The 144,179-nt window shown below is 40.2% G+C and overlaps 2 protein-coding genes across 2 annotated transcripts in view; one reads left to right on the forward strand and one right to left on the reverse strand.

Annotated features, from left to right (window-relative positions):
• Positions 1 to 31,531: 31,531 nt before the first annotated feature.
• Positions 31,532 to 83,127, forward strand: LOC139749474 (thioredoxin-related transmembrane protein 1-like). Its single transcript, XM_071663380.1, has 6 exons — positions 31,532 to 31,834; positions 34,094 to 34,255; positions 38,981 to 39,137; positions 70,367 to 70,486; positions 74,958 to 75,050; positions 81,129 to 83,127. Exons 1-6 carry the CDS (start codon positions 31,548 to 31,550, stop codon positions 81,411 to 81,413), a joined length of 1,104 nt encoding a protein of 367 aa, XP_071519481.1. The 5' UTR covers positions 31,532 to 31,547; the 3' UTR covers positions 81,414 to 83,127.
• Positions 83,128 to 117,938: 34,811 nt separating this feature from the next.
• LOC139749475 (ribonuclease Z, mitochondrial-like) overlaps positions 117,939 to 144,179 on the reverse strand; it is a 43,212-nt gene continuing 16,971 nt past the window's right edge. Inside the window, exons 6-12 of the mRNA XM_071663381.1 lie at positions 143,900 to 144,179; positions 139,084 to 139,308; positions 138,703 to 138,904; positions 127,844 to 128,147; positions 122,097 to 122,197; positions 121,031 to 121,150; positions 117,939 to 118,196 (exon numbers count right to left, since the gene is read on the reverse strand). The exon at positions 143,900 to 144,179 is cut by the window's right edge and continues 234 nt beyond it. Coding sequence (XP_071519482.1) covers positions 117,996 to 118,196; positions 121,031 to 121,150; positions 122,097 to 122,197; positions 127,844 to 128,147; positions 138,703 to 138,904; positions 139,084 to 139,308; positions 143,900 to 144,179 — 1,433 coding nt within the window. The 3' untranslated portion in view covers positions 117,939 to 117,995. The remainder of the gene's footprint in view (positions 118,197 to 121,030; positions 121,151 to 122,096; positions 122,198 to 127,843; positions 128,148 to 138,702; positions 138,905 to 139,083; positions 139,309 to 143,899) is intronic.

Raw genomic sequence — 144,179 nt, forward strand, 5'->3', positions numbered from 1 at the left:
CCTTTTGACTCTTCCATTACATGATGGAGATACCATCACCCCAAGGGCCTGGTCAAGAATGTAAGAGACTGGCTTTTATTAGAACTGACGAGAGTTTTGGTATTATCTGAGTCGTAAAAAATATCTTGTAGCGTCTGTGATCATGGTCGCATAAAAGATGAGGAAGGAATGCTTAATGGCCTGTCGACGAACGAACGGTACATTTCATCATATGTATATATATATATATATATATATATATATATATATATATATATATATATATATATATATAGATAGATAGATAGATAGATAGATAGATAGATAGATAGATAGATATGGTGTAAACTTTTGATTCCTGAATCCCTGCGCTACAGAACTATAGAGAACCACTGAATCCGTGACATGCAAGGCCACCTCCTCTGAGAGAGAGAGAGAGAGAGAGAGAGAGAGAGAGAGAGAGAGAGAGAGAGAGAGAGGGTACAACGGTCTCCCAATGGCTGCCATTTTAGTGTTTTCTTACTGTTTCTTTCTTACAAATCTCCCAGTTCAAAGGAAATACCTGTGTCGGGCGTGAGTGACTCACGGTGTGAGTCAGATGATCGTGGGTGATTCTCGTATTACGGTGGGCTCGTGACGTTACAACGAATGACGAGCCGAAGATATATATTTACACATCAGAGGTTACGTCGGCCGGGGCAAACATTCTCTTATGCCTTCACGATGAGAGCCAGAATTTAAGTATTCGTTATGACTAAACGATGGCTCAATACTGGGTCACTTGATCTTCGTTATGGGCAGTTTATTACACGAAAGTGCACTTGGGAACTTTTCATGTTTCATTTTCCCCGTGGACTCATAGGAATATATATATATATATATATATATATATATATATATATATATATATATATATATATATATATATATATATATATCCTCATCATACTGTTATTTCTTCTTGAATTAGTTTCTGTTTGTGGTTAACTAAACGAAAACAATTCACGAAAGAGGATTTAGAAAACGGTTAAGGAGCAACTTACTGTGCCATTTGTGACAGCGCTCAACTTACACCTTGATGATGGGATCAGCGAAGAATAAGAGTTATAATTGTCTGAGTTAAGTGCTACATGGTCTTGATTGTATAGGCACGAACCTTCGGTAAGTCGTGTCTGGTTATTGGCAATGTATCGAGAAGCGTATGGCAGAAGTTGGTAACTCAAGTATATTTGGGTAGTTGGCAACTGCCATCAAGTGTTGTGTGGTAACAATTTGTCACCAAAAGTTGTGTGGTAAAAGCTCGTCACCAAGTGTTATGTGGTGCGTCACAACTCGTCACTAAGTGTTGCGTGGATACTATATAACGTTACCAAGTGTCGTGTGATATGTCAAAACTCGTTACCAGATTTTGTGTGATATGTAAGAACTCGTTACTATTTGTTATGAGGTATGTAGCAACTCGTTACCAAGTGTTGTGTAGCATGTAATAACTCATCACCAAATGTTGTGTAGTAACAATTCGTCACCAAGTATTGTGTGGTGAGTAACAACTCGTTAACTAGTGTTGTGAGGTAAAGAAAAAGAATCGTCAGCAAGAGTTGTGTGGTAAATAACAACTCATCAAGTGTTTCGTATTAAGTAACAACTCATCAAGTGTTGTGATGCGACAACTCGTCACCAAGTGTTGTGTGGTCAGTAACAACTCGTCACCAAGTGTTGTGAGGTCAGTAAGAACTCGTCACCAAGTGTTGTGAGGTCAGCAACAACTCGTCACCAAGTGTTGTGAGGTCAGTAACAACTCGTCACCGTGTTGTGAGGTTAGTAACAATTCGTCACCAAGTGTTGTGAGGTCAGTAACAATTCGTCACCAAGTGTTGTGTGGTCAGTGGCAACTCGTCAGTAACAGGAAGTGCCACGTCGCTCTTGGCAACATACCGCAAACTGATTTGCAATTGCCTCTCGACCCGTTAAGAGAGGAGTCGAGATGAATGTCATAATCGCAGCGGCCACAGCTTTTTCCTGGGGCATACGAGGAACCACGTATGCACATCATATATATATATATATATATATATATATATATATATATATATATATATATATATATATATTCTTTTTTGCTTTGTCGCTGTCTCCCGCGTTTGCGAGGTAGCGCAAGGAAACAGACGAAAGAAATGGCCCAACCCACCCCAATACACATGTATATACATACGTCCACACATGCAAATATACATACCTACACAGCTTTCCATGGTTTACCCCAGACGCTTCACATGCCCTGATTCAATCCACTGACAGCACGTCAACCCCGGTATACCACATCGATCCAATTCACTCTATTCCTTGCCTTCCTTTCACCCTCCTGCATGTTCAGGCTCCGATCACACAAAATCTTTTTCACTCCATCTTTCCACCTCCAATTTGGTCTCCCACTTCTCGTTCCCTCCACCTCCGACACATATATCCTCTTGGTCAATCTTTCCTCACTCATTCTCTCCATGTGCCCAAACCATTTCAAAACACCCTCTTCTGCTCTCTCAACCACGCTCTTTTTATTTCCACACATCTCTCTTACCCTTACGTTACTTACTCCATCAAATCACCTCACACCACACATTGTCCTCAAACATCTCATTTCCAGCACATCCATCCTCCTGCGCACAACTCTATCCATAGCCCACGCCTCGCAACCATACAACATTGTTGGAACCACTATTCCTTCAAACATACCCATTTTTGCTTTCCGAGATAATGTTCTCGACTTCCACACATTCTTCAAGGCTCCCAGGATTTTCGCCCCCTCCCCCACCCTGTGATCCACTTCCACTTCCATGGTTCCATCCGCTGCCAGATCCACTCCCAGATATCTAAAACACTTTACTTCCTCCAGTTTTTCTCCATTCAAACTTACCTCCCAATTGACTTGACCCTCAACCCTACTGTACCTAATTACCTTGCTCTTATTCACATTTACTCTTAACTTTCTTCTTTCACACACTTTACCAAACTCAGTCACCAGCTTCTGCAGTTTCTCACATGAATCAGCCACCAGCGCTGTATCATCAGCGAACAACAACTGACTCACTTCCCAAGCTCTCTCATCCCCAACAGACTTCATACTTGCCCCTCTTTCCAAAACTCTTGCATTCACCTCCCTAACAACTCCATCCATAAACAAATTAAACAACCATGGAGACATCACACCTCCACCTCCGACACATATATCCTCTTGGTCAATCTTTCCTCACGCATTCTCTCCATGTGCCCAAACCATTTCAAAACACCCTCTTCTGCTCTCTCAACTACGCTCTTTTTATTTCCACACATCTCTCTTACCCTTACATTACTTACTCGATCAAACCACCTCACACCACACATTGTCCTCAAACATCTCATTTCCAGCACATCCACCCTCCTGCGCACAACTCTATCCATAGCCCACGCCTCGCAACCATACAACATTGTTGGAACCACTATTCCTTCAAACATACCCATTTTTGCTTTCCGAGATAATGTTCTCGACTTCCACACATTCTTCAAGGCTCCCAGGATTTTCGCCCCCTCCCCCAACCTATGATCCACTTCCGCTTCCATGGTTCCATCCGCTGCCAGATCCACTCTCAGATATCTAAAACACTTTATTTCCTCCAGTTTTTCTCCATTCAAACTTATATATATATATATATATATATATATATATATCATTAGTTTGATGAGCGTCAGCCATCTGCACTGAGTAGTGAGACTCTCATGTGTGTGTGTGTGTGTGTGTGTGTGTGCAAATGACCGGTTTATGCAAGTTTTCCTCCTTCGGGGCTGTTGGCTACATGCTTGCACGTTGTCTGTTAGTTTGCCAGCAACTGTGTGTGTGTGTGTGTGTGTGTGTGTGTGTGTGTGTGTGTATGTGTGTGTTTTATGCACATAATAATAATAATAATAATAATAATAATAATAATAATAATAATAATAATGATAATAATAATGATATAATATTTTTTTTACATTCATTGCAAGTGAAGGCTGAAAATATGCAGAGTCAATTTCCAGCAATAATGAGTGCGGTTGTAGTACAAAGTCATCCGACATATTAGAAGTTTATGATAAATCGTTAGGTTATCATTGACGATTGGACACTGGCTGTGTTAGGGCGTTCGTCTTCTCTCAGGTCTATAGAAGCGTATATATATGACTCTAGTCTGTCGTTGTGCCATTTCACAAGGTAACACCCGCACTGCATCACAGACTACAGGCAGGGAGGTAAGATCGAACCCGCCACCAAGCACCCCAGGGCAGAGCCGCCACATCCCTGCACGCAGCTGGCTGGCTTAATAACGACATTTTGGCGCCGGCCGAAACAAGCAGCCAAAATCAGAACCGCTCAGGTCTGGTCGGAACGCGTCCAGAGTTGACTGAGAATATTTTAGAATCATGAATATCCTCCACCTTCACGGAACCAAACCTTGCGTACAGAAGTCGGTCTATAATTTCATAGTCCAAACACATATTGGTGAAGATTCACAATTAAGGACTAGAAGATACTAATTTGAATAACAGGCGAAAATTAGAATCATTCCGTTAGGAGAGCTAGGTCATGGATGAAATAGAAAAAAATAAGGAGGAAGAGCCATGACAACAGCTACAGCAGCAGAAGGATGTGAGGAAGATCAGTTGATTTAGAAGAGAGAGATGAAGAAACAGGAGGAAGATTTGGAAAAGAATCAACTAAAGGAAATAAGTAAGATTATGGATAACAATAATTGTCAAGAACAGCAATAGAATGTAAAATATGGAGAGAAAGAAAGAAGGAAAACGAGGTAATAAAAGTTATGTCGACGGAGGCTTGTTGATGGCCCAGCCTTCACAGAAAACACTAACTGGTGGTCCAGCCTTCACAGGGGAGGCTTTTTTGAGGGTCCAGCCTTCACTAGGGAGGCCTGATAATGGTCCAGCCTTTCCAATGGAGTCATACTGATGGTCTAGGCTACACAAGGGGTGGAGGGTGCCATCCGCATTACCAACACTCAACAAAAATCTTCGTGACGTCATTAACCGTGTCCACCGTGGAAAGTCTGAGAGAAGCACAGACACAGACAGACTGAACGAGAGACGAGAAGGGGTACAGACACTGGGAGAGGAACAGATAATAAGCAAACAATCTAGTTCAGGCATAGAAAGCAAGAAAATGGTTTCAGAAAAACTGCAACCCAAGGAAATAGAGCGAAGGTCTGTCAGTAAAACTCCTTAACTGCGCTAGCCGCGGTCATCTCAGCAGTAAAATGACTGCACCGTTAAGTATCCTTTTAAACCAACGAATACCACTTGTCATATTCAAAATAACTGGAGCACTGGGACAAATGTTACGTATGGTATACATTGCTTTATCAGAGGATTTCCTGAGGTATTACGTGATGTACAAAATCTGAGCCTGAGAAAGATGTTACGATCCTTGAACACGACGACAGCACAACCCTTGAGCTCGACTGTACGAGCCTTGAGGTCTGATGGCCTGGTCTCTGACCTATCTCTGAGGGGGTTAGCTCAAAGGCCAATCCATCCTGCTCATGGGTCGAAACAGCACTGTACTTAAGAGACAGATGTACAGACTGGTTATACGAGTGATTCACCACAGTGTCCCCAATGGGGGGCTAGAGGACCTCTTTACCTTGTAGTGGAAGTAGCGCAAACATAAGGCCGAAGCCACGACCATCAAAGTCCTCTTTGGATGACGTGAAGAACTAAGAAATAGAGAGTCGATATACATGTGAAATATCAACATTCCAGACTTATAATCGGCAATTAAAGTTAGTTGAATTTGATGCAGAAGTCTATAGAGATACGACTTTATATCTATTCTACTGAATTTGTACCAAGGCCTCCACGACCATGTTCAGAGACCGTCCTATAGCCACTGTGTCCACCTTCGTAACCGTTAGCCTCATTACCAACGGTATTGTCCTTAATGCCTGCCGACGAGACCGTTATGACCGTTACTGGGATTGTTGTCGGCGTAACGGCCGTTAACGGCACCAAATGGTTTTTCACTGCAAGGCATCGATCACGGACATATGTGCCAGCATATATATATATATATATATATATATATATATATATATATATATATATATAGAGAGAGAGAGAGAGAGAGAGAGAGAGAGAGAGAGAGAGAGAGAGAGAGAGAATACAACAAAAGCAACATGTGTCGTTCGGAGCCTTGGACAAAACGTGATGTGAATAAACGATATTTTCCCTCTATAGGATCAGCTGCTCTCTCTCTCTCTCTCTCTCTCTCTCTCTCTCTCTCTCTCTCTCTCTCTCTCTCTCTCTCTCTCACACACACACACACACACACACACACACACACACCAAAGATAACTTACAGAAAACTTAGAGCGGGAGCAAACCGAGTCAAGTTCTGACGAAGATGTTCTACGTCTGGACCGACCGCTACAGGCGACGGTGTCAGCCTCATTTCTCTCGTAAAAAAAAAAAAAAAAAAATGATTATCAGACGTCGACAGGAAGGAAAAAGAAAATGTAGTCAGGTGCTTTGCTGATGAACGCCAGCAGAAAGCAAAATGATAGAATCTAACAAGAGATGCAGAAAGACTGATTTGCATTCTACATTTGGGCAGAAGTTAAGCTGATGAAATATACTTAAGGCAAATTTGAGCCTATGATTCATGGAACAGTTTACAACGAAGTGATGGCACCATTACAGAGGCCCCAATAGAGAAAGTGGCAGAAAGGGAAACTAGCACCAAAGATCTAGGAGTTATCGCGAATGAGAAACTAGAATTCAGAGAAGATGGCACTATCGAGCTGTATGATAATGAGAATTTCCACCACGACAGACAGAATATTGTTGTGGCGTGTGACCCACCGACCAAACAGATCGATAGGAACTGGAAAGGGAGAATTCACGAGTCTGGTCACAGGCAAAGCCGTGGGTGGGATGGAAGAAACTCGAATGATTTTACAGCTTAGAATGAAGAAGATACCGAGAGATGATGATCTTTGTATGGCAATCAACTGAAGTGGTATGGGACAATGATGAGAACCTCTCAGTAAGGAAGAAGCAGAATCAATAGGTCTACAAGAATAACCATAGAACATACCAAAAAGTTATCAGGGAAGAATATACGAAAGCAAAGCGAGAGGGTCAGAAAAGATTGTTCAGTGAAATATGACTCATGCATGGAACGAATAGTGAGACATATGGGTGAAATCAGTCCCAGGTGGTCCCAGATGAGATAATCATTTGATGAGTGTGGTGGAAGATGGGACACAGTAGTATTCAGTAAGCACGCGAAAGCCACGCTTATTGGCAAAACCTCGTCACTAAATGCTCGGATGTAGGTACTCTCTCTCTCTCTCTCTCTCTCTCTCTCTCTCTCTCTCTCTCTCTCTCTCTCTCTCTCTCTCTCTCTCTCTCTCTCTCTCTCTCTCAACAATACAGTCAGGAAGATACGATAAGGTAAAAACGAAACGAAGAGAAAACTGACCTGATGTTATGATACACGCAGTCCTTCCCACAATATAGATTTAACTTTGTTACCTTTCCGGTATGTGAGGCTTCGACGCTAAGCGCACACTGTGATCTGTCCCTCATGAACTGACCTTATTGTCATATGACGACAGTCACAGTCGTAAATTGAATGCAGAAAATGATTATATTTGTCACCGTAGGATTAACGTGTCCAAGATACAATGGGAATACAAAGGAGTACCAATAGAAACACACCGTTTGATGTTTTCAAGGCTGTTTGTGACGGCAGGAGAGGTCAGGAACACAGAGATTAGTCAGGAGAGAGTAGAAGAGCAAACATATGACTTTACGAGAAATAACTCGCGAGGATTGTTTTTTTTTTCACTGCTGAGGTGCAAATATTGTCACTGGCGCATTCGAAGCGAGGTGTACGTGTGGACGTATCTGTGGCGTTGCTGTCAGCTCCTCTTACTCTCAGATTTATTCTGTATGTTGACAGTCCTGTTGGGCTAATAGCTCTTTGCAGCCGCTGGAGGATAAAGTTATTGTTTAATGCTGACGTAACATTCCTGAGTGAAGGTGTAGGTGGCGTGTGTGTGTGTGTGTGTGTGTGTGTGTGTGTGTGTGTTTGTATCTCCACTATGCCCACCTACCTCCTCTCCCTCAACACCTCAACTCCAGGCCCGTGAGCCGGGCAAGGACCCCTCCCTCTCTCCCTCCCACCCAGACAGAGCCCGTGTGCTGGTGATGGGTAGGGGGACGAGGAGTGGAGGGGGGCAGTCCGTGCCTGGGTCAGCCTGGTGAACTGACCTCTGCTGGCCCGTTATCTGCCCCTCCTTCCCTCCCCCAACCCCCAAACCTTCATCTCTCCCCACCCCACCTCACCATCACCACTCCCTCCTCCTCTTCCTCCTCCCCCCTCCCCATGCCTCACTTGAACCCTTTCTTAACCTCACCCCCGCCCCCACCTCGCACGATCCCTCCCTCTCATACCCCTTCACCCCCACCCTCATTTTCTCTCTTGCACGCCACGCCAACGTCTTCAGTTTATCCTCAACCTTCCCAAACTTCTTCATTCATCCTGAACCCCTCCATCAACCTCCCAAGATGACCGCCCGACCTTAAAACCCCTTCGTCCCAACCTTAAAATCCTCTTCAACCTTGTCGATGTACCTGAGTCGACCATATCGACCTCCTTAACCCCACCCAACCAACTAGTGGGTCGCAGGAACCTCTCCTCAACCTCCTCGTCTCCCACTCTGAACCCTTCCTGGTCCATCGCCACCTACTCAACCTCTCTCCTCGCCTCAGACGCCCATTCATCACAACCACGCCCCTTTCGTTGGGTCTCCCCAAAGAATGCACTAGCAGGGCAAGCATAGACCTCTCTGTTCTTGCTCTACATGTCCATGTTCTTGCCCCACCAGGTCCCTGTTCTTGCTCCACCATGTTCTTGTTCTTGCACCATGATATCCCTGTTCTTGCACCACCATTATCCCTGTTCTCGCTCCACCGTATCCCTGTTCTTGTGCCACCATGTCCCTGTTTTTGCTCCACCCATGTCCCTGTTCTTGCTCCACCATGTCCCTGTTCTTGCATCATACCCCTGTTCTTGCTCTACCATGTCCCTGTTCGTGCATCATGTCCCTATATTTGCATCACGATGTCCCTGCTTTTGCAACACCATGTCCCTTGTCCATGTTCTTATGCCACCATATTCTTGTTGTTATATCACCATGTTCTTGTTCTTGAACAACCATATCCCTGTTCTGGCGCCATCATGTCCATGTTCTTATGCCACCATATTCTTGTTCTTATATCACCATGTCCTTGTTCTTGAACAACCATATCCCTGTTCTGGCGCCATCATGGCCATGTTCTTATGCCACCATATTCTTGTTCTCATATCACCATGTCCTTGTTCTTGAACAGCCATATCCCTGTTCTGACACCATGGTGTCCATGTTCTTACTTCACCAAGTCTCTGTTCTTGCATCACCATGTCCGTCTCCTTGCATCATTGTTTCCCTGTTCTTGAACAACCATGTCCCTGTTCATACATCACCTTGTCCCTGTTCTTGCACCATCATTTCCCTGTTCTTGCATCATAGTGTCCCCGTTCTTCCACCACCACCTCTCTGTTCTTGCGCCACCGTGTCCCTATTATTGTACAACCATGATCCTGTTTCCCTGCACCATTATGTCCTTGTTCTTGCACCGTCATATCCCTGTTCTTGCACCGCCGAGTTAAACTACAGAGATCGGGTTTTCTATCTGAACAATTTGCCAGCTCTCGGTAGATGAGTGTTCCTCAGGGAGACAGGCCACAGAAAACGAGGTCTAACGATGTCTGCAAACTGTTCAGTGCTTCTGCTTTCGGAGTGGAGGTGGTGGGTGTGGGGGTCCTCCCTCCGGGCCTATCATTAATCCTCCGCCCCACCTCGCCCCGCCTGCCCGCGTGCACCATGTGAGAAACTCCTGGGGAGGCCCCTGCCTTTCATGAAAACTGCGACCCTCCCAAGCAACCACGACCCACCTTAGCACCTGGGAAGGCCCCCCTGCCTTACATGTCGACCATTTTCCTCCTCAGCAACGAAGACCCTCCCTAGCAACCTACGTCCCCACTTAGTACCCACGTCCCTTCCCAGTAACCATGTTCCCTTCCAGCAACCATGTCCCTCTCCTACCTAGCAATGACCTCCCCTTTCTAGCAACTATCCCCCCAGTCAACTACGTTTCATCAAAATCACAACGTCCCTTAGCAACTACTTTCCCTTCCTAGCAGTCCCATTCCCTTTCCCGGTAACCATGTGCCACCATTAATTATTTCCCCTCCCAGGCAACCAACTCCCCTCCCTGGCACCCACGACCCCCTTGCGAGCATGCCCACTTTGGCAAACACGTCTCCCCAGCAACTAAAACCTCCTTGGCGGTAATGCCGTTTCGGGCAACCCTTCCCCAGCAACTACATCTCCCTAAAAGCACGACCACTTCTTGTTGTTAACCGTGCCTACTCCATAGCGACCACACCCGTTATCCATCAGCCATGTCCTCTCCCAGCAACCACGTCCCCCTGCCCAGTAATAACGTCCCCTGCCCAGCCATAAAGTCCCTTGCCCAATAATAATCTTCCCTGTCTAGTAACCACGTCCTCTTCCTATCAACTACTTTCCTAATCCAGCAAACACGTTCCTCTCCCAGCACCTGTTTCCTCTCCCCAGTAACCGTGTCCCTTCTCAGCATCCACGTCCCTTGCTCATCAACCGCGTCTCTCTCCCTGCAACCAGCAAGCACGTCCTATGCCAAGCAACCATATCGCCTGCCCAGCAACCACGTCCCCTGCACAGCTGCCACGTCCCCTGCCCAGCAACCATGTCCCCTGTTTATTGACCACGTCCCCATATCCGTCCTAGTCCTAGTCACCAAGTCGTTTCTTAGCTTTCTCTTATCTTTTCTTCCTATCCATCCTCTATCACAGGGTTTGGGAGAGAGAGAGAGAGAGAGAGAGAGAGAGAGAGAGAGAGAGAGAGAGAGAGAGAGAGAGAGAGAGATGTATAGACCCACCCCTGCTGTGTTGTTTTTTTACCAGTAAAAAACCAGCACCTAACACCTGTTGCCTAGCTTGAACTCTGAACTTAAGGGAGACTCTTCTAAAAATATAACTGGTTTGTGCTCATTAGTGTATTCCTCGCCATTAAGCTTCTCTCTGCAATATTCTAGTGTCTGACATTGTCCTCGTTAGTGGGAAAATTATTTTCGAAGCTTTTTTTATATACCCTTGTTAAAGTTACTACAGTTATAAGGCGTCTCAAGAGGTTTGCGCTGTTGATTTACGATCCACAAGGTCCGTGTTCGATCCCCGGTGCAGGCAGGCACCGCACAGCTCACCCAGTCGTTCATCTGTCCTCAGGTTGGGAGATTAATTGGGTACCAACTTCGGCTAGGGTTAAAGCACTACAACTGCTTGCCAACAGACCTGAGCCAACCAACGGCTTTGTCACTAGACTGGTGTTCGAACCCCCAGGGAGTGTCCACGTCTGGGGACATGGTCTTCACTGGCAGTCCGAGACCAGCCAACAGCTTTTTAGCTCGGCGAAAATTTTGGAAAAATATGTAAATTTTCAGCTTATGGGAATGTATTGCTCTTCTCACCTTTCCTGAGTTGTGGACATCCATCATAAGGGGAATTTTTTGTTTCTAATTAATCTTTTTTTCTTTTTTAAGAAAACTCAAGACGCACTTCGGAATTTTCAGTGATGCTCGAGTTATTGGGGAATTCAGTTCGTTTGATTTTGACATGAAACCAAATTCCAATTACCAATATATATATATATATATATATATATATATATATATATATATATATATATATATATATATATATATATATATATATTAGAATTGTCGCCAGCTATAGAATATTTCCGGCAATCCGTAAGGGGCTTCATGTGAATGACCCCAGGGTCATGTTGAAATATCCGTAATAGATAGAAAACGGATCATTCCTTGACCTATTTATGTAATGATTTTTATAAACTTGAATAAGACCAGGAATCCCTTGGGTAATGAAATAAAATCGGAGAAGGATAAACTAGTCTGAACGTGTGTGAAATACGACACACACACAAGGTGAAACGTTAACTAAGCAATCGCGTATTTTTTCTTCATTATGGAAATATAGCCACGCACATCTGTGTGTCGTCGTAAGCGTACGAGATGGCGCTAAAGACGAGTGTATGATGATTTTGCTGTCTCAAGTTGAGTGTTTAGATGTCAGACGAATAGCTCTGAACACAGTATGGACGATACTCTCCGTTGGAACAGAGATTTATTGCCCTTTTTGAATATCGGTCTTACACTCTAAAACATTCATTCCTTAGGAACATTCCACGGAGCAAGTGACTTATCGAAGAGAGCAGTCAAGGGCTCGACTATGTCATGTTTCGTCCCTGATGAGGCACCTGGGAACGAACCAGTCTATGGGGTTCGCACTTCACTTTCTGTTGTGCTTTAGATTACCTCACAGTAATCCTAGCATCACAACAGTACCATCCATGGATACGACAGCCTGGCTTTTAACCAGGTACCAGATCATCATACTGAAGGGTCGTACTTCGTTTTGAAGGGTCGTAATACCGAGCCTAAAGGTCGTACCGTTGTACTTAAGGATCAAACCGCCAGGCACAAGAGTTTCAGAGCTTCTGTACTCCAAACTGATCTCCATGCGAAGTCAGTTCATATTTTCCTAGCTTGCTTATATTCATATTCCCATATATTTTGTACGAAATATATTCTAGTCCCATACATCACAATCCAACACCGCACTTTGTAATCTACCACCATAATGTCCAACCTACCAGTGCAGTTTACCACACAGTGCCACACTTAACAACCTCCTACTAGCCTACAGCACACACTAAAAGATTTGAAGATTTACCACACCACACTTTACAGCCAAGTAGTCACACTTAAAAGCTCAGCCCAGCGTCATACTTTATAGCTCACCACCACCACCACCACACTTATAACTCAGCAATGCACATGGCGACCCACATATCACAGCAGAGTTAAGCATCACAATCTACTCCATCACATCCCATTCCAGCACATCAGCATCACACTATATATAACTTAGAAACACAGCTTTACAACTGTCACCAGGTGTCACAAAGTAACGTCAGACTTTACGATCCTAGGAACACACTTAACCCAATACTGTGTTTTGCAACCCAACGTCACACTTTACGAATCAGTTTCACACTCCATAGATACGTTTCATAGCCCAGCATCTCACGTCATGACAGTAAACCACGATGTACAACATATCGTTATGTATTACAGTCTAGCTTCACAATTTCCAGTCCATAAACCAGCCTATGTTTTGCTACCCACAAACACGCTACGCAACTCACAGCCACAAACATGGTGTGGGACCTAGAATGAGCCAAGTGAGTAGACGTATGGAGGGATTTTTGGGATACAGTAACTGGATATGGCCCTTTTGTATCATTTTTGGACATCAGTTTCACATTAGTACATTCAAACTAACTTAAACACCTAACCTTTCCAGATGTAGCCACTTGACCAAACCTAAGCACCAACTTAGTCAAATCTGACAACTCAGATGTATGCATCTAACCATGCAATGTTCTGAAAAGAGGTTACGTGTTCATACTATAGTTACCTAAGTTTGATTAAGTTAAGTAGTAAGATCTGGTGAGGTTAGATTAGGTTAGGTAGTTAGACAGGAAGATCTGGTGAGGTTAGGTGGTCTGATTTGAGTAAGGTGTCTTTGGTAGACAGCGAGGACGCGACTGAGGCGACACATCAAGCGTTCTCACATAACAAGAACCAGAGAATTCAGAATGAAGCTATAACCATAACTGCGGCAGTTAGTTGTATTGGCGTGTGGAGGCAAGGTGGTAATGATGATCATAGAAACTTCAAGGAAAAATTGATTCATTGAATAGAGGAGCTTTGATTTACTAAAGAGGTAGGAGCCTCTGAAAACTGCGCAAGAGTCACCCTCTGCCGGTGGCCTGTTAAGGGTGAGGCATAAAGGCTAAGAGGCGGCACTGGAGTTCACTAGTTAAGGAGACGCTTTTGCCGTGGCCACACGCTTGAGGGAGTTCCCAAAGAGAACAGGCGTTAGAGATATAGATAGATAGATAGATTAACAGATTGGCGTTAGACCTGACCCTTAAGCATTAGGTCAAAGGCTAGGCCATCATAACCCAAGTATCGTACCGTCGCAAGACTCGTACCGTCGTGCTCAAGGGTTGGACTCTCGCCCTTAAAGGGGTGATTGTCTTCAAATATATTCATACTAGCATCATCAAGTAACGAAATGAGCGGTTGGTCAGCCACTATTCATGAATGACGACACCAGATATGTTTACAAGTATAATAGTTAAGCAAAATATATTGACGATGATGGCTGTATCAGCTGCCACGTATTACTAGTTTGAAGGCTGCCATGATTATCATATTGGACAAAAAGCCTCGCTGAGGATGATAGTGTTGTCTCGTGATCGTCCAAGCTGAGAAACACTGTTTTGTTTTGTGGTCGTTTGTGGTAAAACGCTATTTTGTTTTGTAGTCGCCCAAGCTGAGGAACGCTATTTTCTCTCGTAGTTGTCCATACCAAGGAACGCTGTTTTCTTTCGTAGTTGTCCATACCAAGGAACGCTGTTTTCTTTCGTAGTTGTCCATGCTACGGAACGCTGTTTTCTCTCATAGTTGTCTTTGTTAGGGAACGCTGTTTTCTTTCATAGGTGTCCATGCTAAGGAGTGCTGCTTTCTCTCGTAGTCTTATATCCTAAGGATCGTCGTATTTCCAGACAGTCGTGTGCATCTAGGTCACAGCTGAGCATATCATATATTGAGAGCGTGTAACGACGGAGTGTATCTGAAAGCAGAGGCAGTTAAGACAGTGAATGTCACGCTCTGAGGGTGGAGGGTGGTGGGTAATATGTCTCTCATTTTGATAATAATGATAATGATAATGACAATTATGATAATAATGTCTGCGAGGATTTCACAGAGAGGGGCAGGTGTATGGTATACTTGGGACGGTGTGCATGACATCTGCTGCTTGCAGATGGTACGTTTCAACATCTATCCTTACTCACAATGATGATTCCCCTCTATGCAGTACTCCAGCTCACTTCTCCTCTCCTCTTCACTCCAATCCTCGTTGCTTTTTTCGTGCTGAACACATCTCTTGATTTTCACCAGTGCAACATCTCGGAATGGGGACGAAGAAATTTGGATAAACTTGATAGTGCTGAATCAAAATTGCTACTTATATCTCTTTCTAAGTGTAAGTCTCCCCCCCCCCCCCCTGTTCAGTTTCAAAACATCACAATTCATCCCTACAGTGATTTAAGAGACGGTGGATATTACTATAGCCTAGAAACTATAGAAAGTCATTACAAAATATGTTGTCCAAGAGCTGGGGTGTTCCATATGTGAAAAAATTCTAATGGGCAGCTGTTTCGTATACAGGGGCCTTATAAGTTCCAGTACTCCGGAGTATTGTTCACATACCTAGTATGGCTTTTCCTCGACCTCTTTATCAGTCAAAGTGGAATCAAAAGCCTTCCATCTCTTTAATTATTCAGGTATCACCTCCCTCAAACCATCCTCTCTGTTTGTCGTATGTTCCTTCCCTCTCCCTTTCCTACAGGTATTATCTGGGTCACTGCTATGTCTGGGTGTGTTCTGTGTCACCAAGTCATAGGACACACGCGTCTAGCTGCTGCTTACCGCTGTTTCTGTGTGGATACCGGCCACTCGAGGACTGACTGTTATGATCCCTTCTTCCCTCAAACAGCAGAGCTGTGGAACTCCCTTTACTCTCTCATCTCATCCCCTTCCTGTACCCTTTCTACCTTTAGAAGTCAAGTCTTCGAGCACCTGAGGAGACGTATTTATCTTCATCCTTTCTATTACCCTATTTTTCTCTCACCGAAGATGTCTATGACAGGCACGTTTCGGCTGCGCCAAGTCGGTCACTAAAAAGAATGAAATATTCCAGACAAACTCCAAAAGCTGGTGACAGAGCTCGGGAGATTAGGTGACCGGAGGAAGCTGGGTGTAAATGAGAATAATAGCAAAGTAATGAGGTGCATAATACCCGTATTAGATCGCCTCTGAACCTCTTAAGATCTCGGGTTTCGTAGTGTGAAGATGGAGGGGGCAAGAAGTGTGCATGGGATAAAATGAATTGGCTCGTTGTGGTATAAGGTGGGTAGCGACGTGCTGTCAGTTGGCAGAACCAGGGCGTATGAGTCAGTCAGTGTAAACCGTGGAATATGTCTGTGTGGTTTTGGCCGTAGATGATGATCTCTGGTTTCAGTACATTTTACATGACTGCTTGAGAGTAAATGTGCGCTAGTGAGGGCGATGTTCCTTTGTTCCTGACGCTGAGGCGGGAGAAGCAATGCATATAAAAGAAACGGTTATGGATCTGCATGAGGAACGGTCGGACAGCACCGGTCGTGGTCATGGACCGTCACATGAGGTTATGGACCGGCATGAGGAACGGTGGGACGGCATCACTGGTGATCATGGACCGGCACACGGGAATGGTCATAGAAGGTCGCCATGAAATATTGATTCCCGTCCTAAATCCATGATTCCCACTGCCGTACGGGAAGGTCTGCACAGAGAGAGAGAGAGAGAGAGAGAGAGAGAGAGAGAGAGAGAGAGAGAGAGAGAGAGAGAGAGAGAGAGAGAGAGAGTAGAGTAAAGTAGAGTAAAACAATAATAAAAGACGTACATATATTTTTCTGTACACTTGCAGTCAACGTATCCTCACCCATCTTTGCTCTGCAAATCAAGATAATCCAAAGCACATTTACATAGCAACTCTTAAATCAATCTTAAGCGGTCTGTGCGGTGTCTGGCAACATTGCCGAGTGCTATGCAGCGTCATGCACCAACATTGAGGTAAGAGTCGGATACGATTAAGAACGAGAGATCAAAATATGTCCCTTTGACGGTTTCTGTGAGTGTCAGAAGTGCGATGCAGGAACAAATGGGAATCAGAATGACTGACAGGAAATCCTGAAAAATTAGAAGAAAGAGTTAAGGAAATAAAAGAAGAAAAATGAGTGAAAGTTATATGAGAGACAATAGAGGTAATGTAGAGGAAAGCGCACATACACCATCAGTGATTGTAGAGAATGTAGCCTTTGCTTCTGCCGTGACTTGTGAACATTGGTGGGGAGCCGTTATTGATCTCCTACCGGCACATGTAAACGATTGATTGAGGACATTCCAACGGGCGCCTTCGTACGGAACGGAACATTCCAGTGCAGTCTGTCCAGGATATTTACAAAGAGGATGGTGGGGGGGGGGGGGGGGGTAAGGGAAGGTATTCATTAAAGGTAATCAATAAATGGTTACTAATTAAGACGTGAAGTCATTAGAGAAGATACCGGATGAGAAAGTACAATGAAATAGATGGATTTCAAGAACAACAATGCTGGTAACCGTGGCTGAGTGGTAGCATTTTTTTTTTTTTTTAACATTTCCCATCAACTGAAAGTAACACCCTACGAGACGGAATATGCACCATCCTTAGACTTGGCCCAAAACTTACCCGAAGGTGGGAAAAAAGTATCCCCATTCCAAGAATGGCTCCATCGAAAGTACAATATCATATTTACCGTAAAAAAAAAAAATTACTTGATTTAATCAGTTCCAAAGATAACGCAAAACTGTTCATTTGACTGCATTTAGCAATACCTTAACAGCACAATGCAGGTGTATGATGAAGTTTGAATCTACCAGACAGCAAGCAAGTACCTGAAAAACCTAAACACAAGAAGAGACTCTGATAAATGCCCTGAATTTCGGGCAGATACAGCCATCAGGGAGGCAGTAATGAGGGATATGGATGAGAGACCTATGCTGGCCATTGTCAGCAAAAAGCTGGTCGCGGCTGAAGCCCATTACCACAGGTAATCGTTCATATACTTGTGAAAAAGAGGAACAAGCAGCCAGCCATGATCCTAAAGCTCAGTATGCACCATCGGTAAAGCAATCATAGAGTGAAGTGTATTCTTATATAGTAAGAATTCAAATTGTTCCTAATCCTGAAGCCTTACTTGCTTCCCACCTCTAACTTAGAAACATGCATTAGATCTCTTGGTATCAGTGAAGTCAGAGGTTCATCCAAGAAACACTTCCATCGCAAACTAGAAAACTAACATCTCTGGGAAGCTGCACATACATCCTCATGACAGGCGGAAACTACTCGTCTCTCCAGACAATTTGTCGATGAGAGAAGTTGCTAAAGTTACGTATTTCACGAAGGCCCATTTGGCCGGACTCAAAACTCCCACGATGACGATGTCACCACCAAAGCTGCTCTCCGGGTGAGAAAAAGCATCAAAATTACCAATTCTCAGATCAGTATGGCCACTTGTTTCTAACAGAATTCCCGATTCTGTCAGTAGTTACCTACACAAACTCAGTCGTCAGGGAATCGCGATTGTGTAAACCATCATCAAGAATCAGGCGATTTGCATCATCTTTTGAGATATGGCCTTATTTGTGCAGTTACCTGGGGAAAGAACGAAACAACATCCAACCATCCATCAAAGATGGTGAAAGAGCGAAAGATGGGCTGATACAGTTATCCACAACGGGAATATAAACCCAGGGTACAGCATCCAGCAATGGAAAATTTTCTCTGGCTCGCGTAGCAAAGCTAATCTCATCAATTCCGGATAGAGGAGTGGGAAAAGCTTCAAACATGGGACAATGTTGAAGGACACGTTGCTCAATGTAACATGTGATGATAACTGTTTCAAAATAAACAAAGGAACAATGGGAGGAAGTTGGAAGGTTGCATTCAGCATAGGAAGAGGCGGACACTCGCATGATTCTACATGCACAACATGTAGCTATCTATGGCTATCAGGCTGTTCTCATCTCTGTAGATGATCCGGGTGTCCTTGCAACGTTGTATCTGAGAACCTTACAAGACCATCCAATGTTCATTATATCAGAGACGTGGGGCTATAAACCGAAGACGATGATGCGGACACTAGCGAACTCAGTAGGGCATATGGCAACAGTGTCTGTGATGCCTGGTGGAGCTGCATGATTTAGCAGGATGTGGCACAGCTATGTCTTTGCATGCGGGGGTAAATCCGTGCTCTGAAGCAGAGGAAAACCAAAATTACGTACCAGGAGGCGTTCAGCCGGTTAACACAGGGACAGGATGTACCCACACAGCTTTTTCAGAAGGAACGAGTGAGACGCTTATCATTTTTATGTACCTTCAACTTTTGACTTCAGTGATCTAAGGCATGATATGTCCTCCGCGCCAAATGAGACAAAGCGAAGTCCAGTCATCTTCCTCGATGTGAAGACTGCCTATTCACGCATTTTCTTCGAGCCAACCACCAGGCTGGTGCGAGGAGATCCCTGGAGGGTGAAACTATGTGCCAAGCCCCTGAGGCTGCGGACGGATCGAAGGTTCCGATGGCACGTTAAAAATTGAGTAGACGCGAGGACCACCTTCCCCCGCAGCAAACTTGGAACTCTTATCTTGCAAGTGCGTACGATCTTGCAAGCTTATGTACTGCAGCACCCCGGCAAATGGCTTCAGATGTACACAGATATGGACATTGCAACAAGCAACAATCACCCTGCCAGTCAAAAGAAAAAAGCGATTGCGAAAGCCGATTTGGATGAATTGAATGACGCTACTCAGTCTCGCGCGATTGTTGAAACAGGATCGTATACTATTCAAATTCGATCACGTTACTATGGCTTGTGAAAATTGTTTATACTGGGTCATACAGTATCTAAATTCAATCACATGTATTAATTTATAGCGAACAAATCATCGTTACTACTGTCCTGTGGGAAGGGAATTAGTATGTTGTGTTTATAAACCAACCAGAATGTCAAATCAAGCGATTCTGTCACCTCTCATGCCGCAAATAGAGCATCATAAATAAAACAGTATTTTGTCAATTTCGTAATTAAAGCTTTATTCTCGGAGAAAATGTGGATACTGCAGTCAGTCAATATATCGAGAGATGTATTTTCAGCAAAATGAAAATACCAAATAGCTGGGTTGATGTTTTTTGTGTTTCATTAACAGACTTCTTCAAACGAACCGCAATGACATACGATTACATTAATGCATTGAATAGTATCAATCTTTCTTATAATTTGAACTTAAAAACTGAAAATAGAAGAATATGATATTTGACAACATTTGGCTTATTCCGGGTATGGCGTTAACAATACGCCAACAAAAGCTTACTCGAACTCGCGTGTGTTGCAGTTTACCTTCAGTTGAATCCTTATCCCATATTTCAGTCTTAGTATGCTGATAAGATAATAATCTCATATGTTTACCAGTAGTAAGAATCATATCTTAGTCTTACAACGATGGTATGATCATCTCATAAGTTTGCCTGTTTGTGAGAGTCCAGAGAAGCCAGGTGGAGCGATCAATATTTCCACATCAATGATTTCTGAGACTGCCCGATCGCATCTTGCTCTACAGAGGGTGAATATTATTAATCGTCCATGGTTATCACATCATAACTACTCAAGATTCATAACCAAAATTTGCCTAGCCCCTCAGATGGTACCGGTATGATGCGATCTGGCCCTTGGACAAATAAACCCGTATGGAGCGAGTGCTGATCACGTATCTTGGGTGGCTCATCCTTCACCTCCCTGTTAACCAGATTGGAAGCTTTCTTTTCAGTAGCTTTAAGGCTACACCACCTCGCTTGGACATTGGATCTGTGTGGTCCACGTATCTGTGTAACTCTCTCTCTCTCTCTCTCTCTCTCTCTCTCTCTCTCTCTCTCTCTCTCTCTCTCTCTCTCTCTCTCTCTCTCTGAAGCACCTTCATGTTATCTGTATCGGCATACTAATTTACAGAGTCTGAGAGAAGAAACGCTGATTACGAGGACCTACGTGTCTGACATGTAGGAAGCAAGGTGGATTGAGAAACCAAAGAGGCTCTTGGGTATCGAGGCCTGAACATTCAGGAGGGCTAGAGGTGTGCATGAGATAGAATGAGTTGGATTGATGTGGCATATAGGGGCCGACGTTCCGTCAGTGGGCTGTATCAGGGCACATGAAGCGGTTAAGGTTGTTGTCTGTGGAACCTGGATGTGGATGGTAGGCACTGGTGTCGGTGTAAGTACCTATTTGGATCTAGCCAGCATTTCTAGGTATCCCAGATTCTGCTTTCTTTTTTCTTTAAGGAGGACATAATCAGTTCATCCAAAAAAAATGTATTACACGGAGAAAATATGGAAATTATTAGAATTAGATTAATCTTTTCTCTGATATTTTCCAAATTTGTATAGTTACCTTCCGTCTCAAACATTTCCCATGTTTTGTTTATATCCTGCGCATGTTTCCCAAACTCCGGATTTCAAAGGAGTTTATGCTGACCGATGATAGCTTTAGCTACTGACAGTTGTTCCTTACACCATGAGGCTCCTGAGCCGTAGAGCAACATCCACAAGTGGAGTTACTGCACGATGGGGACACACGTGTTAATCTCAACGTGACGGAAACTGTGCTTGATACAAGGGGATCGCCTCACTGAACGGAGCCTCGTCGTCAAAAGGATGTTTCTGTACCTTCAACTCTCCCCACACCACCTCACCCCCAATGAAATCCGCTGCATAGTGTTCGATTTTCAATTTATTCAATAGGTAGCAGCAACTGCTATATACTAATTATTTCGCTGCCTTTCGCTAAGGTGGCTGCTGGAAGCGAGGAGTAGAGAGGGATGGTCTCCCATGACCCAGTGCCTGTATGTTTCTCACTAGTATCTGCATGTTGCTCACTAGTACCTGCATGTTTCTCACTAGTATCTGCATGTTGCTCACCAGTACCTGCATGTTTATCACCAGTATCTGCATGTTGTTCACCAGTACCTGCATGTTTCTCACCAGTACCTGTATGTTTCTAACCAGTACCTTCATGTTGCTGTAGGCCTCAGTGGTACGCGTGATCTCGTATTTCCTGACAACCACATGGAAAAAATGAAACACGATAAGACCCAGGTGCACTTTTGTTTCATTAATGCATCGTTAGGGAAGATACAGGAATGAGATAGAAGATTTAGGAGTCAGTATATATATATATATATATATATATATATATATATATATATATATATATATATATATATATATATATATATATATATATTTATTTATTTATTTATTTATATCTATTTTGCTTTGTCGCTGTCTCCCGCGTTTGCGAGGTAGCGCAAGGAAACAGACGAAAGAAATGGCCCAACCCACCCCCATACACATGTATATACATGCACGTCCCCACACGCAAATACACATACCCATACATCTCAATGTACACATGTATATACACACACAGACATATACATATATACACATGCACACAATTCACTCTGCCTCTATTCATTCCCATCGCCACCTCGCCACACATGGAATAACATCCCCCTCCCCCCTCATGTGTGCGAGGTAGCGCTAGGAAAAGAAAACAAAGGCCCCATTTGTTCACACTCAGTCTCTAGCTGTCATGCAATAATGCCCGAAACAACAGCTCCCTTTCCACATCCAGGCCCCACAGAACTTTCCATGGTTTACCCCAGGCGCTTCACATGCCCTGATTCAATCCATTGACAGCACGTCGACCCCGGTATACCACATCGATCCAATTCACTCTATTCCTTGCCCGCCTTTCACCCTCCTGCATGTTCAGGCCCCGATCACTCAAAATCTTTTTCACTCCATCTTTCCACCTCCAATCTGGTCTCCCACTTCTCCTCGTTCCCTCCCCCTCTGACACATATATCCTCTTTGTCAATCTTTCCTCACTCATTCTCTCCATGTGACCAAACCATTTCAATACACCCTCTTCTGCTCTCTCAATCACACTCTTTTTATTACCACACATCTCTCTTACCCTTTCATTCCTTACTCGATCAAACCACCTCACACCACATATTGTCCTTAAACATCTAATTTCCAACACATTCACCCTCCTCCGCACAACCCTATCTATAGCCCACGCCTCGCAACCATGTAACACTGTTAGAACCAGTAATCCTTCAAACATACCCATTTTTGCTTTCCGAGATAATGTTCTCGCCTTCCACACATTTTTCAACGTTACCAGGACTTTCGCCCCCTCCCCCACCCTGTGACTCACTTCCCCTTCCATGGTTCCATCCACTGCCAAATCCACTCAGATATATCTAAAACACTGCACTTCCTCCAGTTTTTTTTTCCATTTAAGCTTACCTCCCAATTGACTTGTCCCTCAACCCTACTGTACCTAATAACCTTGCTCTTATTCACATTTACTCTCAGTTTTCCTCTTTCACACACTTTACCAAACTCAGTCACCAACTTCTGCAGTTTCTCACCGAATCAGCTACAAGTGCTGTATCAACAGCGAACAACAACTGACTCACTTCCCAAGCTCTCTCATCCACAACAGACTGCATACTTGCCCCTCTCTCCAAAACTCTTGCATTCACCTCCCTGACAACCCCATCCATAAACAAATTAAACAACCATGGAAACATCACACACCCCTGCCGCAAACCGACATTCACTGGGAACCAATCACTTTCCTCTCTTCCTACTCGTAAACATGCCTTACATCCTCAATAAAATCTTTTCACTGCTTCTAGCAACTTGCCTCCCACACCATATATTCTTAATACCTTCCACAGAGCCTTAATACCTTCCACAGAGCATCTCTATCAACTCTATCATATGCCTTCTCCAGATCCATAAATGCTACATACAAATCCATTTGTTTTTCTATTTCTCACATACATTCTTCAAGGCAAAAACCTGATCCACACATCCCCTACCACTTCTGAAACCACACTGCTCTTCCCCAATCTGATGCTCTGTACATGCCTTCACCCTCTCAATCAATAACTTTCCATATAATTTCCCAGGAATACTCAACAAACTTATACCTCTGTAATTTGAACACTCACCATTATCCCCTTTGCCTTTGTACAATGGCACTATACATGCATTCCGCCAATTCTCAGGCACTCCACCATGAGCTATACATACATTTAATATCCTCACCAACCAGTCAATAACACAGTCACCCCCTTTTTTAATAAATTCCACTGCAACACCATCCAAACCCGCCGCCTTGCCGGCTTTCATCTTCCGCACAGCTTTCACTACCTCTTCTCTGTTTATCAAATCATTCTCCCTGACCATCTCACTTCGCACACCACCTCGACCAAAACCCCCTATATCTGCCACTCTATCATCTAACACATCCAACAAACCTTCAAAATACTCACTCCATCTCCCTCTCACATCACTACTACTTGTTACTACTTTGCTTCCTTCCAAAACATCTTTTCATTCTCCCTAAAATTTGATGATACTCTCTCACCCAAGTTCTCATTTGCGCTCTTTTTCACGTCTTGCACCTTTCTCTTGACCTTCTGCCTCTTTCTTTGATACATCTCCCTGTCATTTGCACTGTTTCCCGCAAAACTCGCCTAAACGCCTCTCTCTTCTCTTTCACTAATAATCTTAGTTCTTCATCCCACCACTCACTACCTTTTCTAATCTGCCGACCTCCCACGCTTCTAATGCCACAAGCATCTTTTGCGCATATATATATATATATATATATATATATATATATATATATATATATATATATATATATATATATAAAAGAAAAGAAGAGCTAGTGCCTGCATGTCAATCACCAGTACCTGCATCTTTCTTACTAACCCTTGCATGTTTCTCACCAGTAACTATATGTTCCTCACTAATAATACCTGCATGTTTCTCACATTGTCAGTGCACACAGTATATCTTAAAATTCCACGGGCATCACCTGATTGTCCATATATTTCTCACTCGTGGGAACTTCTGTTTATGTCTTTTTCCTCCACTGTCCATCTCATTTACCTTTTCTCCGGTGAGCAAATGAACTCAAGAGGAACGCAGACAGCAACAGATCAATGCTTCTTTTCTGCGGCTCTGTGTGTATTGCAGGAGGTCAGTACCGCACAGAAGCGAAATATTTATCGTCTGTTCTTATGCATAATCTATGGTATTGCTATAAGAAATAGTTCCCCCTGGTAACAATCCTGTTGAAGAAAATGATGTAACATTACCCTGCCTCACACTAAGTGAAACGGTAGAAATATTTTTCTTATAGGTTTCCCGTACTCTTACTTAGTTTCTATGTATGTCGAGTGTGTTCCTCCTAGTTTTTTAAAACCTGCCCTTCAACATGACCAGACACTTTCAGACCCCTCCAAGTTGCAGTCGTCTGCCTTCGAGTCCTTGACCCTCAATCCTCAAGTGTGGGTCATTTAAAGAGACCATTATTTTCTTTTAGTCCAGATGAAAATTTGGTAGCCTGCTGCTGGACTCTGCCACTTCCATCCTTCCAGACGACGTGCAAACCAAGTGGGCGACACGTACTCAAATGTGGGTCTAGCATGTATGGTAAATATAAATATAAGAGGATCTTAACACTGGCCGAACCATAGCTTGCTTGTCTCCCTTGTAATCCCTTTCGTACATGTTTTTGTGGGGTTACATGCTGGTATTTATTTATTTATGTGTGTGCGTCTGTATATTGTTTTCATGGGGAGGGTCGTTTACTACATTCATAGGATCTTTTATCCTCGCTTCCTGTTGTTTTTTTCTGATGTTAACCGCAATAACTACTTGGCTCACCTTGTTCCATGAATCCACAACCCCGGTACCCATAAAATGCTTTCTCAAGTCCCTCCGTACACTTCCCCTGCCTATCAGTTTCGTCCCATTGTTCTAGACTTTCTTCTAGCATTAAAGAACTGTTCTATGTTAATCTTGTTCATGGCCTTTTAGTAATCTATCTCTAGTCATCATGTCTCCCATTATCTTTTCCTTCCAGTATGGGTAGCTCAGCCCAATCAGTTCTATTAACATTCCTGTTGTATTCCTCTAAACCCTTTCCAACAATTCTATGTGGATTTTCAAGTAAGGAGACCAGACTGCTGCGGCATAGTCCAGCTTGGAAAGAAAACACGTCGCTCGTCCCTTTCACAAACCTCTCATTATCCCTAACGCAGTTTGCCTCGCTCACTTTTTTTTCCCAGTTACAAGTTCGCGATGTCACCCCCTTCCCCCGGCTACATCACCTAACAATACGACTCTTGTAATTTATTTCCTCAGATTTGGTGCACATATGTTTAAACCCTTTACCCATCTTTATGACTTTACATTTTCCACGATGAGAATTGATAAACCATTTAGTTTGATCACTGCTACATCTTTATTTTGATGTCTTAGCGATGTTCATGAAATCCACATTGCTTCGCACTTCTTCCACATGTCAGCATCATCAGTAAACACATCTGGGTAAGAGTCTACCTCATTTGGCAAATCATTTATGTTGATCGGTGTTCTCTCTTCCGCCACAGTTGGGTAGCTGCCAAGCCTTCTCACCAGCCCTCCTTGACCCCAACTTAAAGCTTCATCATCACTTGTGTTGGGGACAGTAACAGACAGCAACCCCACCCCCCTCCACTCTTTCCACCCCTGGCAGTACGGGAATATACAGTCCACCCACACATTCCGTTTTCTTTTCGTCCAGGGATGTTGCATACTTGGTCATAAAAATCCAGTGGGTTCGTGACGCAAGGTCTTCTCTTGAATCCATAATGACTCTTACTTAGGTTGTCTGTGTCAGCCAGGCGCTCTTCCATGTGCTCTCTGATTATTTCATATAGTTTTTTGTGTGTGTATGATGATGGTGAGGATGATATAGACTTTGTTTTTAGATCTGGGAAGCCATTCGGCTGAACATAGACTATTGAGATATAACAGATGCCACAGAACTGGGAGGTGATAATAGTTACTAGTTAACTTATCAATATAAGAGCTTAAGATTAAGGTAGGGATGTGTGTGTGTGTGTGTGTGTGTGTGTGTGTGTGTGTGTGATATTTCAAGCAAATTCGAGGAGAAATGGGGATGGTCAGTATTTTCTTTTCTTATGTTAGCTGAGACGGCACGGGCCGCTGGGCCCTAATCAAGGCCATCCCAGTAACGCTATAAGATATATATACACACACATTTATATATATATATATATATATATATATATATATATATATATATATATATATATATATATATATATATATATATATATATATATATATTTTCCGGGGGAAGGAACAGAGTGGGGCCGGGTGAGGATATTCCAAAAGAGGCCCGGTCCTCTGTTCTTGACGCTGCCTCGCTAACGCGGGAAATGGCGGGTAGTTTAAAAGAATAAGAAAGATATATATGTATATGTGTGTGTGTATGTATATATATATATATATATATATATATATATATATATATATATATATATATATATATATATATATATATATATATACAACAATGTTGTATGGTTGCGAGGCGTGGGCTATGGATAGAGTTGTGCGCAGGAGGGTGGATATGCTGGAAAATATATATATATATATATATATATATATATATATATATATATATATATATATATATATATATCTGTGTGTGTGTGTGTGTGTGTGTGTATCCCGGTGTGAGGCAGGTACCCATTTTATCGACTAACCCTTAGGAGTAGATAAACAATTGGGTTGACTGTGGATCGACTGCCGCAACCACGATTCGACCCTATGAGCTCGACCCTGGGCGGCCTGTGAATGCGTTACGATCAGGAACATTGACCGTTACACCACGGGAGTTCATATGGTGATAATTTCATTCATAATTCAACCTCACTGTCTCCTTGGCCTTGATGGAGATATATAGCTCTGTAGCTTTGATAAGCGCGACATTCCAAGGTACTTTGTCGAAGGGTGTCATTCAACACTCGCACGGACCCAGAGAAATACTATACTTTCTCGTTTACTGACGGTGTGTCTCCACACCAACCTCTTATAGAGGAGAGTTTATGCCAGTAATGGTATGGGACACACCCAGTTCTAGTTTCTCTTGGCGTCCGTTCAACTTGGCGCTGCATATACTCTACATACATTTCCAATTAGCTCAGCTCTTTTCTTTATATATATATATATATATATATATATATATATATATATATATATATATATATATATATATATATATATATATATATATATATAAACTGACACCATCAAATAAGATGTAGTTCAGAAAATGTATTCATGAATGAAAAGAAAATCGGCGTCACTAACGTAGGCAAAATACTTACTGCATATGAAGTCAAAGAAATAAGACAGATGTCCTTACTTTGAAAACATTTAAATGCGCGAATATACCCATAACAAACATAAGTTAAGACTAGCGCTTTAAAGAGCTACTTGGAAATGTATGTAAAGTATTTGCAGCGCCGAGTTGAACGGACGTCAAGAGAAACTAGAACTGGGCGTGTCCCATAACCATTAATGGCTGAAGCTCTCTTATATATGAGCTGGTGTTGATACACATACACGCACACGCACATACACAAACATATATATATATATATATATATATATATATATATATATATATATATATATATATATATATATATATATATATATATATATATATATGTACGTATGAGAAGACAGGTTCTAAGGGCGCTGAAGAATGTGTGGAAGGGGGAGGAGATCTTTATCCGGGAGGGCAAAAATGAGTGTGTTTGATGGTATAGTAGTCCCAACAAAATCATATGGATACGAGTCACAAGCTATAGATAAGACCAGCCGGAGGAGGGAGAGTATATTGGAAATGAAATGCTTGAGGATAATATGTAGTGTGAGGTAGTTTGATCGAGTAAGTAATAAGAGCGAAATGTGGTAATAAAAAAAAGTGGTTGAGAGAGTTGATCATGGTGTGGTGAAATGGTTAGGAGATATGTAGAGAATAGAAGGTTGCCAAGAGGATAGTGTAAAAAATGGAGGGAAAGAAGGGGGAGACCAAATTGGAGGTGAAAGGATGGTGTGAAAAAGAGTTTTGAGCAGTCGGGGCCTGAAAATGCAAAAGGGTAAAAATCGTGCACGGGAATTTTCAGTGAGTTGGAACGATGTGGTATGCAGGAGTCGACGTGTTATCATTGGACTGAACCAGGGCATATGAAGCGTCCGGGGTCAACCATAGATAGGTCTGAGGGATTTGGTTGTGAATGGGGAGCTGTGGTTGCGGTGCATTGAACATGACAGCTAGAGAATGGATGTGGGCGGATGCGGCTTTTCTTCGTCTGTTGCTAGCGCTATCTCACTAGCTCGGGAAACGGCGAGCAAGTGTGGAAAAAAATACATATTCATGTCTAACGTTTTGAATACATGTTCTCCATTTTCCGCGTCAGCGAAGTAGCGTCAAGAGTAGATGACTGAGCTTCAGAGGGAAAAAACCCTCACTTGGCCCCCTTCTCTGTTCCTTCTTTTGGAAATGTAAAACCAGAGGGGAGGATTTCCAGCCCCCCAAACTCCCACCCCCTTTTAGTCGCCTTCTACGACACGCGGGATATACGTGGGCAGTAATCTTTCTCTTCGACACACACACACACACACACACACACACACACACACACACACACACACACACACTTAGACTAAAAAAACAACTTTTGCAGTTTCTCACACGAGTCAGCTACTAACGCAGTGTCATCAACAAACAGCAACTACTCCCAGGCCCCTCGCCTCCCAGTCCCTGCAGACTGTAGACCGACCCTTCTCTCCAAAACCTTCGCACATTCCTCGCTACCCTATTCCTAAACAGGTTTAACGACCATGGTGACATCACACACCCATGCCGCAGACCTACCTTCACTTGCAACAAGCTATCCTTCTCTCCTCCTCGTACACACGACTTACTCTCTAGATAAATACGCCTCTGCTTCTCGTAGCTTTCCTCCCACACCATATATTCGTAACACCTTCCACACAGCAACTGCATCAACCCTATCATACGCTTTCTCCAGATCCATAAATGCCATATATAAACCCTTTGCTACTCTATATCTTGCACACATTCCTCAAAACACACACCTGATCCACACATCCCGTATAGTTCCTAAAGCAACATTGATCCTTCCCAGTCCAACGCTGTGTGTGTGTGTGTGTGTGTGTGTGTGTGCATGCTACATCCTCTCTAACACCACTCTCTCATACAACTTATATATATATATATATATATATATATATATATATATATATATATATATATATATATATATATATATATATATATATATTTCATTCTTTCATACTATTCGCTATTTCCCGCGATAGCGAGGTAGCGTTAAGAACAGAGGACTGGGCCTTTGAGGGAATATCTTCACCTGACCCCCTTCTCACACACACACAAATTAATGCCTATGTTTATATATTTGTTTAGTGTCTCTATTTTCTCAGTTTAAGGTATGTATAGCTCTATAACGTCAATGTCATTTTTATCCAGGCACCTTTTCTGTACTACCATCCACTGAATCCCAGTACTTAACATGTTTCTCTCTAAAACTTTTAACAGTTGTGGTCCGGTCCGCATTATGGTGTAACCTGATCATGCGACTTTCTCCTTGTGAAATTCAAGAAACCACAAAACCAGTTCAGAGTAAGTAGTGTCGGCTCTGCCACTCCGTCTCTGCCCAGGACTCACTATTGTATCATCCTCGTGACTTGCCCAGAGCCAGAGCCCACTCCTCTGCACTCCTGGTGATTTGCCCAGAGCCAGGAACCACCCCTTGAATACTCATCGTAACCAGCCGAGGACAAGGAAACACTCCTTTGTTACCCTCGTGACCCACCCACTCCTGTATCCCACTCGTAATCTCACTGGAGCCTACCCTTCTGTTCCCCTCGGTATCTACCTCGGACCCACTCTGTGTTCCCCTAGTGACCTGCCCAGGATCCTCACCTGCACCCCCCCCCTCACGTGACCTGCCCAGGACGCGCTCCCGTGTCCCGCTCCCATGACTCATTCTTGTGTAGCTCTCGTGGCCTACCCAGGACCTACTATAGTGCGTCTTTTATGACTTACTTAAGATCCAATGAAGTGTCCTTTTCGTGACCTCCTCAGGACTCACTCTTGCTCTCCCCACGCAACTTGCCTAGGACCCACTGTAGTATCCCCTTCGTGACTTGCCCAGGGCTCACTGTGGTGTCTCCTGTTGTAAAATGCTCAGGGCCCACTCCTATGTCCACCTTGTGACCTGCATAAAGCCCACGATAGTACTTCCCGTCGTAACATGTCCATGACCCACCCTTTTGTCCACTTCGTGACTTGCGTAGGACCCATTTTTGTCTCCCTCGCAATATGCTTAGGACCCATTCCTGTGTTCCCTTCGTAACCTGCTCAGGACCCATTCTTGGGTTCCCCATGATCTACGTAAGACCCACTCCTATATCCCTTCGTGACTTGCCCAGGACCCATTCCTGTGTCCCACACACAACCCGGTCAGTACCCACTCTTGTGTCTCTCTCGTCGGATAAGCTGCCGCCTGTGCTCACAGGGGTGAATGTGTTCGTGCACGTGTTGACGGTGTGTTTATAATTAAATCTCTTGTGAGTCGCCTCAGTCTTGCTCGGCGGTGGGAGTGCATGACGTTTGGCACTGCGAGTCAGCTAAAAGTGCTGCGCATTTCTTGTCATCGCGAATTTGAATCCGGCGGCGAGTGTGGCGCTCTAGGCCGCCCAACCATCGCCGCGAACGTACTGTTTGGACTCGACGTCACAGCAAACATGGCGGCTGACAGGCGAAGATACATGCTCTCTCTTTTCATAGTCGTTTTCCTGGTTATTAGTCGAATTGCAGCCAAGACCAGTGTCATAGACCTCAATGAAGACAACTGGCATCAGATGCTCGAAGGAGAATGGATGGTAGAATTGTGAGTATGACGCCCAGGGCTTGCTTCCGGTGTGTGTGTCACCAACCTATCGTCTCTCCCAGGCTGAGCTCATCGGGCCTTGCCTCGCGTCATGCTCTCCTGCATTTAATGTGGATGTTTCTTTTATTGATTTGTAGTACAGTTTTGAAGGAAACCATCACAAGCATCTGTAGTTTTCAGGTTGATAGATATATTTAGGTGTCAGTCTATGTAACGGGATGGTGAGGCTGCATTATTCAACTAGGAAGAGGTAATCTCTTGCGAGAATAACCTGACTGGTGTATCTCAATACGATAAGATAAGAAGGAAATAAGTAAAAGTGAAGCTCTGGCAAATGTGATGAAACGTAAGAGGCATGTTATCTGAATGAAATTGTGTTTATGCATTGTGATATGCTGGAATAACATGATGAATCTCTGTCATCTTGTTACCTGGATACATCTACGTTACAAAAAGATGAATCTTAGTCTAGTCTTGATGTGTTTTACAGTTATTTGATAATGTAGAACTGGTGGGCGTATTTGATTCTGAAGATGTATCCTCTGCTCATTTAATGTGGTCATAGATGAAATGCAGCTTTGTACATTGGACATTATTACATAATTTAGTAATTCATCAAAGCACAGTAGAAATCTAGGTAAAATCACCGTTTGGTGCATGCATAGATATATCTTTGGAATTATTTGTTTTGCATTGGTTATACAGTATTTAAAGGATAGAATAAAGGTTAAAAATCTAGATTAGCTCCGCATTGCAGGTAGTTTGGGATGGTGAGTATTTTGCAGTGATATTGTGATATTTAGAGAACACAGTAACAGTTGCAGAGCACAATTTGGAGCCTTATATAATACTGAAAGATGTTGAATATGGCGATATCAGTGAGGGTATATTTGCTATTAGGTTTCAGTATTGACTGACTATGTTCTGCTCTGGTACTCTAGTGTTTAGAGATTGAGTAGTTGTAGAGCCTGACTTGGAACATATGATATGTTATTAGATAAGATGATATAGATTGGGGAAATTTTGTTTTTGATTAATGAGAAGTAATATACATGGAAAATCTGGTATATTTTGACTAGAGTATTGAAGTTTTAACTATTTATGATTTTCCACATCAATTTTATTAATGCATTAGTTAAGTGCCATGAGGCTAAAGACTTCATGTGGCCCAGGCAGACTTCCATTTCTAGGGAGAGTCAGGAGTGTCACAAGTAAGCAGTGTCAAGGTAGCTTTTGTGTGGCCTAGCTGGCTGGCTGCTTTTTCGGAGAATGGAGGCTTGGCATCACTGGTGACATACCGTCATCTTATCATTGCTTTACAGTTTTGATCTTATATTATTTGTAATTTTATAGAATACCATTTTTTTTAAAATAAAATGGTCTTTTATTTTTCATCCATGAAGTGGTGTTTTCATTATAGCGATTAAGTTATGTATATCATGGGTCATTTCCCATTACCACCCATTTTCATAGGATCTGTATCTTGTCAATTGGAAATAAATTGCATACCCTAGCTTTACTTGCTCCAGCATATACTTACAGTTCCTCTTTCCCCATTAAGCTCATCACTGACAAAACATACACACACTAATGACTTGACAAACACTAAATCCATCCACAGTCTTGAAGTCCTCTCTACCAGACATACATTCATTGAAACTAGCTTGTACATGTTTTGCTTTCTTCTGTGCATTCTGGATACAACCCATTTTTCCAACATTACAAGCATACATCCCACCATATCATAAGACCCTTCAAGCCCAAGGTGCACTCTCATGACAGAGACGTACACACAGCATTACCACGTTTTATAAACTATGTTCCTGTTCATTGGACACAGCAGGCTCCTTGAGTGTTGCATTATCCTCAGAGAAGCGGATCCTTGGGCAGGATGGTAAGGTAAAGTAGTCAAGTATTGATACTGTGTAAAGCACCTCATTGGCAAGATTATTGCTGCTTATTGCTTAGGGAATATCACTCTATGGTTTCCCATGCACATCTTACCATTATAGATTTATATTGGTTTCCAAGCCCCCTTATAAGAACTACAAGTAGATTTTGGGTGGTTCCATCATTATTGAGTGGAAAGGTTAGGTTCGCTCCGGCATCTTGGACAAATCGAGGATGTATCATTGAGCTGAAAGATTTATGCACTTGGTAAAATGAATGGGAATGGAGTTAAGGATATTTAGATGGAAGCATATTAGTATAGAAAGAAATTTCTAAGGTTTTTATTTTTTTGTCTTATTTTATCATCAGTTTTGCTCCATGGTGCCCAGCATGTAAAGCCTTGAAACCCATCTGGGAGGACTTTGCAAGTTGGAGTGATGACCTTGAAATATCAGTAGGTCAGGTGGATGTAACCTCTTCTCCTGGACTCTCAGGACGTTTCATGGTAACTGCACTTCCTACAATATACCAGTAAGTGTTGCCTGAGGACTGTTGATTAATATGTATGTTAGTGTTCTATTTTTGTGTCTTGGCATCATCTCTGTTTTTGTCCACATTCTTCTCTCTGTACTGGCAACTGGATTTAATTGATTGAATCTCACAAGTATGGGATGGCTGTGATTAGGGCCTCAGCTGCCTGTGCCATCTCAACTAACATTAAAAAAAATTATGTGAGGCAGACATGAAATGAATGAAGTTAGGAAAGTAACAAATCTTGTAAAGAATGGAAAAGCTAATGGTACAGGGGGAGTGGGTCACAAGGTGTTGGAGATTGGTGAGAAGACTGCTTTTTAGTGGATCTGAAAAGTGTGTAATGAAGCATGGAAAAGTGGCCAGCTGCTTGATGACTGGATGAAAACAGTTATTGTTTCCCAGGATAAGGGATCGGGGAGTAAAATTAAGTGTAGAATTGTAGAGGAATAAATTTCTTTTGCATAGTTGATAAAAGTGCATGGTAAGATGATGATTGATCATGTGAAAAGGATTAGGGAGGTGAAGAATAACTGTGCTTAAGGAAGGGAAGAGGGTTTGTAAATTGGATTTTTATTCCTAGACAAGTCATGGAGAAAGTTCAGGAAAAATGTGTATGCAGAATATTTGGCTTTAGAAAAGGCATAGGATAAAATGGATAGGAAAGTAGTGGAAAGTTTTCCCCAATGTGGTTTGCATGCAAAACTTTTAAATGTTGTTAAGAGCTCTAGTATTGGAAGTGCATTCATGAGAGTTTGTGTTGGTATGATGGAGTGGTTTGAAATAACTGAGGGAGTGCGTAGTTGTTTAATGTTTTATTTAATGTTTTTATTGTTGAGACAGGTGTTTCCAGACTCCTGCATGAGTTATACTATGAGTGAAAGATCACCTTTGGTAAGGCTGTATTATTGTCATTTATGAAACAGGTTACTGTCTAGTCAAAGAACTTCTTCAAAAAAATCCATTCTGTTCCTGCTGCTAATTGGAGCACAGCCTTGAAGCTGGAGGAGCCCTGGGAAAATGGATTTTGGAGTTATGTAATATAATTAATTGATACTGGACAAGGTATTAAGATGAGGGAGATGGGTTGATTGTGATGTGATGCTTAATGTGGAGAAATGAATGTTATCACAGTTGGTTTATGCAGATGATGCTGTTTTGTGAGTTAAACAGAGGAAGAGTTGATATTGTAGAGTGATGGGATAGTTTGATGATTGACAAGTATAGGTGGAGGATACACTTGTGAATAAGACACTTCTTTGAAAGTTATGGGGATCAAAGAATCATTTTAGTTTACATGATGAAATCCTTGAAGGTATGGAAGAGGAATAATAGGACTGAAATTTAGTGAGGTTGAAAATGGGAAAGTTAAAGCTAAAAGACGTCATGCAAGGGAGAAGTGGGTATATATAGCTCATATGAAGTTGAAGTACGAGCAGTATAGACAATTTTATCTTTATATCTATCTATATCTCTGACTCTCTGACACCATGTCTCTCTGGGAACTCCCATGAAGGGGTGGTCACGGCTAAAGAGTCTCCACTTTCCCCTTTCCTTACATGCCTCCCTCATATGCCATTCCATGCATTCTTCCTTGTTTCTCTCCCTCCAGTATTCCTCCACCCTATTTGCCCATGTCAAAGGTAGTATTTCTCTCACACCAGTCCCTTTAATTATACTATCATACGCTCTCCTTGTATATTCTGTGTTTTGCATTCTTTCCACATGCCCAAACCACCTCAAAAGTATTACATTTCATGCATTCTACCACTCCACAATTCATTCCCTTTGCATCCTTTTCCATGCCACATCTCTCATACACTCCTTCATTTCTTTCTTCATTCCATCTAGTCACATCAAATGCTCTTCTCAGATTGCTCATTTTGACAGTCTGTATTCTTGACCTCTGTGTCTCATTCCTCATCCATGTTTTGGCTGTGTAGGTCAGGATTGGGAGGACTATGCTGTCCCTTGATCCACTCTTCACTTCCATACTTACACCTCTACCCTTCATTTTTCTGTTAAGGGAACCAATAACTCTTCTACCCTGTACTGCTCTCTCCCTTATCTCTCCTTCCATATAACCACACTTACCCAAGATAGCTCTCAGATACTTGAATTCCCTCTCTTCTTCCAGTCTTTTTTCCCCTCATATCCACTACACAATTTAGTATGCTTTCTTCATTCATTCTATATGGCTTTACAAAATCTATACTTTCACTCCATTTCCTTTCAAACACCATTACTTTACTTTTACTTGCATTTACCTTCAAATTTCTCCACTTACACACATCATAAAACACACTTACAGGCTTTTGCAACTCCTCTACATTCTCTGCAAACAACACAGTATCATCTACAAACAGGCTTGCCACTAGCCACCATATCTCACTACCACATTCCATTTTTGCACCCCTTTTCCCCAGTTTTGCTTTCATCACTCTTATCACTTCATCCATAAAAAAAAAAAAAAAAAAAAATATATATATATATATATATATATATATATATATTTATTATTTTTTTTTTATTATACCTTGTCGCTGTCTCCCGCGTTTGCGAGGTAGCGCAAGGAAACAGACGAAAGAAATGGCCCCCCCCCCCCATACACATGTATATACATACGTCCACACACGCAAATATACATACCTACACAGCTTTCCATGGTTTACCCCAGACGCTTCACATGCCTTGATTCAATCCACTGACAGCACGTCAACCCCGGTATACCACATCGCTCCAATTCACTCTATTCCTTGCCCTCCTTTCACCCTCCTGCATGTTCAGGCCCCGATCACACAAAATCTTTTTCACTCCATCTTTCCACCTCCAATTTGGTCTCCCTCTTCTCCTTGTTCCCTCCACCTCCGACACATATATCCTCTTGGTCAATCTTTCCTCACTCATCCTCTCCATGTGCCCAAACCACTTCAAAACACCCTCTTCTGCTCTCTCAACCACGCTCTTTTTATTTCCACACATCTCTCTTACCCTTACGTTACTCACTCGATCAAACCACCTCACACCACACATTGTCCTCAAACATCTCATTTCCAGCACATCCATCCTCCTGCGCACAACTCTATCCATAGCCCACGCCTCGCAACCATACAACATTGTTGGAACCACTATTCCTTCAAACATACCCATTTTTGCTTTTCGAGATAATGTTCTCGACTTCCACACATTCTTCAAGGCCCCCAGGATTTTCGCCCCCTCCCCCACCCTATGATCCACTTCCGCTTCCATGGTTCCATCCGCTGCCAGATCCACTCCCAGATATCTAAAACACTTCACTTCCTCCAGTTTTTCTCCATTCAAACTCACCTCCCAATTGACTTGACCCTCAACCCTACTGTACCTAATAACCTTGCTCTTATTCACATTTACTCTTAACTTTCTTCTTCCACATACTTTTCCAAACTCAGTCACCAGCTTCTGCAGTTTCTCACATGAATCAGCCACCAGCGCTGTATCATCAGCGAACAACAACTGACTCACTTCCCAAGCTCTCTCATCCCCAACAGACTTCATACTTGCCCCTCTTTCCAAAACTCTTGCATTTACCTCCCTAACAACCCCATCCATAAACAAATTAAAAAACCATGGAGACATCACACACCCCTGCCACAAACCTACATTCACTGAGAACCAATCACTTTCCTCTCTTCCTACACGTACACATGCCTTACATCCTCGATAAAAACTTTTCACTGCTTCTAACAACTTTCCTCCCACACCATATATTCTTAATACTTTCCACAGAGCATCTCTATCAACTCTATCATATGCCTTCTCCAGATCCATAAATGCTACATACAAATCCATGGATTTGTATATATATATATATGTGTGTGTGTGTGTGTGTATATAGAATACTTCACACGTATTCCCTGCGTGTTGTAGAAGGCGACTTAAAGGGGAGGGAGTGGGGGGCTGGAAATCCTCCCCTCTCATTATTTTTTTTTTTTTTTTAATTTTCCAAAAGAACGAACAGAGAATTGGGCCAGGTGAGGGTATTCCCTCAAAGGCCCAGTTCTCTGTTCTTAACGCTACCTCGCCAATGCGGGAAATAGCGAATAGTTTGAAAGAAAGAAAAGAAGAAGTCAGTCTTTGCATTGTGTATTAATTTTTGTGATCATTAGTTTTGTTCAGCCATGTTAGGTTTAGACAAGACTTTTTGAGGTCAGCATTTTGAAGTTTAGGTTTGAAGATGGCACCTTCTCACACACCTTGTTTCAACCTCCATATGCATGTCCTGAACTAGAATATTAGGATGGTGAAATGTGATGACTTTTGTGATGTTCTCAGCCAACATTTAAAACTGAAATTGTCAATTCTTTGTTCATGGTTCGGGCTCATTTTTCTTTTCCTTTTAAGCATGTATGCTACTCCTTGCATTTGTAGTGACAGATTACTTAGCCTTTTAAAATCCTCCACTGGCCCCTTCCCATGTTCATTCTTTTGGAAATCAGGACTGGAGGGGGAAGGATTTCCAGAACCTCACTCTCACCCATTTTAGTCACCAGTGACATGAAGGACATACTTGGGCAGTATCTTTTCTATCCTCAGGGATAGGCTTATGTATTTGCTTATTTCAAATGGGATAGTCTTTGCCTTCACTAATTTTCCAGTCTGTAGAAATACTATTGGAAAGTATGATAAGCTTGATTGTATGACTTTTATGTTGAATGATTAAAACATAAGGGCTGTAATCATCCGCAGTGTCAAGGATGGAGTATTCCGACAGTACCGGGGTTCACGTGACAAGAATGAGTTCATGAACTTTGTTGAGGAGCGTCGTTGGCAAGAAGTTGAAGAAGTTCCAGCTTGGAAATCTCCTGCCTCACTGCAAATGTCTGTTGTTTCCCAGTTCTTTAAGGTGTGTTAATTTTTCATGTTAACAGAAGTAGTACTCTTTAACTTGGTAACAAATATGATGGAAAGAATAGTAGACCAGTTGGTCACCCATGGAAGCACCTCTGTGGGAAGGATGAAAGGATTGCTATCTCTCCCTTTGATACTCATTTTCCGCAGCCACTTAATATAGTAGAACCAATAAAGGTTCTGTCGTCACACATTGTTAGATTCCACTCTGACCTTCATAAATTCTTTATACAGAGTTGCTTGTGTAGCACTAGGAACAGATACAAACGAATACAAAGTATGTAATTCAAACAGGAACAGTCCTTTGAGGCTGTTTGTGATAGTGGAATAGATGTGAAAATCATAGATCAGTGTGTTAAGAGTAGAAATATGTGCATATTAAAAGGAGTAAAGAGTATAAATTTTTCATGTAGGTAAGGAGGTGCAAATAATATCATTCATAGATGTAAAGCAAAGTATTTATCAAGTCTATTCTTAAACATATATATAGCACTACTTTCATCCACTCGAATTGGTAAATCATTTCTTATGTTAACAATCCTGTTGAAGAAAAAGTGTTTTGCCTCATTTTAGGTGAAATGTTTGCTCACAAGTTTGTAACCATTACTGCGAGTGAAATCAGATGAATGTATCCCCATGTAAGTTGTTAGATCAAGATGATATAAGTCTTTGATGATTTTGAATGCCTGTATCAGATAACCCCTTAACCTTCTCTCTTCTAAACTAGATAGCAATAAGTTGTTTAGTCAGCTCTCAGAGGATTTATTTTTCAGTCCAAGAATCATCTTAGTTGCTTGTCTTAGTACTTTTTCCATTCTGTCCATATCTTTCCTAAAGTAGAGTAACCAAAACTAAACATAATATTCGAGATGGTGTTGCACATGCGACACGTAAAGAGTAAGGATTATATTCCAGGACTTAAATTTGATAGCCCTACCTATAAATCCAAGAATTTTGTTTGCCATTTTAACAGCTTCTTTGCACTGTTTACTTGGCTTTAGATCACCAGAGATTATTACACAGAAGTCATACTGTAGCTTTCCTTTTCGTTTTTACTACTGACTTGTAAAAAGTTTGTACTTACCAATATTAAAATTCATTTGCCACCTGTGAGTCCAGTCCATCAGTTTTTCTTTGTCTGTTTGAAGCTGTGAATACTCAATTTCCATCATAGATTTATTTCTCATCTTAGTATTGTCTGCAAATTTTGATGCCTTGCAGTGCATCCCATTATCAGTATCATTATTATATATGGGAAAAAGAACCAGTCCCAAGACTGATGCCTGGCATGCACAACTCTTTATATTTAACTTCTCATTCTTGACTGTTAATCACAACTCTTTGTTTAAGGCCATTTAACCAATTTCGTATCCACTGAAGTACAGCCCCATCTAATGGTGTGACTTGATTTTAGTTAGTAACCTTTGATATGGAACTTTATTGCATGCTTTTGGAAAAATCTAGATAGATGACATCAGCTCCTTTACTTTCATCATACACATTGATTATATTATCAAAGGAATCAAATGGATTCGTCAGACATCAACGATCATATCACAGACCATGCTGAGTAATGTTTGAGTGGTGATCTTCAAAAAATTTTTCTACAATCCTGAATGATGCTCATAAGTTTACTAACTGCAGACATTAAGCTAATTGGGCTACAAAATCCGGACAGTGAATTACTACTTTCCATCCCTTTGGAACTTTCATGGCAAGTGGCTTGTTGAATAGAATAGTCAAGTGTGTAACTATCTCATTTTTACCTCTTTCAGTGTTCATTGTCCTAGTGTGCTCACATCCATTCTCTTGCTGTCATAATATTAAGTAATCTAGTACGTGAGACCTTGTGTACCCAAACTGATTGGTGTTTAGGGTGGTCAAGATATTTGAATTTTATGAATGTAAATGAAGAATACTGTAGTTGATGTGACATCTCTTTAGCTGTCATGTATAATGCAAAGAATCCAGATCTTCACATCCACAGCCTAGCCCCACAAGCTATTTCATGATTTACCCTTTATTATTTTATTTTTATGTATTTTGCTTTGTCGCTGTCTCCCGCGTTTGCGAGGTAGCGCAAGGAAACAGACGAAAGAAATGGCCCAACCCACCCCCATACACATGTATATACACACACGTCCACACACGCAAATATACATACCTATAAATCTCAGTGTACACATATATATACACACACAGACACACACATACATACCCATGCACACAATTCACACTGTCTGCCTTTATTCATTCCCATCGCCACCTCGCCACACATGGAATACCATCCCCTTCCCCCCTCATGTGTGCGGGGTAGCGCTAGGAAAAGACAACAAAGGTCTCATTCGTTCACACTCAGTCTCTAGCTGTCATGCAATAATGCCCGAAACCACAGCTCCCTTTCCACATCCAGGCCCCACACAGCTTTCCATGGTTTACCCCAGACGCTTCACATGCCCTGATTCAATCCACTGACAGCACGTCAACCCCGGTATACCACATCGATCCAATTCACTCTATTCCTTGCCCTCCTTTCACCCTCCTGCATGTTCAGGCCCCGATCACTCAAAATCTTTTTCACTCCATCTTTCCACCTCCAATTTGGTCTCCCACTTCTCCTCGTTCCCTCCACCTCCGACACATATATCCTCTTGGTCAATCTTTCCTCACTCATTCTCTCCATGTGCCCAAACCACTTCAAAACACCCTCTTCTGCTCTCTCAACCACGCTCTTTTTATTTCCTCACATCTCTCTTACCCTTACATTACTTACTCGATCAAACCACCTCACACCACACATTGTCCTCAAACATCTCATTTCCAGCACATCCACCCTCCTGTGCACAACTCTATCCATAGCCCACGCCTCGCAACCATACAACATTGTTGGAACCACTATTCCTTCAAACATAGCCATTTTTGCTTTTCGAGATAATGTTCTCGACTTCCACACATTCTTCAAGGCCCCCAGGATTTTCGCCCCCTCCCCCACCCTATGATCCACTTCCGCTTCCATGGTTCCATCCGCTGCCAGATCCACTCCCAGATATCTAAAACACTTCACTTCCTCCAGTTTTTCTCCATTCAAACTCACCTCCCAATTGACTTGACCCTCAACCCTACTGTACCTAATAACCTTGCTCTTATTCACATTTACATACTTTTCCAAACTCAGTCACCAGCTTCTGCAGTTTCTCACATGAATCAGCCACCAGCGCTGTATCATCAGCGAACAACAACTGACTCACTTCCCAAGCTCTCTCATCCCCAACAGACTTCATACTTGCCCCTCTTTCCAAAACTCTTGCATTTACCTCCCTAACAACCCCATCCATAAACAAATTAAACAACCATGGAGACATCACACACCCCTGCCGCAAACCTACATTCACTGAGAACCAATCACTTTCCTCTCTTCCTACACGTACACATGCCTTACATCCTCGATAAAAACTTTTCACTGCTTCTAACAACTTTCCTCCCACACCATATATTCTTAATACTTTCCACAGAGCATCTCTATCAACTCTATCATATGCCTTCTCCAGATCCATAAATGCTACATACAAATCCATGGATTTGTATATATATATATGTGTGTGTGTGTGTGTGTATATAGAATACTTCACACGTATTCCCTGCGTGTTGTAGAAGGCGACTTAAAGGGGAGGGAGTGGGGGGCTGGAAATCCTCCCCTCTCATTATTTTTTTTTTTTTTTAATTTTCCAAAAGAAGGAACAGAGAATTGGGCCAGGTGAGGGTATTCCCTCAAAGGCCCAGTTCTCTGTTCTTAACGCTACCTCGCCAATGCGGGAAATAGCGAATAGTTTGAAAGAAAGAAAAGAAGAAGTCAGTCTTTGCATTGTGTATTAATTTTTGTGATCATTAGTTTTGTTCAGCCATGTTAGGTTTAGACAAGACTTTTTGAGGTCAGCATTTTGAAGTTTAGGTTTGAAGATGGCACCTTCTCACACACCTTGTTTCAACCTCCATATGCATGTCCTGAACTAAAATATTAGGATGGTGAAATGTGATGACTTTTGTGATGTTCTCAGCCAACATTTAAAACTGAAATTGTCAATTCTTTGTTCATGGTTCGGGCTCATTTTTCTTTTCCTTTTAAGCATGTATGCTACTCCTTGCATTTGTAGTGACAGATTACTTAGCCTTTTAAAATCCTCCACTGGCCCCTTCCCATGTTCATTCTTTTGGAAATCAGGACTGGAGGGGGAAGGATTTCCAGAACCTCACTCTCACCCATTTTAGTCACCAGTGACATGAAGGACATACTTGGGCAGTATCTTTTCTATCCTCAGGGATAGGCTTATGTATTTGCTTATTTCAAATGGGATAGTCTTTGCCTTCACTAATTTTCCAGTCTGTAGAAATACTATTGGAAAGTATGATAAGCTTGATTGTATGACTTTTATGTTGAATGATTAAAACATAAGGGCTGTAATCATCCGCAGTGTCAAGGATGGAGTATTCCGACAGTACCGGGGTTCACGTGACAAGAATGAGTTCATGAACTTTGTTGAGGAGCGTCGTTGGCAAGAAGTTGAAGAAGTTCCAGCTTGGAAATCTCCTGCCTCACTGCAAATGTCTGTTGTTTCCCAGTTCTTTAAGGTGTGTTAATTTTTCATGTTAACAGAAGTAGTACTCTTTAACTTGGTAACAAATATGATGGAAAGAATAGTAGACCAGTTGGTCACCCATAGAAGCACCTCTGTGGGAAGGATGAAAGGATTGCTATCTCTCCCTTTGATACTCATTTTCCGCAGCCACTTAATATAGTAGAACCAATAAAGGTTCTGTCGTCACACATTGTTAGATTCCACTCTGACCTTCATAAATTCTTTATACAGAGTTGCTTGTGTAGCACTAGGAACAGATACAAACGAATACAAAGTATGTAATTCAAACAGGAACAGTCCTTTGAGGCTGTTTGTGATAGTGGAATAGATGTGAAAATCATAGATCAGTGTGTTAAGAGTAGAAATATGTGCATATTTAAAGGAGTAAAGAGTATAAATTTTTCATGTAGGTAAGGAGGTGCAAATAATATCATTCATAGATGTAAAGCAAAGTATTTATCAAGTCTATTCTTAAACATATATATAGCACTACTTTCATCCACTCGAATTGGTAAATCATTTCTTATGTTAACAATCCTGTTGAAGAAAAAGTGTTTTGCCTCATTTTAGGTGAAATGTTTGCTCACAAGTTTGTAACCATTACTGCGAGTGAAATCAGATGAATGTATCCCCATGTAAGTTGTTAGATCAAGATGATATAAGTCTTTGATGATTTTGAATGCCTGTATCAGATAACCCCTTAACCTTCTCTCTTCTAAACTAGATAGCAATAAGTTGTTTAGTCAGCTCTCAGAGGATTTATTTTTCCGTCCAAGAATCATCTTAGTTGCTTGTCTTAGTACTTTTTCCATTCTGTCCATATCTTTCCTAAAGTAGAGTAACCAAAACTAAACATAATATTCGAGATGGTGTTGCACATGCGACACGTAAAGAGTAAGGATTATATTCCAGGACTTAAATTTGATAGCCCTACCTATAAATCCAAGAATTTTGTTTGCCATTTTAACAGCTTCTTTGCACTGTTTACTTGGCTTTAGATCACCAGAGATTATTACACAGAAGTCATACTGTAGCTTTCCTTTTCGTTTTTACTACTGACTTGTAAAAAGTTTGTACTTACCAATATTAAAATTCATTTGCCACCTGTGAGTCCAGTCCATCAGTTTTTCTTTGTCTGTTTGAAGCTGTGAATACTCAATTTCCATCATAGATTTATTTCTCATCTTAGTATTGTCTGCAAATTTTGATGCCTTGCAGTGCATCCCATTATCAGTATCATTATTATATATGGGAAAAAGAACCAGTCCCAAGACTGATGCCTGGCATGCACAACTCTTTATATTTAACTTCTCATTCTTGACTGTTAATCACAACTCTTTGTTTAAGGCCATTTAACCAATTTCCTATCCACTGAAGTACAGCCCCATCTAATGGTGTGACTTGATTTTAGTTAGTAACCTTTGATATGGAACTTTATTGCATGCTTTTGGAAAAATCTAGATAGATGACATCAGCTCCTTTACTTTCATCATACACATTGATTATATCATCAAAGGAATCAGATGGATTCGTCAGACATCAACGATCATATCACAGACCATGCTGAGTAATGTTTGAGTGGTGATCTTCAAAAAATTTTTCTACAATCCTGAATGATGCTCATAAGTTTACTAACTGCAGACATTAAGCTAATTGGGCTACAAAATCCGGACAGTGAATTACTACTTTCCATCCCTTTGGAACTTTCATGGCAAGTGGCTTGTTGAATAGAATAGTCAAGTGTGTAACTATCTCATTTTTACCTCTTTCAGTGTTCATTGTCCTAGTGTGCTCACATCCATTCTCTTGCTGTCATAATATTAAGTAATCTAGTACATGAGACCTTGTGTACCCAAACTGATTGGTGTTTAGGGTGGTCAAGATATTTGAATTTTATGAATGTAAATGAAGAATACTGTAGTTGATGTGACATCTCTTTAGCTGTCATGTATAATGCAAAGAATCCAGATCTTCACATCCACAGCCTAGCCCCACAAGCTATTTCATGATTTACCCTTTATTATTTTATTTTTATGTATTTTGCTTTGTCGCTGTCTCCCGCGTTTGCGAGGTAGCGCAAGGAAACAGACGAAAGAAATGGCCCAACCCACCCCCATACACATGTATATACACACACGTCCACACACGCAAATATACATACCTATACATCTCAGTGTACACATATATATACACACACAGACACACACATACATACCCATGCACACAATTCACACTGTCTGCCTTTATTCATTCCCATCGCCACCTCGCCACACATGGAATACCATCCCCTTCCCCCCTCATGTGTGCGGGGTAGCGCTAGGAAAAGACAACAAAGGCCTCATTCGTTCACACTCAGTCTCTAGCTGTCATGCAATAATGCCCGAAACCACAGCTCCCTTTCCACATCCAGGCCCCACACAGCTTTCCATGGTTTACCCCAGACGCTTCACATGCCCTGATTCAATCCACTGACAGCACGTCAACCCCGGTATACCACATTGATCCAATTCACTCTATTCCTTGCCCGCCTTTCACCCTCCTGCATGTTCAGGCCCCGATCACTCAAAATCTTTTTCATTCCATCTTTCCACCTCCAATTTGGTCTCCCACTTCTCCTCGTTCCCTCCACCTCCGACACATATATCCTCTTGGTCAATCTTTCCTCACTCATTCTCTCCATGTGCCCAAACCATTTCAAAACACCCTCTTCTGCTCTCTCAACCACGCTCTTTTTATTTCCTCACATCTCTCTTACCCTTACATTACTTACTCGATCAAACCACCTCACACCACACATTGTCCTCAAACATCTCATTTCCAGCACATCCACCCTCCTGCACACAACTCTATCCATAGCCCACGCCTCGCAACCATACAACATTGTTGGAACCACTATTCCTTCAAACATAGCCATTTTTGCTTTCCGAGATAATGTTCTCGACTTCCACACATTCTTCAAGGCTCCCAGGATTTTCGCCCCCTCCCCCACCCTATGATTCACTTCCGCTTCCATGGTTCCATCCGCTGCCAGATCCACTCCCAGATATCTAAAACACTTTACTTCCTCCAGTTTTTCTCCATTCAAACTTACCTCCCAATTGACTTGACCCTCAATCCTACTGTACCTAATAACCATGCTGTTATTCACATTTACTCTTAACTTTCTTCTTTCATACACTTTACCAAACTCAGTCACCAGCTTCTGCAGTTTCTCACATGAATCAGCCACCAGCGCTATATCATCAGCGAACAACAACTGACTCACTTCCCAAGCTCTCTCATCCACAACAGACTTCATACTTGCCCCTCTTTCCAAAACTCTTGCATTCACCTCCCTAACAACCCCATCCATAAACAAATTAAACAACCATGGAGACATCACACACCCCTGCCACAAACCTACATTCACTGAGAACCAATCACTTTCCTCTCTTCCTACACGTACACATGCCTTACATCCTCGATAAAAACTTTTCACTGCTTCTAACAACTTGCCACCCACACCATATATTCTTAATACCTTCCACAGAGCATCTCTATCAACTCTCTCATATGCCTTCTCCAGATCCATAAATGCTACATACAAATCCATTTGCTTTTCTAAGTATTTCTCACATACATTCTTCAAAGCAAACACCTGATCCACACATCCTCTACCACTTCTGACACCACACTGCTCTTCCCCAATCTGATGCTCTGTACATGCCTTCACCCTCTCAATCAATACCCTCCCATATAATTTACCAGGAATACTCAACAAACTTATACCTCTGTAATTTGAGCACTCACTCTTATCCCCTTTGCCTTTGTACAATGGCACTATGCACGCATTCCGCCAATCCTCAGGCACCTCACCATGAGTCATACATACATTAAATAACCTTACCAACCAGTCAACAATACAGTCACCCCCTTTTTTAATAAATTCCACTGCAATACCATCCAAACCTGCTGCCTTGCCGGCTTTCATCTTCCGCAAAACTTTTACTACCTCTTCTCTGTTTACCAAATCATTTTCCCCAACCCTCTCACTTTGCACACCACCTCGACCAAGACACCCTATATCTGCCACTCTATCATCAAACACATTCAACAAACCTTCAAAATACTCACTCCATCTCCTCACATCACCACTACTTGTTATCACCTCCCCATTTGCGCCCTTCACTGAAGTTCCCATTTGCTCCCTTGTCTTACGCGCTTTATTTACCTCCTTCCAGAACATCTTTTTATTCTCCCTAAAATTTAATGATACTCTCTCACCCCAACTCTCATTTGCCCTCTTTTTCACCTCTTGCACCTTTCTCTTGACCTCCTGTCTCTTTCTTTTATACATCTCCCACTCAATTGCATTTTTTCCCTGCAAAAATCGTCCAAATGCCTCTCTCTTCTTTTTCACTAATAATCTTACTTCTTCATCCCACCACTCGCTACCCTTTCTAATCAACCCACCTCCCACGCTTCTCATGCCACAAGCATCTTTTACGCAATCCATCACGGATTCCCTAAATACATCCCATTCCTCCCCCACTCCCCTTACTTCCATTGTTCTCACTTTTTTCCATTCTGTACTCAGTCTCTCCTGGTACTTCCTCACACAAGTCTCCTTCCCAAGCTCACTTACTCTCACCACCTTCTTCACCCCAACATTCACTCTTCTTTTCTGAAAACCCATACAAATCTTCACCGTAGCCTCCACAAGATAATGATCAGACATCCCTCCAGTTGCACCTCTCAGCACATTAACATCCAAAAGTCTCTCTTTCACGTGTCTGTCAATTAACACGTAATCCAATAACGCTCTCTGGCCATCTCTCCTACTTACATACGTATACTTATGTATATCTCGCTTTTTAAACCAGGTATTCCCAATCACCAGTCCTTTTTCAGCACATAAATCTACAAGCTCTTCACCATTTCCATTTACAACACTGAACACCCCATGTATACCAATTATTCCCTCAACTGCCACATTACTCACCTTTGCATTCAAGTCACCCATCACTATAACCCGGTTGCGTGTATCAAAACCACTAACACTCTCATTCAGCTGCTCCCAAAACACTTGCCTCTCATGATCTTTCTTCTCATGCCCAGGTGCATATTCACCAATAATCACCCATCTCTCTCCATCAACTTTCAGTTTTACCCATATTAATTGAGAATTTACTTTCTTACATTCTATCTCATACTCCCACAACTCCTGTTTCAGGAGTAGTGCTAGTCCTTCCCTTGCTCTTGTCCTCTCACTAACCCCTGACTTTACTCCCAAGACATTCCCAAACCACTCTTCCCCTTTACCCTTGAGCTTCGTTTCACTCAGAGCCAAAACATCCAGGTTCCTTTCCTCGAACATACTACCTATCTCTCCTTTTTTCACATCTTGGTTACATCCACACACATTTAGACACCCCAACCTGAGTCTACGAGGAGGATGAGCACTCCCCGTGTGACTCCTGTTTTCCATTTTTTAGAAAGTTAAAAAATACAAGGAGGGGAGGATTTCTGGCCCCCCGCTCCCGTCCCCTCTAGTCGCCTTTTACGACACGTGAGGAATGCGTGGGAAGTATTCTTTCACCCCTATCCCCAGGGATAATATATATATACATACACATATTAATTGAGAATTTACTTTCTTACATTCTATCACATACTCCCACAACTCCTGTTTCAGGAGTACTGCTACTCCTTCCCTTGCTCTTGTCCTCTCACTAACCCCTGACTTTACTCCCAAGACATTTTTTTTTTTTTTCTCCAAAAGAAGGAACAGAGTGGGGCTAGGTGAGGATATTCCACAAAGGCCCAGTCCTCTGTTCCTAACGCTACCTCGCTAATGCGGGAAATGGCGAATAGTTTAAAAGAAAAAGAAAGAAAACATACACACACACACACACATACACACATATACACACACACACACATATACATATATACATATGAAAATTGTAAGAAATAATTTAGAAAACTGAAACTTCTATCTTGAAATGAAATTAGAAAAAAAAATGAATGTCACATTATGGTTCAACCTCTGGCTATGGAAAAGGGAAATGTATAATTTATTTACACAAATGTCAATAGTAGTTTTCATCAATTTAACCACTGTATCATACTGCCTGGTCCACTTCTCTTATCATGAAACTGGAATATTGGCTTATGATGTTTCTCAATTGTCTTCATTACAAAAAGTACAGCCATATCTTGGATACATGAGGGTAGGTAGTTGGTCATCCGCCATAATAAAGCCTTGACAGACCAAAAGTTTATCTAGACCTCAACTTTTCCAGTACATTCATGAAAAACTCCTTTTTGCTTTCTATCTCTATCACTTTGAAAAATGCTCCCTTTGTTCACATTTCAATGAAAGAATAAGCTTCAATGTCTAAGCTACTAAGCTTACTTACCCCTTTAAAAAAGTTCTGGGGAAGTCTGTCTCGATACACTGCGGATCACTCTACCACCTGGCGAGGTTTGTGTTGCAATGGTTCTTAATTCACAAAAGTAGTAGCATCACTGGTGGGCGGAAGAACATTCTCATCATCTGCCCCGATGATGAGGTGCGGTGAGTCAGCTGAGATGATGGTGCCCTTAGGCAGCGACACTGTGGATGAGGCAGTTGATGATGCTGTCCCTGCAGAGCTTGCCACCAATCTTCACAATAAGCTACCGTAGCTTAGATTTACCCTTACCACTTTTTATACTGTGGTTGAGCCCATGAACAACACAGTGCTCCTTGTATACCACAATGATCCGATTCATTCTCGCTTGTGCATATCTCAAACCCTACATTACTGATGTTGTTAATCATTATCTCCATTATTTTTGAGTTTTAGTACTGTTTGAAGCAATCAGTTGGTCATTTATAACAAATGTTTATTTTGAAGAGTTGGGTATCTTATTCATGCTTGTGTGAAGCAGGGATGGAATTGGGCTCCCATGAGTGTCATCTGTATTTATGAGATTTAGGCTAGTTCTTTTGGTGTTCGCCTGAGTAAAATTAGGATGTGAAAATTTATCCTGTGGAAGGACTGGTGTTTATGGAGATTTTAGTGGCGAAAATGAAAAGTTATATTCCTTTTTATTGCTGAAGCTAAATTAGTAGTGACAGACTTTCTTGATGGCTAGGTTAATCTCTGACATAACTTTAGTCCCTATCATGACTTTCATGAAGTTTTTGCTGCCCAGTGGCTCTGAACCCCATTGGGGCCAGTTTCTGAATGTAAAATGCATTGGTTATCTAGGTATGAATGAATTCCTGAGATAAGAATGGAAGTAACTTAATCCCCTGATTTGCATTAAGTGTTTATTACAGTTGTATTTTAGTGTCATAGAATGATGATTTGGGGGTTACCAGGCTTAGACCAAAAGCAAAGATGTTACACCTGTTTTAATGGTAATCTCTGCCTTTCATAGGTGTTCATGAAGATCTTTTCATTTCTTATTATGATTGCAGCTGGTAGGTGTTTGACAGGTTGAATGACCTGGTAGGTTAAGCATGAATTATGGTGAAGCAGATGAATTGCTTGTACAGGATGAGAGAGAGATTTTTTTCATGCCTGTTCGGCATTACCTAAGGACCCCTTTCTGAAAGGGTCCTGGTGTTACTTAGGGCTACCTTACCAGGGGCTGCTACAGCTCAAGGCTGCATTGCACTCAGTAGCAGAGATAATGTGGACTCCTTTAAAGCAAGAAAAGATGACTTTTCATTGGTGGTGTAACCTTAACCTTTGGAAATTTACTGTTATAATGTCATAATGGATGTGCTGGAAATGAGATGTTTGAGGATAATGTGTGGTGTGAGGTGGTTTGATCGAGTAAGTAATGTAAGGGTAAGAGAGATGTGTGGAAATAAAAAGAGCATGGTTGAGAGAGCAGAAGAGGATGTTTTGAAATGGTTTGGGCACATGGAGAGAATGAGTGAGGAAAGATTGACCAAGAGGATATATGTGTCGGAGGTGGAGGGAACGAGGAGAAGTGGGAGAGCAAATTGGAGGTGGAAAGCTGGAGTGAAAAAGATTTTGAGTGATCGGGGCCTGAACATGCAGGAGGGTGAAAGGCGGGCAAGGAATAGAGTGAATTGGATCGATGGGGTATACCGGGGTTGACGTGCTGTCAGTGGATTCAATCAGGGCATGTGAAGTGTCTGGGGTAAACCATGGAAAATTGTGTGGGCCCTGGATGTGGAAAGGGAGCTGTGGTTTCGGGCATTACTGCATGACAGCTAGAGACTGAGTGTGAACGAATGGGGCCTTTGTTGTCTTTTCCTAGCGCTACCTCGCACACATGAGGGGGGAGGGGGATGGTATTCCATGGGTGGCGAGGTGGCGATGGGAATGAATAAAGGCAGACAGTGTGAATTGTGTGCATGGGTATATATGTGTGTTTCTGTGTGTGTATATATATGTGTACATTGAGATGTATAGGTATGTATATTTGCGTGTGTGGACATGTATGTATATACATGTGTATGGGGGTGGGTTGGGCCATTTCTTTCGTCTGTTTCCTTGTGCTCCCTCACAAACGCGGGAGACAGCGACAAAGCAAAATATATATAAGATAAAAATAAAAATGTCAATCCTATAGCCAATTAAACTACCCAACTTACCCTTCCTCTATTGCTTTGCCCTCGCTTCCATTTCAGTATCCACATTCTGTGAAAAACTAAACCTCAACAGAATCATGCAAGAGTCCCACCACACTTTACACAGACCTCACACAACATATCCAAGGTGACTTCAACCAACCACAACCTTTGTCTTTTTACATTACTTGTGACCATAGACTTAACACATATGATTATCATCTCAATATTACCTCAATATGATTATTATCTAACAGGAAATGAGCTTCATGATTCTGTGTGTGAGAAGGACTTCAGAGTAAACACTGTCCCAGATTTATTACTAGAGTCCCTTATTAGGACAGTAGTTAAGGAGACAAACTATCTTTACCAAATATTAGAATAGCTTTCAAGTTTATGGATAAGGAAATTTTTAGCGATCTGCTTCTGTCTTAAATAAGGCCAAAACTAGAATATGCTCACAAGTTTGCTCATTGTGCCAAAAAAAGTATAAAGAGAAGGTCCAAAGGAAGCTAACAAGGATACCAGAATTAAGAGTGCTAGTTGGGAAAAGACTGGAAATTCAAAGTACACCCATTTCAGATGAAATAAAGAGTGAGGGTTCACCTTATCACAACCTTTATGTTTTTAAAACAGATTGATGATACGGACAGTGAACAGTTCAAGAAATGTAGAGATAAAGCAACCAGAGGATCTGTCTATCTATATATCTATATCTCTGATGTCTGTTCCCACTGGGTACTCCCTCAAGGAGGTGGCCTAGGCAAAAGTGTCTCCATAATTTATGAACTTATTTGATGCCTCTTAGCTTTTAGTGCCTCACCCTTAACGGGTTGCTGGCAGAGTGCAACTCTATTGCAGTGTTTCCAGAGACTCAAAACATGAAGTTAAGCAAGAAGCTTGCTAAAAAAAAAGATGTAAAGAAGTATTTTTCATATTATAAGAGTGGTGAATGAATGGAATGAAATGACTTGGGACATGGTTAGTGCTGACAGCTTACAGAGATCTAAGAAGTTGCATGGTAGTGGAGAATGATTTAGAGATGGGGCTTCACAAATGTAAACTTTCTCTTCAGTACAAATGATTAATTATGCACATGCCTCTAGTTGCTATACTTGGCCTTTGAGATGTTTCAGACTTACGACAATTTAGATTCAAGACATGTTGTTTTGACTTTAAAACACTTAGCTTTGAGTAAGGACAATTTAAAAAAAGAAATCCTTTATATTTTTGATTTCAAAAAAGTATTTCCTTTTGATAATGAATTATATTTTCGTAATTTTAGATATTCATGTTTTCAAGATGTCACAGCAAACTACCATTCAATTTGTATCTCACCAGCCGGCAAAATGTATTAATTTTTGTTCACTATTACCACATTATATACTGCATTCACAAAAGGTATAGGCACTTCAGTATATGGTGGATAGAAGGTTAAAGATATTCTTGGGACGTTAAATGAGGTGTTTAGGAAGATTGAATCTGGAAAGAAGCCCCTGTTTTAGCCAAGCATTTGGGTCTTGGTCATGCTATCTTCCATGCATATTTATGGTGTATTAGATAATTTCTCATCATTATGATTTTTGGTAAGTCCATTAAGGGTCTTGGAGCACTGAAGAATGTGTGGAAAGACAGAACATTATCTTAGAGAGCAAAAATAGGTATGTTGAAGGTATAGTAGTCCCAACAGTATTATATGGATACGAGGCATGGGCTCATAGATAAGGCTGTGCGGAGGAAGGTAGTTTTGTTAGAAATTAAATGTTTAAGGACAATTTGTGATGTGAGGTGGTTCTCAAGTAAGTAATGAAAGGCTAAGAGAGATGTATGGTAATAGAAATAGTGTAATTATTGAAAGAGCTGAAAAGGGTGTGCTTGAATGGTTTAAACATATGGAGAGAAGGGTAGAGGAAAGGTTGACAGAGAGGATATATGCATCAGAAGTTGAGAGAAAAAGGAGAACGGGGAGACCAAATTAGAAGGATGGAGTGGACAGAGTTTTGAGCGGGAGGGACCTGAACATGCAGGAAGGTGAAAGGGATAGAGTGAATTGGAACGATGTGTTGTACTGGATCGACATGCTGTCAGTGATCTGAACCAGAGCATGTGCAGCATTTAGGGTAAATCATGGAAGTATCTGTGGGGGTGGCTGTTGATAGGGAGCTATTGTTTCAATGGATTGCACATGACAGCTAGAGAATGAATTTGAGCAGGTATAGCCTCTCTTTGTCTGTTCATGGTGCTAGCACACAAACATAGGAATCCGTGATCATTTATGAGAAAAAAGAAACGCTATATATCATCTCTCTTTCATGTGATTTGGAAACAGTTGTTTCAGATAATTTAGTGGTTTTTGTCGATAACCATAGTTTCTGTCTTTCTCTTTCCCTGTAATCCTCAGAAAGACAAGAAAGTCGGATATCAAAACAGCATTAAGCAAGGTATCAGTAAATATTGTTGAAGTTACATCATGACTGAGTGTGGAATTGTGTATGGGCTTTAAGTTGCTTCAGGTTCTTTATGGAGATAGGTGATTATTAGTTTGTGAATTAGGTAAGAACCAACAGGATTATGGAAAAGAAATACATAAGAATCACAATTTACTGTATCATTTATACTTTCTTGTCCCTGGGGATAGGGGAGAAAAAATACTTCCCATGTTTTCCCTGTGTGTTGTAGAAGGTGATTAAAAGGGGAGGGATTGGGGTTTAGAAATCTTCCTCTCCTGTTTGTGATTTTCCAAAAGAAGGAACGGAGAGGTGGGCCAAGTGAGGATATACCCTCTAAGGCTCTTTCCTCTGTTCTTAACGCTATATGGAAAAGAATTATACTTTCTGTTTTCTCCACAATTTTTTAATTCCTAAATGATTATTAGTTTGCACATTTGGTAATAACCCACTGAAGAGAACTGTATACAAATAATATGTGAAAAATACAGTTCATTCACAAAGTGTAAGTTTAATGTTTTGAACTGGAGGTGATTGCTAGTGTCCCATTGCTAGATAGGACTTTCACATTAATCACCCATTTCCCTCTGCATTTTTCTGAATACATCTCAATGTACACATATATATACACACACAGACACATACATATATACCCATGCACACAATTCACACTGTCTGCCTTTATTCATTCCCATCGCCATCTCGCCACACATGGAATACCATCCCCCTCCCCCCTCATGTGTGCGAGGTAGCGCTAGGAAAAGACAACAAAGGCCCCATTCGTTCACACTCAGTCTCTAGCTGTCATGCAATAATGCTCGAAACCACAGCTCCCTTTTCACATCCAGGCCCCACACAACTTTCCATGGTTTACCCCAGACGCTTCACATGACCTGATTCAATCCACTGACAGCATGTCAACCCCGGTTTACCACAATTCACTCTATTCCTTGCCCACCTTTCACCCTCCTGCATGTTCAGGCCCCGATCACTCAAAATCTTTTTCACTCCATCTTTCCACCTCCATTTTGCTCTCCCACTTCTCCTCGTTCCCTCCACCTCCGACACATATATCCTCTTGGTCAATCTTTCCTCACTCATTCTCTCCATGTGCCCAAACCATTTCAAAACAACCTCTTCTGCTCTCTCAACCACGCTCTTTTTATTTCCACACATCTCTCTTACCCTTACATTACTTACTCGATCAAACCACCTCACACCACACATTGTCCTCAGACATCTCATTTCCAGCACATCCACCCTCCTGCGCACAACTCTATCCATATATGCACACACATAAATGCCCATACACACACATATACATACATATGCATATCAACATATCCACATACACATACACAGACATGTACATTTTCGTAATTGCTTGCCTTCATCCATTCCCAGCACCACCCTGCCCCACAGAAAACAGCATTTGCTACCTTCTGCTTCAGCGAGGTAGCATCAGGAAAACAGACAAGAAAAAGGCCACATTTATTCACACTAAGTCTCTAGCTGTCATGTGTAATGCACCAAAACCACAGCTTCCTATCCACATCCAGGCCCCACAGACCTTTCCATTGTTTACCCCAGACTTTTCACATGCCCTGGTTAAGTCCATTGACAGCATGTAGACCCCAGTATACCACATTGTTCCAATTCCTTGCATGCTTCCTATCCACATCCAGGCCTTACAGACCTTTCCATTGTTTACCCCAGACGTTTCACATGCCCTGATTAAGTCCATTGACAGCACATCAACCGCGGTATACCATGTTCCAAACACTATTTTTTTGCATGCCCCTCACCCTCCAGTATGTTTAGACTCCAATTGGTCAACATCTTTTTCATTCCATCCTTCCACCTCCAATTTGGTCTCCCACTTCTTGTTTCCTCCACCTTCAGCCTTCATCCCCGTGAGATATGAACTCATATGAAGATTGGACAATTGGCCAAAGAAAATGCAGTGGATGTGTGGTAGATAACAACCTTAGCGATCTGAGTATTGATAGTTCCAATTCCCAAAACATGTCCTGTCTATTTATTTATGTCAATTACCAATACTTTCTTTAGCCCCAAGCACAACTAATAAAGAAATACAAACCTGAATTCATAGGTAGTGATGTTTTAGAGCCTGCAGTGGGACCAGTTTCCCTTTATATTAACTTTATTTCATTATAAAGAGGATGGAAAAGGAAGATTGAATTGTTCCATCTTTGAAAACTCCCTTCTTCTTGGATACTGGTTTAGGTAACCTCCATACAGAACATCATTTATCACACCGTTCAGTTATGTGGCTTTTCAGCTTAGACCTAAACTGCTCACTGGTACTTACAATCATTCTCAGTATGGGATGTTTATTATCATTTAAACCTGGCAATTCAAGTTGATCACCTTCTAGTGTTCACCTTACTGTAGTTGTCATTTTGCACTCGTCACTGGTCATTCAGCCTTATTCTAGAGACTGAAGGTCTGGGTTACTTATTAGTTTATTTATTTGAGATTTTCCTTGAAGCCTCCATCTTTATGTAGGTAAGCTTTCATGCCATTGGGACAGACTGGGGAGTAGAGAAATATGTTTTGAGGATTAGATATCTTCTCTCCAAGGCAATGACCAGCAAGAAAATTTTTTTAGTTTGGTTTCCATGCTAAGCCTTCCCCTCCTTTTTGAAAACCTTTTACTGTGACCTCATAGGGTTGGCACTCACAATCTCCAAAATGTGTAAGCTTCAAGTGGTTGGTTAGAATTGAGTTAGTGGCATAATCCTGATAGTGGTTGCTGATTGGTTGAGGATGGATCCAGCATTGTAGGGGTAAAAAAACCCAAAGACTTCACCAGATATTCAGTAGTTGAACAATAAGTGCAGCTAACCACTGAGTTGTTCCTGTAGGGTGAGTGTATGCTATTGATTGCCTCCACTAAGTAAAAAGTTGGGCAGTGTCCACGCCAGTATATTTCCAGTAAATGTATCTCGTGCTCACAGGACATCGCCTTGAAAGAATGAGTTTTTCAAACTTTCAGTCCTACATATCTGTGATGGGAGAGTAATTTTATGATGTAGAATTACAAGTATAACCTTTAAGGAACTATTGTCTCAGCACTTGTTGATGGCTGGTACAAATAAACATTGCAACAGGTACAGGCCAAATTTTCCCACCTGTGTTTAAAAGTTCCCAAGCTTCCTTTACTGACTAGAGCCTTTTGGAAATGCCAAAAGTCACCTCAACTCTAACTAGTTTGCAGAACTATCATCAAGGCTCGGTTACCCAGAGATAACCAAGATGGAGAGACTCTGTGCACCTCCCACTTTGGCTTGCAAATCTACACACTGTAAACATACGAAATTGCGTTTGGTTCAGTTAGAAAAAGCAGCCAAATATCTTTTTGCATGTAAGGAAACCTTGAAGAGTGGTTTTCAATATGATTTGTGGCACAGGTAGTTGAAGTTAGAGGGATGATTGTACTTTAAGAGTTTATAGATATGCAGTCAAATGGAGGTGTTATGTGAAGATTTAAAGGCTTACACAGCTCACCCTGATAAAAATGTTTATGTGGTGTTATATTTAAATGGCTGGGTTTGTTTAGATGACTTTGAAACTTGTTTTTTTAGTACTTCACGTCATAGAAATTCTGCTCATTGTGAGAGGCGACTTTTTAGAAATCAACTATCCCAAAAGGGTTGCAACTACCTTGGAAATTCTGCTCATTGTGGGAGGCGACTTTTTAGAAATAAGTTATTCCAAAAGGGTTGAAAATCTGCTTTTATACATTCTTAGTAGGGCTGAACAGGAAGAATCACAGTTACACATTTACTTGCTAGTCATCCGCTTGTTCATTCTTAGTAGGGCTGAACAGGTTGAATCACATTTACACATTTGCTTACCAGTCAACCACATATTCATATATTGAAATAGCAATCATTAGAGTACTTGTAAAAAAAAGAATTATATGTTGGCTTTGCCTTTCATGTATGTTCTTGAACTGTAGTGAAATAGGATATTCTTTTTTCTTATGAAATTATGCTGTCCTCAGCACATGGGTTAGATTTCATTATTTTTTTTGTTTTGCTAAATAATCCATGTTTGTGTGACAGGCTGTACTAAATCAGTTTTCTTTCCTCTTTGCAAAGGTTAAAGTTAGGCAGATGACCAGCTGGGTGAGTGAAAAGCACAACCATGTGCTTGCTTCATATGTTAGTCCACTTAGAGTCACAAGTAGTATTGTTATGTGGACGCATCTCACATCATTTTTGTCTTCACTTTCTGATAAATTTTGTGTTGTAAAAGTCTTTATGGATGATTATGATTTTGTGTGTACTGGTGTTTTATATATTTTGTAAGCCTGTTAAGCATTACCTTAGTTTTACACTTCATTCTGTAGTGCACAAAGAAGTCTTAAACTAAAGTGGATGTCAAAATTTTCTGTTATATATGTTTGGTCTTGTAATTCATAATCATTGGACTTTGATGCACATGATATTTTTATGTACAGTTTTTGACATGGCATTCAGAGGTGAAGAATACTGTACTTGGTTATACAAATGAAATGAAGATTTTTTTGGTTTTGGTTTATGTATGTTTATAGTTTGGTTTATGTATGTTTATAGTTTCATACACAAATTGAAAGTTAAACAAAACTTATATTCATATAAATTCATTTGTTAATTTGTAATATATTTTTGATTGAGTAGATAATGTATATAACCCTATACAGTACCAGTTTGACTAGGTTTTCTTGCAGCCATACAGTTTTATAGATTTTTATTTTATTTATTTTGCTTTGTCGCTGTCTCCCGCGTTTGCGAGGTAGTGCAAGGAAACAGACGAAAGAAATGGCCCAACCCACCCCCATACACATGTATATACATACACGTCCACACACGCAAATATACATACCTATACATCTCAATGTACACATATATATACACACACAGACACATACATATATACCCATGCACACAATTCACACTGTCTGCCTTTATTCATTCCCATCGCCACCTCGCCACACATGGAATACCATCCCCCTCCCCCCTCAGGTGTGTGAGGTAGCACTAGGAAAAGACAACAAAGGCCCCATTCGTTCACACTCAGTCTCTAGCCGTCATGCAATAATGCCCGAAACCACAGCTCCCTGTCCACATCCAGGGCCCACACACTTTCCATGGTTTCCCCCAGATGCTTCACATGCCCTGATTCAATCCACTGACAGCATGTCAACACCGGTATACCACATCGATCCAGTTCACTCTATTCCTTGCCCGCCTTTCACCCTCCTGCATGTTCAGGCCCCGATCACTCAAAATCTTTTTCACTCCATCTTTCCACCTCCAATTTGGTCTCCCACTTCTCCTCGTTCCCTCCACCTCCGACACATATATCCTCTTGGTCAATCTTTCCTCACTCATTCTCTCCATGTGCCCAAACCATTTCAAAACACCCTCTTCTGCTCTCTCAACCACGCTCTTTTTATTTCCACACATCTCTCTTACCCTTACATTACTTACTCAATCAAACCACCTCACACCACACATTGTCCTCAAACATCTCATTTCCAGCACATCCACCCTCCTGCGCACAACTCTATCCATAGCCCACGCCTCGCAACCATACAACATTGTTGGAACCACTATTCCTTCAAACATACCCATTTTTGCTTTCCAAGATAATGTTCTCAACTTCCAAACATTCTTCAAGGCTCCCAGGATTTTCGCCCCCTCCCCCACCCTATGATTCACTTCCGCTTCTATGTTTCCATCCGCTGCCAGATCCACTCCCAGATATCTAAAACACTATACTTCCTCCAGTTTTTCTCCATTCAAACTTACCTCCCAATTGACTTGACCCTCAACCCTACTGTACCTAATAACCTTGCTGTTATTCACATTTACTCTTAACTTTCTTCTTTCACACACTTTACCAAACTCAGTCACCAGCTTCTGCAGTTTCTCACATGAATCAGCCTCCAGCGCTGTATCATCAGCGAACAACAACTGACTCACTTCCCAAGCTCTCTCATCCCCAACAGACTTCATACTTGCCCCTCTTTCCAAAACTCTTGCATTCACCTGCCTAACAACCCCATCCATAAACAAATTAAACAACCATGGAGACATCACACACCCCTGCCGCAAACCTACATTCACTGAGAACCAATCACTTTCCTCTCTTCTTATACGTACACATGCCTTACATCCTCGATAAAAACTTTTCACTGCTTCTAACAACTTGCCTCCCACACCATATATTCTTAATACCTTCCACAGAGCATCTCTATCAACTCTCTCATATGCCTTCTCCAGATCCATAAATGCTACATACAAATCCATTTGCTTTTCTAAGTATTTCTCACATACATTCTTCAAAGCAAACACCTGATCCACACATCCTCTACCACTTCTGAAACCACACTGCTCTTCCCCAATCTGATGCTCTGTACATGCCTTAACCCTCTCAATCAATACCCTCCCATATAGATATGAAGAAAAATAAAATTTCAGTTTGTTCACCCTTTGTAACTGAAGTATTTTAGCATCTTGAACCCTGACACAGTGACCAGTGTTGGCTGATGATCTGATGGGATGACAGTTGTCGTCATGAGTTTAGGTATTCTTGCCTATGTTTAAATGTCCAGCTAATTTAATGTACCATTAGTCACCCTTAGAGATATCTTCTACCATCAGGCAGGCACTGGGAAAGAATTCTGCTATTAACCTACAGGTTGTGCATTTTCAGTGACATAGTGGGAAACCAGTAGATTTTTGGATTAAGTAAGTAATGAGGAGTATCACTGAAGGAAGAAAGTAAAAAAAGAATAACATGAGAAATGTGAAGAAGTATCTTGGAAGAAATTACATAACACTTGTGTGTCTATTTTCTCTGTGTATTTTTAGGATAATGAAAAAAAAAATAATCCCAATATCCTTCCCTCATGTGCTAGCCACTTTCCTTGATCACACTCATAACTAGGAAATTATATTATTTATAGATATATTCATTTCTTTTTTTTTCTTTTTTTTTTTTTTAATTTTCCAAAAGAAGGAACAGAGGGGGCCAGGTGAGGATATTCCAAAAAAGGCCCAGTCCTCTGTTCTTAACGCTACATCGCTAATGCGGGAAATGGCAAATAGTTTAAAAGTTTAAAAAGATATATTCATGTTATTCACCACCAATGCAGCTTTTGCATTTGGAATAAGAGGAGAATGTGCAACTCAAGTTCAAGAGAGAAAATAACCTCCAGTATTTTACATACATTTGCCAACCACTCTCTCCTTTCTCTTATTTTAAGTGTGTAGTGTTATTATAATTCATAGTATTACATGATTTTCATTACCAATACTGCCTGTTGTTTTGAATGAGAGTACAGGGAGGAGGAAATCTGTTACTCTTGAGGAAGTTGATACTGTTTTTTAGGTGTTAGGACATAGGTACTTTATTTTCATTTTTCATCATATTTTTCTCCCTGCTATCAGATATACCTTTTTAAACGACATTAAGGCCTTATATGGAAACCATATAGTTTTCCATTAAGAAGAAAATGTAAGAAAGGACCAATTACCTTTCATATTTTACTGAAGCATTCAAACTTTTTGAGAATGCACCTAGAAATGAATTCCAATACCTAAAGCAGTTCCTCCTTTCTTCCTCTTTTATGACTTGGATTTGCTTATAACTCTTCAACCAATGAGCAGCTCTCTTTGGCAACTTAATTTGCTGTATTTTGGAGGCCTCCACATGTAGCCCCCACCTCTCACCTCCTCCGATTGAGTCTGTGTCATCTATATTTTCCTTGTGCAAGGCCTTGCATGTATTGTTGCATGTAGATGTGGGCAAGACATGTGGTCTGGATAGCATACTTCTGTGTGCCTTTAAGCAAGCTCAGATTCTTCCTTGCTTGTTTTGTTTGTCAAAAAACCCAAACTTTTCCTTTATAAGAACTTGGAAGCATGACTTGGTGCAGCTCTTCCCTTGAGAATGGAGACTTTTTGTACCTCTCTAACTCTTATTCCATTGCTCTCTCTTCTGCCATGCAAAGTCTGAAATTCTTAACCTTCACTTCCTTAAGGACTTAAATCTCATACCCTTCTCTCAGATTACCTAAGCTCCTTTCAAGGTGATCTCTTTTTGAGATTTTCCTTTAGTCAACCGCAAAGGGATTTTTGTGTTTTTTTTTTTCTTGACATTTCTAAAGCATTTGACAGCATGAGGTTTAATTCTTTGGATTTGAAGCTTCCTTCCTGCTGTTCTCAGATATATAGCTCCCTTTCTAGTCACTGATAGAGCTACTTTTTCGTTCGTCATTAATGGCATCTCTCAGGGTTCTGTTGTATTGCCTACCCGGTTTCTTATCTCCATAGATTATCCCTATTCATCCAGAAATTCTATTCACTCTCTGGCTGATTTAACCTTACACACTTAAACTCTTAAACTTCTTTCATCTGTTTCCTTGCGCTACCTCACTAATGCTGGAGACAGCGACAAAGCAAAATAAAGATAAAAAAAATATACTTAAACTCTCTTTACCTGTCCTCTTGACTCCAAAACTCATTCTTCCTCAACCACTAAATGCATTTCCTCTTTCACTTCAGAACCATGCAGCATCTTGGATTGGGAAGGCAGTAACCTGGTTGAATATAACTTCTCTACTAATACCACTTTCTCTCACATGTATCCTGCCTTTGAATATTAAATGACTTCTGTACAGCTTAAGTCTAGAATGGGGTAGGCAATCTGGTTGAAGCTGAATTATGTATCCTGAATTTTCCCCCTTGGGCACAAGGAATTTCCTAATTAATATGTGAACTTCCCTAGGTCTAGTTATGATGTTGTGGTCTGCAGGCCACCCCTCACTCCCTTCCTTTGAGGCTGGAGATATTTATGGATATCGCAAACACAACTCTGAATCAGAGGAAACAAAAACACAACTCTGAATCAGAGGAAAATAGTGTATTGAGTCACTAGAATCTCTTGATCAGAAATGGCATGTATTTTTGGAGCAAACATCTCTCTTGTGTTCATGATGCTGAATCAGCTTTTAAGGAATGCTAAGGTTTCATGGATTTCTTAGTGCATGCAGCTATGACAACACTCTTATCTGCTGTTATGTAATGACAGGCTTTTGTACGCATGTTCATCTGAGACTGGCAGGTATTGACTAGGCTAGGTCTTGTTTTGTCTTGAAATTTGTACTTGCCATATCTCCATATGTTTAATGGTACAGAAAATAGTTTTGCACCATTAAGATGCTGTAAATCATTGCAACACTGCATTTGTGTCTGCTGGGAGAATATTTTATGCTAGTGAAGTAAAGAAAAATTGCACGGAGGTATTAACAGGTTGTCACAAGTTTTTCCAGATGCCCAATATTTTGGACAAGGTTTGACACTAACAGACTTCTTTTAATCCTAAACTCATTTCAGTAAAGTGCTTCACAGTCTTTGTGTTATGGCCCATTTTCAAGTATGCTTGCATCTTGCAGCACATCAAATCAAAATTTGCTGGTATTCATCTATTATTACCCCTTATCCATTTAGAGGAATAAAAGTAAATCTCTCTACATGCACATTTTAAGCATATTGAAACAAATGTAATGCCCTTATAATCATGTAGTTATTCAAATGTTTTACAGAATATTTTGATTACCAGATGCAAAACATTTTTGAAACTATATTTGCTATTTGACTTTCCATAATCAAGGAGAATAGGTAGAGAGATTGTAGTAATGTTGGTTGCAATTGCATGATCATATAGTTGCCCTTGCTTACCTCTTCATTGACTCTCTCTTATAGTACATGCTAAGAACAATGCCTTGGTTATGAAATATATTTCCATAAGATGAATATTGCAGTTGTTTGTTGGGCAGTGTGATAACTGTTTTGTATCTGAAATTAGGAATGTACCATGGTACACAATGGCTATTGTTGTAGCAGAATAGTTGCGAAGCTATGTTCCAGTGTATCCAGACTTTACTGGACTTGATTTTGCAATGTTATGGACTGTTTGTTATATCACAAACAAGTCTGATATTATCCAAAGGGTATTTTAGATTCTGGATATTAGTACCTTGAAATCCACTTTATCCTGGAAACTTCACATATTGGACATCATAAAATCTTCCCAAAACCAGCAGTGTTACATACATGCCAAAATTATTTTTCTTGTGATCAGTTCTTCCACATCCATAGGGATCCTATTTGCTATGGCATGGATTACTGTTTGCAGTAATGTTGGTTGCAATTGGCATGGAGGGTATCTGGGGTGGGTCTTCAACCCTCACTTAGCCAGAGTGAAATCAAAAGCACTGTGTTCATAACCCTCCCACTGTTATCTCTCTTCAGCCATCCCTTTCCATCCACCATTGTGTTGCTGCTGCTATCTTTCCTATGGTATTATTTTGGTAACTGCTGCTGTTGAGCTTTCTGCATGTTTACCAATCACATACATCTGGACTTTTAACACCTGCTTTTTTGATTTGTGTGAGGAAACCAGTCAAACAAAAGTTAACCATTATGGTACCACCCTTCTTCATGCAGTATTGCTATGGAGTTGTTTTCCTTTTTAATTTCTTTGTTCCTATACCCTCTCCACCTTATACCCTCCATGTTTGTTCTCCATGCCAATGAAAACTTTTTCAAATTGCTTGAAAAAAATATTTTTATCCATACATAATGATAGATATACAGAGAGGGGAAGGAGTGGGAGGCTGGAAATCCTCCCCTCCTGTATTCTTTCCAAAAAAAAAAGGCACAGAGGAAGGAGCTAAGCAAGGATTTTTTCATCTGTTGTGGAGACTTCCTCTCTCATGTGGGAAATAATGAACAAGAATGAAAAAACCTAAAAAAAAGATATACCTATGCACATACACATTGCATTACCTTGTAGGCATTGATATATGCTATCTATGGTAATTGTACTACACACATACATACTTTCAGTATAATTTTACTTACTTGCTTATGTCAAACTAAACAAAAACTTTTAACAATGATACTTTGAATTATTTTATCGCTATTAATATTATTGGCGACAGGAATGGATGAAGGCTATCAAGGTTGAATATGTACATGTATATATGTCTGTGTATGTATATGTGCATATATGGGCCTTTATATGTATGTGTATATGAGTGGATGGGCCATTCTTTATCTGTTTCCACATATCCTCAAACATGTCATTTCCCACATTAGTGAGTTAAGGCCAAGAAACAGACAAAGAAAGACCCATCCACTCATATACACACATATATACATACAAGTACATACACATTCATATACATATACATACACATGAACATATTCATACTGGCTTGCCTTTATCCATTCTCGGTGCCAGAAAAACAGACAAAAAAGGCCACATTCGTTCACACTTAATCTCTAGCTCTCGTGTAATGCACCAAAACCACATTTCCCAATCCACATCCACGCCCCACAGACCTTTCCATTGTTAACCCCAGACATTTCACATCCCCTGGTTCAGTCCATTGACAGCACGTTGACCCCGGTATACCACATCATTCCAATTCACTCTATTCTATGTAGGCCTCTCACCCTCCTGCATGTTCAGGCCCCGATCGCTCAAAATCTTTTTCCCTCCATCCTTCCTTTGTTCTCCCACTTCTCATTTTTCCCTCCACCTCTGACACATATATCCTCTTTGTCTGCCTCTTCTTACTCCTTCTCTCCATATGTCCAAACCATTTCAACACACTCTCTTCTGCTCTCTCAACCACACGCTTTTTATTACCACACTTCTCTCTTACCCTTTCATTACTTAATCAAACCACCTTACACCACATATTGTCCTTAAACATTTCATTTCCAACACATCCACCCTCCTCAATACAACCCTATCTGTATCCCATGCCTTGCAACCATTGTTGGAACTTCTATTCCTTCAAACATACCCATTTTTGCTCTCGGAAATAACATTCTCTCTTTCAACACATTCTTCATCACTCCCACAACATTTGCCCCTTCCCCATCCTTTGATTCGCTTCCACTTCCATGGTTCCATTTGATGCTATGTCTACTCCCAGATATTTAAAACATTTCACTTCCTCCAATTTTTCTCCAGTCAAACATACATCCCAACTAACTTTCATCCGAGTTCCACTGCTTAAGCCTAGACATCAAAAGTTCGGCATTGGACTTTGTGAGACAAAGATCTCTGATCAAGTTATTGAGGTCTTTTTGATTCAGGTCGTATGGGTTTCTCTCCTCCACTGCAACTCTGAAATTGTAATCTGGATTTATAAAGTTTTCCTCCTCCTCTGACTTGCTGGTCTGTTCTGACGATGGGTGCTCTCTCTCCAGCGGAGTGGATATGGGGAGCTCAGGGCCCTGTGGCACCAGGGCATTGGATGATGGAAGGTCCGGATACATGATAGCAGGTGCAGTCTTGTTAGTCCAACGTTTGGAAGGGTCCACCATGCAGAAGTAGTGATTGCTTAAGCAGTCAGTGGGTTCCCACCAAATTTCTTGGGATAGTGAACTTCATGGCCTTCTTTTCCCCTCTGTACCATCCTGCTTAAGAACATTATAAAATTGTGATTATGAAAAGAATTATATTAGTTTATGAATTTATTTCACCCATGACTAATGTATAATAGAATTTCTCAACATATTCCATATATTTTTTCAATAACATTGAAAATTGAAAAAAAAAAATTAAATAAAATTTCAAGATTTGAAAATTCCAAATAATTTTATAACAAAATTCTACCATCCAAACAAGCAACAATTGTCCATCTTACCTTCCAGTATTTTTTTTTTTTTTTCTCCAATGCTCACAGGTAAAATGAGGTGCCTAGAGTTTGTCTTGATCCCCAACAGGCATGCTGAAATATGCATTTTAGGCCTCACACATCTTAGCTGATGCTGCCATGGAGTAGTTTTTTGCTTGTTTTGATAAATTGCCAGCAGACATAGCAAATATATCTGCTGGATGCTTTCATCCTCTTGGTGGCATCCCAGCTAAATGTATGTATGTGCATCCACTCAGGCAGCTAGATCTAGACTGAGCTTGTTGGCTTAAGGACCTCATATTTGTACTTCTATTTTTATTACTGGAAACTTCTAGAAAGCTCTGTATCAGCTACTCAGCACTGAATCTATCAGAAAAATTGGTAAACTTAAAGATATCACAGTCCTGGTCACGAAAGCAAAGTTTTCAAGGGAACAATAGCCATTTTCTATACTTTTTAGACATAAATATCAATTAGAAAATAGTACTTATTACCCAGGAACAAAAAACAGTAAAAATTTATTCCACTGTGATTATTTAGATATTCAAAAAATAATGGATATTGAACTACTGTTAAATTGAAGGAGTGCTAATACCAGCAAGCATGGGAATGCGAGCACTCCTGACAGAATGTTCAACTTACACTCAGTAAATAATACATTAGATTGTAATTCTTTTATATATTTTCTGCTGTTACCTAGGTTTCAAACTAATAGTTATGTAGATATTCACCTTAGTAATGGAAAATTAAAAACTGATCTAGCAGGCTGGCTTCCACCTCTTGTGCAGTTACAGGGGAAAAATACTACCAGATCTGTATGACTCAAAATGTTCATAAAAACTTGAAATTTTGATGATGAAGGCTTAAGGTGATGATAGAGTAGCATTGGATCAGTGGGAGGAAGAGGAAGGTGCTAGACCTGTTTGCATCACCCTTGTCAGTAATGTGATTTTGCAATTGTTGCCAAATAGATGAAACAGACTTCACATAGCTCTTTACAAATGTGGAGGTTATCTAATGAAACAGTTGCAAGGAATTTTCATTCTTGCAGATGAATGTCCTAGCTGCTATTCTTTTTCAGAATAGCTTGTTTCATCCAACTAAACTCTTGTTTAGGTGTGCAACTTCCTTCTTCGGTAGTTTTTTCTAAAATATGCAAGAAATGAAAAGTAAAAGCAGAGATAACTTTGGCTAGAACTAGCATCGGATCATAATTTTGTTTGCAAGGTAACTGAAGGTAGATAGAATACAAACTGGGAAGTAGTTTGCTATTTGGTGGGATATAAATCGATAAGTATGTTGCTGTGACATCATTATGAAATGCATGATAGATTAAAAATGTTTAGTATATCCTGACATAATGTCTGTTAAGGGAAAGATCATTTATTATACATTAAAGCTAATGTCTGTTAAGGGAAAGATCATATTATTATACATTAAAGCTATGAAACTAACAAATTTTGATTTTTTCAAACTTGCTACAAAAAAGCCTTTACATAAAGTTCAAGTTTATACCAAAATTTTCAACTGGCCCAAGTGTGAAACATTTTGCATTTAGCAGTTGTAATATTTTCTTTCTGAGTGTTAATATCATATAAAACTCTAAGGAACTTATTACAGTGCCATAACTTGAAGAATAATCTAAAATACCATAAAACATTCATTGTCCTCTCATGGCAAGTCAGCTGTTGTTGTATATGTTTGGCACGCATAAAAACTTTTTATATGATCTCGGGTGCTCCCAAATTTTGCAGGAAAAGGAATTGTTTTTTCAAAGGCATGGGATAAATCATTATGTTGTGGACTAAGGGACAGTAATCTATCAATCTATCTATCTTTATCTTTAATGCCTGATTCCAATTGGAACTTCCTCAAAGGGGTGGCCACAGCTATCCTTAACTAAACTCCTTATGCTGGTTCTTAGGGTTTAGTGCCTCACCCTTAACAGGTCACTGGCAGAGGGCACCTCTAGCACAGTGTTTGCAGAGGCTCCTACCTAGTGCTCCTACTGGCTACTTCTACCTAATGCTTCTGCCTAATGTTCCTACATACTAATTTTTCCTAATGCTCCTGCCATTTTGCCAAAAGGCAGGGCTAGCGCCTATTGCTCAACACAAGACAACCTAGAGTTACGAAGAATGGGTTGTGTGAGTTGTGTTGTCAAGTATTCTGTATGACAGGGAGAGATTGTATCAAATATATCCAAATATAGTGGTGAAAGGTTTAAATGGAGAATTTATTGTAAACCTTGCAAGATTTTTATATCTTTGCACACACCTTTGAATTTCCTGTAACTTACTATGAATATTTGGTGTTGAATTCCCTATTTGCACAGTATATCCTACATAAGATGTGAATGGCAGATTCCACTCTGCCCCATTCATATGTAGTTTAAACTCCACAGCGTATGTTATTCTATGATTTGTAGAAACACTGAATGGCTATTTTGATTGCACTAATTATTTTAACCCCTTCAGTGACTCAAAACCAGTCAATCGTTCCTTGATTGCTGAAACATGGTGTACAATATCCAAGCCCTTTTATGTGATAACATTCCACGATGTAAAAAATATTGTCTATCTGAAACCATTTTATTATACTTTTTCAGATCGGTGAAGCTTTTAAGACCCCTCTATTGATTTTTAGTAAGGTATGGAGATATTTAGTAACCAACATGTTTAAGATTGATTCTTCTTGCACCATCCTGATATGAATGTGGGAAGCACCTCTTGATTGTAAAACTAAAAAGATATCATTTAAACTTGTCCTTTTTGTAAAAGTTCATGGATATATAGATTACAGTTCTCACCACTGTTATTTTTTTTTCAGCTGTCAATGGTGCTGCGGTCAGTCCACTCCGTGCTAGTTGAAGATTATGGTCTTCCTACATGGGGATCTTACTTGGTATTTGCACTTGCCACAATCCTTGTTGGAGCACTACTTGGATTGGTAAGTCATTAAACATCTTGCTCAAAGAATTGAGGGTGGATGAGATTTTTCTTTGTAACTGCATTGTGAAGATAGCTCTTGAGAAGTAATGCTGTAGCATTGTTGGATTTATAAGAGTAACTGTGTATGGTGGTGATCAATCACTTTCACTTGAGGCTGTTGATTACATTTTAAGTGGCTATGAGTGAGCAGTATTGGTACTGATCTGGGTTGTCAGTTCACAACCAAAGTGGTTGCTCATCATGCTTCCTGGTTAACCCAGCATTTAATATGTCTGAGAACTGATGTTTTTGTTGAAGGGGTTGTACTTTGTGGAACTTAGATTTATGGAAAATAGATTTTTTCTGTATTCTATTTTATTTTTAGTTGTTTTATCATAAAGGAACATACATATATTGTAACATAAGGCTTGATTTATGTGAATTATGCCAACTTAGGACCTGTTATTTATGCTATCAAAAAGAAACTTATAGATATCAGTAGAGCTGTCTGTTCTACAGATGATTTTTGTTTGCTATTTACCTCAGCTAATACTGTTGAAAATCTAATGAGAAAAGGATTTCAGCTATATTATGTATAGTGGCAAATTAGTGTTCTTGAAATCTTTCCATTCTTACATTTGAACAGTTTTCTTTTAGAACAGGTAGGGAATTACACTTAGAAAATTTCTTAATCAAACAACATTCCAGAGGAGTATGATCATAAACCACAGACTGATTTTCAGGGTTTTGCAAGTTATGATTTGGACTTGCATATTTTGGTAAGCTTGTGAGTTAAAAAGGAGAGTTAGGAATTAGATTGCTATTTTACCTTTACCAATATTGATTTAAACTTTTATGATAATGTTTCCCATCATGGCTTTCAGTTTTTGTTTGTGCCATCAGGCTTGTCAGTATAGTTAACTAGGTTGTAAACCTACAGCAGTTTGAACTCCAGTAGTGTGAATATTAATTTTATCTGAATTTTCGGGTTTTAGCATTATTTCTTTTTCATTTTTGTAATTGTCTTTGATTCTCATCATCCTCTCGTGAATTTTGAATTTAAACTGTATTTTATTGTAAACCTCAATTTAGTGTTCTCATCTCACTGCTGAAGGTTAAAGCAGTTACTTGAAATATATGATTGTTTCATGAAGAATATGAAAAGGTATATTTTTAGGGGAGAAAGAATTTTACCTCTGTATTCCAAGCATGTCATGTAAGGTGACTAAAGGGGGTGTTTAAGAGGGAGCTGGAAACCCTCCCCTTGTGTTTACCAAAAGATGAAACACAAGAAGGAGCCAAGCAGAGAGTGCTCATCCTCCTCAAAAGCTAAAGTCTGGGGTGTCTAAATGTGTGTGTGGATGAAACCAAGATGAGAAGATAGGAGAGATAGGTATTATGTTTAAGGAAAAAAGCCAAGATATGTTGGTCCTGAGTGAAACAAAGATCAAGGATAAAGGGAAAGAATGGTTTGGAAATGTCTTAGGAATAAAGTCAGGGGTTGGTGATAATACAGTGGATAAGCAAGAAGTAGCACTACTCTTGAGGTAGGAGTTGTAGGCATGTGTGAAAGAGTGAAATGAAGTGAATTCTCGACTGATTTGGTAAAGTGAAAGTGGATTTTGAGAGAGAGTTGATTAATACTACTTATACACCTGACCATGAAGATTATGAGAGGCAAGTGTTTTTGAAGCAGCTAAGTGAGTGTGTCAGCAGTTTGATGCAAGAGACTGGTTATTGATATTGGGTGATTTGAAAGCAAAGGTGAGTGATATGGGAGTTGAGGGTATAATTGGGGAGTATGGGGTATTCAGTACTATGAATGGAAATGGTAAATAACTTATTGAGTTGTGTGCTGAAAAAGAATTGGTGATTGGGAATACCTGGTTGAAAAAGAGGGAAAGACACAAGTATATACGTGTTAGTAGGGAAGATGGTCAGTAGGCATTGTTGGATTCATAATAATTGATAGGCTTGTAAAAAAGAGTCTTTAGGATGTGATTGTGCTGAGGGGCAGTTGGTGAGATGTTTGATCTCTTACCGTGTGGAGGCAAGGGTGAAGATTTGTAGTTGTTTTAGGAAGAGAGAAAACAATATTGGTGAGAAAGAATGGTAGAAGTAAGTAAGCTTGGAAAAGAGATTTATGAAGAAATACCAGGAGAGATTGAGTGTAGAATGGCAAAAGGAGAGAGTAAATGAAGCAAGGGGTGTGATTAAGGAATGGGAGGTATTTAGGGAAGTAGTGCTGGCATGTGCAAGATAATGCATGTGGCATGTGAAAGGTGGGAGGTAGGCAGATTAGAAAGGATAGCGAGTAGTGGGATGAAGAATTAAAGTTGTTAGTGAAAGAGAAAAGGTAGGTGCTTAAGTATTACTTACAGGAAAGGAGTGAAGATTACACGGGTATGTATAAGAGAAAGCAGCAGGAGGTCGAGAGGAAGGCACAGTGGCTGAAGAAAAGGGCAAATGAGAGTTGGAGTGAGCAAGTATCAGTAAACTTTAGGGAGAATAAGATGTTCTGGAGGGAGGTTATGATGTGCAAAAAATGAGAGAACAAATTGGAATATCATTGAAGGGTGCAAAAGGGGATGTGATAACAGGTAGTGAAGAAGTGAAGAGATGGAGTGAGTATTATGAAGGACCTGAGTGTGTTTGATGATAGGATGATTGATGCTGGGTGTTTGGGTCGCCATGGTGTGTGAAGGGAGAGTCATGGAGAATAATTCAGTCGAGAGAGAAGAGGTGGTGAAATCCATGCATATGATGAAATTTAGCAAGGTAGCAAGAGTGAATGGTATTGCTTTTGAATTTATTAAGAAAGGGAGTGACTGTGTTGTTGATTGGTTTGTTAGAATTTTCAGTGTTAATGGATATTAGCGAGGTGCATGAATTTTGACAGAATCCAAGTATAGTGCATGTATAAAGGTGAGGGGCTTAAGATTACAGAGGTGTAAGTTTTTTGAGTGTACCTCATAAGTTGTAAGGGAGGGTAGTAATTGAGAGTGTGAAGGCATGTACAGAACATCAGATTTGGGAGGAACAGTGTGGTTTCAGAAGTGGAAGAGGATGTACAGATCAGTTTAAAGAAGTGAATGGATTTGTATGTAGCATTTATGGATCTGAAAGCGTATGATAGGATGATGCCTTGTGAAAGGTCTTCACAATGTGTAGTTGGAATGAAGGCTGCTAGAAGAAGCAAGAAGTTTTTATCAAGGGTGTAAGGCATGTGTATGAATACAAATTGAGGTGAGTGAATTTGTACAGATGAAGGTTGTTGGTCTGCAGCAGGGGTATGTGATTTCACCATGGTTGTTCAATTTGTTTATGGGTGAAGTAAATATGAGTCTTTAGGGTGAGAGGACCAGGGAAGTGATTCAGTTGTTGTTTGCTGATGATACAGCACTGGGGACAGATTTAAGTAAGAAACTGTATAAGTTGGTGAATAAGTTTGGAAGTGTGTGGAAAAGGAGAGAGCTGAGAGTGAAGTGAATAAAAGCAAGTTTATTGGGTGTGGTAGAGTTGAGGGACAGGTTGGGATGTGAGTTTGAACTGAGAAAAATTGGAGTAAGTGATACCTGAAGAAGTACCTGAAGTAGACATGACAGTGAGTTGAAGTGAATCATCGTGTGCGGGTATGTTTGAAGGTATAGTTGTCCCAACATCATTATATGGATGCAAGGCAAGGGCCATAGATAAAATTGTGTGGAGGAGGTTGGATGCATTGGAAATGAAATGCTCGAGGACAATATGTGGTGTGAGGTGCTTTTGGTGGACTTAACCAGGCATATGAAGCTTCCAGGTTAAGCCATGGAAAGGTCTTTAGGCTCTGGTTGTGGATAGGAAGCTTTGGTTTTGGTGCATTACACATGACAGCTAGAGAATGCCTGTGAGTGGATGCAGCCTTTCTTCTCCTGTTCCTGGGGCTACCTTACCAACATGGGAATTCACAATCAAGTATAAAAAAAATATTCTATGTAGTTGTTTTCTCTTTTTCAACCTTTAGTTAAATTTTTGATGTCATGTATGAGGTACTAATTTTGTGGTTGCCTATTATTTTAATGGAAGAAATAACTGGTATTCAAGGGTATAACTATTATTTATGTGTTAATGTCTTGTAAGAAAACCCTGAAAACAAGACTATCTCTGATTCTTTATTGGTCATGCAGTACTGAAAATTCCATATTCTAGAAAACAATTAAGGAAATTCATTGTATTTTGAGAGAATTATGTTGCCAAGAACTTAGTACTTCATCAGCTGTATTGTCTGAAACATAGGTGGACATTTAGCAAGCCTTCCAAAAAATTGCTTGATTATATAGCATTCAGTTGATTCATTTAAAGGATGGTTGTTATAGCTAAAACTAATTAAGGTAGATAGTTATTTGGCATTGTGAGTGACCTATAATTTTGCAGTAGTGTTATTCAAAGGAAAAAAAAATGGACATCTCATGTCAATTGTTTGAAAATACAATCTTGTTTTCTTATTTCAGATTTTGGTGTGTATTATCGACTTTGTGTTCCCACCTAAAGCTCCTGGACCTGCTCCTGTAGTCACTTCTGCAGGCCAAAAAGTAGATGATGATGTAAGTTATATCTCTTGTGGCTTCAGATATTCTTGGAGATTTTTAATGCCATGGTAACAGCACTAATTACATTAATCAATTAATAATCTTCCAAATACAGCATTCTCAGCTTTGTCTTCATGTGGCTGAACTTAGCATACCCTTCTGACAGTGTACTTCTGACCACATACTCTCTTAACTCTTCCCTGAGTCTATAGCTTTTTTGCTGGACAATAATGTAGACTCAGGTGAGTTGACGGTCAATCACCTGAAGTTGATATTGATGTAGTGCTTCCAAATTTCATGGTCTATCGATTCATCTCTTTGACTTGTACACAACCATATCTTTGGTTTCCTAAAGCACTTAGTGAACACAAGAAGTACACACAGCTATTCTGCTACTTGATATGAACCACTTTCACCACTGCCCACTTGCTAGTGCTTATGCCGTGAGTGAAAAGTCACTTTGGCCATTGTGTATCATCATTTGTTGACAAAAGGGAGAATAGTTTTATCAAGAAACTCACTTTAAAGGAGTTCATCATTTCCCTGTTACTGGAAATAGTGTTGCATGAAGCTTCATGATGGAGTGAAAAAGATTTTGAGCTCTTGGGACCTGAACAGGCATGGGGATTAGAGGCGTGCACGGAGTAGGATGAATTGGAACAACATGGTATGCATTGGTCGCAGTGCTGTCAGTGGACTGAATTTTTAAAGAAAGGGATCTTGGGGTTATGATGATGATGATGAAAACCACATTGTAGCTAAATGGCTGGATAGATGCTGGGGATAGGGGTAAAAGAATACTTCCCACGTATTCCTCGCGTGTCGTAGAAAGCGACTAGAGGGGACGGGAGCGGGGGGCCAGAAATCCTCCCCTCCTTGTATTAACTTTCTAAAATGGGAAACAGAAGAAGGAGTCACGCGGGGAGTGCTCATCCTCCTCGAAGGCTCAGAGTGGGGTGCCTAAATGTGTGTGGATGTAACCAAGATGTGAAAAAAGGAGAGATAGGTAGTATGTTTGAGGAAAGGAACCTGGATGTTTTGGCTCTGAGTGAAACGAAGCTCAAGGGTAAAGGGGAAGAGTGGTTTGGGAATGTCTGGGGAGTAAAGTCAGGGGTTAGTGAGAGGACAAGAGCAAGGGAAGGAGTAGCAATACTCCTGAAACAGGAGTTGTGGGAGTATGTGATAGAGTGTAAGAAAGTAAATTCTCGATTAATATGGGTAAAACTGAAAGTTGATGGAGAGAGGTGGGTGATTATTGGTGCATATGCACCTGGGCATGAGAAGAAAGATCAAGAGAGGCAAGTGTTTTGGGAGCAGCTGAATAAGTGTGTTAGTGGTTCTGATGCACGAGACCGGGTTATAGTGATGGGTGATTTGAATGCAAAGGTGAGTAATGTGGCAGTTGAGGGAATAATTGGTATACATGGGGTGTTCAGTGTTGTAAATGGAAATGGTGAAGAGCTTGTAGATTTATGTGCTAAAAAGGACTGATGATTGGGAATACCTGGTTTAAAAAGCGAGATATACATAAGTATACTTATGTAAGTAGGAGAGATGGCCAGAGAGCGTTATTGGATTACGTGTTAATTGACAGGCGTGCGAAAGAGAGACTTTTGGATGTTAATGTGCTGAGAGGTGCAACTGGAGGGATGTCTGATCATTATCTTGTGGAGGCTAAGGTGAAGATTTGTATGGGTTTTCAGAAAAGAAGGGTGAATGTTGGGGTGAAGAGGGTGGTGAGAGTAAGTGAGCTTGAGAAGGAGACCTGTGTGAGGAAGTACCAGGAGAGACTGAGTACAGAATGGAAAAAGGTGAGAACAATGGAAGTAAGGGGAGTGGAGGAGGAATGGGATGTATTTAGGGAATCAGTGATGGATTGCGCAAAAGATGCTTGTGGCATGAGAAGAGTGGGAGGTGGGTTGATTAGAAAGGGTAGTGAGTGGTGGGATGAAGAAGTAAGAGTATTAGTGAAAGAGAAGAGAGAGGCATTTGGACGATTTTTGCAGGGAAAAAATGCAATTGAGTGGGAGATGTATAAAAGAAAGAGACAGGAGGTCAAGAGAAAGGTGCAAGAGGTGAAAAAGAGGGCAAATGAGAGTTGGGGTGAGAGAGTATCATTAAATTTTAGGGAGAATAAAAAGATGTTCTGGAAGGAGGTAAATAAAGTGCGTAAGACAAGGGAGCAAATGGGAACTTCAGTGAAGGGCGCAAATGGGGAGGTGATAACAAGTAGTGGTGATGTGAGAAGGAGATGGAGTAAGTATTTTGAAGGTTTGTTGAATGTGTTTGATGATAGAGTGGCAGATATAGGGTGTTTTGGTCGAGGTGGTGTGCAAAGTGAGAGGGTTAGGGAAAATGATTTGGTAAACAGAGAAGAGGTAGTGAAAGCTTTGCGGAAGATGAAAGCCGGCAAGGTAGCAGGTTTGGATGGTATTGCAGTGGAATTTATTAAAAAAGGGGGTGACTGTATTGTTAACTGGTTGGTAAGGTTATTTAATGTATGTATGACTCATGGTGAGGTGCCTGAGGATTGGCGGAATGCGTGCATAGTGCCATTGTACAAAGGTAAAGGGGATAAGAGTGAGTGCTCAAATTACAGAGGTATAAGTTTGTTGAGTATTCCTGGTAAATTATATGGGAGGGTATTGATTGAGAGGGTGAAGGCATGTACAGAGCATCAGATTGGGGAAGAGCAGTGTGGTTTCAGAAGTGGTAGAGGATGTGTGGATCAGGTGTTTGCTCTGAAGAATGTATGTGAGAAATACTTAGAAAAGCAAATGGATTTGTATGTAGCATTTATGGATCTGGAGAAGGCATATGATAGAGTTGATAGAGATGCTCTGTGGAAGGTATTAAGAATATATGGTGTGGGAGGAAAGTTGTTAGAAGCAGTGAAAAGTTTTTATCGAGGATGTAAGGCATGTGTACGTGTAGGAAGAGAGGAAAGTGATTGGTTCTCAGTGAATGTAGGTTTGCGGCAGGGGTGTGTGATGTCTCCATGGTTGTTTAATTTGTTTATGGATGGGGTTGTTAGGGAGGTAAATGCAAGAGTTTTGGAAAGAGGGGCAAGTATGAAGTCTGTTGGGGATGAGAGAGCTTGGGAAGTGAGTCAGTTGTTGTTCGCTGATGATACAGCGCTGGTGGCTGATTCATGTGAGAAACTGCAGAAGCTGGTGACTGAGTTTGGTAAAGTGTGTGGAAGAAGAAAGTTAAGAGTAAATGTGAATAAGAGCAAGGTTATTAGGTGCAGTAGGGTTGAGGGTCAAGTCAATTGGGAGGTGAGTTTGAATGGAGAAAAACTGGAGGAAGTGAAGTGTTTTAGATATCTGGGAGTGGATCTGGCAGCGGATGGAACCATGGAAGCAGAAGTGGATCATAGGGTGGGGGAGGGGGCGAAAATTCTGGGGGCCTGGAAGAATGTGTGGAAGTCGAGAACATTATCTCGGAAAGCAAAAATGGGTATGTATGAAGGAATAGTGGTTCCAACAATGTTGTATGGTTGCGAGGCGTGGGCTATGGATAGAGTTGTGTGCAGGAGGATGGATGTGCTGGAAATGAGATGTTTGAGGACAATGTGTAGGTGTGAGGTGGTTTGATCGAGTGAGTAACGTAAGGGTAAGAGAGATGTGTGGAAATAAAAAGAGCGTGGTTGAGAGCAGCAGAAGAGGGTGTTTTGAAGTGGTTTGGGCACATGGAGAGGATGAGTGAGGAAAGATTGACCAAGAGGATATATGTGTCGGAGGTGGAGGGAACAAGGAGAAGAGGGAGACCAAATTGGAGGTGGAAAGATGGAGTGAAAAAGATTTTGTGTGATCGGGGCCTGAACATGCAGGAGGGTGAAAGGAGGGCAAGGAATAGAGTGAATTGGAGCGATGTGGTATACCGGGGTTGACGTGCTGTCAGTGGATTGAATCAAGGCATGTGAAGCGTCTGGGGTAAGCTATGGAAAGCTGTGTAGGTATGTATATTTGCGTGTGTGGACTTATGTATATACATGTGTATGGGGGGGGGTTGGGCCATTTCTTTCGTCTGTTTCCTTGCGCTACCTCGCAAATGCGGGAGACAGCGACAAAGTATAAAAAAAAAAAAAAATGTAACTAGTAAAGAAAGATTAAAATTTCATAAATAGCTAATAGATTAGATGCTTAGAAGTGGCACTGGAGTTCACAGGTTATAGAGACTCGATTGCCATGGCCTTCCTCTTGAGGGAGTTCCAGTTAAGAACAGGGGATAGAGATATAGCTTGATAGACAGACTAATGGGGTGACAAAACCCTGAGTCATGGGGTCAACTTACCCTCAGATATGTACATAAGTTGACCACCATTTACCTTTGAGTTTTTTTTTTTTATTCTGCAGTTAAGATTTTTCAGTTCTCAAATTATATTCTATACAGGTTGAATATAACTTATCCAAAATGCCTGGGACCAGAAATGTTTTGGATTTTGGAATATTTTGGGGATGGAACCCAGGTCTATACACAAAATCCATATATGTTTCATAAGCACCTTATACGCATAGCCTGAAGGTAATTTATACAATATTTTTGATAATTTTGTGCATGGAACAAAATTTTCTTTAACACTAAACCATCAGAAGGCTAAGGTGTCATTACCTCAGCTGCCCATATAGACAGTCTATGATTGTTTGGCATCAGCTTCATTCCTGACTCTGAATTTATATGCTACTGATAAGCAATCATTTTCTTACACTTTTTCACACATAAGTACTTAACAGTACAAAAAATATGAAATACCATTAATACAATGAAAAAATCTTGTTTTTAGGGTAACTAAGCAGCACAGTAGCATCTAGCATCACAGCATACCTGCATCAGCTGTTATACTATAACAACAACAGACAAACTGCAAGTTTTCAGTTTTCACCTACAATGCCATGTTTTGATTAAAAGGTTACAAGACACTACTTTATTTTTAGGTTTTATTTGAGGCATTAAAACAAATAAGCATTTAATTTGCGATAATTACAGGTAGACTTAAATGTAATGAAAACCGAGAAAAATTTCAACTCAGTTATCTGCTGGTCATGTTATGCTCAAACATGGCATTTTAGGTGGAGATGAAAGTTAGATTTCATATGAAAATAATTCTTTGCACTAACCAAAAAGAACTTAATCTCCACTGCTTTGTGATCATCAGATGCTTTATCACCACAAATCTTTAAAAATTTAATGCTGTGTCTCTTCTTAAACTTCTGCAACCAGCCTGTTGAATATTCACAGTTCCCCTCAATTTTATGTTCATGTTGATATATCTTTGCTTCCTTCATGATCGTCATACCATTAAGTAGCATGTGTTCCCTGCGATGCTGACAGATCTACTCTTTCAATTTACGATTGAGATCATCACTTTTAACTTTATGCTGTGTTCTTCTATTTTTCATTAACTTCTATTCGTCACTTTGAGCATAGAACTTCAACAGTTTATCCTTCTGTTTCATGTCATAGAGGGTGGTCATTCCAGCTCCATAATCTGTAAGACATTTTACACTTTCACTTCTGTCCAGTTTTTCCAACAGCTTGACTTTCTGTGCTATAGATAAACATAAATGCTTCTCTTTCTTCATTACTGTTACCCATAGGGGTACCTGCAGGCCTTTTTGACATTTTCAACAATACCTTTGTACCACAGTGCAGAGAATAAGCAAAAAACACAGTGAGTTGTGCATGTAGGTCTGGCATTGATGATGGTTTGTAACAAACTTGTACCAACAAAGTGTCCGAGCCCAGTATGGGCAGGTGAAGTCAGGTGTGCAATTTTCCACTTGTAGCATTATGTTGCCACTCAAAAAGTTTCAGATTTGGGAGCATTTTGGATTTCAGATTTTTGGATTAGGGATGCTCAACTTATATTACACATTCTCAAAAACAGCAAAATATTAAATATTTCCTTCTGAAATAAAAATGCGAGAATAGATTGTTTTGTTTTACCAAGTTATCTCACTCCACCTGATTCCTCTTCTATCTTTGTAAACTTGATACAGAATTCAGTTGGATGCATGTATTAAATGTGAATATATTAGATAATTAAAATTTATTGTATTTCACTTTCTATGTGCTAAAATTGTATTGCAGGAGGAAGATTTAGTTGAAGACTCAGAAGTTAAACCTGAAGATAATATAAAGGAAAATGTAATGGAAGATGTAAAGGAAGAAGCACCAAAGGAAGAAACACCTGAAGCAGAACAAAGTGATAAGGAGGTGGAAAGGGAGTATGAGGAAGAAAAAACAATGAGTGAGGGAGAAGACAAGGAGAAAGAGGACTCACAGACAGAGGAAGACAGGGATTCACAGACTGAAGATGACAAAGAACCTAAGAGCTCTCCAGAATTGCGGCGCCGACGTCCCAGGAAAGACTAGCAGGCTTAGATTAATAGCTGACTTTGAATTCCTTTGAGTTGGTGAGGATTTCAAATTTTCATGAAAATCCAAAGGATGACTTTGGAATACCATGAATTATTGTAGCAAGTACCCTTTGTTGATTCATGGGCTGATGGCACTGTATGGATTTACCCAAAGGAGGGGGCTTGCTCATTTTCAATATATCCTCTTCCTGGCCATTTTGTTTAATGCAGATGTAAATGTTGAAACTTAAAAAAAGCAAAGGTGTATCCTGTTATATCACTAGTTGTCAGAAATGCAGGATGTTTTTGCACACAAATTCATTGACCTCATAGCATATATTCTCAGCTGTATGGTTTGCAAGACTGACCAGATACTGAGGTTGCTCTTCCATCTTTATAATTTGTGGTTAGAAGCAAGAACGCACTCAAGTTGTATATAAATCTTGCCTCACTGTATCCTGTCAAATTTTCCCTTCCCTTTTTTCATAATGCACATTTAAGAAAACTGTTTTAGGAATTTAGATAAATAGTATTCCATTATCAGGGCTTTCATTGTGAGAATATTTCAGAGCTTCAATCTCCAATCTTCCTTTACATTTTTGTAAGATTTTTTCATAATTTCAAAATAATTGAAGTAACCATTAAGGTACCTCTTTCCTTAGATGACCACTGATTGAATGTAAAATGTATTGGAATAAGCAATGGTCATTTTTATTTCCACCATTATTTATCTTGTTGACATGAGTGTTTATAATTTGCTCATGTTGATTCTCAAACTCTTAGAATGTTTTCTTTTCTCCTTCAAGCTGTTAACTATGGTAGATATGGGCAGAAGCCATGTTTACCATTTGTCTTATGCTAACTCTGTGTTGCTTAAACATCACGGATTATGTACTCTCCCTCAAGCAATAGATGGTATTTGTGAGTATTCAGGGGTCTTCCCAGGAATTTTTACATATGGTACATAGGTTACATCACTGGACCAGCAACATAGGCATAATGTAATTGTGCCACTACCAAATCTGGAAATTCTAGCACTCACACATTATCACAGGAACAGTTGTGTTTAGTCCAAGATGATGACAGTGAAATTGTTGCCTGGAACCCAAGCATGACTAGTTGCAATGAAAATTTGATACTTAGAAAGCAGTTATTCTTACCAAAGATGGCAAAGTTTTAGATGGAAAAACCCCAGCTTTAAAGAGTGAAATGTTGTCAAAAGGAAATGGACATAGTGGTGCACATTACAATCATATTCTTTGGGGAGATCCCTGGTATGGCAGCAGAATAGTTTGTGTGTATGTCTGTGCCAGTGACGCTTTGGCATCCAGTGGTATGTGGTGCTATTGCAAGCACATTGTGATTGATGTTAGGGAGTATTGATGTGAGGATAGATATTTTATGGACTACAAACTTTTGCCTTTTTTCATTAATCAGAGATTGTAGTTTTGTCCCAGTTTTAAGGATGAGATTGATTATACACATTTCATGCATAGGATATTTTATAACCATCTGAAAGTTGCCTTGAGTTTGATAAGTCAAATGTTTAGAGTTAGGGGAAATTTGTATCTCAGTTCCCCTTATTATTTTGAATTGTAAAGGTAAATCATAACACACTTAGTACTTGTCTTATTTGTTTTCTTGGATAGTTGGAGAAATCAGTGTCAGAGAAAACTGTAGACTGTATGCATTCTTGCTTGCTCACTGATTTAAAGAATTGATAATAATTACTGGTAATTGTGATATTTACCTTTATTAGGTAAGGCTAAGTTTTATACATAGAGAAATACTTAGAGAAAGAGAAGGATTTGTTTGTGGCATTTATGGATATGAAGAGAGTGAGTGATAAGGTTGAAAGAGATGCTTCTTGGAAGATGTTATGAGTATATGGTATGGATGAATAGGTACTAGAATCTTTAAGGAGTTTATGTCAAGAGAGTAAGGCATTTGTGCAAATAGGAACGGAGTAGAGTGAATGGTTCTAGATGAAGATGAGTCTGTGGCAGGGGTATGCAACATTACCATGGCTGTTTAATCTGTTTATGGTTGGGTTGGTGATGGAGGTGAATGTAAGGGTCTTGGAGAGAGGAGTTGTTCTACTGTGTGCCTAAGGTAGGTAGGCTTGGGAGATGTAATTTACTGTTTGAAGATGACACAGCTCGGTATATTTAATTGAGACTGCAGGAGCTGCTGTCTTAAGTTTGGGAGAGTGTGTAAGAGTAGAAAGTTGAGTTATTGTAAGGTTATTAAATTTAGTGGAGGAGAGACACAATTTAATTGGATTATAAGTTTGTAGAGAACCTGGAGGAACTAGAATGCTTTAGATAATTGGAAGTGGATATATCAGTGAATAGAACCATGGGAGCTGTAGTAAGCCATAGATTGAGTGCTTCGAGGAGTGTATGAAAAGAGGTCACTGTCTGTGAAGGCAAAGATGGGCATGTTTGATGGTATAGTAGTACAGATGGTGCTTCATGGATACGATGTGTGGATTCTAGATAAAAAAGTATAGAAGAGGGAGGATATATCATAAATGAAATGCTGGAAGACAAATTTGTGGTGGGTTGCTTAAGAAATGATGGGATAAGAGAGAGGTGTGGTAGTTAGAAGTGTATGGTTTAGAGATGAAAAGGGTATGTTGAGATGGTTTGATTATTTGGAAAAGTTGAGTGGGGAGAGGCTGACATAAGTGGATACATATATTAGGAGTGGAGGAAACGAGAAGGGGGGAGATCAAGGACACAATGGAAGGAGGAAGTAAAGTTATTGAGGGGTTGGGGCCTGAACACAAAAGGGCATGAGGCGTGTATGAGATAGAGTGACCTTGAGTGATTTAGTATCCAGGGGGTGATGTGCTTAACCAATCAGGAGGGGAAACCACAAAGTCTATGGGGCTTGACTGTAGTTTGGGGGTTGTGGTTTCATTGCATTATACATTACAGCTAGAGAGTGGATGTGAGCAAATGAGGCCATTCTTTGTCTGTTCCTAGCACTACCTCACTAGAGTGGGAAATGGCAAACCAATATGAAAAGAAAAAAATATATTTTCATTGTCATTATTATTATTATTGTTATTATTATTATTATTATTATTATTATTATTATTATTATTATTATTATTATTATGGATCCCAGGACCTCATTTATTGGATTCCTGTAGCTTTGAGATTGTGCTCCTTGTGGAGGCAGGGTTATGTGGGCTCCTGTATGGGTTGGTAATGACCTTGACAGTGCTGTACTCCTTTCGTCCACTGATAGCTATACAGCCTTGTCAAAGATGATTCCTTATTCAGGGCATTACAACTTACAGGCAATGTCCAGGAACATTAAGGTAAATCTGATGCAATTGGGGCGTGGTGGCATGCAGAGTGAAAAAGTTTTGACAAATGTTCTGATGAAAAGATTGGAGGTAAAGCAGAGTGAGATAGTCTTGAAAAATGTTGCAATAAAAAGAGGAGGGAATGAAAGCCTTGATAGTAAAGGAAATGTGGCAAAGCAGCAGGAGTGGATCGAGTTGAAGTAGTTTGTCAAGAAGGGGGTGACATTGTCTTTGATAGGTTTGTCATGTTGCTCATCACTTGTATGGCTTAAGTTGAGGAACGTAATGACTGAGACTACATGCATTGGGGATGAAGGTGAATATTTAAAGCACAAAGATGTAAGTCTATTGAGTATACCTTGCAAGGTGTATGGGAGAGTGGTGAGTGTGAAAGTAGTGGTCTGCTCAGAGCATCTGACTAGGGTGGAACATTGTGGCCTCAGGAGAGTTAAAGGATGTTTGGACTAGATGTTTGATGTGAAGATATTGTTTAAGGAATGATTTCGGTTAGAGAAAGAATTGAAAAATTACCAAGCACAGTGAGGAGTTACTGCCATGGGAGTTAGGCATGCTGCGAGTAGAGCGGGGTAGTGATTCTCAGTGAAGTTGGGTGTGCCTCAAGGTTGTGATGTTTCCTGTTTGTGGATGAGTTGGGGAGGGAGGTAAATGTAGTGGTCTAAAGTAAACGGTGGATTTATAGTATGCTAAAGTGAATGGAGGGTATGAGAGGTGATTCATTTGTTGTTTACAGATGACAGACTGCTTTTGTGGCAGACTCCAGTGAGAAATGCCATAAGCAGGTGATAGTTTGTGAAAACAGAAATTTGAGGGTAATTGTGAACAAAAAGTGAAATAAAGAGGAGGTTTAGAAGGATTTTTGGAATATAAGTTTAAATTGGGAGAAACTGGAGGAAGTAAGAGTGCTTAGGTTATCTGTAGACAGATATGCTCCCGATAGACACTCATTTGGAACTTACCCCCCCCACCCCCACCCCCTAAAAAACACACACACACACACACACACACACACACACACACACACACACACACACACACACACACACACATACAAATCACACTTTTTCCTATGTGCTCCAAACAGACTTATTCATCATACCAAAGATCCTTATTCCCAAGGATGCAATTTGTATAACATCACTATATCAGCCACCTTGAAGTTACCCATCTAAGACCAAAACAGATCATGATCACACTTTTTGGTCTGTGGTCTTGGCTGTTGGACAAGGTGGGTTTTCTGGGGATTGTGGGATCCCCATAAAAGGGAGTCCTGTGGCAGGAATAAGTAAGTATTAGGGATGTTCCTGGACTTCCACTTGCAAATCAGAACACAAGTGGGAAGTCACCTTAGACAAGGCTGTATCATTTCAAGTGGATAGAGAGGACCTTCTTGCCCAAATGAGCCCACTTTATTATGTTTGGAGTGCAGGCTTGAATCTACAGGAGCCCCATAAGAGGAGACCTAGGTTTACTTAACTAGCTGAACATATGTAATGGGTTATCTTCTGAAGCAACTAGTAGTAAAATTAGAAGCCCTTCTCATCAGTCACATACTGTAGTGATAAAACTGGTTTTGGATGGCCAAAGAGAACATTAGGTTGATTTTTTTTCTTCATTGCTCATTTAAAAGATTTGTATGTTTGTACTGGTTACTAGTTGAGTAAAGTAGCTCTTTGTTTCCGTCTCAGGCATGAAGTGGAGAATGATACATTTTCATTATTTGTAATTATTTCTAGAAATATATTCCAGTAATTATACTCTTACTGTCATTCTCTAGCTAATTCTGTGATATTATGAGCTAATCAGACTACAATGATTGAAGTGAGATAACATTACAACACTTCCATTTCACAGGTACAGTGGATGACAACAAACTAACTCCACTTGATTAGACTTGACCCACAATTCAGTATATCATTGTTTTACTTACCACTGAGATAGAAATTGTGTCTGAGGTATTTTCCTGATGGCTAAAAAAATGTATGTTATCCACCAAAGTAAATAGAATTTTGGGTTAGGTTTGTTTACATTTACCATATACTTTTATTTCAGGGTGGTCTCATTGTATAATATAGAGGAAGTGCACAAGAAAAATGCATCGGTATATAGCAGTACTTGTTCTGGGTGAAAGCAGTATCTTGTCTATGATATTATCCACCAGTTTACCAACTCTTGAGAGGGAACATATGTACATTAGAAATCTTGTTGGACCTCCATGTTGAAAGTAAAGAATGCTATGAAAGCTGCATATCAGTTGCATGCATTATACATTCACATTTATACAAGAATGCTACAGGAAACTTTTTAGACATGTTTGAATGAGAAATGTTTGCAAATTCTCATTAACACATAAATGATGTTTTTTTTTTAGTACTGTTGCTAGTATTTTCAAAATGTAGGATTACTGGCAAGCTCACAACAGGACAAGATTTTGATAGTGATTTTTTGTTGGACCAGATATTCATAATGGGTACTTCACAGACTTAAATATGTTGTGCATGCTTTTTAGATAGGTTATGGGATAATATTGGGTATCACAGTTGTCAGCACTTGCATCATTTACATCAGTGTGACATTGTAGTTGGAGTTATTGACATTTTGACGTTAGTCAGATACTATTCTCATTATTGCATATGTATTGTCTTATATATATATATATATATATATATATATATATATGGTTTACCCCAGACGCTTCACATGCCCTGATTCAATCCACTGACAGCACGTCAACCCTGGTACACCACATCGATCCAATTCACTCTATTCCTGGCCATCCTTTCACCCTCCTGCATGTTCAGGCCCCGATCACACAAAATCTTTTTCACTCCATCTTTCCACCTCCAGTTTGGTCTCCCACTTCTCCTCGTTCCCTCCACCTCTGACACATATATCCTCTTGGTCAACCCTTCCTCACTCATTCTCTCCATGTGCCCAAACCATTTCAAAACACCCTCTTCTGCTCTCTCAACCATGCTCTTTTTATTTCCACACATCTCTCTTACCCTTACATTACTTACTCGATCAAACCACCTCACACCACACATTGTCCTCAAACATCTCATTTCCAGCACATCCACTCTCCTACGCACAACTCTATCCATAGCCCACGCCTCGCAACCATACAACATTGTTGGAACCACTATTCCTTCAAACATACCCACTTTTGCTTTCTGAGATAATGTTCTCGATTTCCACACATTCTTTAAGGCTCCCAGGATTTTCGCCCCCTCCCCCACCCTATGATCCACTTCCGCTTCCATGGTTCCATCCGCTGCCAGATCCACTCCCAGATATCTAAAACACTTTACTTCCTCCAGTTTTTCTCCATTCAAACTTACCTCCCAATTGCCTTGACCCTCAACCCTACTGTACCTAATTACCTTGCTCTTATTCACATTTACTCTTAACTTTCTACTTTCACACACTTTACCAAACTCAGTCACCAGCTTCTGCAGTTTCTCACATGAATCAGCCACCAGTGCTGTATCATCAGCGAACAACAAATGACTCACTTCCCAAGCTCTCTCATCCCCAACAGACTTCATACTTGCCCCTCTTTCCAAAACTCTTGCATTCACCTCCCTAACAACCCCATCCATAAACAAATTAAACAACCATGGAGACATCACACACCCCTGCCGCAAACCTACATTCACTGAGAACCAATCACTTTCCTCTCTTCCTACACGTACACATGCCTTACATCCTCGATAAAAACTTTTCACTGCTTCTAACAACTTGCCTCCCACACCATATATTCTTAATACCTTCCACAGAGCATCTCTATCAACTCTATCATATGCCTTCTCCAGATCCATAAATGCTACATACATATCCATTTGCTTTTCTAAGTATTTCTCACATACATTCTTCAAAGCAAACACCTGATCCACACATCCTCTACCACTTCTGAAACCACACTGCTCTTCCCCAATCTGATGCTCTGTACATGCCTTCACCCTCTCAATCAGTACCCTCCCATATAATTTACCAGAAATACTCAACAAACTTATACCTCTGTAATTTGAGCACTCACTCTTATCCCCTTTGCCTTTGTACAATGGCTCTATGCACGCATTCCGCCAATCCTCAGGCACCTCACCATGAGTCATACATACATTAAATAACCTTACCAACCAGTCAGTAAGACAGTCACCCCCTTTTTTAATAAATTCCACTGCAATACCATCCAAACCTGCTGCCTTGCCGGCTTTCATCTTCCGCAAAGCATTTACTACCTCTTCTCTGTTTACCAAATCATTTTCCCTAACCCTCTCACTTTGCACACCACCTCGACCAAAACACCCTATATCTGCCACTCTATCATCAAACACATTCAACAAACCTTCAAAATACTCACTCCATCTCCTTCTCACATCACCACTACTTGTTATCACCTCCCCATTTGCGCCCTTCACTGAAGTTCCCATTTGAATATATATATATATGTATATATATATATTTTTTTTTTTTTTTTTTTTTTTTTTATACTTTGTCGCCGTCTCCCGCGTTTGCGAGGTAGCGCAAGGAAACAGACGAAAGAAATGGCCCAACCCCCCCCCCCCCCATACACATGTACATACACACGTCCACACACGCAAATATACATACCTACACAGCTTTCCATGGTTTACCCCAGACGCTTCACATGCCTTGCTTCAATCCACTGACAGCACGTCAACCCCTGTATACCACATGACTCCAATTCACTCTATTTCTTGCCCTCCTTTCACCCTCCTGCATGTTCAGGCCCCGATCACACAAAATCTTTTTCACTCCATCTTTCCACCTCCAATTTGGTCTCCCTCTTCTCCTTGTTCCCTCCACCTCCGACACATATATCCTCTTGGTCAATCTCTCCTCACTCATTCTCTCCATGTGCCCAAACCATTTCAAAACACCCTCTTCTGCTCTCTCAACCACGCTCTTTTTATTTCCACACATCTCTCTTACCCTTACGTTACTTACTCGATCAAACCACCTCACACCACACATTGTCCTCAAACATCTCATTTCCAGCACATCCATCCTCCTGCGCACATCTCTATCCATAGCCCACGCCTCGCAACCATACAACATTGTTGGAACCACTATTCCCTCAAACATACCCATTTTTGCTTTCCGAGATAGTGTTCTCGACTTCCACACATTTTTCAAGGCTCCCAAAATTTTCGCCCCCTCCCCCACCCTATGATCCACTTCCGCTTCCATGGTTCCATCCGCTGACAGATCCACTCCCAGATATCTAAAACACTTCACTTCCTCCAGTTTTTCTCCATTCAAACTCACCTCCCAATTGACTTGACCCTCACCCCTACTGTACCTAATAACCTTGCTCTTATTCACATTTACTCTCAACTTTCTTCTTCCACACACTTTACCAAACTCATTCACCAGCTTCTGCAGTTTCTCACATATATATATATATATATATATATATATATATATATATATATATATATATATATATATATATATATATATATATTCTACATTTATATTTATTATACTTAATCGCCATCTCCTGCGTTAGCGAGGTAGCACAAGGAAACAGACGAAAGAATGGCCCATCCCACCCACTTACACGTATATACATAAACGCCCACACACACACACACACACACACATACATTTCAGTGTATTCATACATATACATACACAGACATATATACACATGTACATATTCATACTTGCTCTGTTCATCCATTCCTGTCACTACCCCACCACACATGAAATAGCACACACACACACACACACACACACACACACACACACACACACACACACACACACACACACACACACACACATGTATGTACATAAACGCCTACACACGCACATATACATTTCAACATATACATACATATACATACACAGACATATACATATATACACACGTACATATTCATACTTGCTGCCTTCATCCTTTCCTGACCCCACCGTGCCACACATAAAAAAAATATACATTTCAACGTATACATACATATATACACGTGTACATATTCATGCTCTCTCTATCCATTCCTGTCACCACCCTGCCACACATGAAATAGCACCCCCCACATATACATGTATATACATAAATGCCCGCACACGCATTGTACATTTCAGTGTATTCACACAAATACATACACAGACATCTACATATATACACATGTACATATTCATACTTGCTGCTTTCATCCATTCCTGTTGCCACCCCGCCACACATAAAAAAATATACATTTCAACGTATACATACATATACAGACATACATATATACACATGTACATATTCATACTCTCTTCATCCATTCCTGTCGCCACCTCGCCACACATGAAATAGCACCCTCCCACATACAAATGTATATACATAAACACCCACACACGCATATATACATTTCAGCATACATACATATACATATATACACATGTACATATTCATACTTGCTGCCTTCATCCATTCCTGTTGCCACCCCACCACACATAAAGGTATACCACCCTGGTATACCATATCATTCCAATTCACTCTCTTCCTTATACGCCTCTCACTCTCCTTTATGTTCAGGTCCCGATCGCTCAAAATCTTTTTCACTCTATCCTTCCACCACCAATTTGGTCTCCCACTTCTTGTTCCCTTCACCTCTGACACATATATCCACTTTGTCAATCTTTCCTCATGTGACCAAACTACTACAATACCCCCTCTTCTGCTCTCTCAACCACACACTTTTTATTACCTCACATCTCTCTTACCCTTTCATTACTTACTCAATCAAACCACCTCACACCACATATTGTCCTCAGACATCTCATTTCCAACACATCCACCCTCCTCTGCACAACCCTATCTATACCCCACGCCTCGCAACCATATAACATTGTTGTTACCACTATTCCTTGGAATGTACCCAATTTTGCTCTGAGATAACTTTCTCTCCTTCCACATGTTCTTCATCGCTCCCAGAACCTTCGCCCCTTCCCTAACCCAGTGACTCACTTCCGCTTCCATGGTTCCATCTGCTGCTAAGTCCACCCCCAGATATCTAATACACTTCACTTCCTCCAATTTTTCTCAATTTAAACTTACATCCCAGTTAACTTGTCCCTCCACCCTACTGAACCTAATCCCCTTGCTCTTATTCACATTTACTCTAAACTTTCTCCTTTCACACACTTTTCCAAACTCCATCTCCAATTCTGTGGTTTCTCACCCGAATCAGCCACTAGAGCTGCATCATCGGCAAACAACAACTGACTCACTTCCCAGGCCCTCTCATCCTCAACAGACTGCATAGTTGCCCCTCTCTCCAGAACTTGCATTTACCTCCCTAACCACCGTATCCATATACAAATTAAATAACCATGGGATTATCACACACCCCTACCACAGACTGACATTTACTGGAACCAATCACTTTCCTCTCTTACTGCTCATACACATGCCTTACATCCTTGGTAAAAACCTTTTACTGCTTCTAGCAACTTACCTTCTCCAGATCCATAAATGCTACATACAAATCCATGTTTTTCTAAATATTTTTCACATACACTCTTCAAAGCAAACACCTGATCCACACATCCTCTACCACTTCTGAAACCACACTGTTCTTCCCCAGTCTGATGCTCTGTACATGCTTTCATCCTGTATATATATATGGCGAATAGTTTGAAAGAAGAAAGATATATATATATATATATATATATATATATATATATATATATATATATATATATATATATATATATATATATATATTTTTTTTTTTTTTTTTTTTTTTTTTTTTTTTTGCCGCTGTCTCCCGCGTTTGCGAGGTAGCACAAGGAAACAGACGAAAGAAATGGCCCAACCCACCCCCATACACATGTATATACATACGTCCACACACGCAAATATACATACCTACACAGCTTTCCATGGTTTACCCCAGACGCTTCACATGCCTTGATTCAATCCACTGACAGCACGTCAACCCCGGTATACCACATCGCTCCAATTCACTCTATTCCTTGCCCTCCTTTCACCCTCCTGCATGCTCAGGCCCCGATCACACAAAATCTTTTTCACTCCATCTTTCCACCTCCAATTTGGTCTCCCTCTTCTCCTCGTTCCCTCCACCTCCGACACATATATTCTCTTGGTCAATCTTTCCTCACTCATTCTCTCCATGTGCCCGAACCATTTCAAAACACCCTCTTCTGCTCTCTCAACCACGCTCTTTTTATTTCCACACATCTCTCTTACCCTTACGTTACTTACTCGATCAAACCACCTCACACCACACATTGTCCTCAAACATCTCATTTCCAGCACGTCCATCCTCCTGCGCACAACTCTATCCATAGCCCACGCCTCGCAACCATACAACATTGTTGGAACCACTATTCCTTCAAACATACCCATTTTTGCTTTCCGAGATAATGTTCTCGACTTCCACACATTCTTCAAGGCTCCAGAATTTTCGCCCCCTCCCCCACCCTATGATCCACTTCCGCTTCCATGGTTCCATCCGCTGCCAGATCCACTCCCAGATATCTAAAACACTTCACTTCCTCCAGTTTTTCTCCATTCAAACTCACCTCCCAATTGACTTGACCCTCAACCCTACTGTACCTAATAACCTTGCTCTTATTCACATTTACTCTTAACTTTCTTCTTTCACACACTTTACCAAACTCAGTCACCAGCAAATGTTTACTGTCCTATCCACACAGTGTTCCCAAATTGAATTAGAATAATTTATTGTTCATAATTTGCATTTTAATTCAGTTTGATTACACTAGCACTTACAATGTATGCTGGTTTTAGCTGTGAACTGGAAGTTTAGTACAGATACAGCAATATTCTTGAGTTAGCCATATTCTCACTCTTTTTGAGCCATCTTTTTTCCTTTAATTCTTTTCCCAGCCTAAGACTAACTTTGTATTGTGCCATGTATCAGTGTAGACATATTAAGATTTTTATAATGTATTGGTTTGGTGTCATTGTAGTATTCATGCAAGCAGTTTATAGTATTTTAACCCCAAATTATTAATTCATCTTTTTTGTAATTGTGTAAGGCATATATGCAAGTTGGTATGGAAGAGGATGGGTGGTTCCAGGTGTTGGTGGGTATGCAGCAGGGGTGTGTGATGTCACCATAGCTTAATGTGTTTATGGATTGGGTGGTGAGGGAGTATGGGAATTAAGTTGGTTGTGTGTTGACGACACCACTGGTGGTAGATTTGAGTGAAAACCTAAAGAAATTGTTGTCATAAGTTGGGATAGATTGTGAAAGGAAAAAAGTGAGAGTAAATGTGAATATATATATATATTTTTTTTTTTTCTTTCAAACTATTCGCCATTTCCCGCGCTAGCGAGGTAGCGTTAAGAACAGAGGACTGGGCCTTTGAGGGAATATCCTCACCTGGCCCCCTTCTCTGTTCCTTCTTTTGGAAAATTAAAAAAAAAAGGAGAGGGGAGAATTTCCAGCTCCCCGCTCCCTCCCCTTTTAGTCGCCTTCTACGACACGCAGGGAATACGTGGGAAGTATTCTTTCTCCCCTATCCCCAGGGATATATATATATATATATATATATATATATATATATGTGTGTGTGTGTGTGTGTACTCGTGACACTTCTGGTAGTATTGTACAGGGTACCTAGTGACAATACTAGGATCCCATTCCTCTTTCAAGAAATAAAGTATTGAAATTGAATGTGAGTAAAAAGAAGGTTATTAGGTTTGAATGGAAAAAATATGGACTAACTGGAGTGTTTATGATACCTGGGAGTGGACATGGTAGCAAATGGACCATGAAGCAGGAGTGTCATCAGGTGGTTGAGGAGGCAAAGGTTCTGGGAGCATTGAGGAATGTGTGGAAAGAGTTATCTGGGAGGGTAAAAATAAGTATGTTTGAAGGTATAGTATTTGTAACAGTGTATGGATGCAAGGCATGGGATAAGGCTGTGCAGAGGAGGGTGAATGTTTTGGAAATGAAATGTTTGTGGTGTGAGGTTAAGTAAGTAATCAGATCATATGAAGAGGGTGATGAAATGGTTTTGCCATATGGAAAGAATAAGAGAGGAAAGGTTGACAAAGAGGATAAATGTGTCAGAATTTGAGGGAACGGGGAACAGGGCAACCAAATTGGAGATGAAGGATGGAGTGAAAAAGATTTTGAGCATTTAGAGTGTGAACATTTAGGGTGTTGAAAGGAGTGCTTGGGATAGAGTGACTTAGAACAATGTGGTATTCCCTTTTTTTTTTTCATAAGAAGGAACAGAGAAGGGGGCCAAGTAAGGATTATTCTCCCTAAGGCTCGGGTCATGTGTTCTTGATGCTACCTTGCGAGAAATGGCAGATATGATTGAAAAAAATATACGTATGTATTTCTTTTTCGTGTTTGCCATTAGCATGTTAAGTGCCAAATACAGAGGAAGAAATTACCTCATTCACTTGCATCCACTCTTTATTCGTCATGTGTAATACACCAAAATCGAAGTCCACCATCCTAACAAACTTCAGACTATTCCATTGTTAATTATTTTATATGAGATAAAATAGGTTTGAACTATCTGTCCCCATGTTTTAATTTGTGTGCACTATATTTAGAAAATGAAATGGACTACATTCATCACACTGCTTACTTACAGTATTTTACAAATTGAAATGCCAAACTGATAAGGAATAAAACAATACTGAATGTGTACAAAAGTAGTATTCCTGAGGATATGAAAGGCATGGATGTTGTGCATTGGTTTGCTGCTGAGGAAGCAAAGTATTCCATGTACTCAGTGGCTTCATGTCACTCTCCCTAGTTATCCCAAGGCACCAAGCCCTAACACACAAGAAATTAAAGGTGCTTTGGATATGCAACTGCTGTGATCTTATAGTGAAAAACAATGAATATTAAAAGCTAAAATCACTGCTGGTCACCATCAGATATTTCTTTGTATCTGATATCATTAAATCCTCTCCTCATTTTGTATTCTGTGGGGGAGATCAAGTACATACTGCCTTTACCCTATCAGATCTTTTATATACATCCTCAGTGTGTAATATAGCATTATAAATTGAAGCATATGCTTCCATCATTTGTGTGACTTTCTTTTACATTTTAGACATTCTTGATTTGTCAGGTGAGTAAGATGTATCTGTTCTGGCCACCTTACCCAAAATATTTCCATTGCACTTGTTCCCAAACATTCCTGTGGCATCCTCCAAATTTAATATCCTTAACTCTTTGTATCCTTTAATCTCTTCTCTTGTGTACCTGTCATCTGCAGTATATTCTACATGGCATTCTCTGTTGTGCATCCAGTAAGACTAGCCCGTGCATCTTTCTAGTATTTTCCACACCACATATCCTCCCCATGACTATGTTCCTTACTCTGTCTATTCTAATTCCATGTACACAGAACATAGTATCCATAGTGCTCTTATTTTAGATATGTTTCCACATCCATAGATCAGAAATCGGATAAATCTTATGCCATCCTGGCCTATACATGCATACATTACCGACAAAGGAAATGAGAAATTTACCTGCCTTTGACTATGTTCCTTACTCTGTCTATTCTAATTCCATGTACACAAAACATAATATCCATCTCTAGTGCTCTTATTTTAGGTATGTTTCCACATCCATAGACCAGAAATCGGACAAATCTTAAGCCATCCTGGCCTATACATGCATACATTACCTACAAAGGAAATGAGAAATTTACCTGCCTTTGACTATGTTCCTTACTCTGTCTATTCTAATTCCATGTACACAAAACATAGCATCCATCTCTAGTGCTCTTATTTTAGCTATGTTTCCACATCCATAGATCAGAAATCGGACAAATCTTAAGCCATCCTGGCCTCTATATGCATTTGTTACCTCCAAAGGAAATGAGAAATTTACCTGAGGTATACACATCATGGAAGAATTATAATTGTAACTACCATATACAAAATGAGTTTTTTGATTAGGTGAGGCACTTTCCAGATAGCACAGAAAACAAATGTTTGAGGCTCCAGTACAGGCCTTGCATCTGGCCAGAGTGTGGGCAATTTAAATCAAATTGTGGGAGAAAACAAGTGAAATGTTCTTGCATTGTGCAAATATTGTACCTTGTGGTGGATACTGTTTGGCTTGTGAAAATATGTGGATAGTTAATATGTGCATTTGCTTGTAGTAGATTAATTTTGTACATTTCATCAGTAGAACTTAGAACTGCACTGCCTAGTGTTCTACATCCCACACTGAAGCTAAAGAGTGGCACTCAAGCAAAGATGGTACACAACTTGCCACCTCACAGTACAGCAGAAATCACGCAGTAATAGCTATTGCACCATGGATTTTCTATTGTTGCAATCTTAACAAACTTGTTACAGTCACATGCTTACTATTACAGGGAAGAAATCTACCCAAAAGCAAAGATGCACCATTTATGTTAGGAGTGCTGCCCTCATGCAGAGATGCTACATGCATTCCACAGTTTTTGGTCATTGGATGATATCTGCTCAGATTAAAGCTTTTTCATACATTATAAGGGGCCTTAGCCACCTCAGGTGGCCAAGAAAACCAAAAAGGGATGTGGTATTACCCTTTAAAACTGCTTTTATCCCATTATTTCATTTTAGTTTTATCTATTATTTCCCAAGTTCATGCAGCTCTACAGTGCTACAAATTGTTAAATATTCTTGGTTTCTGTTCTTCCCACAACCCCAAGCTTGGAATTATTATTATTATGATTATTAATGATATTACTTTTAATTGAGGTTTTCATTTGTGGCAGCTGTTTCAGACACAACAGGATTCCTTAGCTGTGAAAGAACTTTCATAGTTCAATCCCTTGTGTGCTGTGGACACATTAAAATTTAAGTAAAGGAAAATGTTGTCCAAGTGGAGTAACTCATTTTCTTGAAAGCAAACTTTTGCATGTTAATCTGTAATTATGTTATTTACCATTCATATTTTATCTTTTCAGAGTTTTCATTTCAAATTTTACGAGTTTTTGTTTCCAACACCTTCCAGATATTTTATGAATTGTTTCCTTGTTTCATTATAGTATGCAAAAAATTTATCATGTGGTATGTAAGAAACATACTAAAGAACTCTTCCCAGTTTAAAAGTCAGGCAGTAGAGTAATGAAGTTATTTGAATACTATAACACCTACCATGAATAATTAGTGGTTGGAATGTACTATCTATTTTTCTGTGTTTTCAGCTGAACTGGTTGCAGATTAGGACACCATCTATTTCAGATTGATTTAAATAGAAGTTCCAAGTAAGTCAGGTTTTCTTATGGTCACCGTGAAATGGTGAGGTGGATAAGGCCACCTCACAGGGCTTCTCCATTTCATTTGCATTTCATATTACTGCCTGGCTTTATATTGCCCATAGAACTTGAACTATAGTGTGATTCTTTACAATTTGCAGTAATTATTACCAATTATTTATTTCCTTAGCATTTTATACCTTTCCTATGTGAGAGAAGTATATACATTTCCAACAAGAAATATAAAAGTATTTGTACAACAGAAGGGTTCTTTTATGAAATGATTTTTGATGAGATGCAAAATTTGCTTAAGTTTATCCAGGTAACACTCCTATTTTGGTTTTATCATATGAATGTTTACATGGAACAAAAAGTGGGCATGCTGTAAATCATATTCAGACTTGAAGAGTAGGAACAGCAATGTTTGTTTGCCTGACTGTTTTGCAAATTAATCTAAAATGTTTCATTATTTGAAGCTTGTCTTCAGAAGCTTTCAGAAGTGCTATGTCACTTAGCAAGAACACGTCTTGGGTTAAGAAACTGAAATCATGATTCAACATCTGACTTTGATCCAGATTTCGTCAAGACACAAGGTGATACTAGAATTAGAATGTATTACATGATATTACAGAAAGAATCTGGACTGTAAGTGCTATCTCTAGTATTAGCTACTTTAGGTTGGCACAACTGGGACTTTGGAGGAAAAAGTTAGTGTACCATAATACTTGTTATTGCTAACTGGTCCTGGCCTTTTCCCAAAAGTCAAAGATTTCATGATTCATGAGACTTGCATTTAAGGTGCAAAGATACATTTTCCATAAAATAGTTTTGGTATAAAATGTACCTTACAAATAACATGGGATACAGTGATTCTTTTCTGACAATTTCATAAAGTATATATTGTTGGTAATGTTTATGAAATCAATGCTGTTACATGTCTCTAAGTGATTAGGACCAAAGTCTTTGGTGTTATGTAGCTTGGGTAGTTGTTAAAACTGAAGGTTAATGCAACTATTTCAGTATTTAAATGATCAGTTTGAAATGCTATACACTACATTTAGAAAATCCAAGGAAATTACATTTTGAAATAAAGCAATATTAGATACTACAAGGCTCCTTGACCATTCAACTTCAACATTTTTATTCAGATTTTGCAGTAATCAGTGTTGTATACTGGCTTGTCAGCATTTCAGAAACTTTTAAATGCTCATTATTTAAGTAGTCTTGCCATTGTTCAGCAAGACACTAATAAAACATTTGCTTCTTATGAAATAAAATGGTGACAAAACTTTCATTTTTAGGAAAATGCTCATCATTTATGAATGACATCATTTGTGCACGAGATATTCAAGGAGAATCTGCGATCGAGTTGTAAGAAAAATTAATCTGAGCTTTTGCATCATATTTCCATTGTCTACTGCTTTTTTTTCTCAAATTGTTTGGAACAAAAGAAATTTTCAGCCAGTCTGTAGGAAGTGAACATTATCATTGACATGAAAGATGGTTTAACTCGGTGTATTACATTAGCCTTGGACATGCTAGAGAACAAGTTCTTTGAATCCTTGTGGGCTCTTATGATCACTTCATTTGTTATTTGTATTTGAAGCAAGTTTTATTTTCTAGGCCTTCAAATTTCCTTTAATAACCCGTGTTTTGAACATGGCATTGTTGAGAATGTAAAAGAACAAGGAAAGTATTAATGCTATGCTTATTTTGTAGGGAATCAGCCAGAATATCTTTAGTATATGAAGCTTTATTTGTATGGAACCATGATATTTTGGATTTGTTTTAATCTGCATGATCTGCAAAAGGAGAGGAGAAATACTATTGTGTTTATTTTGAAGGCCAGGTATAGGTAAATCTGATTATCACCTTTTTTCATTATCATAACCCTTTTATTACCAAGGAGTTTTATGATGTTTGTGCTTTGTATGATCGTGTGCATAATTATTTTATAATAAACACCATTTTTTATGTTGTCCGTGTTGATATCCTTGCCATTGACTTGGTAAATTTTAGCTTGAATGACATAAGATCTATGTAGTTTGTTTGGGAAATATGCAACATTTATATAACTTTATATATATAAGAGAAAACACTTTTTACCCATTTAAAAGACAAGTTATAAAAAAGATTTCAATACTCTTCTGCTCTCTCATTCACTCTCTTGCACTCTTTTTTTTTTTTATTACCACACATCTAACCTTTTCATTACTTACTCTATCAAACCACCTCACACCTCATATTTTCCTCAAACATTTCATTTCCAACACATCCACTTACCTCTTGTCCAAGCCTACCTATAGCTCATACCTTGCGAATATAAAATATTGTTGGAACTAATATTCACTTTTGCTCTTTGAGATAACATTTTCCCTTTCCAGCCATTCTTCATCATTCCCAGGACCTTTGTCCCTCCCCCACCCTGTGACTTGCTTCTGCTTCCATGGTTCCATTCGTGGAAAAATCCACTCCCAGATATCCAAAACACTTAACTAACTCCAATTTTTCTCCATTTTAATTTACATCCCAACTAACTTGTCCTTTAACCCTGCTGAACCTAATAACTTTGCTCGTATTCACATTTACTCTCAACTTTCTCCTTTCACACACTTTTCCAAGCTCAGTCACCAACTTAAGCAGTTTCTCACTCGAATCAGCCACTGGTGCTGCTGTATCATCAGCGAACAACAATTGCCTCACTTTCCAGGCCATCTCATCCCCAGCAGATTGCATAGTTGCCCCTCTTACCAAAACTCTCACATACACCTCCCTAACCGCCCTATCCATAAACAAATTAAACATTCGTGGCGCCATCACACATCCCTGCCCTGCCACAGACCAACCTTCACTGGGAATCAATTACTCCTTTCTTCCTGCTCGTAGACATGCCTTACACCATAAAAACTTCTCTGCTTCTAGCAGCTTACCTCCCACACCATATATTATTAATACCTACCACAAAGCACCTTCTCCAGATCCATAAATGCCACTTATGAAACTATCTGTTTTTCTAAGTATTTCTCACATACATTCTTCAAAGTAAACACCTGATCCACACATCCTCTACCAATTCTGATATCACCCTGCCTTTGCTCCCAAAATCTATACCCTCCCATGCTATTTTCAATGTCCCCTCTGCCTTCGTATAATGGCACCATACATGCATTCTGCCAATCCTCAGGCACTTCACCATGATACATACATACACAGAATATCCTTACCAACCAATCGACAAAACAGTCGCCCCCTTTCTTAATAAATTCAACCACAATACCATCCATTCCTGCCGCCTTACCGGATTTCTTTTTCCACAAGCCTTTCACCACTTCTTTCTTCACCAAACCACTCTCTCTGACTCTCACTTTGCACACCACCCTGACCAAAAACACCCTACATCTGCCACTGTGTCATCAAACACATTCATCAGTCTCTCAAAGTACTCCCTCCATCTCTACCTGTTATCACTTTTCCCCTGGCATCCTTCAACAATGTTCCCATTTATTTTCTTGTCTCGCACATTATTTACCACCTAATCTTTTTATTCTCCCTAAAGTTTAATAATACCCTCACCCCAACTCTCATTTGCCCTCTTTTTTTTAACCTCTGCACCTTCCTCTTGACTTCCTGCTGCTTTCTCATATACATCTCATAGTCATTTGCACTCCTTCCTTATACATACCATCCAAATGCCTCTCTTTTCTCTTTCACTAACTTCTTTGCTTCATCCCACCACTCACACCCCTTTCTAGTCTGCCCACCTCCAACCTTTCTCATGCCACATGCATCTCTTGCTCATGCCATCACTGCTCTCCTAAATACATCCCATTCCTCACCCACTCCCCTCACTTCATTTGCTCTTCTACACTCAATCTTTCCTGGTATTTCTTCACACAAGCTTCATTTCCAAGCTCACGTACTCTCAACACTCTCTTCTCCCATACATTCTTTCCTCTTTCATAAAAACCTCTGCAAATCTTCACCTCTACAAGACAGTGACAGATATCCCACCAGTTGCCCCTCTCAGCAAATTTTATTCAAGTCTCTCTCTTACATGCCTGTCAATTAATACACAATCAATAATGCCATTTGACCAGGTATTCCCAATCACCGGTCTTTTATCAGCACACAAATCCAGAAGCTCATCATTTCCATTCACAACACAATACCATGCACATAATTATACCTTCAACTGCCACATTACTTACCTTCACATTCAAATCACCCATCACTGTTACCTGGTGTTGTGCACCAGAACTGCTGACACACTCACTCGGTTGCTCCCAAAACACTTGCCTCTCAAGCACTTTCAGTTTTACCCACATCAATTTAGAATTTACTTCCTTACACTCTATCACACACGTCCACAACTCCTGCTTCAGGAATGGTGCTACTCCTTTAGCTCTTGTCCTCTCACCAACCTGACTCTCCTCCCAATACGTTTCCAAACCATTCTTCCTCTTTACCCTTAAGCTTTGTTTCACTCGGAGCTGGATTATCCAGGTTTCTTTCCTCAAACATACAACCTATCTCTCCTTTCTTCTCATCTTTGTTACATCCACACATATTCAAACATCCCAATCTAAGTCTTTGAGGAAGATGAGCTGTCCCCACTTGATTCCTTCTGTTTTCTCTTTCAGAAATTGAAGTACAAGATGGGAGGGTTTCCAGCCCCCTTTTCCCACTCCCTGTAGTTGCCTTCTATGACATGTAGGGAATATGATGGTAAAATCCTTTCTTCTTGGAGAAAGAATACTGCCTACACATTCCCCGTGTCTCATGAAAGGTGACTAAAAGGGGTGGGAGTGGGGGCTGAAAATCCTTCCCTACTGTTTTACTTTTCCAAAAGAAGGAACAGAGATAGGGGCCAAGTGATGATTTTTTCCCTCCAAGGCTCAGTCATCTGTTCTTGACACTACATCACTAATGCGAGAAATGGAGAATAGGCATGAAAATGAAAATTATACATATTTATTTTTCATATTTTTTTATTTTGCTTTGACGCTGTCTCCCGCGTTTGCGAGGTAGCGCAAGGAAACAGACGAAAGAAATGGCTCAACTCACCCCCATACACATGTATATACATACACGTCCACACACACAAATATACATACCCATACATCTCGATGTACACATACATATATACACACAGACACATACATACATGCACACAATTCACACTGTCTGCCTTTATTCATTCCCATCGCCACCTTGCCACACACGGAATAACATCCCCCTCCCAACTCGTGTGCGAGGTAGCGCTAGGAAAAGACAACAAAGGCCACATTCGTTCACACTCAGTCTCTAGCTGTCATGCAATAATGCCTGAAACCACAGCTCCCTTTCCACATCCAGGCCCCACAGAACTTTCCATGGTTTACCCCAGATGCTTCACATGCCCTGATTCAATCCATTGACAGCACGTCGACCCCAGTATACCACATCGATCCAATTCAATCTATTCCTTGCCCGCCTTTCACCCTCCTGCATGTTCAGCCCCGATCACTCAAAATCTTTTTCACTCCATCTTTCCACCTCCAATTTGGTCTCCCACTTCTCCTCATTCCCTCCACCTCTGACACATATATCCTCTTGGTCAATCTTTCCTCACTCATTCTCTCCATGTGCCCAAACCATTTCAAAACACCCTCTTCTGCTCTCTCAACCATGCTCTTTTTATTTCCACACATCTCTCTTACCCTTACATTACTTACTTGATCAAACGACCTCACACCACATATTGTCCTCAAACATCTCATTTCCCTCACATCCACCCTCCTGCGCACAGCTCCATCCATAGCCCACGCCTCACAACCATACAACATTGTTGGAACCACTATTCCTTCAAACATAGCCATATATATATATATATATATATATATATATATATATATATATATATATATATATATATATTTTTCATACTGTTCGCCATTTCCCGCGATAGCGAGGTAGCGTTAAGAATAGAAGACTGGGCCTTTGAGGGAATACCCTCACCTGGCCCCCTTCTCTGTTCCTTCTTTTGGAAAAAAAAAAAAAAACGAGAGGGAAGGATTTCCTGGGGATAGGGGAGAAAGAATACTTCCCACATATTCGTAGAAGGTGACTAAAAGGGAAGGGAGCGGGGGGCTGGAAATCCTCCCTTTTTTTTTTTTTTTTCTCCCAAAGAAGGAACAGAGAAGGGGGCCAGATGAGGATATTCCCTCAAAGGCCCAGTCCTCTGTTCTTAACGCTACCTTGCTAATGCGGGAAATGGCAAATAGTTTGAAAGAAAAAGAAAAAATATATATATATATATATATATATATATATATATATATATATATATATATATATATATTTATTTATTTATTTATTATACTTTGTCGCTGTCTCCCACGTTTGCGAGGTAGTGCAAGGAAACAGACGAAAGAAATGGCCCAACCCCCCCCATACACATGTATATACATACGTCCACACACGCAAATATACATACCTACACAGCTTTCCATGGCTTACCCCAGTCGCTTCACATGCCTTGATTCAATCCACTGACAGCACGTCAACCCCGGTACACCACATCGCTCCAATTCACTCTATTCCTTGCCCTCCTTTCACCCTCCTGCATGTTCAGGCCCCGATCACACAAAATCTTTTTCACTCCATCTTTCCACCTCCAATTTGGTCTCCCTCTTCTCCTTGTTCCCTCCACCTCCGACACATATATCCTCTTGGTCAATCTTTCCTCACTCATCCTCTCCATGTGCCCAAACCACTTCAAAACACCCTCTTCTGCTCTCTCAACCACGCTCTTTTTATTTCCACACATCTCTCTTACCCTTACGTTACTCACTCGATCAAACCACCTCACACCACATATTGTCCTCAAACATCTCATTTCCAGCACATCCATCCTCCTGCGCACAACTCTATCCATAGCCCACGCCTCGCAACCATACAACATTGTTGGAACCACTATTCCTTCATACATACCCATTTTTGCTTTCCGAGATAATGTTCTCGACTTCCACACATTCTTCAAGGCCCCCAGAATTTTTGCCCCCTCCCCCACCCTATGATCCACTTCCGCTTCCATGGTTCCATCCGCTGCCAGATCCACTCCCAGATATCTAAAACACTTCACTTCCTCCAGTTTTTCTCCATTCAAACTCACCTCCCAATGGACTTGACCCTCAACCCTATTGTACCTAATAACCTTGCTCTTATTCACATTTACTCTTAACTTTCTTCTTCCACACACTTTACCAAACTCAGTCACCAGCTTCTGCAGTTTCTCACATGAATCAGCCACCAGCGCTGTATCATCAGCGAACAACAACTGACTCACTTCCCAAGCTCTCTCATCCCCAACAGACTTCATACTTTCCCCTCTTTCCAAAACTCTTGCATTTACCTCCCTAACAACCCCATCCATAAACAAATTAAACAACCATGGAGACATCACACACCCCTGCCGCAAACCTACATTCACTGAGAACCAATCACTTTCCTCTCTTCCTACACGTACACATGCCTTACATCCTCGATAAAAACTTTTCACTGCTTCTAACAACTTTCCTCCCACACCATATATTCTTAATACCTTCCACAGAGCATCTCTATCAACTCTATCATATGCCTTCTCCAGATCCATAAATGCTACATACAAATCCATTTGCTTTTCTAAGTATTTCTCACATACATTCTTCAAAGCAAACACCTGATCCACACATCCTCTACCACTTCTGAAACCACACTGCTCTTCCCCAATCTGATGCTCTGTACATGCCTTCACCCTCTCAATCAATACCCTCCCATATAATTTACCAGGAATACTCAACAAACTTATACCTCTGTAATTTGAGCACTCACTCTTATCCCTTTTGCCTTTGTACAATGGCACTATGCACGCATTCCGCCAATCCTCAGGCACCTCACCATGAGTCATACATACATTAAATAACCTTACCAACCAGTCAACAATACAGTCACCCCCTTTTTTAATAAATTCCACTGCAATACCATCCAAACCTGCTGCCTTGCCGGCTTTCATCTTCCGCAAAGCTTTCACTACCTCTTCTCTGTTTACCAAATCATTTTCCCTAACCCTCTCACTTTGCACACCACCTCGACCAAAACACCCTATATCTGCCACTCTATCATCAAACACATTCAACAAACCTTCAAAATACTCACTCCATCTCCTTCTCACATCACCACTACTTGTTATCACCTCCCCATTTGCGCCCTTCACTGAAGTTCCCATTTGCTCCCTTGTCTTACGCACTTTATTTACCTCCTTCCAGAACATCTTTTTATTCTCCCTAAAATTTAATGATACTCTCTCACCCCAACTCTCATTTGCCCTATCCCTGGGGATAGGGGATTAAGAATACTTCCCACGTATTCCCTGCGTGTCGTAGAAGGCGACTAAAAGGGGAGGGAGCGGGGGGCTGGAAATCCTCCCCTCTCGTTTTTTTTTTTTTTTTTTCCAAAAGAAGGAACAGAGAATTGGGCCAGGTGAGGGTATTCCCTCAAAGGCCCAGTCCTCTGTTCTTAACGCTACCTCGCTAATGCGGGAAATGGCGAATAGTTTGGGGATGAGAGAGCTTGGGAAGTGAGTCAGTTGTTGTTCGCTGATGATACAGCGCTGGTGGCTGATTCATGTGAGAAACTGCAGAAGCTGGTGACTGAGTTTGGTAAAGTGTGTGGAAGAAGAAAGTTGAGAGTAAATGTGAATAAGAGCAAGGTTATTAGGTACAGTAGGGGTGAGGGTCAAGTCAATTGGGAGGTGAGTTTGAATGGAGAAAAACTGGAGGAAGTGAAGTGTTTTAGATATTTGGGAGTGGATCTGTCAGCGGATGGAACCATGGAAGCGGAAGTGGATCATAGGGTGGGGGAGGGGGCGAAAATTTTGGGAGCCTTGAAAAATGTGTGGAAGTCGAGAACATTATCTCGGAAAGCAAAAATGGGTATGTTTGAGGGAATAGTGGTTCCAACAATGTTGTATGGTTGCGAGGCGTGGGCTATGGATAGAGATGTGCGCAGGAGGATGGATGTGCTGGAAATGAGATGTTTGAGGACAATGTGTGGTGTGAGGTGGTTTGATCGAGTAAGTAACGTAAGGGTGAGAGAGATGTGTGGAAATAAAAAGAGCGTGGTTGAGAGAGCAGAAGAGGGTGTTTTGAAATGGTTTGGGCACATGGAGAGAATGAGTGAGGAGAGATTGACCAAGAGGATATATGTGTCGGAGGTGGAGGGAACGAGGAGAAGAGGGAGACCAAATTGGAGGTGGAAAGATGGAGTGAAAAAGATTTTGTGTGATCGGGGCCTGAACATGCAGGAGGGTGAAAGGAGGGCAAGGAATAGAGTGAATTGGAGCGATGTGGTATACAGGGGTTGACGTGCTGTCAGTGGATTGAAGCAAGGCATGTGAAGCGTCTGGGGTAAACCATGGAAAGTTGTGTAGGTATGTATATTTGCGTGTGTGGACGTGTGTATGTACATGTGTATGGGGGGGGGGTTGGGCCATTTCTTTCGTCTGTTTCCTTGCGCTACCTCGCAAACGCGGGAGACAGCGACAAAGTATAAAAAAAAAAAAAAAAAAAAAAAAAAATAAATATATATATATATATATATCCCTGGGGATAGGGGAGAAAGAATACTTCCCACGTATTCCCTGCGTGTCGTAGAAGGCGACTAAAAGGGGAGGGAGCGGGGAGCTGGAAATCCTCCCTTCATTATTTTTTTTTAATTTTCCAAAAGAAGGAACAGAGAAGGGGGCCAGGTGAGGATATTCCCTCAAAGGCCCAGTTCTCTGTTCTTAACGCTACCTCGCTAACGCGGGAAATGGCGAACAGTATGAAAAATATATATATATATATATATATATATATATATATATATATATATATATATATATATATATATATATAGATAGAGATGGAAAGCAAAAAGGTGTTTTTCATAAATGTACTGGAAAAGTTGAAGTCCAGATAAATTTTTGGTCTGTCAAGGCTTTATTATGGCGGATGACCAACTACCTACCCTCATGTATCCAAGATATGGTTGTACTTTGTGTAATGAAGACAATTGAGAAACATCATAAGCCAATATTCCTGTTTCATGATAAGAGAAGTGGACCAGGCAGTATGATACAATGGTTAAATTGATGAAAACTACTATTGACGTTTGTGTAAATACATTATACATTTCCCTTTTCCATAGCCAGAGGTTGAACCATTACGTGACATTCATTTTTCATTTCCTTTCAAGCTAGAAGTTTCAGTTTTCTAATTATTTCTTATATTTTTCATATGTATATATATATATGTATGTGTGTATATGTGCGTATGTATGTGTATATATATATATATATATATATATATATATATATATATATATATATATATATATATGTATTATCCCTGGGGATAGGGGTGAAAGAATACTTCCCACGCGTTCCTCGCGTGTCGTAGAAGGCGACTAGAGGGGAAATCCTCCCCTCCTTGTATTTTTAAGTTTCTAAAATGGGAAACAGAAGAAGGAGTCACGCGGGGAGTGCTCATCCTCCTCGAAGGCTCAGACTGGGTTGTCTAAATGTGTGTGGATGTAACCAAAATGTGAAAATAGGAGAGATAGGTAGTATGTTTGAGGAAAGGAACCTGGATGTTTTGGCTCTGAGTGAAACGAAGCTCAAGGGTAAAGGGGAAGATTGGTTTGGGAATGTCTTGGGAGTAAAGTCAGGGGTTAGTGAGAGGACAAGAGCAAGGGAAGGAGTAGCACTACTCCTGAAACAGGAGTTGTGGGAGTATGTGATAGAATGTAAGAAAGTAAATTCTCGATTAATATGGGTAAAACTGAAAGTTGATGGAGAGAGATGGGTGATTATTGGTGCATATGCACCTAGGCATGAGAAGAAAGATCATGAGAGGCAAGTGTTTTGGGAGCAGCTGAATGAGTGTCTTAGTGGTTTTGATGCACGAGACCGGGTTATAGTGATGGGTGATTTGAATGCAAAGGTGATTAATGTGGCATTTGAGGGAAAACTGGTATACATGGGGTGTTCAGTGTTGTAAATGGAAATGGTGAAGAGCTTGTAGATTTATGTGCTGAAAAAGGACTGGTGATTGGGAATACCTGGTTTAAAAAGCGAGATATACATAAGTATACGTATGTAAGTAGGAGAGATGGCCAGAGAGCGTTATTGGATTAGGTGATAATTGACAGGCGCACGAAAGAGAGACTTTTGGATGTTAATGTGCTGAGAGGTGCAACTGGAGGGATGTCTGATCATTATCTTGTGGAGGCTAAGGTGAAGATTTGTATGGGTTTTCAGAAAAGAAGAGTGAATGTTGGGGTGAAGAGGGTGGTGAGAGTAAGTGAGCTTGGGAAGGAGACTTGTGTGAGGAAGTACCAGGAGAGACTGAGTACAGAATGGAAAAAGGTGAGAACAATGGAAGTAAGGGGAGTGGGGGAGGAATGGGATGTATTTAGGGAATCAGTGATGGATTGCGCAAAAGATGCTTGTGGCATGAGAAGAGTGGGAGGTGGGTTGATTAGAAAGGGTAGTGAGTGGTGGGATGAAGAAGTAAGATTATTAGTGAAAGAGAAGAGAGAGGCATTTGAACGATTTTTGCAAGGAAAAAATGCAATTGAGTGGGAGATGTATAAAAGAAAGAGACAGGAGGTCAAGAGAAAGGTGCAAGAGGTGAAAAAGAGGGCAAATGAGAGTTGGGGTGAGAGAGTATCATTAAATTTTAGGGAGAATAAAAAGATGTTCTGGAAGGAGGTAAATAAAGTGCGTAAGACGAGGGAGCAAATGGGAACTTCAGTGAAGGGCGCAAATGGGGAGGTGATAACAAGTAGTGGTGATGTGAGAAGGAGATGGAGTGAGTATTTTGAAGGTATGTTGAATGTGTTTGATGATAGAGTGGCAGATATAGGGTGTATTGGTCAAAGTGGTGTGCAAAGTGAGAGGGTTAGGGAAAATGATTTTGTAATTACAAACAGAGAAGAGGTAGTAAAAACTTTGCGAAAGATGAAAGCCGGCAAGGCAGCAGGTTTGGATGGTATTGCAGTGGAATTTATTAAAAAAGGGGGTGACTGTATTGTTGACTGGTTAGTAAGGTTATTTAATGTATGTATGACTCATGGTGAGGTGCCTGAGGATTGGCGGAATGCATGCATAGTGCCATTGTACAAAGGCAAAGGGGATAACAGTGAGTGCTCAAATTACAGAGGTATAAGTTTTTGAGTATTCCTGGTAAATTATATGGGAGGGTATTGATTGAGAGGGTGAAGGCATGTACAGAGCATCAGATTGGGGAAGAGCAGTGTGGTTTCAGAAGTGGTAGAGGATGTGTGGATCAGGTGTTTGCTTTGAAGAATGTATGTGAGAAATACTTAGAAAAGCAAATGGATTTGTATGTAGCATTTATGGATCTGGAGAAGGCATATGATAAGAGTTGATAGAGATGCTCTGTGGAAGGTATTAAGAATATATGGTGTGGGAGGCAAGTTGTTAGAAGCAGTGAAAAGTTTTTATCGAGGATGTAAGGCATGTGTATGTGTAGGAAGAGAGGAAAGTGATTGGTTCTCAGTGAATGTAGGTTTGTGACAGGGGTGTGTGATGTCTCCATGGTTGTTTAATTTGTTTATGGATGGGGTTGTTAGGGAGGTGAATGCAAGAGTTTTGGAAAGATGGGCAAGTATGAAGTCTGTTGTGGATGAGAGAGCTTGGGAAGTGAGTCAGTTGTTGTTCGCTGATGATACAGCGGTGGTGGCTGATTCATGTGAGAAACTGCAGAAGCTGGTGACTGAGTTTGGTAAAGTGTGTGAAAGAAGAAAGCTGAGAGTAAATGTGAATAAGAGCAAGGTTATTAGGTACAGTAGCTACGGTGGAATGACAAGTCAATTCGGAGGTAAGTTTGAATGGAGAAAAACTGGAGGAAGTAAAGTGTTTTAGATATCTGGGAGAGGATTTGACAGTGGATGGAACCATGGAAGCGGAAGTGAATCATAGGTTGGGGGAGGGGGCGAAAGTTCTGGGAGCGTTGAAGAATGTGTGAAGTCGAGAACATTATCTCGGAAAGCAAAAATGGGTATGTTTGAAGGAATTGTGGTTCCAACAATGTTAAAAGGGTGTGAGGCGTGGGCTATAGATAGAGTTGTGCGGAGCAGGGTGGATGTGTTGGAAATGAGATGTTTGAGGACAATATGTGGTGCGAGGTGGCTTGATCGAGTAAGTAATAATGGGGTAAGAGAGATGTGTGGTAATAAATAGAGAGTGGTTGAGAGACCAGAAGAGCGTGTTTTGAAACAGTTTGGTCACATGGAAAGAATGAGTGAGGAAAGATTGACCAAGAGGATATATGTGTCAGAGGTGGAGGGAACGAGGAGAAGTGGGAGACCAAATTGGAGGTGGAAAGATGGAGTGAAAAAGATTTTAGAGTGATCGGGGCCTGAACAAGCAGGAGGGTGAAAGGCGTGCAAGGAATAGAGTGAATTGGAATGATGTGGTATACCTGGGTAGACATGCTGTCAATGGATTGTACATGTGTATATATGTGTGTGTCTGTGTGTGTGTATATATATGTATTCGTTGCGATGTATAGGTATGTATATTTGCGTGTGTGGACGTGTATGTATATACATGTGTATGTGGGTGGGTTAGGCCATATCTTTCATCTGTTTCCTTGCGCTACCTCGCTAACGTGGGAGACAGCGACAAAGCAAATAATAAATCTGTTACTATTACTATTTTGCTTTGTCGCTGTCTCCCGCGTTAGCGAGGTAGCGCAAGGAAACAGACGAAAGAATGGCCCAACCCACCCACATACACATGTATATACATACATGTCCTCATGCAAATATACATACCTATACATCTCAACGTATACATATATATACAGACACAGACATATACATATATACACACGTACATAATTCATATTGTCTGCCTAAATTTATTCATTCCCACCGCCACCTTGCCACACATGGAATAACAACCCCCTCCCCCCTCATGTGTGCGAGTAGTGCTAGGAAAAGACAACAAAGGCCCCATTCGTTCACACTCAGTCTCTAGCTGTCATGTAATAATGCACCGAAACCACAGCTCCCTTTACACATCCAGGCCCCAGAGAACTTTCCATGGTTTACCCCAGACGCTTCACATACCCTGGTTCAATCCATTGACAGCACGTCGACCCCGGTATACCACATCGTTCCAATTCACTCTATTCCTTGCATGTCTTTCACCCTCCTGCATGTTCAGGCCCCGATCACTCAAAATCTTTTTCACTCCATCTTTCCACCTCCAATTTGGTCTCCCACTTCTCCTCGTTCCCTCCACCTCTGACACATATATCCTCTTTGTCAATCTTTCCTCACTCATTCTCTTCATGTGACCAAACCATTTCAAAACACCCTCTTCTGCTCTCTCAACCACACTCTTTTTATTACCACACATCTCTCTCACCCTATTATTACTTACTCTATCAAACCACCTCACACCAAATATTGTCCTCAAACATCTCATTTCCAGCATATCCACCCTCCTGCGCACAACTCTATCCATAGCCCATGCCTCGCAACCATACACCATTGTTGGAACCACTATTCCTTCAAACATACCCATTTTTGCTTTCCGAGATAATGTTCTCGACTTCCACACATTCTTCAAGGCTCCCAGAATTTTCGCTCCCTCCCCCACCTTATGATTCAGTTCCGCTTCCATGGTTCCATCCAGTGCCAAATCCACTCCCAGATATCTAAAACGCTTCACTTCCTCCAGTTTTTCTCCATTCAAACTTACCTCCCAATTGACTTGACCCTCAACCCTACTGTACCTAATAACCTTGCTCTTATTCACATTTACTCTCAACTTTCTTCTCTCACACACTTTACCAAACTCAGTCACCAGCTTCTGCAGTTTCTCACATGAATCAGCCACCACCGCTGTATCATCAGCGAACAACAACTGACTCACTTCCCAAGCTCTCTCATCCATAACAGACTGCATACTTGCCCCTCTTTCCAAAACTCTTGCATTCACCTCCCCAACAACCCCATCCATAAACAAATTAAACAACCATGGAGACATCACACACTCTTGCCGCAAACCTACATTCACTGAAAACCAATCACTTTCCTCTCTTCCTACTCGTACACATGCCTTACATCCTCGATAAAAACTTTCCACTGTTTCTAACAACTTGCCTCCCACATATATATTCTTAATACTTTCCACAGAGCATCCCTATCAACTCTATCATATGCCTTCTCCAGATCCATAAATGCTACATACAAATCCATTTGCTTTTCTAAGTATTTCTCACATACTTCTTCAAAGCAAACACCTGATCCTCACTTCCTCTACCACTTCTGAAACCACACTGCTCTTCCCCAATCTGATGCTGTGTACATGCCTTCACCCTCTCAATCAATACACTCCCATATAATTTCCCAGAAATACTCAACAAACTTATATCTGTAATTTGAGCACTCACCTTTGTCCTCTTTGCCTTTGTACAATGGCACTATGCAAGCATTCCGCCAATCCTCAGGCACCTCACCATGAATCATACATACATTAAATAACCTTACCAACCAGTCAACAATACAGTCACCCCCTTTTTTGATGAATTCCACTGCAATACCATCCAAACCTGCTGCCTTGCCGGCTTTCATCTTCTGCAAAGCTTCTACTACCTCTTCTCTGTTTACCAGATCATTTTCTTTAACCCTTTCACTTTGCACACCACTTTGACCAAAACACCCTATATCTGCCACTCTATCATCAAATACATTCAACAAACTTCAAAATACTCACTCCATCTCCTTCTCACATCACCACTACTTGTTATCACCTCGCCATTAACCCCCTTCACTGAAGTTCCCATTTGTTCCCTTGTCTTATGCACTTTATTTACCTCCTTCCAAAACATCTTTTTATTCTCCCTAAAATTTAATGATACTCTCTCACCCCAACTCTCATTTGCTCTCTTTTTCACCTCTTGCGCCTTTCTCTCGACCTCCTGCCTCTTTCTTTGATACATCTCCCACTCATTTGCATTATTTCCTTGCAAAAATCGTCCAAATGCCTCTCTTTTCTCTTTCACTAATAATCTTACGTCTTCATCCCACCATACTTTTCTAATCTGCCCACCTCCCATGCTTCTCATGCCACAAACATCTTTTGCACAAGCCATCACTGCTTCCCTAAATGCATCCCATTCCAACCCCCACTCCCCTAACCTCCTTTGTTCTCACCATTTTCCATTCTGAACTCAGTCTTTCCTGGTACTTCCTCACACAAATCTCCTTCCCAAGCTCACTTACTCTCACCACTCTCTTCACCCCAACATTCTCTCTTCTTTTCTGAAAACCCCTACAAATCTTCACTTTCGCCTCCACAAGGTAATGATCAGACATCCCTCCAGTTGCACCTCTCAGCACATTAACATCCAAAAGTCTCTCTTTCACGCATCTATCAATTAACACGTAATCCAATAATGCTCTATGGCCATCTCTCCTACTTACATACGTAAGTAAATTCTAGATTGATATGGGTAAAACTGAAAGTGGATGGAGAGAGATGGGTGATTATTGGTGCCTATGTACCTGGGCATGAGAAGAAAGATCATGAGGCAAGTGTTTTGGGAGCAGCTGAGTAAGTGTGAGCAGTTTTGATGAACAAGACTGTGTTATAGTGATGGGTGATTTGAATGCAAAGGTGAGAAATGTGGCAGTTAAGGGAATAATTGGTGTACATGGGGTGTTCAGTGTTGTAAATGGAAATGGTGAAGAACTTCTAGATTTGTGCTGTAAAAGGACTGGTGATTGGGAATACCAGGTTTAAAAAGAAAGATATACATAATTATACATATGTAAGTAGGCGAGATGGCCAGAGAGCGTTCCTGGATTACGTGGTAATTGATAGGCATGTGAAAGAGACTTTTGGATGTTAATGTGCTGAGAGGTGTAACTGGAGGGATGTCTGATCATTATCCTGTAGAGGCAAAGGTGAAGATTTGTAGAGGTTTTAAGAAAAGAGAAAATGTTGGAGTAAAGAGAGTGGTGAGAGTAAGTGAGCTTGGGAAGGAGACTTGTGTGAGGAAGTACCTGGAGAGACTGAGTGCAGAATGGAAAAAGGTGAGAGCAAAGGATGTAAGGGGATTGGGGGAGGAATGGGATGTATTTAGGGAAGCAGCAACGGCTTGCACAAAAGATGCTTGTGAAATGAGAAGCGTGGGAGGTGGGCAGATTAGAAAAGGTAGCGCATGGTGGGATGCAGAAGTAAGATTATTAGTGAAAGAGAAGAGAGAGGCATTTGGACAGTTTTTGCGGGGAAATAGTGCAAATGATTGGGAGATGTATAAAAGAAAGAGGCAAGAGATCAAGAGAAAGGTGCAAGAGGTGAAAAAGGGCAAATGAGAGTTGGGGTGAGAGAATATCATCAAATCTTAGGGAGAATAAGATGTTTTGGAAGGAGGTAAATAAAGTGCGTAAGAGAAGAGAACAAATGGGCACATCAGTGAAGGGAGCTAATGGGGAGGTAATAAGTAGTAGGGATGTGAGAAGAAGATGAAGTGAGTACTTTGAAGGTTTGTTGAATGTGTTAGATGATAGAGTGGCAGATATAGGGTATTTTGGTCAAGGTGATGTGCGAAGTGAGAGGGTCAGGGAGAATGGCTTGGTAAACAGAGAAGAGGTAGTGAAAGCTTTGCAGAAGATGAAAGGCGGCAGGTTTGGATGGTATTGCAGTGGAATTTATTAAAAAAGGGGGTGACTGTGTTGTTGACTGGTTGGTGAGGATATTCAATGTATGTATGGCTCATGGTGAAGTGCCTGAGGATTGGTGGAATGCTTGCATAAAGCCAATGTACAAAGGCAAAGGGGATAAAGGTAAGTGTTCAAATTACAGAGGTATAAGTTTGTTAATTATTCCTGGGAAATTATATGGAAGGGTATTGATTGAGAGGGTGAAGGCATGTACAGAGTATCAGATGGGGGAAGAGCAGTGTAGTTTCAGAAGAGGGTGTGTGGATCAGGTGTTTGCTTTGAAGAATGTATGAGAAATACTTAGAAAAACAAATGGATTTGTACGTAGCATTTATGGATCTGGAGAAGGCATGGGATAGAGTTGATAGAGATGCTCTGTGGAAGGTTATTAAGAGTATATGGTGTGGGAGGCAAGTTGCAATAATCAGTGAAAATTTGTTATCAAGGATGTAAGGCATGTGTACGAGTAGGAAGAGAGGAAAGTGGTTGGTCCTCAGTGAATGTTGGTTTGCAGCAGGGGTGCGTAAATTCTCCATGGTTGTTTAATTTGTTTATGGATGGGGTTGTTAGGGAGGTAAATGCAAGAGTTTTGGAGAGAGGGGCAAGTATGCAGTCTGTTGTGGATGAGAGGGCTTGGGAAGTGAGTCGGTTGTTGTTTGCTGATGATCAGCGCTGGTGGCTGATTCGGGTGAGAAACTGCAGAAGTTGGTGGCTGAGTTGGTAAAGTGTGTGAAAGAAGAAAGCTGAGAGTAAATGTGAATAAGAACAAGGTTATTAGGTTCAGTAGGATTGAGGGTTGAAGACAAGTTAATTGGGAGGTAAGTTTGAATGAAGAAAAACTGGAGGAAGTGAAGTATTTTAGATATTTGGGAGTGGATTTAGCAGCGAATGGAACCAGGTTCTGGGAGCGTTGAAGAATATGTGGAAGGTGAGAACGTTATCTTGGAGAGCAAAAATGGGTATGTTTGAAGGAATAGTGATTACAACAATGTTGTATGGTTGCGAGGCATGAGGTATAGATAGGGTTGTGTGGAGGAGGGTGGATGTGTTGTAAATGAAATGAGTGAGGACAATATGTGGTGTAAGGTGGTTTGATCGAGTAAGTAATGAAAGGGTAAGAGAGAGGTGTGGTAATAAAAAGAGTGTGGTTGAGAGAGCAGAAGAGGGTGTATTGAAATGATTTGGTCACATGGAGGGAACGAGTGAGGAAAGAACGACAAAGAGGCTATATGTGTCAGAGGTGAAGGGAACGAGAAGTGGGAGACCAAATTGGAGGTGGAAGGATGGAGTGAAAAAGATTTTGAGTGATTGGGTCCTGAACATACAGGAGGGTGAAAGGCACGCAAGGAATAGAGTGAATTGGAATGATGTGGCATACCAGGACTGACATGCTATGAATGGATTGAACCAGGGGATGTGAAGTGTCTGGGGTAAACCATGGAAAGTTTTGTTAGGCCTGGATGTAGAAAGGGAGCTGTGGTTTCGGTGCATTACACATGACATCTAAAGACTGAATGTGAATGAATGTGGCCTTTGTTGTCTTTTCCTAGCACTACCTCGCACACGCTTGGGGGAAGGGGTGTGCTTGTTTCATGTGTGGCGGGGTGGCGACAGGAATGGATGAAGGCAGCAAGTATGAATATGTACATATGTATATATGTATATGTCTGTGTATGTATATGTATGTATACATTGAAATGTATAGGTATTTATATGTGCGTGCGTGGGCGTTTATGTATATGCATGTGTATGTGGGTGGGTTAGGCCATTCTTTCGTCTGTTTCCTTCGCTACCTCGCTAATGCGGGAGACAGCGACTGAGTATAATAAAAAAATATACTCACACACACACATACACATGTACACATTCATACTTGCTCACAGTCATCCATTCCCAATACCACCCCACCCAACAGGAAACACCACAAATGCATGATAGAAAAAAATAACATACATTCTCTCTTCCTCCACACCCAATTGCCACCCTGTGTTTGTTAGGTTGTGCCATGAAACATGAAAAAAGGCCAAATCTGTGTGTATATTTATATCTTTTTCATACATCTTCACCATTTCCTGCATTAGTAAAGTAGCATCATGAAAAAATTACTGAGCCTTAGAGGGAAAAATCCTCACTTGGCACCTCTTTTCCAAGTCTGGAGCCTCCAATGTAAATAAAGAAATTCTACAGGAATAATAAAATTTCATATATGAAAATCCACTGTATTAAAAACTTAGATATTTGACATTACTCTAGAATGATAAATTACTGAATTTTCTCTTCTAATTTGGTCTTCTTTACAACTACTTCATCATTACTTTTCAAATCTTCTAATTGCTGCTTAAGCCTTTCTCGTGCTGCACGCTTCTTGGCCGTTTTTTCTAGCATGTCATCATAATCTTCAGCAAACATGGCTACCAGTGCTTCATACAAATGATGCAGTGTTGGCAGGTCCTTGAAACAAACCTGCAGAATAAAATTCTTCCTTTGTCAAAGAATCCAAGTTTCAGTCCACTTATAAATTTAAGAATCCGTTGCTGATTAATGAAATAATATTAATGCACCTTTCTACATCAAAATGTTATCAAGCATATCAGAAAAAAGTAATACAGTACTATCAACATTCTATCAATCTATCAATATTACCACTAACCCAAATTTCATGGTGTAGAACAGGTACTCACAACCTCTGAAAAACTTCATATACATCCTCAACCCTTGCCCTCATAATTAAATGAAACATGAATTTATTATCTGTTCTATCTGTCATGCCCTCTGTGTTCAAGTGACTGATGAATTTCTTTTCTATCATCATCTAGTATAATTATTACTCTCTTCCAATAATAACCTCTACATCACTTCCACACATCCCCAAACCTTGATGAGTGTATTAAAGTGAAACATGGATTTCCAGACTTATAAAAGTGCCTCTGTTTTTTCTTTTTTCATAATAAGCTGATGTATTACAAGTCACCATTCCTATCAACTCCATAAATTAAATGCTTTCATTTCATCCAATACCTTTAGTATTTTCATCTTAAATATTCATATCCCAAATCAATTCTCTTGTTAATTCATCCATCTTTTCCATGGGCTAAATCTTGAATAATCTAATTCGCAGGACTGGTTTCAAACTTCCTGACCAACCTATCACCTGAAATATCATCTATATGACCATATCATTTCAAAAGACTTTGAACCATGTACCTTTCTAATGACTTCTTCACATTACAATACCTTATAATATCTTTGCAGATTATGCAACCTCTGCTGTTCTTACCTTTTTACTTAACCTAAGACTTAGGTTTCAAAAATGACATATTACCACTGGAACAAATACTCCTACATGCAAACCTCTTGCTTACTCTATGCTTGAATATTTCCAATTCATCAAAGTTTCAGTCTTCCATCTATTTTTTTCCCTTGCATAACTCTACTTTCAACTTTCAGTTTTCCTTACTAAACTTTACTTCCAAACATTTAAACCCAGGAGATGGGGCCCCAGGAGTGTAAAACAGTACAGTTCTTCATCATACAAACTAATCTTACAATCTAATCTCTCATTCTTTTCAAAAACTTGCATTTTACTTCTACTCAAATCAATTTCAGCATCCTTCTCCTACATACATCATCAGACCAACTAACCATTCCATCCTACTAATCCACTGGAAGAGCATATTTTCCATTTCTCACAATATGAATACCCTTTTCAAATACTTAAATTATACTCCTGTCAACATTCATCTTCAACTAACTCTTCTGCTTGGACTCTTCTACACTTCATTGCCAAAAACTGGGATACTGGCAGTTCCCCGAGATGTTAAGTGTTACCCATACACACCATCAACACCTTCCACTCCCATTTATGTCTTTCAGTCTCATAACTCTCCCTAAGTTATTAGTAAGACCGCTTCACTATTCCACAAAGATTACATTTCTAAAGTGGCGTATTACAGTGCAGTACAAAGAATAGCATATGCTTCTACTGTTACAAGCTTGTTATATGCCAACATATGTCTCACCCATAACCTTCCCAACCACATGCCCTTCTCTCTGAAAATATTTTTACTGCTTATTACAATCCCAATCTATATACTCATGACATAAACTGTGACTAAACAAGCCATTTCATATCTGCAAAGATAAATGAATACTTTAAAACATTTCAATACATTTTTGAAATACCTCCCACTCTTTACATACACTCCTCTGCTTTTCAAAAAATCTTGAGCCATTAGGTACCAGAACAATCATCTAATTCATACATCTGTAACCCTTCCAATACTGTATGCAATCATTAAAATACAGCACGAATGATTATCTATCTAAATATCTATATCTCTGATGCCTGTTCCAATTTGAACTTTCTCAAAGGGTTGGCCATGGCAACAGTCTCTCCATAAGTAAAGAACCCCAGTGCTGCTCCTTTGCCTTTAGCACCTCCCCTTTAATAGGCCACTGGCAGAAGGCAAGTCTAGTGCAGTGTTTGCAGAAGTTCCTTCCTAATGTTCCAAATGACTACTTCTATCTAATGCTATCTAATTCTTCTATATACTACTCCTACCATTTTGCCAAAAGGCAGGGCTAGCACATAGTGCTCACCACAGGAAAATCTAGATTATGAAGAATGAGCTACATGAGTTAAATGTTGTCAAGTGTTACATATGACAAGGGGAAATAGTATGTTTGTGGACAGAATGCCAGTAGTCCACATGTTAATGAGGCAGAAAGAAAAGAGCTATCTACAGCAGGGGAGTGCAACTTGTAACCACTCAAGTGCTGGCTCACTAAGGTGTCATTAAGCCTCCTCATACCGACAGGTAGTACTGGTAATTTACCTCCCTGATCACTGGCTGCCTACCAACTACTTCTCTCACATGAATGAATATATATAAAAAAAAAATCCAAAAGTCACATAAAAGACCCTATCCTAAAGATTTACAGCAACAATTGAAAGTAATCCTTTATCAAACTGTATTGAAAAAAGAGCTATCACTAATTAAAAAAAATGAACTCTCCAATTCTGTTATGGCAGCACTTCCAAAAGATGAATGACATATGATCGGTACAGATAATTAAAATAAAGAATAAATAAAAATAATGAGAAATAATGAAGTACACTTCTGCTAAACTTGCTGCACATTCTGCAAAAGATGCTCTGAAAGCTGGACAAAATCAAAAGCAAAATGAATTTTACAGTACAAGGTTTAGGAAGACAAACTACTATCAAACAATAATTAACAAGTCAACTTGAAATCTATGCATTCAGTTAACATTACTTTCTCTGTACTAGTACTCACTTTCATGTTATCAAATGCTATTCCAACTTGGAGAGGAAGATCTTCTAATAGTGGTACTTTGGCATAACGCTGTGAAAAATGGGTAAGTAGAATATGTCTTGCATTCATATCCCGACCAACCTGAAATTTAACAAAGATCACCTGAGGAGAAGGGAATATTGTGGTTTCATATATGTATTCAAAGATAACACAGAGGGCAGAATTCAGAGGATAAGTGGTGTGGCCAAGAAAAGTGCCATGAGACTCGCACTATGCATGCATTCCTCCAATCCTCAGGCACTTCACCATGAACCATATATACAGTGAATATCCTTACCAACCAGTCAAAAACATAGTCACCCCCTCTTTTAATAAATTCCACTGCAATACCATCCAAACGCACCGCCTTGAAGGCTTTCATCTTCCGCAAAGCTTTCACTACCTCTTCTCTGTTTACCAAACCATTCTCCCTGACCCTCTCACTTTGCATACCACCTCGACCAAAACACCCTATATCTGCCACTCTATCATCCAACAAACCTTCAAAATGCTCACTCCATCTCCTCAATCCACCGCCACTTGTTATTACCTCCCCATTAGCACCCTTCACCGATGTTCCCATTTGTTCTCTTTGTTTTACAGACTTTATTTACCTCCTTCCAAAGCATCTTCTTATTCTCCCTAAAATTTAATGATACTCTCTCACCCCAACTCTCATTTGCACTCTTTTTCAACTCTTGCACCTTTCTCTTGACCTCCTGCCTGATTCTTTTATATATCTCCCAGTCATATGCACTACTTCCCTGCAAAAATTGTCGAGCAAAAATCGTCGAAACGCCTCTCTCTTCTCTTTCACTAACAATCTTACTTCATCCCACCACTCACTACCCTTTCTAATCTACCCACCTCCCACCTTTCTCTTGCAACAAGGATCTTTTGCACAAGCCATCACTTCTTCCCAAAATACATCCCATTCCTCCCCCACTCCCCTTACATCACTTGCTCTCACCTTTTTCTATTCTGCATTCAATCTCTCCTGGTACTTCCTCACACAAGTATGTAAGTAGATAAAAAAACATATACTCACTTGGATAGCTTGTGAAGTAGTGCAATGTGTCTTTATTCTTGCATCCTCCTCAAGTTCATCTTCCATCGTTGCTTCATGAATCACCAAGTCACAATTCTGACCTGAGGGAAGGCCATAAATTTATAGCTGTCAGTCACACAAATACTGTGTAGTATAAAAATAAATGACATAACAGGTTTCCTGTTTGCCAGTATACAAACAGAATTAAGCTATAACTCCATGTGTGGATTGGGATGCTGGGTAAACACAGGTGAGGGTTCCTGTGATTACTCGCATTCCAATCCACATACTTGTCATGATGAATTATTCACGTATGACTGCATATCTTCATGGTAAGTAAGATGATATCCTTCCATAAAAGAATGGTTTAAGTTGGCATGGGGTCTTCAAGTGAAAAATGAACAATTCTAAACATAAAAAACATAATATGCAGATGCTGCATATCTTCAAGAGTGTACAGTAATCATGTTTTTTTCCTCAGGCATGATTTCACACCCTATATAAGAAGCACATAGTCTATGGTTTCTTTAATGACATGATTACCCTCCATATACACTAAGCATGACACCTTATTTACACAAACAGATCTTTACTTATGAATAAAAATGAACATACAATTTTTCACTAAAAATATAAACACTGTCAAAACTCATAATAAGAGCATTCTAAAACTAGTTAAATTTTCATCACTTGCATGATCTTTTACCTTGGGGCAAAAGACAGAGTGACTGTTTACACAACACATATGAATGAGATACTTTACGGTCCCTCTTTTATTGTTTCTTTTTAGGCATATTTTAATACCAATACAGTAAAAATGATTAAACACAATACATACGTAATATTCATAAAAATATGCTATTCAGATATTATTTACACAGCGAGAATTTTATTTCCATGAAGTGATAAACAAATAATTCTCTCACCAAAAATATGACAACTGAATCTACAATAATTGTTTATCTATTCTATATCAAACTAAGTTTTCATTACTTCCTTGGTCTTTTACACTCAGGGTTAAAGATAGAGTGGCACTTACATGACTCATTGAGATGCATTTGACTCCATGATAATCTGCGTAGAATGACTGCCATCTGAATGAGTCCCCAGTTACACAGTTTATACGACTACAATGGAATCCATGAGAGCCAGTGTAAAACTATAACCTAAAAAATTATCCATTGGCCTCATTAATATTTGCTATCGCTTTGCAGTCAAAAAAAAATGCCTAGAAGCATTATAGTTCTCTTCTAGTTCTAGCTTTGTCTTTTACAAACATTTATTTTTCTTTCCATTCTATCTCAATATAAAAGTATTATGTAAAAAACTATGTCAGCAAGGTAGCACCAGGAAAAAGACAAAGAAAGGCCACATCTGCTCACATCCATACACAAGATGTCATATGCAATGCACTGAAACCACAGCTCCATATCCACATCCAGGCCCCACTGACCATAGGGCTTACCTGACATTTCATATGCCCTGGTTCAGTCCACTGACAGCATGATGACCCTAAGTCCATTGACAGCACATTGACCCCAGTATACCACATCATCCCTATTCACCCTATTCTGTACACGCCTTTCACCCGCCTGCATGCTCAGGCCATGATCACTGAAAACCTTTTCCACTCCATCCTTAATTAAGGCTCTGTGTTTTCTTTGTTCCCTCCACTTCTGACACATAAATCCTCTTTGTCAACCTTTCCTCACTCATTTTCTCCAAATTTCCTAACCATTTCAACACATCCTATTTTGCTCTCTCAAACACACTCTTTTTATTACTACACATCTCTCATACCTTTTCATTACTTACTCGATCCAACCACCTCAAACCACACATTGTCCTCAAGCATTTCATTTCCAACACATCCATCCTCCTCCATACAACTCTATAGCCCATGCCTCGCATCCACATAATATTGTTGGGACTACTATTCCTTCAAACATACACAATTATGCCCACCAAGATAACATTCTCTTTCCATACATTCTTAGCATTCTCTGAACCTTTCCCAACTCCCCCACCACTCACTTCTGATTCCACGGTTCCATTCACTGTCATGTCTAAAACACTTCACTTCCTTCAAGTTTTCTCCATTCAAATTCATATCCCAGCTAATTTGTTCCTCAACCTTCCTGAAACTAATAACCATGCTTCTATCCAAAGTCACTCTCAACTTTCCCCTTTCACACACTCTCCCAAACTCAATCACCAACTTCTGCAGTTTCTCACTTAAATCAGCCACCAGTGCTGTACCATCAGCAAAAAACAATTGTCTCACTTCCCAAGCCCTCATCCCCCCACAGATTGTATACTTGTCCCTCTCTCCAAGACTTGCATTTACCTCCCTCGCCACCCCATCCATAAAGAAATTAAAAAACCATAGGTGACATCACACATCCCAACTGCAGACCAATCTTCACTTGGAACCATTCAATCTCTTCTCTTCCTGCTCATACTATTCCTTACACCCTTGATATAAACTTCTCATTGCTTCTAGCAGTTTACCTCCCACACCATACATTCTTAAGACTTTCCATAAAGCATCTCTATTAACTCTATCATATGCTCCTCTTGATCAATAAATGCCACATACAAATCCATGTTTTTCTAAATATTTCTCACACACATTCTTTAGAGCAAACACCTGATCAACATATCCTCCACCACTGCTGGAACCACACTGCTCCTCCCCAGTCTGATGGTCTGTACATGCCTTCACCCTCTCAATCAATACTCTCAATCTCATATCTAAGATCTCCAAATTTGCAGACAATACTAAAGTAGGAGGTAGAGCTGTAAACAGGCAGGACTGTGGAATGGTTCAAAGAGAATTTAATTTATTAGCAGAAAGGTCAGACAGATGGCAAACGAAGTTTAATGTAGACAAGTGTAAAGTTATGCACTTCAAACAAAATCATGTTACGACAACAAACTATTCGGAAACTCTCTAACTAAAGTAAATGAAGAAAAGGACCTTGTAGTTGTCATTAGTAACAATCTGAAGTACATCAAATAATGTCAAGCAGCAAGTAAAAAAGGCAAAAAGGGACATAGATAACAAGACACCAGAAACAATTCTCACACATTATAATTCCCTAGGAAAAAAACCACACCTTAAATATGCAGTCAAGTCTTGGTCCCCAAACTATAAAAAAAGATGAGGAAAAACCACACCTTAAATATGCAGTCAAGTCTTGGTCCCCAAACTATAAAAAAAGATGAGGAAAAACTAGAGCAAGTACAAAGATGAGCAACAAAACTGGTCCCATCCTTTAGATATCTGGCATACGAAGAGAGGCTAAAACTACTGGATCTCTTCTCTCTTAAAAAGCATAGACTTTGCAGTAACTTAATCCAAGTGTTCAAAATTCTGAACAAGTTTGATAGAGTAAAACAAAATACAAGAAAATATGGTTACCAAGACAAATGGAAAAAAAATCAAAAGCTAAAAGATGTAGTATGGACATAGGAAAAGCTTTTTTTTCCCTATAGGTATTTTGAGCAATGGAATATATAAGTTACCATCAGACATAGTGAATGCTAAGACTATAAATACCTTCAAAAGTTGTTTAGACAAATATCTTATAAACTCAGGCATACTCTGAGAAAAACTCCAGAAATAAACTGTATAAACGACAGCAGTAACAGGGACAGTGGAAGGCTGATGGGCAGCAGCTTGGAGTTGGTGATAGCTTAAAAAACTGATGAGCTGAATAACATTTTCGTGTCAAGTTAAACTTTTTTTTCACCAGACAACCCAGTCATGGGGCAATCAGGCCTCCTGCTGTCTGTCTTTCTCATGTCAACTCATGTAAGCTTATATAAACCTTTGTAGTTTGAACACACACCTTTATCTCCCTTGGTTTTTATACAAGGACACAACACATGCACTCCACCAATCCTTAGGCACCTCACCATGACCCATACATACACAATATTCTTACCAACCAATCAAAAATAGTGTCACCCTCTTTTCTTAACCAGTTCAACTGTAATACCATCCACTCCAGGTGCACTGCTGCATTTGATCTTATGCATGGTTTTCACCACCTCCTCTCACTTCACTACACCATTCTCTGTCACTCGGTCACTTCGCATACCATCCTGACTAAAACATCCTACATGCGCCAATCTATCACCCAACACATTTAACATTCCTTCAAAATATTTAATCCATCTCCTCACTTCATCACTACCTGTTACCACTTCCTCTATTCCCCCCCTCCATCAATGCTCCAATTTGATCTTGTCTTTCAGACATTATCAACTTCCTTTCAAAACACCTTGTTATTCTCCCTCAAGTTTAATGATACTCTCTCACCATAAATCTCATTTGCCCTCGATCAACCCCGGCACTTTCCTCTTGACTTCCTGCCCTTTCTCTTATACATCTCCCAATCAAATGCAGTCCTTCCCTGTAAGTACTGCCAAAATGTCTCTCTTTTCTCTTTCACTTGCACCTTTACTTCTTCATCCCACTACTCACTACCTTTTCCAATCTGCCCACCTCCCACGTCTTGCATATGCCATCGATGTTTCCATAAACACCTCCCATTCCTCACCCACTCCCCTCATTTCATCTACTCTCACCTCATATCATTGTGCACTCAATCTCTCCTGGTATTTCTTCACACATGTCTCCTTTCCAAGCTTACTTATTCTCACCACTCCCTTCTCCCAACATTGTTTCCTCTTTTTCAAAAACTTTCACAAATCTTCATGCTCACCTCCACAAGATAGTGATCACACAGCCCATCAGCTGCCCCTCTGAGCATATTTACATCCAAATGTCTCTCTCTTACAAGCCTATCAAATGTAATCTAATAAAGCCTGCTGACCATCTCTCCTACTCACATACGTATACTTGTGTATATTCGTTTTTAAACCAGGTATTTCCAATCACCAGTCTTTTTTTCAGCACACATCTCCACAAGCTCTTTAACATTTCCATTCATAAAACTGAATACCCCATGGAACCACTATTATAACCTCAACTGCCACGTTACTTATCTTCGCATTAAAATTACTCATCACTAATACCAGGTCTCATGCACCAAAACTGCTATCACAATCACTCAGATGCCACCAAAACACTTGCCTCTCATGATCTTTCTTCTAATGGCCAGGTGCATAAGTATCAGTAATCACCAGACTCTCGTCATCCACCTTAAGTTTTATCCACATCAATCTACAATCTACTATCTTATGCTATCACACACTTCCACAACTCTTGCTTCAGGAATAGTGCTACTCCCTCCTTAGTTCCTGTACTCTCACCAACCCATTTCCTTACTCTTAACAGATTTCCAAACCATTCTTCCCCTTTACACTTGAGCTTTGTTTCACTAAGAATCATAACATCCAGGTTTCTTTCATCAAATATACAACCTGTCTCTCATCTCTTCTCATTTTAGTTACATCCACATACATTCAGACACCTCAGTCTGAGCCTTTGAGGAAGATGAGCACTCTCTGCTTAGCTCCTTCTGTTTCCTCTTTTAAGAAATAGAAATAAAAGAAGAGGATTTCCAGCCTCCCCCCACTCCCACCCCCTTTGATTACCTACTACACACAGGGAATACAGAGGTAGATTGTCTCCCCTACCTCAGGATAAATGATGTGTATGCATTAACATGATTAATCCTTGCATTTCTTTTGCTGGCAATGGTTTACAAAACTTTATCTAATGTCTCTCTCTAAATATGGTTTATGACAAGTTTGGTTACATTATGTAAACCTACCTATGTCAACAAGGCCTTTACATGGCATTGTATCACCAGAATATACAAGCTTCCAATCATCTTTGTGAGTCCAAGCTACTCCAAATGAGTTTGGACAATGAATGACAAAAGTCATATCAATTCTTTTCATATCTAGCTGTGAACACAGATTGTCATAGTCTTCTTTATCTAATTTCATATCATTAGAAAGAAGTCTCTGATTCCAAATGATGGTGAAGTCATGGAGAATGTGTTCAAAGTTTGCATGGTAAGAACGAAGGTAGGCCATGATTTTGCTTGGAGCAAGAAGCATAAGCTTGGGTACCTGGAGAAAGAAAAACATGCTGTATCATCTATTGTTTAACATAAATTAAACATAGCAGAAAATTATTACAATCCATGAAATAAACACAGCCCTCCCTATCATGGTTCTGCATAAGATCATTTATCATTAGGAATAATTCAAGACATACAGTGAGAGCTCAATATCATTTTGCAAAAACAGTAACATCTATTATCTAAAAGAAATAATGTTCATAACGAGAAGGCAATATCATAATAAACTCACTCTCTACCTGCTCTATAGATGGGAATAGCCTGGCTCACCTTCAGTGAGCAGATGTGCTGCTGGCATATATTCTTGGAGAGAGGGAACATCCAACCTCCCCCAAACCATCAACCCTGTACCCTACCCAACCTGCACTGTGGGTGGGGACAGATAGACCCACCCTTGGTGGGCTGAAATAGGAGGGTATCTACAGAATCTGGTTTTCAACTTCCACAATTTTGACAACATTCATACATAAGTAGATGAATAATGATACATTTACATGTTATATCCATTGTAACAAGAAGATAAATAACAATATACAGTAAAAAAAGCATTACAATAAAAAATAATAATTCAATAAAAACATAAAAATATTGGAATAAAAAGTGTTTTACAATAAAATGAAAATTCCTGTTTAAAATCTTAAATTTACATCTATATCTTAGGGTTGGGGAGAAAGAATTCTACTGCCATATTCCCTGCACGTTGTAGAGGGTGACTAAGAGGGAAGGGAGTGGGAAGCTGGAAGTCCCACTTCTTGTATTTCAATTTCTAAAAGATGGAACAGGAAAAGCAGCCAAGTGAGATGTGCTCAGGATAGGGTGTCTGAATATGTCTGGATGTAAACAAAATGAAAAGAAAGAGATAAGTACTGGATATTCTATCTCTGAGTGAAACAAAGTTCAAGGGTAGAAATGAAGAATGGTTTGGAAATGTCTTATGGGTAAAGGTAGAGGACTGGTGTAAGGGTAAAAGCTAAGAAAGACGTAGCAATACCGAGTAAGAGGGAGCTGTAGGAATGTGTAGAAGAGTGTAGGAAAGTGAGAACAAGAGTGATGTGGGTAAAGATGAAAGTGTGTAGCAAGAGGTGGGTGATTATTTGTGTTAATGCATCAGCCCAGGAAAAGGAGGGTGATGATAGGCAAGTGTTTTGGGAGCAGCTGAGTGAGTGTAAGCAGTTCTGATGCTAGAGATTGGGCATTAGCAATGGGTGATTTAAATGTGAGAGTGAGTAATGTGACAACTGAGGGCATAAATGGGAAGCATGGGGTATTCAGTGAGGTGGAGAGAAATGGGGAGTACCTTATTTAAAATGAGAGGACATACGCAAGTATATGTGGATGAGTGAGATAGATGGTCAGAGGGCATTACTGGATTAAGTACTAATTGATACGCATACAAAGAAAAATGCTCTCGGATGGAAATGTGTTGAAAGGGGCAGCTGGTAGGATGTCTCAACATTACTTGGTGGAGGCAAGGTTACAATTTGTATAGGTTTTTGGAAAAGAAGGAACAATATGAGTTAGGAGAGGGTGGTGAAACTAGGTGAGTGTGGAAAAGAGACGTGTGAAGAAATATCAGGCGAGACTGGGAGTAGATTCGCAAAATTTAGTGTAAATGAAGCAAAGGGAGTGGGTGAAGAATGAGAGACATTTTGGGAAGGATTGCTGGTATGTGCAAGTGAAGTGTGTAGCATGTGGAAGGTGGGAGGTGGCCAGGTGAGAAAGTGTAGTGACTCATTGGAAAACAAAGAAAATGACTGGGAGATGTTCATGAGAAAGCAGCAGGAGGTCAAGAGGAGGGTACAGAGGTTTAAAATGAGGGCAAATGAGAGCTGAGGCAAATAATTACACGTCAACAAAATGGAAAATTTTTTCTCATCAAGGATGCAGTGTAATTTTTCTAGACCTATTTCCAATGCATAATACAAATTTTCAATCTGTTTCATTACAACACATCTTATTTTCTTTCTATGGATACATACTTTTTCAGTTCAACTGTAGCTACATGATGCATGAGCAAAGGTAAAATGATAAGATTTGTACCAGTTCAATCTTTTTATAGAAGGAATTCAACATCCTAGGTAGAAGGTAAACAAAGAAGATACTATCCAGAAGAACAAGCTAAAAACATTGAGCTTTTAACCTATGGCACTCTTCACAAGCTAGAAGTGCAAAGCAGTGGACCTATGGTGCTCTGACTCAGGTTTGTCCCTGTATAACATTCAACAGTAATCTGCAAGCATTCCTTCATCCAAGAAACCCTGGTATCAATGCTCTACTGCACTGATGTCCTGATAAAAGTGCTCTCCTTGTTCATCAGACACTGCTCCAAGGTTCCCTGCAAAAATGTCCATATGGGAATGGAGGAAATGGACCTTGAGCTGACATCCTACATCCCATAACAGCATAGGATTTCAGATGTCTTTTCATGCCGTCTTCAAAATCTGGAGATCTTATGTTTCCCAAGAAATTTTCACAGTTAACTGAAAGAGTTCTAGGCTTCCAGCTCCAAGTCATCAAGATGTGTATTGAAATTATGGTCTTTCAGGAGTTCCTTTATTGGTGGCAACAATGAAGTTACCTTCTTTCAACCTGGCCAAAGTGATCTTCAGAAATTTTTCCACCACTTACTTGAATCCTTTCGAGTTCCTCTTGGTTAGGGTTTTCACATATTGCTTCATGAGACCAAGTTTTATGTGGAGTGGGGGAAAAAACCTTTTGTGGATCAACCAGAGGCTTATCCTAGACACTCGAAAATTCCTGGCTCATATAATCTTCAGCGAGGCCAGTCTGACTCCACATAAATATCTGGAAGTTGCTCAACTATCCCAGAGGCATAAAAAACTGCAGCATTTCATGAATCCTGACTGCACTCCCATCAGTATGCCGATCACTTTCAAATCCCTACGTATTTTCCATTTGTAATTCTTGTATCTTATGGCATCTAGGAGTGCCTGCATGTTCTTATAAAACTCTTTCATGTGCACTGAATGCCCTATAGAAATGGAAGGTTTCTTGTTCCCAATGTGGAGCAGCACCACTTTCAGACTTCTCTTAGATGAGTCAGTGATCAAGCACCACTGTGAGGGATTATACTCTTGGGATAAGCAGTGGAATAATGCATCAATGCTGTTGCAAAAAAAGAGCAGCCCATCCACAGAAAAATGAGAAGCAGTCTGACTCCTTTTCCTGAAATAAGTTATGCAAGCATCCTTCTTCAGCAGACATTTTTCCTTTAGATAAGATGCTAAAAGTTCAGCTTTATCTTTAGGCAGTGCCAAATCTCATGAGAAGTAGACTTGATACAAAACATATTGGATTTTTGAAATCGGCACCCAAAACTACATCAACTACAAGCCATGTGTGATGAAAATTAGCTGTTGACCAGTGTTATCAATAAACTTCAGGGAGAATAACATATTTCGGAAGAAGGTTAATAGTATGACAAAAACAAAAGAACAAATGAGAACATCTGTGAAAGATGCACATAGGGCAGTGGTAACAGATAGTAAAGGGGAGGAAGATAAGGAGAGAATATTTTGAAGGACTATTGAATGTGTCTGATAGGGTGGTGGATGTTGGGTATTAGGTCAGAGAGGTGTGCTAAGTGAGGAGCCATTGTAACTGTTTTAGTGAAGAGAGAAGAGGTGGCTGGAATGGATGGTACTGCAGTTGAATTTTTTAAGAAAGGGGTTGACTGTGTTACTGACTGTTCAGTTAGGATTTTCAATGCATGCATGGTGAGGTGCCTGAGGATTGGCAGAATACATGACAGTGCTACTGTATAAAGGCTAGAGGGGAAAAGGTGAGTGAACCTGGTAAGTTATATGGGAAAGTGGTGACTGAGCAGGTGAAGGCATGTACACAGATTCGTAATAGGGAGGAACAATGTAGTTTCAGAAAAGCTAAAGAATGTGTGTATCAGGTGTTTTCTTTGAAGAATGTGTGTGAGAAGGATTTGTATGTGGCAATCACAAATCTGGAGAATGCATATGACAGGGTTGAGAGAGATGCCTTGAGGAAGGTCTTATGAATATATGGTGTGGGAGGAAAGCTAAAAGTAGAGAGAAGTTTGTGTCAAAAGTGTTAGGCATATGATGAGTAAGAAGACAGGAGAGAGTGGTTCCAGGTGAAGGACAGTTTGCAGCAAAGGTGTGTGATATCACCACATCTGTTTAATTTGTTTATAAAGACGGGATGTTAAGGGAGGTTAAATGAAAGGGTCTCGGAGAAAAGGGCAAGTATGCAGAGTGTAGGGACTGAGGAGAGTCTGGGAAGTGAATCAGTTGCTACTGGTTGACAAAGCATTGGTGCAAGGTATGAGTAAGAAACTGCACAAGCTGGTGAATGAATTTGGAAGAGTAGTTAAAAGAAGGAAGGTGAGAGCAAATGTGAATAAGATCTAGGTTTTTAAGTTTAGTAAGGCAGAGGGTCAAGTTAGTCAGAGTGTGAGTTTGAATGGAGAAAATATTCATGTGAACTGTTTTAGATACCTGCCAGTGGACATGGTAGCGAACAGAACTATAAAAGAAGAAGTAAGTTAGAGGGTGGGTGAGAGGGCAAAGGTTCTTGAAGCAGTGAGGTCCTTAACTGGTAGGGCAAAAATGGATCTATTTGAAGGTATAATAGTAACAAATCGGAACTTCAGTGAAGGGGGCTAATGGGGAGGTGACAACAAGTAGTGGTGATGTGAGAAGGAGATGGAGTGAGTATTTTGAAGGTTTGTTGAATGTGTTTGATGATAGAGTGGCAGATATAAGGTGTTTTGGTCGAGGTGGTCTGCAAAGTGAGAGGGTTAGGGAGAATGATTTGGTAAATAGAGAAGAGGTAGTAAAAGCTTTGCGGAAGATGAAAGCCGGCAAGGCGACAGGTTTGGATGGTACTGCAGTGAAATTTATCAAAAAAGGGGGTGACTGTACTGTTGACTGGTTGGTAAGGTTATTTAATGTATGTATGACTCATGGTGAAGTGCCTGAGGATTGGCGGAATGCGCGCATAGTGCCACTGTACAAAGGCAAAGGGGATAAGAGTGAGTGCTCAAATTACAGAGGTATAAGTTTGTTGAGTATTCCTGGGAATTATATGAGAGTGTATTGACTGAGAGGGTGAAGGCATGTACACAGCATCAGATTGGGGAAGAGCAGTGTGGTTTCAGAAGTGGTAGAGGATGTGTGGATCAGGTGTTTGCTTTGAAGAATGTATGTGAGAATTACTTAGAAAAGCAAATGGATTTGTATGTAGCATTTATGGATCTGGAGAAGGCATATGATAGAGTTGACAGAGATTCTCTGTGGAAGGTATTAAGAATATATGGTGTGGGAGGCAAGTTGTTAGAAACAGTGAAAAGTTTTTATCGAGGATGTAAGGCATGTGTACGTGTAGGAAGAGAGGAAAGTGATTGGTTCTCAGTGAATGTAGGTTTGCAGAAGGGGTGTGTGATGTCTCCATGGTTGTTTAATTTGTTTATGGATGGGGTTGTTAGGGAGGTGAATGCAAGAGTTTTGGAAAGAGGGGCAAGTATGCAGTCTGTTGTGGATGAGTGAGTTGTTGTGAGTTAGTTGTTGTTTGCTGATGATACAGCGCTGGTGGATGATTCATGTGAGAAACTGCAGAAGCTGGTGACTGAGTTTGGTAAAGTGTGTGAAAGAAGAAAGTTAAGAGTAAATGTGAATAAGGGCATGGTTATTATGTACAGTAGGGTTGAGGGACAAGTCAATTGGGAGGTAAGTTTGAATGGAGAAAAACTGGAGGAAGTGAAGTGTTTTAGATATCTGGGAGCAGATTTGGCAGCGGATGGAACCATGGAAGCGGAAGTGAATCATAGGGTGAGGGAGGGGGCAAAAGTTCTGGGAGCGTTGAAGAATGTGTGGAAGTCGAGAACATTATCTCAGAAAACAAAAATGGGTATGTTTGAAGGAATAGTGGTTCCAACAATGTTATATGGTTGCGAGGCATGGACTATAGATAGAGTTGTGCGCAGGAGGGTGGATGTGCTGGAAATGAGATGTTTGAGGACAATGTGTGGTGTGAGGTGGTTTGATCGAGTAAGTAATAATAGGGTAAGAGAGATGTGTGGTAATAAAAAGAGTGTGGTTGAGAGAGCAGAAGAGGGTGTTCTGAAATGGTTCGGTCACATGGAGAGAATGAGTGAGGAAAGATTGACCAAGAGGATATATGTGTCAGAGGTGGAGGGAACGAGGAGAAGTGAGAGACCAAATTGGAGGAGGAAAGATGGAGTGAAAAAGATTTTGAGTGATCGGGGCCTGAACATGCAGAGGGTGAAAGGCATGCAAGGAATAGAGTGAATTGGAACGATTGTGGTATACCGGGGTCGATGTGATGTCAATGGATTGAACCAGGGCATGTGAAGCGTCCGGGGTAAACCATGGAAAGTTCTGTGGCCTGGATGTGGAAAGGGAGCTGTGGTTTCGGTGCATTATTACATGACAGCTAGAGACTGAGTATGAACGAATGTGGCCTCTGTTGTCTCTTCCTAGCGCTACCTCATGCACATGAGGGGGGAAGGAGTTGTTATTTCGTGTGTGGTGGGGTGGCGATTGGAATGAATAAAGGCAGACAGTATGAATTATGTACATGTGTATATAGGTATATGTTTGTGTCTGTATATATATGTATACGTTGAGATGTGTGGGTATGTATATTTGCTTGTGTGGACGTGCATGTATATGCATGTGTATGTGGGTGGGTTGGGCCATTCTTTCGTCTGTTTCCTTGTGCTACCTCACTAATGCAGGAGACAGTGAAAAAGCAAAATAAATAAATAAATAAATAAATAAATAGTAACAAAGATGTTGAATGGATGAGAGTCATGGATATACGAATATATAAAAGGATGTACAGAGAAGGGTGGAGGTGTAGGAAAATGAGAGAAGACAACGTGTTGTGAACTGGTTTGATCATGTAAGTAATAAAAAGATATGAGAGAGGTGTAGTAATAAGAAGGGTGTGCTAGAAAAAGGTGAAAACAGTGTGCTGAAATTATTTGGAAATATGGAGAGAATGGCCAAGGAGAGGTTAACAAAGAGGATATGTATGTCAGTAGTGGACAGGAAAAGGAGAAGAGAGACACTAAACCAGAGATGAAGGGATGGAGAGAAAAATATTTTGATTAGTCAGGGCCTGAACATGAAGAAAGGTGAAAGATCTGCATGAGATTATGTGAATGGGAAAGATATGGTATACAGGGAGTGACGGGCATTCAATGGACTAAACCAGGATATGTAAAGTAGCCAGGGGAAACCAAGGAAAGATCTGTGGAGATTGGCTGTGGATAGGGGGCTGTGGTTTCTTTGCACTGCATGTCATAGGAACAATGTGAGACAATACGGCCTGTCTTTATCTGTTCCTGGGGCTACCTTGCTAATGCAGAATACAGAAGATAAGTATAAGAAAAAAGAAAGATTCATATCATTAACTAACACGGTTAACACTAATTTCAGAATCTCTAATCAGTCTAAAGAGGGATACAGATCTATGTAGCAAATATTCAAGGCATACCAATAAAACATTCTCAATCATCAAAGTTCTTCAGCCATTTGTCTATCATCATCAAATCCTTTCTCAAATCCATGGGTAAAACAGGTACGTACAACCTTTCAAATCACACATCCTCAACCCACGTACGGTGTGTTTAAGTGAAAAATGAAATTTTCAAACATGTGAATCTTACTTTTTTAACTCTACACACAAAGTTGATTAATTAAAATCAAAGTCTCCATCCAATTATCTCCATACAAATTAAATGTCCACTGCATCTAGTCACAGATCATTCCTTTGGTACCTTCATATGAAGTATCTCTTGCTCCTATTGATTTTCTCAATGTATCTGTTCATTTCTTCTGATCTACCTCTATGAACAAAGAAAATTATAGAGCTTTAATGATGAAGAGCAGCAGGACAAAAAATATCAAAAGTAAATAAAAGAGGAAAGACTGACCAAGAGGATATATGTGTCGGAGGTGGAGGGAACGAGGAGAAGAAGGAGACCAAATTGGAGGTGGAAAGATGGGGTGAAAAAGATTTTGTGTGATCGGGGCCTGAACATGCAGGAGGGTGAAAGGAGGGCAAGGAATAGAGTGAATTGGAGCGATGTGGTATACTGGGGTTGACGTGCTGTCAGTGGATTGAATCAGGGCATGTGAAGCGTCTGGGGTAAACCATGGAAAGCTGTGTAGGTATGTATATTTGCGTGTGTGGACGTATGTATATACATGTGTATGGGGGTGGGTTGGGCCATTTCTTTCGTCTGTTTCCTTGCGCTACCTCGCAAACGCGGGAGACAGCGACAAAGCATAAAAAAAAAAAAAAAAGAAAGAAAAATAAAAAAATATAAAAAAAATGGATCAGAGTTTTTAAGTAACAAAAAATTTAGCGGTGACAAATGGTCTTCAAGATAATTCACACAACATATGCACTCTCACTATATCCACTGTCCTTGAGGAAGGTGAAGCAAGGGAAGGAAACATGGAAAACAGTTGCAGCTATGTTTAACTCTAGCAGTGACAAGTCTAACAGTCTTATACCTAAAAGGGGACAATATACTCAAATTAGGGCCTGAATACACATAAAAAATAAGAAGGAATAATCTTCAGACATCTAAGGAAGTCAAGCTGAATATCACTGATTAATAAAGCAAAGCAGCAGATTAACAATAGGCTTACCAAAAATTGAGTGAATGCCAGCAACTGAGGCCCCAACACTTACTGATGCAGTGAGATCAGAGGCCACTGCAGTCAATGATTGGTCTGCGAGTCCCTGAGATCAAGCACCTCTCTGTTAACAATGGTTTTAGTTGTCAAGAGGGAGGGGGAATTCTCATGAACTGACTCCTTTGGTGGGTGGTTATTGACTTCATTGGTTTGGTGGTTGTTAAAGGTGGAGGGGGTGAATTTTGTGAATTCATGGTAGAGATGGCTCTACCTCCCTGTAAGCCTTGCATCCTCTCAAGGGGTCCCCATAAGTGAGGAAAAGGAAGTGGAAAACTTAGTTTTTGATAAGGGAAAAGTCATATTTAATAGGAAAGGTATAAGAAGGCAGTTAAAATCTCTAAAGCTTAGCAGAATTGAAAGTGATACAAAAATACAAATACCCCCAGTGCATATCCTTAAGCCGATACAACTCAAATACAACTCAAATAATGCAGTTGCTTTCTGAAAGCTAATGTTGGGGACATGCAAATACCCAGAAACTGAAGCCATACATTATCTACAAAAGATGGAAAAAGGATCAACAGTGTGGCACAAGGTATGCTGGTCACATTCGGAAGTCAGACTAGGAGATAATCAAGTTATTAAACATAGACGACTTCTGACAAAAAGAGGGAACATATCAGAAACCTAAGGAAAACCACAGTTTAGAAGGAAAGAAAAAATTCATCCATAACTATGGAAATAGGTTCACCACAGAGAAAGCTAAATACATAAGCACAGAATGTGGGAGAACAGCTGAAGGAGAAGGGCTTGGAGATCAGACTCTAGTGCCACAAACTATCAAAATTTTTGGAATGTGGCCTGGAGATATGAAAGGCATCTACAACAAAGGATTCCTCTCACCTAAGAGGTTAATAAGACATAAGTAATATAAGGAGGGATATCAACTTTGAAAATAAACTTGCAAAAACCATGTCTAAGGAATAGCATGACATCTGGAAGTGTTAGGTATGATCATCCTTCTTTGTGACTGGCTCTAATAATGTACACTCCCATGATAAAGGAAATGTTTTGTCTTTGGGCAATAATGGGAGAAATGTAAGCAAAAGTAGAATTTCTGTAGCAAACTTCTTCCTAGAGAAGATGTTCTCCAGTTCATATATCTTCCTTGTGTCCAAAGACAGAAGTGCTTTTTAGCTTGTATCTAGATAGACCATAGGAAGCCCCGCTGGATAGGATTAGTAAGCAGTGCATCAGAGGGTGAGGATACATTAGAATCATTCAAAAATGGTAAAAAAAAAAAAAAGTGGGTCTATCAGTGCAAGAAACAACTCCATTATCATCAGTAAGGAAAGAACTGATAAAAAGTGTTAGAAATACTTCTGGCCAAAAACCAGAAAGATACATCAAATATTGGAAGAACACTAGTCATCCCTTTTCTAGTTATCCTTTTTATGTCAGGGTCCATCTGCTTTAGTTGGACAGTACTACCTCGCATGTGACCCTCAAGTTTTATCATTCCAAATAAAATGACCTATAACCACCACAAATACACCAAGATTGCAGTCTCTAAAAACACTGTTTTCAACATCTTCATCCTGTTAATCTACATTCATAATTTCTTTCATTTCAAACCTAAACTTCTTACTTCTTTATGATGCTATCTCACAATTCATATTACTAATCTCTACAATGGGAGTCAAGATGTGTCAGGTTCAATACATTCAACCTATATATGAATATAAACCCTGAGTAAAATCTGATAACAAATACGTTATAAAATAAGATTTCACACTGCTATTGAATTTCACATCACAATGCCACAACAACAAAAAAAAGCTACAATAATGTTTTGATGACAAGTGTATAAATACTAACATCATATACTCCAATGTTGTTGAAAGCTTGCCTCCTGGCAAGCAAGATACGAATAAAACCAATGTGGTGATCAGCATGGAGATGGCTCACATATACAGCTGTCAATTTCCGGAGGACTTCATCAGAACTGGTTAATCCTAACAATCTGACTAACTGTCCATAGGTTCCTTCACCACAGTCCATCAGTAGGGTTTTGTCAGGGCTGAGAAAAGAATTCCAATAATTCAGTTAAGAAAATAAACCAAATAAACAGCAGCTTTATATTAAGCATTACTAATATAAACATTACTTGAAACAATGGGGTGAAAACAAATAATGGTCAACTGAAAATCATAAGCAAATAACATGTTTTCATAAATTACAAAAACCATTCAAACCAACCTTATATTTAGCAGAATTCCTGAAGTATTTCGTGTTTTATTTGGTATGCACGATCCAGTCCCCAAAAATATTATGTTGGGGTAAATATCTGAAGCTTGAGATTCTTTACTTTCTAAGAGGGAAGCCTGAAGTTTGGATTTGGCATTGAGAAGCGCTGGTTCAAACTTCTCTTCTTCATAGCATTCTTTTATGTAAGCCTCTGGACATAGTGTTAAACTATTTGATCTGTGTGACACAGAAATGAGGAACTTTTAATTAACATTTCACAATCTAAGAGCAAGAAGCCAATTAAACACTTTTACCTTTCCATTCTTCCTTACACCATATCTGCCCTTCTTCCTGATCATTAGCCCCACAGGAACTGAAAAATGGTCAAAATCTCCAAAGAATCCTCTCACAACCCTAGCATCCAGCACAGCCTTTCATCCAATACCACAAAGTCAATCAAACCTTTTGTTCTTCTCTTCCATCATTTTTCATCCATGTATACCCATAATCATACAGTGCTGAAAAAAAGCATCTGCAAGGAATAAATACCTCTCAGCACAGACATCCACAAGATAACTTACATTCCCATTCATTCCAAGCATTCCCATTTACCAACCATCTTGCTAATTTCAATGCATCCCACCTGAGTGCATATATGTTACTTACAACTTACTTCCTGCCCCTAGAGTCCCTTTTATCCTGGGGCACACCCACTGATCAGGACCACAGATCATGAAGTGTTGTGATGCTGTGTGTGCTTCTATGTAAAGAGATTGCAAGGAACTTGGATAATAACCGCTCAATGCCTTCTTTATGGTAGTTGTATCAAGGGCATGAAGGGTCTTGGGATATATTGAATCCAATGTTTATTTTGTAGAGAGGGGTGATGTCAAAATTGTAAGCAGGAGACTGACTTGTGCTTATCTAAAGGAGTTTGGTTTCTGACGGAAGTATGTCTGATAGGCTAGTTTACGAATGAGTTGGAAGACTTGTTGTCCAGCACTTACTGGGTTATCTTATTGTGTATGTGTTTTGACACTGTTTTACTTGTTGAGGATGAGAGGATCTTTGAGTAGAGGTTAATGAAGTGTGAGGCAGAGGTATACTTTTTATTTCAATTTGAGGGTTGACTGTTAGTTATAGAGTGATTTGGGTGGGAAAGATCTTGTGTTGTTGCATAGATTTGGGTGCCAAGCATACTGAGGTGGGTCTGTACTGGGAGGATCTCTGTTTCATTGTGAAGGTAATAACTGTTTGTGGTTGCTCGGCAGCCAGTCATTGTTTTGAGTGCATTATTTTGTGCAATTTGTAGCTTTTGTTGTATTTGCCTCTGAGAGGGTGGAAGACCTGGTAGGTGGGGCAGAGGGTTTGCAAACAAATTCATATAGATTCAATACTGTGCTTCAAACAATTCCCAAGAACATTTTACAAATTATTATATCTTTTGTAAAAGCAAATGGGTCACACTCCTTCAATATGCATTTTCTCCAAAATAAAGAGATACAATAGAACAATCTTTTTTTCTTTTAAACTATTCGCCATTTCCCGCGTTAGCGAGGTAGCGTTAAGAACAGAGGACTGGGCCTTTTTTGGAATATCCTCACCTGGCCCCCTCTGTTCCTTCTTTTGGAAAATTAAAAAAAAAACGAGAGGGGAGGATTTCCAGCCCCCCGCTCCCTTCCCTTTTAGTTGCCTTCTACGACACGCACGGAATACGTGGGAAGCATTCTTAATCCCCTATCCCCAGGGTCCAAATATATATATATATACATATATATATATATATATATATATATATATATATATATATATATATATATATATATATATATACATTATCCCTGGGGATAGGGGAGAAAGAAATGGCCCAACCCACCCCCATACAAATGTATATACATACACGTCCACACACGCAAATATACATTCCTACACAGCTTTCCATGGTTTACCCCAGACGCTTCACATGCCTTGATTCAATCCACTGACAGCACGTCAACCCCGGTATACCACATCGATCCAATTCACTCTATTCCTTGCCCTCCTTTCACCCTCCTGCATGTTCAGGCCCCGATCACACAAAATCTTTTTCACTCCATCTTTCCACCTCCAATTTGGTCTCCCACTTCTCCTCATTCCCTCCACCTCCGACACACATATCCTCTTGGTCAATCTTTCCTCACTCACTCTCTCCATGTGCCCAAACCATTTCAAAACACCCTCCTCTGCTCTCTCAACCACACTATTTTTATTTCCACACATCTCTCTCACCCTTACGTTACTTACTCGATCAAACCACCTCACACCACACATTGTCCTCTAACATCTCATTTCCAGCACATCCATCCTCCTGCGCACAACTCTATCCATAGCCCACGCCTCGCAACCATACAAAATTGTTGGAACCACTATTCCTTCAAACATACCCATTTTTGCTTTCCGAGATAATGTTCTCGACTTCCACACATTCTTCAAGGCTCCCAGGATTTTCGCCCCCTCCCCCACCCTATGATCCACTTCCGCTTCCATGGTTCCATCCGCTGCCAGATCCACTCCCAGATATCTAAAACACTTTACTTCCTCCAGTTTTTCTCCATTCAAACTTACCTCCCAATTGACTTGACCCTCAACCCTACTGTACCTAATAACCTTGCTCTTATTCACATTTACTCTTAACTTTCTTCTTTCACACACTTTACCAAACTCAGTCACCAGCTTCTGCAGTTTCTCACATGAATCATCCACCAGAGCTGTATCATCAGCGAACAACAACTGACTCACTTCCCAAGCTCTCTCATCCCCAACAGACTTCATACTTGCCCCTCTTTCCAAAACTCTTGCATTCACCTCCCTAACAACCCCATCCATAAACAAATTAAACAACCATGGAGACATCACACACCCCTGCCGCAAACCTACATTCACTGAGAATCAATCACTTTCCTCTCTTCCTACACGTACACATGCCTTACATCCTCGATAAAAACTTTTCACTGCTTCTAACAACTTGCCTCCCACACCATATATTCTTAATACCTTCCACAGAGCATCTCTATCAACTCTCTCATATGCCTTCTCCAGATCCATAAATGCTACATACAAATCCATTTGCTTTTCTAAGTATTTCTCACATACATTCTTCAAAGCAAACACCTGATCCACACATCCTCTACCACCTCTGAAACCACACTGCTCTTCCCCAATCTGATGCTCTGTACATGCCTTCACCCTCTCAATCAATACCCTCCCATATAATTTACCAGGAATACTTAACAAACTTATACCTCTGAAATTTATATATATATATATATATATTTTCTTTTTTTAATTTTCCAAAAGAAGGAACAGAGAAGGGGGCCAGGTGAGGATATTCCCTCAAAGGCCCAGTCCTCTGCTCTTAACGCTACCTCGCTATCGCGGGAAATGGCGAATAGTATGAAAAAAAAAAATATATTCATACATACACATATATATATATATATATATATTACACAAATAAACATCCTCAGAGTATATATTCACAAAGAATGTGGGATGAACTCTCCCAAACATATAAAAATAAATACATCAAGCACAGCATTCATTGATCAACTCTCAAGCTAACATAATAAAAGTCTACTTAAGGATGAAAGCCACAAAATAAACAAGTCTCATTAAGAAAAAAATTTGGAGTAAGGGGTAAATAAATAAGATTGATTTTAGTACGCACTAATAACTTTTACTCGTCATGTCACAGTGGTAACTTTAGTTCAGTTGTGCTTAACTTTAATTGGTACCAGTATGATTTTTTGCCTGCTTAATGGTCAATAAATAGAATATGACTAACATGACTGCTTTCTTATATTGGAAATTTGTTTCATTAATCTCAAGTAGTTGTATTAATAATAAATACATGAAGTTAATAATTACAAACTGGGTTATATTTTGGAAGATGATACAGTTATACACAATCTGACACCAAATTGATGATACTCAGTTCTCAATGGAATTTTTCAAGTAAGTTTCACTTTTCCTGTTGAGATGAATTCCTACCAAATAACAAACTTATAAAATATATTTATATATTTCTTTGGTGGCTGAAGACCAAGCATAAGCCATGTCAACTCCCATAAAGCAACCTCTTGACTTGCAGTTCCTAATGGCACTAAGTGATAGTGTACATTAACTACGGCTTAAGTTTTCTGCTCCCTTACGAGTAAGCATAAAAACACAGATGATATAAGTGACAAAAAAAGTAGTTTTGATCCTTAGGTGGAGGTTGACTAGGTCTTCATTTGTTTTCCAGCTCTTGGAAGATATTACCTTAGCAAAGCAAGAGGGCCTACTTTTGAAGTCTGAATTTGGTATAAAAGTTAATGACTATTACAAACTAAACAAAGTAATGATTAGATCCTTTTTAAAAATATACAGAGTATGTATATAAAACTAATCACACATACCACCTATGACTCCCAACCACTAGCTCATGTCAATATTTGTTAGCACACAATGACTTATGTAAAGGTGACCATCACACCTAATCATAACTCCAACTTCACTCATCTCTCATAAACAGCCTCTTATCAAAACCTTAAGCATAAATTCAAAAATTTATCTATAATTTGTGCTTGTGAAAACTGTTCTCAGCATGATGATACAGTCTGTCAATGCCACTGATTTGAGCACACATATTTGAGGAGGGTAATCTAAAGATAAAATAAAAGTGCTTGACAGCTATTAACATCTAGGTTTGTCATTCTGAGGCAATCACATAATGTGACTGCAGAAAATTCAACCCAAAGATAATTCATGCCAACAGAACAATATCTGTTATATAAGACAAAACACCTACCTGTCTACTTTCTTCTTTGGTCTAATGTGGTAGGTGAGGAGGGTGCTGGCTTGATAGGTTGGTCCAATGCTGAATGGTGACTCTGAATTTACATTACTGCTATTTTCTTTACTTTGCAAAGAAATATTTTCATTTCTTTTATCTGGGTAATCAGGACACACACCATTAACACTTGACCCATTTTCTTTGGCAGTACCAGCCTCTTTGACAGGAATGCTACTGTCTTTCAGGAGTGGAAAAAGACTCTCACTGAGGTGATTGAGTTTGTACTGGATTCTAT

Source organism: Panulirus ornatus, chromosome 7 (genome assembly GCF_036320965.1).
Source record: "Panulirus ornatus isolate Po-2019 chromosome 7, ASM3632096v1, whole genome shotgun sequence".
NCBI lineage: Eukaryota > Metazoa > Arthropoda > Malacostraca > Decapoda > Palinuridae > Panulirus > Panulirus ornatus.

What these genes read in the sequence shown, in the direction of transcription:
- LOC139749474 (XM_071663380.1), top strand. Translation starts at nt 31,548, where the DNA reads ATGACGTTTGGCACTGCGAGTCAGCTAAAAGTGCTGCGCATTTCTTGT. An exon ending in GCACTTCCTACAATATACCA is followed by an intron (nt 34,256 to 38,980) that starts GTAAGTGTTGCC and finishes AATCATCCGCAG; the next exon opens with TGTCAAGGATGGAGTATTCC. An exon ending in TTGGAGCACTACTTGGATTG is followed by an intron (nt 70,487 to 74,957) that starts GTAAGTCATTAA and finishes TTCTTATTTCAG; the next exon opens with ATTTTGGTGTGTATTATCGA.